This window comes from Papio anubis, chromosome 11 (assembly GCF_008728515.1).
Source record: "Papio anubis isolate 15944 chromosome 11, Panubis1.0, whole genome shotgun sequence".
Taxonomy (NCBI): domain Eukaryota; kingdom Metazoa; phylum Chordata; class Mammalia; order Primates; family Cercopithecidae; genus Papio; species Papio anubis.
In genome coordinates, this window is record NC_044986.1 from 112,770,023 (window position 1) to 112,888,137 (window position 118,115).

General features: G+C 44.0%; 2 protein-coding genes and 4 pseudogenes across 7 annotated transcripts; 3 read left to right on the forward strand and 3 right to left on the reverse strand.

Annotated features, from left to right (window-relative positions):
• Positions 1–896: 896 nt before the first annotated feature.
• On the reverse strand, positions 897–54,760 carry MCM10 (minichromosome maintenance 10 replication initiation factor). 3 transcript variants are annotated; one of them, XM_003903396.5, is made up of 20 exons: positions 52,460–54,760; positions 49,551–49,635; positions 42,546–42,887; positions 41,313–41,417; positions 41,027–41,164; positions 38,115–38,286; positions 32,849–33,014; positions 29,852–30,019; positions 26,582–26,698; positions 23,785–23,984; positions 21,123–21,223; positions 20,166–20,276; positions 19,961–20,078; positions 17,292–17,520; positions 14,836–14,980; positions 13,791–13,909; positions 10,644–10,757; positions 7,862–8,007; positions 2,862–2,904; positions 897–2,768 (listed from the first exon to the last, which is right to left on the reverse strand). In XM_003903396.5, exons 2-20 carry the CDS (start codon positions 49,555–49,557, stop codon positions 2,685–2,687), a joined length of 2,625 nt encoding a protein of 874 aa, XP_003903445.1. In that variant the 5' UTR covers positions 49,558–49,635; positions 52,460–54,760; the 3' UTR covers positions 897–2,684. The 3 variants fall into 3 exon arrangements, with proteins under 3 accessions (XP_003903445.1, XP_009212249.1, XP_009212250.1); XM_009213985.4 differs by having other exon boundaries at positions 41,027–41,167; positions 52,460–54,759; XM_009213986.4 differs by lacking the exon at positions 49,551–49,635 and having other exon boundaries at positions 2,101–2,768; positions 41,027–41,167; positions 52,460–54,759.
• Positions 52,436–54,254, forward strand: LOC116269390 (annotated as a pseudogene).
• A 1,011-nt stretch (positions 54,761–55,771) lies between the features above and the next one.
• On the forward strand, positions 55,772–57,115 carry LOC100997712 (annotated as a pseudogene).
• A 9,457-nt stretch (positions 57,116–66,572) lies between these two features.
• On the reverse strand, positions 66,573–69,005 carry LOC116269500 (annotated as a pseudogene). Its single transcript, XR_004177094.1, has one exon. The product of XR_004177094.1 is annotated as an H/ACA ribonucleoprotein complex subunit DKC1 pseudogene (transcript).
• A 5,587-nt stretch (positions 69,006–74,592) lies between these two features.
• On the reverse strand, positions 74,593–111,288 carry OPTN (optineurin). 3 transcript variants are annotated; one of them, XM_031652508.1, is made up of 16 exons: positions 111,054–111,263; positions 109,448–109,556; positions 103,015–103,165; positions 102,352–102,528; positions 101,176–101,378; positions 99,011–99,193; positions 96,111–96,184; positions 93,760–93,894; positions 90,506–90,608; positions 88,591–88,706; positions 87,148–87,297; positions 86,373–86,466; positions 84,840–84,998; positions 80,587–80,717; positions 79,182–79,261; positions 74,593–76,151 (listed from the first exon to the last, which is right to left on the reverse strand). In XM_031652508.1, exons 4-16 carry the CDS (start codon positions 102,515–102,517, stop codon positions 76,030–76,032), a joined length of 1,716 nt encoding a protein of 571 aa, XP_031508368.1. In that variant the 5' UTR covers positions 102,518–102,528; positions 103,015–103,165; positions 109,448–109,556; positions 111,054–111,263; the 3' UTR covers positions 74,593–76,029. The 3 variants fall into 3 exon arrangements, with proteins under 3 accessions (XP_031508368.1, XP_009212247.1, XP_009212248.1); XM_009213983.3 differs by lacking the exon at positions 109,448–109,556 and having other exon boundaries at positions 111,054–111,288; XM_009213984.3 differs by lacking the exons at positions 103,015–103,165; positions 109,448–109,556 and having other exon boundaries at positions 111,054–111,285.
• Positions 106,323–106,524, forward strand: LOC108587515 (annotated as a pseudogene).
• Positions 111,289–118,115: the final 6,827 nt, after the last annotated feature.

The following is a 118,115-nucleotide window of genomic DNA, read 5'->3' on the forward strand; positions in this document are numbered from 1 at the left end:
TTTTTGTTTGCCAGTTCAGATCACTGTGTACTTACCTGTTCCAGTGGCTTGTGATTACACATTTAATCCCTATGTTACCAATGACAGGTTAAGAAAAATAAAACACATGTTGGATTTGCATGAAAGCATTTCACAAAGGTTGATAAGGAAGATAGGATTAGACTGAGCACAGTGGCTCATGCCTATAATCCCAGCACTTTGGGAGACCGAGGCAGGTGGATGACTTGAGGCCAGGAGTTTAAGACCAACCTGGGCAACATGGTGAAAACCCTTCTCTATTAAAAATACAAAAATTGGTCGGGTGCAGTGGCTCATACCTGTAATGCCAGCACTTTGGGAGACTGAGGCGGGCGGATCACTGAGGTCAGGAGTTCAAGACCAGCCTGACCAACATGGAGAAACCCCGTCTCTACTAAAAATACAAAATTAGCTGGGGTGGTGGCACATGCCTGTAATCCCAGCTACTAGGGAGGCTGAGGCAGGAGAATTGCTTGAACCTGGGAGGTGCAGGTGGAGGTTGCGGTGAGCCAAGTTCGCACCATTGTACTCCAGCCTGGGCAAAAAGAGCAAAACTCCGGGTCAAAAAAAAAAAAAAAAAAAAAAATTAGCCAGGCGTGGTGGTGCACGCCTGTGGTCCCATATACTTGGGAGGCTGAAGTGGGAGGATTGCTTGAGCCCGTGAGGTGGAGCTTGCAGTGAGCCAAGATTGCGCCACTGCACTCCAGCCCGGGTGATAGAGCAAGACTCCGCCTCAAAAAAATAAGTAAAATAAAATAACAAGTTTCCCTACTCTACCCTACCAACCACTTCTCATCCCCGAATATGTTAAGAAAGCACATGCACAGAGTACCTCAAAGCAAAGTCCCCCAAGATTGAGCGAAACTAAGAAGTGACAATTATGTTTTAAATTTATTTTAAAAGTTAAAATCAAATTGTAAAAAGGCATCCAGATACTGCTCACCCTCAGCCTTTACAAGCACATTATACAACTTATAAAACAATATGCAAGTGAATACTGACTGCAATGATACCCTGTGTTCAAACAAGACCATAGTTTTTCCCATAAGAACGGGATTGTTCAGACACCAACCTGGTGTTCAAGTTCTGTGCAGTTGTGACCTATTTCATACATACAGCTGTTTTAAGTTAATGAGATAAATAAATCTACCCTAAATGAGTCATTAAAAACATCAGTTTCAAGTGCTTTCTGGTTCTTGTTAATAAATACTTTATTCTTTTCTTTGTTAGAAAAAATTAAAAAGAAAAGCAACCTTCTATAAAGCAGAAGTATACTCCTAAAAGAATAGTTATTAGGACATACCCTTAGGAGGAATACGAGTTAGATACAGCACCTTCCACCCAATTAGAGCAAAGTTTTATGAAATCTGAGGCATGTAAATTTTATTTCTGGCTTTTGAAAACCTAAATCAACCATCTCCCACAACAACCTCCCAAAAGCGTTATGTCCCTAACATAATAACATCTTAGGGGAAACCTAAATTACTTTTAGCTAGAACTCAAGCTTCAATAAAATAATTCAACCAATTTACCCAATCTCTAGCTGGTATCACCATTCACTTAGGTCAAATGATATTTGGAAAAACAGGTTGCCCAGACCGAGGAATCTCCTGAATGAAACCTTTGCTGTGGTAATTTGCACAAGGTTTGTCCTTTCATTCTTTTTTTTTTTTTGAAACAGAGGTGGGCGGATTGCTAGTGCTCAGGAGTTTGAGACCAGCCTGAGCAACACGGCAAAACTCCATCTCTACAAAAAATACAAAAATTAGCTGGGCTTAGTCACGCACGCCTGTAGTCCTAGCTATTTGGGAGACTGAGGTGGGAGGATCACTTGAGCCCAGGGAAGCCGAGGCTGCAGCGAGCCGTGATCGCACTACTGCACTCCAGCCTGGGTGACAGAGCGAGACCCTGTCTTAAATAAAAAAATCTAAAAAAATAAAATGAGATTTTACATATTGCTATCACAGGGCTCCACAATAATGCAAGAGCAGAGAGCCTTCTTTCTCTTTCTGTATATAAACTGAAATGCAAAGTGGTTCAGTGACTTGATCAGTTTCAAGGAGTAAAGCAGAGATAACAGAATGGAATGAAGAAATCCGGTTTTAATAACTGTACATCAAGACTATATTAAAGGCAGTGATCATAATTATCTAGATGGGAAAAAGTTTTATTATTTGTAGAAATCCAGTGCTAAAAAACACATTTCAGGATCACTTAGTCCAATCTTCCTGATTTTACAGATGAGAAAACTGAAGCCCAGAGTGAGAGTTACCTGGAGTGAGAGTTAAGCTAAATTAATTCTTTTGCCTCTGGGTGTTCATATAAACACTAGAATTTTATTATGACAAAGAAGTGAACACTCTATAATCAAAAGATACGAAACATAGCTCTCTGTTCACCTTCCAGTTTTGGGGCATGAAGTAATGCAATCATTCACTGAGCTTAGAAAAGACAATGATATCTTGGTTTTCCACTTAAATGTCAACGTTAAATGTGGTGTCACACCAACCCAATGGCAGAAACTAAGTAGGCAAAGCTTACGGGCTTAACAAGCATTTGTTTTTGACGGCGTCAATCAGGAACCAATGGACGATACAGAGCCAATCCTTTGCTTTCCAGAGTCACAGGAGGCCAGGAAGGCTGTGGGAAAATGTCTGAAGTTCGGGTTATTTAAGGCTATTCAGAAATTTGGCATGTTCTTCTCCTCTTGGTAACAGAGTTTCTCCTCCTATCTTTGGACCAGTCTTTTCCTAGAAAAATGAAAATATTTTAATAGGAGATGGTTCAACATTATTAGCATGGGTCACTAAAAGGAGTCAAAAATTAGTAGGCAAATGGCATACCTTTAGCATTCCGTCCCGTTCCCATTTGTAGAGGCCACAGTTACTGAAACAGACAAGACGGATTGACTCAGCAGGGTGGTGTAGGCTCACACATGTAAAGACGACGATGCTCACTGCACCTGGGGAGATGGGCCCCCCATTCAAGGAGAAGCTGTTTGAGGTGACATTTGTATTGTATGCCAAATCTGAGGTTATGCTCAAATGTGACTAAAACTAAACTTGCAATGACTTGGGAAGTGGTCTGTAGGTCCTTACAAAGCTAGAGCCTTCAGAGATGGAGTTTCAAATGATGGTACCACAGGGATCCATGTGCTGCAGGTAATGAACGCACCCTTGATTTTTACAACCGATGGTGGTTGAGATGAGACTCAGATTTATGGAGCTGGCCCTCTGGTGCAGGATAATCTATGTTTGGCCCCTTCCTCTTCTTTTTTTGAAGCAGAAAGGTTGAGCTAAGAAAGGAAAAGTCTTTCTAGTCTGGATCATCCTTCTCCCTTTCTCTTTATAACCCAAAAGCCTTTATTCACTTTCTTGTCTTTTTTTGGAGATGGGGTTTTGCCACGTTGCCCATGCTGGCCTCAAACTCCTGGGCACAAGTGATCTGCCCGTCTCAGCCTCCCAAAGTGCTGGGATTACAGGCGTGAGCCACCGTGCCTGGCCTCTTTACTTTCTTTTTATTCAAGGGACTGTTGTTTTGTTTTTATTTTTTTTAGAGACAGGGTTCACTCTGTGGCCCAGGCTGGAGTGCAGCAGTACGATCACAGCACACTGCAGCAGCCTTGATCTTCAGGGATCAAGTGATCCTCCTGCCTCAGCCTATTGAGTAGCTGGGACCAAAGGTGTGCACTACCATGCCCAGCTAATTTTTAAATTTCTGTAGAGACGGGGAGTCTCACTATGTTGCTCAGGCTGGTCTTGAACTCCTGGGCTCAAGTGTTCCATCTGCCTCAGCCTCCCAAAGTGCTAGGATTACAGGCATGAGCCACCAAGTCCAGCCCTTCTTGCTCTTGTTTTTAACATGGTGGGTGACTTCCACCCTGAGAAGGGATGTGAACACTATGGTGACAACTTATTTCCTACGAAGTTTACTCTGGGGTAAAGAGAGAGAAAGAGAGAAGACATATAATAAAGCCAAGGAAGTATGTCTGCCAGCTCCCTTGGATTTTAGAGGGTTGGCGTGGGGTGGGGATGCTCTGCCTGTCTCCCCTTCCCCTTACCTAGCTTAGAGTCTACTCGTATTAGTCTGTTCTCACGCTGCTAACAAAGACATACCCAAGACTGGGTAATTTATAAAGAAAAGAAGTTTAATGGACTCAGTTCCACGTGGCTGGGGAGGCCTCACAATCATGGTGGAAGATGAAGGAAGAGCAAAGGCATGTCTTACATGGCAGCAGGCAAGACAGCGTGTGCAGGGGAACTCTCCTTTATAAAACCATCATATCTCATGAGACTTATTTGTTATCATGAGAACAGCCCGGGAAAGACCTGCCCCATGATTCAATTACCTCCCACTGAGTCCCTCTCACAACTTGTGGGAATTATGGGAGCTACAAATCAAGATGAGATTTGGGATGGGGACACAACCAAACCATATCACAATTCCTGCCCTGAAAGGTAGCATGCCAGTGGCCATAGCCCTTTCAGCTTCCCAACCATCACCTTCCACCTCCAGAGACTGGTTCAGTATCAATGGAGAGAACTCTGGTAGCCTATCAGTAGATCAATGATAAAATTGTGAGGAAAAAAAAAAAAATCACTATTCTAGTCAGGAGTCAGCAAACTACAACCCCAATCCAGCACATTGCTAGTTTTTATAAATAAAGTTTTATTTGAACACAGCCGTGCCCAGTTGCCTGTGTATTATCTATGGATGCTTTCAGGCTGCACCAGCAGAGCTGTGTGGCCCACAAAGTCTAATATATTCACCGCTGACATTTTATAGGCAATGTGTGCTGACTTCTGTTCTAGATCAAGAACTAGCCAAGCATGGTGGCTCACGCCTGTAATCCTAGCACTTTGGGCAGCTGAGCCCACCAGAGCCCAGGAGTTCGAAACCAGCCTGGACAACAGAGTGAGACACTGTCTCTATAAAAAAAAGTAAATTAAAAAAATTAGCTAGGTGTGGTGGTGCACACCTGTAGTCCCAGCTACTCAGGAGTCAAAAGCAGGAGGATCACTTGAGCTCATGAGTTCAAGGCTGCAATGGGCTATGATCATGGCACTGCACTCCAGCCCGCATGACAGAGTGAGACCCTGTCTCAAAAAAAGAAGAAAAAAAAAAAAAAAGGCAACTGACAAAAAGTCCAGAAAAAGTGTGGTTCTTACAATCACAGTCCCATCTGGAGGCTGAAAGGCATCGTGCCCTTCCATTTGTGCCCTGTACTTAATGAACAGAATTTTTTTGATTTTTCTAACGTGTTCCGTAAGCTCTTACTATAATTACATTTTTAGTCATCTATTTTGGAAAGAAGTCAAGTATCAATACATAAATAACTACTTAAAAAATTATAATCTAGATTGTGAAAAATTGGCAAGCCACCTCCTGGTAAAGTGATGAACTGGCCCAGGTTCCTGTCTCCCTCCCTAGGATCCCTGGATCAACCCGGGAGAACCTGATGTGAGAGTGAAGTATGAACTCCAGGAAGTAAACAACAAGTGAAAATAAGCAAGCACACAAAAAGGCAGTGATACCATCCCAGTGAGAGCTCTTGACAGGAATAAGAACTCACTGAGGTGAAAGCACTGAGGTGCTGAGGCCAGGGGACACGTGTGGGGAGGGCGTAGGGTGCCCGTGGGTGAAATGTGATGGGTGTTGCCATGGGCACGGTCATCAGTTAGGAACAGCAGACGAGATGAACAGACACATCCTACAAACACAGAGCCGAGTGAGAAACGAAATCAAATGAGACATATAATTCTGTACCACGTATGCGACATAAATATGGCTGCATAGCCAGCAGTACATGTTCACAAGAAAACTAACAAGAGGATCACAGCAACCATCTGAGAATGGCTGAGGATGGTGTGAAGGGATGGGATGGAGGGAGAAGGGGTAAGAAGAGAACATGAATGAGCCGCGGGGGGGGCACTGGATGGACCCACGATGGCGGCGTGCTGCACCAAGGAGGGTTCCTTAACCCAGCTCCGGAGGTGCCACCGTCATAGTCTACGCGAATGATGTCCCTTGACTGTCAAACACGGCAGCTCTGCCTCCGTATCTGACGTTGTCCCAAAAAGTAAAAAGAGAAACAAAAGACCCTTACAACACACACAGTCAGCCCTCCATACCTGTGGGTTCAACCACCGCATCTGTGGGTCAAAAGTATTCGGAAAAACACTCATCCTCAGAGATACCATCTTACACCAGTCAGAATGGCTATTATTAAAAAGGCAAAAAATAACCAAATGCTGGCGTGGATGTGGTGAAAAGGGAGTGCTCACACTGGTGGGAATGCAAATTAGCACAACCTCGTACAGAAAACATATGAAGATTTCTCAAAGAACTAAAAATAAGACTACCATTCAATCCAGCAATCCCACTACTGGGTATCTACCCAAAGAAAAAGAAATGGGTATACTGATTTCTGCTTACGTATGTTTATCGCAGCACTAGTCACAATAGCAAAGACACGGAATCAACCGAAATGCCCATCAAGAGATGACTGGATAAAGAAAATGTGGTACATATACACCATGGAATACTGCTCAGCCATAACAAAGAATGAAGTCATGTTTTTTATAGCAACACGGATGCTGGAGCATGTTGGCAACAGTTTTCACTTAGGATAATGGCAACATTATCCTAAGTGAAAAAACTCAGAAACAGAAAGTCAAATACTGCATGTACCCACTTGCAAATGGGAGCTAACATGTGTATACAAAGACACAGAAGGTGGAATAATAGACACTGAAGGGTGGGAGGGGGTGAGGGAGGAGAAATTACCTAACGGGTACAGTGTACATTATTTCAGGTGATGGCTACGCTAAAAGCCCCGACTTTACCACTACACAAACTATCCAGGTAGCAAAATTGCACCTGTGCCCCTTAAATTTATACAAATTAAAAAACAAAACAAATATACATATATATGAAGCACAATAAAAAAACATAACAACTATTTGCAGCATTTACATTGTATTAGGTAAATTTTTTTTTTTTTGAAACAGAGTCTCGCTCTATTGCTCAGGCTGGAGTGCAGTGGAGGGATCTGTGCTCACTGCAACCTCCGCCTCCCGGGTTCATGCCATTCTCCTGCCTCAGCCTCCCGAGTAGCTGCGACTACAGGCGCCCACTACCAGGCCTGGCTAATTTTTTTTGTGTGTTTTTAGTAGAGACGGGGTTTCACTGTGTTAGCCAGGATAGTCTCGATCTCCTGACCTCGTGAGCTGCCCACCTCAACCTCCCAAAGTGCTGGGATTACAAGCGTGAGCCACCGCACCTGGCTGTGTTAGGTATTATAAGTAATCTAGAGATGATTTAAAGCATATGGAAGGATATGTGCACATTATATGCAAATACGACACTATTTTATATCAGAGACTTGAGCATCAGCAGATTTTGGTATCCTGCGGGGAGAGTGCTGTCCTGGGACCAATGCCCCCTGAATACTTAAGAACAGCAGCTCTCACAAGCTAAAGATATATAAAATGATCAAATAACTCTTTGGAGAGAGGAAAAAAATGTTATGTGCATCCTAGCCCCCAACAAACACACACATGTTCACCACCCCAACCTATGATTCTTCACTTATTTATTCAACAAACACTTCTGAGGACCCCCTATGGGCCAGGCACTACATTAGGTGTTGGGGACAGCAGTGAAAGGGCAGGGTCCCTTCCTTCCAGGGATTTCAGTTAACAACTTGAGTCCCAAGGGTAGCCTGGAGCTATAGGAAGGCATGGAATGATCATCCAATGTTCCAAGGGAACAGAATCACAGACTCTGGAAAAAGAGATGAAAATCCCCACGTGAGACAAAGAGCTCCAGGTGATTCTCATACCTGCAGTGCTTGTTCGGGAGTCTGTCCAAGGAGATGCTTCTGTTTCCACAGGGACACTTGAAAAACCTCTTCACGCCGTCATGCCAGTGGTATTCGTGCTGCTCACTGACGCAGGTCTCCAGCAGCTTGAAGTGGGTGTAGGCGCACTGCACAGAGCAACAAAAAACCCACACCGCCGGTGAAGAGCTTTTGAGGACAAATGCTCAGCTGCAGTCAGGGCAATCTGCTTCATGACCACCTGGTCTCTCATCACCACCTGGGCCCTTGCTAGGGGACTGGGCCACCTTCGCCTCTTGCTACAGGGACCCGTGTGATTACCTGACTCCCTCACACTGATACCACTGTTTCTCATGTTTGGCCCAATTTCTGGTCAGGCACAAAGTACACAATAACTTTCTGGTATTGTGTAACATGTTCCATGATGACGATAGCAAGGGCAGGAGAGGAAAAGTACTGTAAACCCCTAAATAGCTTCGGTCAGTCTGTGCTAGAGTCATGATGGCCCTTTGCTTAAATAGGATGCAGAGGCTTGGGATCTATTTAGAAAGACGGATCAGCAGCTCTTTCATTTTCTTCTATGATCTATAAAAAGGATATAGGCTTATTCTTACTCCCTATTTCATTAACAGCAAAGCCAAGACAGAGAGATTAAGGAATTCCCTTTTAATTTCGATCCTCAAAAGGACCGAAGAGAATGAGAAATGGTGGGTGAGCAGCAAAGCATGTACGGGACACAGCGATGTAACTTCTGGGAATTACACTGAGTTTGATCAATAACTCGAGACTTGGGCAAGCTCAGAAAGTGCAGAGCAGAGTGGTGAGCCCAAGGCTGGCAGGACGATGGGCCCCTAAAGATGTGCACACCCTACTCCCCAAAACTGTGAGTGTGTGCTGGTCCAGGGTGAAGAGGAATCAAGGCTGCAGGTGAAATTCAGGTTGCTAATGGATAGAGAGATTGTCCTGGATGATCTGGGTGGGCCCAATGGAATCACAAGGACCCTTAAACGTGGAAGAGGTGCTCAGGGCTGGAATGTGAGAGCTCAACCCGCTGCCGCTGGCTGTGTTGAGGAAGTGAGGACAGGCAAGGATGCAGCAACTCAGAAGCTGGGCAAGATGATTCTCCCTTATGGCAGCCCCGTCTGCAGGAAACCTGGCCCTGGCTAAACCCTGATTTTAGACCAGCAAGACCCACAGACTTCTGACCCACACAAGAGATAATAAATGTGTACTGTGAGGCTGGGCACGGTGGCTCATGCTTGTAATCCCAGCACGTTGGGAGGCCGAGGCAGGCAGATCATCTGAGGTCAGGAGTTCCAGATCAGCCTGTCCAACACGGTGAAACCCCATCTCTACTAAAAACACAAAAATTAGCCGGGCAGTGTGGTGTGTGCCTGTAATCCCAGCAACTCAGAAGGCTGAGACACGAGAATCGCTTGAACGAGAGGCAGAGGTTGCAGTGAGCCGAGATTGTGCCACTGCACTACAAGCTGGGTGACAGAGTAAGACTATCTCAAAATAAATAAATAAATAATAAAATAACAAAAAATGTGCCTTGTGTTAGGCCACCTCATCTGTGATCATCTGTTACGGCGGCAACAGGAGACAACCCACCAGCTCCGCTGCAGGTCCACCGCCGCGTTGGAGTAAGAGCTGCCATCTGAGGTGAAATGCAATGGTGGGTGTGTGTTTCCTGTCTTCTCAAAACTATGTTTAAAAGAATCATCTTTACTTATGCTCCAAGATAGAAACTTTCTCAAGGAAGTCCTACTTTTGGTGGTAGCTGATTCGGAGCTGACCCTCAAATACACAGGAGAGCTAAACTGTTAAAAGGAGTAAGACAGAGAAAAGTGTACTTGGTAAGCTACGCCCCTCCCATGTCTTCTCCAGGTTTATTAAGTAGGCCGATGTGCCACGAAGGGATCGCGGGAACAAATGGTAATGGAAGGAACTGTGTTCACCAAGAGCTTTCTTCTTTCTTCTCTTTTTTCTTTTTGAGATAGGATCTCGCTCTGTTGCCCAGGCTAGGGTGCAGTGGTGTGATCACAGCTCACTGCAGCTTTGGATTCCTAGGCTCAAGTGATCTTCCTGCCTCAGCCTCCCAAATAGCTGGAGCCACAGGTGTGCGCCACCACACCTGGCTAATTTTTTATTTTTTGTTGAGATGGGGTCTCACAATGTTGCCCAGGTTGGTCTCAAACTCCTGGCCTCAAGTGATCCTCCTGCCTTGGCCTCCCAAAGTGCTGCGATTCCAGGCGTGAGCCATCGCACCCAACCCTTTCTTCCCATTTTTAATCAATGTTGAGGAATAGAGGACTTAGAATTTTCTAAGAGATTTACGATAAAAATTCTGCAAACACTGATGATGATATAATCCACACTCTGGCTTGAGACTCAACAGAGCAGGTTCAGCCAGGAGTAGGAAAGCAGTGGTGGATCATAACATGAGAGGCCAAGGGGTTCAACCATGGTCCCAAGGCCTGAGAATGCTGAGCGAGGATATGCCAGAACCTGAGAAAGAGCAGTCAGAACCACATGGACCCAGTGGTCCAGGGAAAGAGATGGGGGCTCTGGTCAAATGAGAGAAGAATCCCCTTTGCAGAGCACAGCAGCCAGGTCAGGCAGGAAGCCCGGTCCTGGGCCACCTGCGCCCTTTGCTTTCCAGCCTAATTAACTGACACATCACGAGATAGGACCCCAGATCACACAGGTTCTCCATGTGCTGCCGAGTCACAAAAGCACCATACAGGGCCCATGGGTTGCTGCAGCCCCTGCCTTCACCCACCGTCTTGCATGTCACGACACGGCATTTCACTTCTCTGATGTTTCTCATCTTTTCTTCCATTTGTTCTTTTTTCACCAGTGGCTCAAAGTAGCGCTCCTGCAGCTCAGCCTCGGCCTGGAATGACAGGGCATACGGAAGACCTGGCATTAAATCCAGTATGTGCTCAGGCAGCGCAGTAAGAGTAACTTCATGATTATTCAAATGACTCAGCTGATAATAATCAAAACAGAACAGAACCGAAGAGGCAGGCTAAGTGTGAGAGGGCTCTGGACAGTACCTCGATGAGCTGCAAAGCAAAAGATGATGATGCATAGAAATGACCTCATAATATGCAAAGGGACATGAGAGCATTTGGTGATTTTTATTTTTATTTTATTTTATTTTTGAGATGGAGTCTCGCTGTCACCTAGGCTAGAGTGCAGTGGTGCAACCTCTACCATACTGCAACCTCCACCTCCTGGGTTCAAGTGATTCTCTTGCACCAGCCTCCTGAGTAGCGGGGACTACAGGTGCCCGCCACGATGCCCAGCTAAATTTTTGGATTTTCAGTAGAGATGGGGTTTCGCCCTGTTGGCCAGGCTGGTTTCAAACTCCTGACCTCAGGTGATCCACCTGCCTTAGCCTGCCAAAGAGCTAGGATTACAGGCGTGAGCACCTGGCCCATTTGGTGATTTTTAAAGCACCAAATACAAATAAACACTCTAACGTGACAGTATTATTATGTCAAGTGTGTGCCCAAAGGCAGTTATTTCTACAGTTCTAATACAGACTCCACATACACAATGTACTCCAGGCCCCAACTGGTGAGTTTCCTGGGTGCACGGAACATCAGCGAACAGCCCTGAGGGCAGAGATCCTTGTGGCAGAATGTGGGTGCAGTGATGGGGTTAGTGTTGCTCCACAGGCAGGAGGGCCCGGGGCCTCAGATGCCACAGAGGCAAGGAGCTCAACTCTGCAGGCTGCAGAGTCAGCTCTGGCATCTCTCCCGAGTTTCAAGTCCAGTGAAAAGATATGATGCAGAATTGTCTCGTTAGTTATGTGTTAACCGAAGGAAGAGCAGATCATTTGGAGTAGTGATACTGAATGGGGATATTTTGAAAATTGGTGGGAGCACTTTCTTTGTCATCGCAATGATTGCTACCTCTGCGGCGAGCAGGGACCAGGGGTGCTGCACTGTCTGCAATGCATGTAACAGTCACCGACACAACCAACGATTGCTTCTCCTCCTGCCTGGCTTCTGTGTGCTCTATGAGACATCTGTGTGGATGGGGAATCTGATTAAAACCCTAGAATGTAACAGCTTTCTACACAACCCTACGATATTTGTGCATGGTTTTAACCTCTGTTGACTACTCCAACAGTAAAACTAGACTCCTGTGTATACTGAGGGACAATGGTACTTTGGTTTCTCAGGATTATTTACTTACACACACACACACACACACACACACACACACATTATCCAGCCTGGGCAACATAGATAAACTGTCTGTAAAAAAAAAAAAAATTAATAAAAAAAAAAATTGGCCAGTCGGCCGGGCGTGGTGGCTCACACCTGTAATCCCAGCACTTTGGGAGGCCGAGGCAGGCGGACCACGAGTTCAAGAGATCGAGGCCATCCTGGCCAACATTGTGAAACCCCGTCTCTATAAAAAATATAAAAATTAGCCAGGCGTGGTGGCGGGCACCTGTAGTCCCAGCTACTCGGGAGGCTGAGGCAGGAGAATCGCTTGAGCCTGGGAGACATGTTGCAGTGAGCCGAGATCACGCCATTGCACTCCAGCCTGGCGACAGAGTGAGACACTGTCTCAAAAAAAAAAAAAGCCAGGCATGGTGATGCGCCTATAGTCCCAGCTACTTGCGAGGCTAAGGCAGGAGCATCACTTGAGCCCAGGAGTTCGAGGCTGCAGTGAGCCCTGACCGCGCCACTGCACTCCAGCCTGGGGGACAGAACAAGACCTTGTCTCAAAAAAAACAAAACCTTCCTAACTCCCCGCCAAAAGTACATTATCTAGTCCTAGCTATTCAGGAGACCGAGGTATGAGAATTGCTTGAGCCCAGGAGTTCAAGACCAGACTGGGGAACATACAGAGACCCTGTCTGAACACCCCTCCAACCCCTGAAGCAAAAACCCTACATTATCAAAGAAATAGGTCCATGCTATTTACTAAGACACAAACCTATATGAGTCTCCATTTCTGGCTCGTTTACACTGATAAGCCCAAGCCTCTGACGACTTTATTATTTCCCCTAAGCTAGTTCTGCCCCTGCATTTACGAATCCATAATGAAATCTGTATCTTTATCATAAATATTTTCATTTTTTCTTCTTTGCATTAGGATATTTATTGATTTTTCGAAATGACTAGCATAGGTAATTCATATTATCTATGAATTTTATTTCAAGATAAGGAAGCAATACAAAATACTTGTTATTAAAAAGGGTCCTTGGGCGTGATGGGGTTAACTAGAGTATTTGAAATGCCAATATATAAATACTGGAATGGGAAAACTCTCTTTGCATATTGCAAGGCAGAAAATAGCAGCAGTGTAGAGCTATTTAAACATAATTTCACAGCCATAACCAAATGCAAACATTTTTATAATATTGATATCTGTTTAAGTCATGTTAAATCAAATTATATTCTTCAGTAAAGAGACAAGGACAAAGCTAAAATCTATTAGAAACTCTCCTGTTCTTCAAACAAACTGATATATACCTACCTCTAGATTTATGTAAAAAACAGATTCTTGGTTGGGCACAGGCATGGTGGCTCACGCCTATAATTCCAGCATTTTGGGAGGCCAAGGCGGGAGGATCGCTTGAGGTCAGGAGTTAGAGATCAGCCTGGCCAGCATGGTGAAACTCTGCCTCTACTAAAAATACAAAAATCTGCTTGGCGTGCTGGCGGATGCCTGTAATCCCAGCTACTCGGGAGGCTGAGGCAGGAGAATCGCTTGAACCTGGGAGGCAGAGGTTGCAGTGAGCCGAGATTGCACCACTGCACTCCAGCCTGGGCCACAGACTGAGACTCCATCTCAGAAAAACAAAACAAAACAAACAACAGATTCTTGGTCCTACAGCTAAGCACCTTGGCTTTGAAGGACATCGGACATCAACACCATCCTTGAGCTTTTGGGCTCTTACCTCTTTCAGGATGCCTGTGTGTTTTGATTTTGCTTTTAGGATTTTCTGAAATTCCTCAGATTCCAGGTAGGCAAGTTGTTCTCTCCTTTTTTTCCTGGCAGGCTCCAGTTCATCCTCAGCTAGGGCACGAGGAATAAACATCAGCAGTGACCAAGAAATTTCACAAAACCAGTGTGTCTCATCGACTCCACCCCCTTCCACTCCCTCTTCCTCTGCCTACCAGCCCTTCAAACTTGATCTACCCCAGCTGGTCCCAGCAGGGAAAAGCTCTCAGAGGTGTGCCAAGAAGCTAAGTAAGCCTAGAATGTGGGGTGGTGGCAGATTTGACCACTAAATTAGAATCTCTTTTTTACCTTCAAATAGGCAGCTGACTATGATAACAGATAACAACAACGTTAAATAATGTTGACAATTACCTTAAAATGATATTGCCAACTTCAGAGTTTTAAAAATAAAGATACGGCAATTTAAACAAAGGAATTCTAGTCCTGTCAAAGCAAATCTTTATGCTAATATATATGTACGAAGATCCAATGAACAATCCTATTCCCAAGTATTCAAATTGTGCCCAATTTTATTCCAATTTAATGTGATTATAAAAAAATCAGTTCCAGCTCACGCACGCAATCCCAGCACTTTGGGAGGCCAAGGCGGGCGGATCACGAGGTCAAGAGATTGAGACCATCTTGGCCAACATGGTGAAACCCCATCAATACTAAAAATACAAAACATTAGCTGGGCATGGTGGCATGCGCTTATAGTCCCAGCTACTCATGAGGCTGAGGCAGGAGGATCGCTTGAACCCAGGAGGCGGAGGCTGCAGTGAGCCGAGACTGCACCACTGCACTTCAGCCTGGCAACAGAGCAAGGTTCTGTCCCCCCCCAAAAAAAAAAATCAGTTCCACCTGTATAAATTCTATTTAGGTATTCTATACAGGAGGAAATGGAAGTAATTACTTGACACCTGGGTGCTGGTTTGGGTTTAGAACATATTTCCCTTAGAAACAGTTTCTATTTCCCACTGTTAACTGTGAAACTGCAGTACCTTGAGAAGAAAACATGGTGTTTTTTTCTACACGTTCCTTCACCTCCAGGATGTCCTGAGGGTCCTTTTGCTTCTTCTTAATGCTGTTTGGGTTTGTTTTTGTAAGAATCTGGCCTTTTGCCCTTAATTTGGTGATAGCGGCTAACTAGAAAAAAAGAGACGAGAGAGAGGTAAAGATCTGAAAGATGACAGAGGCACTTATAGACCTGGACCCCTTTTTTGTTATTAACCAGTGAATTCTGGCTGTTCTCTGACAGAAATTGGCAGAACATATCTTAATTTTACTTAGTATTATTAACAGAATTACTAGAATATAATAGCATGGGAGACAGGTCTATATGTTGATGAATAAAGTCTTAGTTTATTTAAATATAACAAGTTTGACATCAGTGAGACTGCAGGTTTCCAGATCCATAAAGGAACCACATCACCATTTTGGAAGTTTTCGAATCAGAATTAAGATAGAATTCCATCCAGCTCTGCCATGGACTAGCTTGTAACCCAGTGAAAACTACTTAATTCTCATGTATAAAGTGGAAATGGGGCTTGGCATGGTGGCTTATTGTAAACCCAGCACTTTGGGAGGCTGAGGCAGGCGGATTTCTTGAGACCAGCCTGTGCAACATAGTGAGACTTCACCTTTACAAGAAATACAAAAATTAGCTGGGCATGGTAGTGCATGCCTGTAGTTCCAGATACTCAGGGGACTGAGGTGGGAGGATCACCTGAGCCTGGGGAGGTGGAGGTTTCAGTGAGCTGTGACTACGCCACTGTACACCGGCCTGGGAAACACAGTGAGACCCTGTCTCAAAACAAACACACACAAGAAAAGAGAAGGAAATGATGATATAGCATTGACCTACCTTTGAAGGTCATAGCTGTATGGATGAAATAAGATAATATCTGCAAAGTATGAATCTTTACATAGTAAATACATTCCTGGCCAGGTGCAGTGGCTCATGCCTGTAATCTCAGCACTTTGGGAGACTGAGGCAGGTGGATCATTTGAGGTCAGGAGTTAACCAGCCTGGCCAACATGGTGAAACCTGTCTCTGCTAAAAATACAAAAATTAGTTGGGTGTGGTGTGGTGGTGGGCGCCTGTAATTCCAGCTATTTAGGAGGCTGAGGCAGGAGAATTGATTGAACCCAGGAGGTGAAGGCTGCAAGTGAGGCGAGACCGCACCACTGCACCCCAGCCTGGGTGACAGAGCAAGACTCCATCTCAAAAAAATAAATAAATAAATAAACAAATAAATAAACAAACATAGTAAATGAACGGCACATACATATCACAGGTACGGAGTAATATAGACATGTGCCACGGTTATTATAGGTATTACTGTTATTATAGGTAAGGTTTTGGCATACAGCTAGCCTTTGCCCTTCATTTGGCTGCAGCTGCTAACTAGAGGGAAGAGAGAAGCTTGATCAGGGGACTCAGGAAACAGGCACTTGGGGCTCTGGGTGCCTTACCCCTACTTCAGCCACAGCAGCTCAGCTTTCACCTGTCACGGGACTGGACTTTTATGTAAGATTTGTTTTAAAGAAGGATTCTTGATGCCTGTAGTCCCAGCACTATGGGAAGCTGAGGTGGGATTGCTTGAGTCCAGGAGTGTAAGACCAGCTTGGGAAACAAAGGGAGGCCCCCATCTCTACAAAAAATACAAAAATTAGCCAAGGCTTGGTGGCATGTGCCTGCAGTCCCAGCTACTACTTGGGAGGCTGAGGCAGGTGGATCAATCAATTCTGGGAGGTTGAGGCTGCAGTAAACCATGATTGTTCCACTGCACTCCAGCCTGGGTGACAGGGGGAGACCGTGTCTCAAAAAAAAAATAAAATAAAATGGCCAGGCATGGTGGCTCACACCTATAATCCTACCACTTTGGGAGGTCAAGGCAAGCGGATCCTTTGAGGTCAGGAGTTCGAGACCAGCCTGGCCAACATGGTGAAACCATGTCTCTACTAAAAACACAAAAATTAGCCGGGTGTGGTCATAGGCGCCTGTAATACCAGCTACTTAGAAGGCTGAGGCAGGAGAATCACTTGAATCCAGGAGGTGGAGGTCAGTGAGCCGAAATCGTGCCACTGCACTCCAGCCTAGGCGATAGAATGAGACTCCATCCAATAAATAAATGGATAAATAAAGCATAAAAAATGGATTCCTTAAACCACCATTTTACAGTCTTGCCTCAACAATTCCAAGAATTTTTTTCCTACTGTCAGTGCCTCTGGTTATAAAACACCATCTTCCTCTAGGTTACCTCTTGTAGCCTGACGAGAAAAAGTGTTGAGATAACAGATCTAACTTTCTTCTAATATTACATTGACACTACCATGTTTTCAAATTACACTGACTCTGATCATGATTAATAAACAGCTATTAGGTGTCCGTCTTTCTCTAGCTCTGCCCTACAGAATGCAAACTCAAGTGTTAAAGAGAAGAGATGCCAGTTACCTTTTTGGCTTCTGCTAAAGCACTCAGTTTTGGTCTTGGTGGAGGTGACTCATCATAAAAGAGAACATCATCTCCTTCCAAGATGCCTCGCCCCAGCTTAGGCATCATTGTGGCCGGGGCTCCCTCCAGCCTGGGGAACTCGGATCCTGTCCGTGGAGGCTGAGCAGGGGGTTGTCTTGATGAGGATGGCACAGCTGGGCTCTTGACTTCACTTGAGCTCTGCAGAAATCTTTAAAGAACATACAGTCAAAATATGCAAACAGGGTTTATGAAAATAAAAACTCTAGAACTTAAGGTGGACTGGGAGGCGGCAGGCAGGCCACCAGCTGGGAGCTAGTTGTTAGCAAAATAATGTCCCTTTCTTGGCTGGTAATTCAAATTTGCACACAATAAGAGCAATATTAGCTTTACTAACTCCGCAGTTATTTGAGTTTTCTTTGAATAAGCTGTAATTGTCCTAACACTTTAGAACTGATTAGTGTTTTTATCATTCGGTTGTCCAGTGGATGTCATCCGCAGTGCACATAGCTGAAGATGCAGTGTGAACTATATTCCCACCCCTACCGTCAGCTCTAGGGCCTGTAAGAACTCATTGCATCTCCCTGCATCTTCGTTTATGCTACTGGGAAGAGACAATACACGTGAGACATTTGGAAGTCATTAATGAAAAGCACTGTAACTTAGAGATTATTTTACAGCCCTTTTTTTTTTTTTTTTTTTTGAGACAGAGTCTCGCTCTGTTGCCCAGGCTGGAGCGCAGTGGCATGATCTTGGCTCACTGCAACCTCTGCCTCCCCAGTTCTCGTGATTCTCGTGCCTCAGCCTACCAAGTGTTGGGATTATAGGCATGAGCCATCACGCCTGGCAACAAATAGTTTTAAGAGCTATTTTACTTTTATTTTTGGAGACTGGGTCTTGCTCTGTCATCCAGACTGGAGTGAATTGGCATGATTGCGGCTTGCTGCCTCTCTGCTTCCCAGGCTCAGGTGATCCTCCCACCTCAGCCTCCCGAGTATCTGGGACCACAGTGTGCACCACCCTATCCAGGTAATTTTTGTATTTTTTGTAGAGACAGGATTTCACCATGTTGCTCAGATTGGTCTTGAACTCCCGGGCTCAGGCAATCTGCCTGCCTCAGCCTCCCAAAGTGCTAGGATTATAGATATGAGCCACTGAGTCAGCCTGGTAAGAGATATTTAAAAACAAACAACAAACCTCAGAAATCATCCAGTCCAAACTTATCATCTAATCAATGAAGAAACTGAGGCCTAGGATCACATTACTCACAAGGGCCAGGCTCAAGATGAGAGGCAGCCCATCCCAGAGCAGTACTCTTCCCGACCCCACACACCCACTCTTGCAAGCTCCAGGCTGTGTTTGCAAACTGCCTATCAAATCCTGCGCAAAGATTAGGTTTCCTTGGCCAACAAAACTCTGAAAATTTTCATTATGCAATGCTTCAAACTGATGGGCACTCTCTATTTCCCACGAGGCCTCCAACTCTGTACAGATTTCTATGTCCACGTATATAATTTATGTCACCTATAGGCTCACAATGAATAGCTCTATAGATATCCCACCAGCACCTCCAACTAATCTGCCTGAGAACAAACCCAATCGCTTACTTTCCCAAAGAATTTCCTCTTGTCTTATCATTGACTCCCTTTCGTGGATGTTGCCTTTCAGCAGCCCAGATTCGGGATGGCAAAAGGTTCAGCACCAGAGCACATGTGTGAGCCCAAAACTCGGCCCTAGCACAAACTAGCTCTCTGACCTCCAGGCACACTATTAGTCAAACAAGGCTGAGAAGCCCCCGGAGGCTCAGACGCTGTGTTTATGGAGTACGTATGAAGTGCCTGTGAACGCAGCTCTCACCAGTATTCAGATGACCTGAGTTCAGGAATCATTCGTCTACCTACCATATGCATTTCCACTTGATTATTTTTTATTATTGGCTGAAGCCAAGTAACACATTTCCACTTGCTTTTGCCTCTAAAATGACTCTCCATTTTTAGTGCTTCATTTTTATCATGTATCCAAAGAACTGTACTCTACTCACTGGCTCTGCCTGTCATAAAAAACAGAATTGTGGCAAAACCCAGAAATGGCAGCCAGGCAAATCACTTGCATCCAGGAGTTTGAGACCAGCCTGAGCAAAAGGGCAAAACCCAGTCTCTAGAAAAAAACACAAAAATTCGCCAGGCATAGTGGCACATGCCTGTAGCCCCAACTACTTGTGAGGCCAAGGCAGGAGGATCATTTGAGCCTGGGACATGGAGGTTGCAGTGAGCCGAGACTGCAGCATTGCACTTCAGCTTTGGTGACAGAGTGAAAACCTGTCTCAAAAAAAGAGAGAGAGAAAATGACAGCCAGCAGGTGAACCTACGCTCTCCCCCTTCACAAAAACCCTCTTTACATACATGTCACCCCTTTCCCTTCTCCATGGTGATAACGACTCTAACCTGTACCATTTGGTGTTGGGAGTCACCAGTGTAAGAAATAACACAGCCTTAAATGCTATTCAGGTTATGGGAAAACTATTTTACACTTTCAGAGTTAAAACGCAGCCAACCGAAACCTGAAGTCACATTCTAGAAATCGATGAAGACATTCTGAGGACGCCTGAGATGGATAACCCAAACAGGGAATGTTAAATCTGCTCCTCTTACCGCTTCTGTATTTCTTCTGATTTCCTTCTCCTCATCTCCAACATACGCTGCTTCTGTTGCTTCAAGAGTGCTGAGGCCGAGATGGACTGGATGGCAGGTTTCGGGAACCCCATGATCCCTGAAACAGAAGCCCACAGACTGAGGGGGTGCCCTGGGCGGCTGAGGGAACACAGGGACACACGTGCAGCCGCACAGCTGATGGTACCTGAAGTCGTGGTTTTGGCTAAATGCTGTTTTAAGTTCCTGGCTCCACACGTCGGCAGGTCCATCAGTTCCTTGAACTCCTCAGAGCAAGACAGGCTCCTCTGGGGTATTCCTGTGCCAGGTCAACACCAGTTTTAGAGGATTCACATTCAGGTAGTTTGACGTCATATGACATACCACTTTCTAAACTCTGCACTCGTAATTTTAGTCATATGTAAACGAAGAAGACAGAATACCAAGAGGAAAGAAAATCCTTAACCTCCATCATTGGACTCATAGGATGGCAGGTATCCTCAGTATATTTTATTTCTAGTAATGATTAGAATACTAAGCCCTTAAATCTGGGGGTGATTCCACACCCTGTTTCTGGAATACGCACTAAGGATAAGGGTCCCTGACCACAGCTTATGACCATAAGCCCAGGGTGGGGGCTGCATTCTCTGATCAAGACTTGTTTTTATTTTTATTTTATTAAAAATTCTTTTGTTTTTATGACCAAGACCCATTTTAACAAAAGATAACCAATAAGTTTGGCCAGGAAGGTAATGCTGCTGATTCTAATGCTGGATGTAAAGAGGTGGACCCAGACACACCAAGAAATTGTAAAAAGCATACTAAGGTTAAGACACAGCTAAAACCAATGTGCTATTTTTTTCCTTAAGGTCCTGCAAACCAGGCTTGATTGCTTTAGGTTAGACCACACAACTCACTGAGTACAGGTGATGAGTGGATTCTTCTTACTTAAGAGTTATGAGCTGTATCCATTTTCAACCCGAAAGACTGCTTGCTCGCTTATTTATTTATTTATGTGCATGAATAAGTTCTTAATGGTGATTTCTGAGATTCCGGTGCACCCATCACCGGAGTAGTATATGTTGTACCCAACGTGTAGTCTTTTATCCCTAAGACTGCATAATTACACTGGAGAAAGAAATTTCTTATGGAAAAACAAAATTACCGAGTTTTTGCTGTGTTTCCTGGATGATCAGGTTTGTGCCCTTAACGACCAGATTACTCAGAGTGGTTTGAATCTTCTTCTTAGGGGCCACAGCTGCTGCACTGAAATGACAAGTCACCCCAAAAAGAGAATCACTAAAGCCCTAACGCTCTGATGAGGTAAAGAAGGCATAGATATCATCGTTTATGACACACACTGTCAAAATTTCTCAAAACACCATCTAAGAAGGCTTTCTTTTTTTTTTTTTTTTTTCCTTTTGAGATGGAGTCTGGCTCTGTCGCCCAGGCTGGAGTGCAGTGGCCGGATCTCCGCTCACTGCAGGCTCCGCCTCCCGGGTTCACGCCATTTTCCTGCCTCAGCCTCCCGAGTAGCTGGGACTACAGGCGCCCGCCACCGCGCCCGGCTAGTTTTTTTGTATTTTTTAGTAGAGACGGAGTTTCGCCGTGTTAGCCAGGATGGTCTCGATCTCCTGACCTCGTGATCTGCCCGTCTCGGCCTCCCACAGTGCTGGGATTACAGGCGTGAGCCACCGCGCCCGGCCTAAGAAGGCTTTCTTAATGTCCCGGCCCAATAGCATAACTGGTTTATGCACTGTGTCACAGACAAAAAGCTAGAGGCCCTCTGCTTGAGGTCATTCTGGAACGAAATTTGGCAAATTAAAAAAAAAACAAAAAAACAAAAAAACAACCCAATGCTTTGATCTAGCAGTCTGGATATTTATCTTTAAATAATTAAGGATTATGCAAAAATGTAGAATATGAACGACAGCTTTGTTTATAATGTGAAACATTGGAAACACCATTAGTGTTCCCCCATAGGGAACTGTTTAAATGAATGAAGGCAGAGTATGTAAAAGAACGCTATGTGGCCACTAAAAATACATAAGACAAGAAAAACATTAATTAGTTTACACTGGAAAAAAAGTGGATACTAAGAATAGGGACAATATGATCTCATTTTATATTACTAAAAATTTATACATATGAAAAAACAAAACATAATACCTAGGAGTATATATACCAAGGAACTAACAATTTGGGATCTTTTTTGAGACAAGATCTCACTCTGTTGTCCAGCCTGGAGTGCAGTGGAGCAATCATGACTCACTGCAGCCTCAACTTCCCCAGGCCCAAGCAATGCTCCCATCTCGGCCTCCCAAACAGCTGGGACTACAGGCGTGTGCCACCATGCCCAGTTAATTTTTTTGCATTTTGTGAAGATGGGGTTTTGTCATGTTGCTCAGGCTGGTCTCAAATTCCTGGGCTTAAGCAATCCTCCTGCCTTGGCCTCCCAGAGTGCTGGGATTACAGATGTAAGCAACTGTGCCTGGCCAAGAACTAACAGTTTTTCAGGTGGTAGGATTATAGTTGGTTTTTATTTTCTCCATTGGTTGAATTGTATGTTCTTTTAAAAGACTAATATACATGTATGCTTTTAGCAGATTGGAAAAATTCAGAAATCATTTTAAATCTCAAAAACATGCTTACTGTTAAAAAACAAACAGGAAGTGAGTCCTCTGGCCCCATTCCTGTTGGATTGGGACCAAAAATCTATGTTTTATTCTTGGATCAACTGTAGCTGCCTCGTGCCAAGTCCTCAGATATACTTTATATAATGTGGTGACGAGGCCACTGATTACAAGCTTGTCCAAACCATAGCCCGTGGGCCATACGCAGCCCAGGATGGTTTTGAATGTGGGCCAACACAAATTCATAAACTTTCTTAAAACATTAAGAGACTTTTCTTTTTTTTTTTTTTTTTTTTTTAGCTTATCAGCTATCATTAGTATATTTTATGTGTAGTCCAAGATAATTCTTCTTCTAAAGGGGCCCAGGGAACCCAAAAGATTGGACACCCTTGGATTACAGCATCAGGGACTCTAGTGACCCTGACTCCCCAGGCAAGGGGCCATGGATGCCTGCCCAGCATCGCCCCACTCCCCGTGTGGGGCTTCATAGTATATTCACTCACTGAATGAAATTTGGGTTCCACGAGGTCTGTAGCCTCACTCAAATAGCGTAGGATAAATAATTAGAAGGGTGTTAACACTGTAATTAACATGTTTTTAATGGCCCTGACAAAGGTGCACTATTCACATTAGAAGACAAAGAGGGGCTGGGAGCAGTAGCTCACGCCTGTAATCCCACCACTTTGGGAGGCCAAGGCAGGCAGATCACCTGAGGTCAGGATTTCGAGACCAGCCTGGCCAACATGGTGAAACCCTGTCTGTACTAAAAATGCAAAAATTAGCTGGGCGTGGTGGCACACACCTGTAGTCCCAGTTACTCAGGAGGCTGAGGCAGAAGAATCACCTGAACCTGGGAGATGGAGGTTGCAGTGAGCTGAGACTGCGCCACTGCACTCCAGCCTGGGTGATAGAGTAAGATTCCACACCAAAAAAAAAAAAAAAAAAAAAAAGTTGAAGAGAAGAGTGGGCTGTCTTAAAGTTCAACACAACATAAGTCAATCTGTCTGTCTCCTGAAAGTTTTTATCTCCACCTGGGAATAAAAGCGGTCTTTAACCAACTTGTTTCAGGCAATGAGTGATGAAAGATAAAACCTGTACAAGTATCCTATGACGGTTACAGGAAGGTACAACTAGTAGGTTTAGTCTTTGATAAGCAAAATCCTCTGCCCAAAAGAAGCCCCGAGAACATCTTACATTGAAGCTGCATATGAGGCAGAAGAAACTCCTCCGTAGTAAAAGCCATCTTGGCACAGTCGTTCTTTGAGGCTGGTGCCTCTGCGGGCAAACTTCTTTGGAATTCGTCCTCCAGAGAAGGTGGACTGCAAGTCAGCGCGCTTTGCGCTGAGCTTCTTGTACTGAGCCTGGACGTGGTACTGACAGTACTCGCAGTCGCGCTGCAAAAGGCAGAGCAGTGGCATCAGGATGAGGGCGACAGGCTAGGAAACAGCAGTGAGCAGACACAGTTCCTTCTCCCCACTTCCCGGAACATGACGCAGGAAGAGTCCTCCCTGCCGACCTCCAGGAACGTTCCCAACGTGAAAGGGGTACTCAGTCCCCGAGGGGAAGAAGTTCTTCCCTTCGAGTCCCCTGAAAGCACTGTTCTGATGAAATTCCCCTTGCCCTCTTTCTACAAAGGAAATCAGCTTCTAGGATGAACCTCGAAAACAAGTTAGGTGAAAGAAGTCAGATACACAAGGTCCCATGTTGTAGAAGTCCTTTTACAGAAGAGGCAAATCCATAGGGACAGAAAGCAGATTAGACGTCACCAGGAGATGGAGGGAGTGGGGATGGCAGTGATGACTTTATGGTGCCAGTGTTTTCACAGGGTGATGGAATTCTGAAACCAGGGAGCTGGTGGTTACACAACTAAATACCATTGAATTATATACATTTTTTAAAATGGTTAACTGTATATTGTTAATTTTGCCCCAGTAAAAAATAATTTAAAAACAAAATCAGCTCCCAGAGAGGTTTTTCTAGCTGTTTCTCTGGTTGATCCTCAGACAAGTGCTATCCTTTCAGTGAGAGAAACAAAGAGAGATGGTGCAGCGTTGTTCTACCGAGTGAACAGTAGTTATGGTGTCAATGGATTTTTTTTTTTTTTTTTTTTTTTTGAGACAGAGTCTCGCTCTGTCACCCAGACTGGAGTGCAGTGGCGTGATCTTGGCTCACTGCAACCTCTGCCTCCCGGGTTTAAGTGATTCTTGTGCCTCAGCCTCCCAAGTAGCTGGGATTACAGGCATGCACCACCACACCCAGCTAATTTTTGTATTTTTACTAGAGACGGGGTTTTACCATGTTGGCCAGGCTGGTCTTGAACTCCTGGCCTCAAGTGATCTGCCCACTTCGGCCACCCAAAGTGCCAGGATTACAGGCATGAGCCACCGCCCCTATCCAGACAATGGATTTTTTAGAATCTAGTTCTCATGGGGAGATTCGTTAGGTACTTCACTCTGAAACCGCATTTTCCAATCGTCTCCCACCTTATTCTTTCCTGCCCACTAATTCATTTAATAGGAAGAAATAAGGGAATAAAAAAAGCTGAAACTAAAACCTGTCATTTAATCCTTTCAAATAACTCTAAGAAGTAGCTCTTCACATCTACTACAATGGCTATAACGAAAAAGAAATACAGTAACAGTTGCTGATGAGGACAGGGAGGAACTGGAAAGTTCATCCATTGCTGGTGGGAATGTAAAACCGTGGAGCCACTTGGGAAACCAGTCTGGCAGTTCCTCCAAAATCTAGACAGTTACCATACTGACCCAGCAATCCCACTCCCAGGTATATGCCCAAGGGAATGGAAAACATACATCCACATAAAAACTTGTATGTGAGTGTGTTAGCAGCATTATTCATAATAGCTAAATGTGGCAACAACCCAAGTGTCTATCAACCAATGAAAGAATAAAACAACATGTGGTATATCCATACAATGGAATATTATTTACCCACAAAAAGGAATAAAGTGTTGATAAATGCTACGGCATCGATCAATTGTGAGAAAAATTATGCTAAGCAAAAGAAGCCAGACAGAAAAGGCCACATATTGTGATTCCATTATATGAAATGTCTAGAAGAGGCAAATCCATAGAGACAGTAAGGTTAGTGCTTACCAGGGGCTGGGGGAGAGGAGACTGGGAGTGATTGCTAGTGGGTACTGGGTTTCTTTCCAGGGCAATGAAAGGGTTCTGAAATTACACAGTGGTGATGGTTGCACAACTGTGTGAATGTATTAGAAATTACTGAATTGTTTGCTTTATTTATATTCTTTTTTTGAGACAGAATCTCACTCTATCACCCAGGGCTGAAGTATAATGGTGCGATCTCAGCTCACTGAAACCTCTGCCTTTTGGGTTCAAGTGATTCTCTTGCCTCAGCCTCCCAAGTAGCTGGGACTACAGGAACCCACCACCAAGCCCGGCTAATTTTTGTATTTTTAGTAGAGGTGGGGTTTCACCATGTTGGCCAGGCTGGTCTCGAACTCCCGACCTCAGATGATCTGTCCACCTCTGCCTCCCAAAGTGCCGAGATTACAGGCCTGAGCCATAGTACCTGGCCTGAATTGCTTACTTTAAAAGGGTGAATTGTATGGTATGTGAATTATACCCAAATGAAGCTATTATTTTTTTTAAAAGCCGTAAGAAAAGGTATAATGGAGTTAAAATATAGGCTAAAATATAATTTTCATTGTATTTCATCATGTTTGTTCTGTGGAACTATAAGAATTGAAGGCAAACAAAAATTCTGTCTTAAACCTCTTGGTCAGATAAAAGATCACTTTCCTAAGAGGTTAAATCTCCCCACCCTTCCCCTGCCCTCACTTTTTTAAACTGGCAATTATTAACCACACATTAAATTTTCTCATTTTGACTCTTCCTTTAAGTGGGACACTCAATTCCAAACTGGTCATCACAGCTAAAGTATCTACAGTTTATTCCTAACCGTTCTTTTCTTTAGCAGAAACCATCCTAACAAGGCTGAAACCAACCAAATTCACAGTCTGCGTGCACGGCTCTCCGTTCTTCTTCTTGGCTTTACAGGTTCCCAAGTCAAGAGCTTCACCCATAATTAAGACCTTCTGAGGATGATCGATAGATAAACACACCTGTAAGAAAAAGGTGGGGCAGGAGTTAAAGACAGACAAAATTATGGCCTTTTATTAGCAGGAACAGAAAAAAGAATGGGCGGTGCTGATTTAAGGTTACTGCCGGGCGCAGTGGCTCATGCCTACAATCCCAGCACTCTGGAAGGCCGAGGTGGGTGGATCGCTTAAGGCCAAGAGTTTGAGACTAGCCTAGGCAATGTGGCAAAACCCTGTCTCCACAAAAAAACACAAAAATTAGCCAGGCGTGGTGGTGCGTGCGTGTAGTCCCAGTTACTTGGGAGGCTGAAGTGGGAGGATCCCTACAGCCTGGGAAGTTGAGGCTGCAGTGAGCTGTGATCGCACCACTGCACTCCAGCCTGGGTAACAGAGTGAGGCCCTGTCTCAAAAAGGAGAGAGGTTTTACTGGTTTAAAGGAATCTGAAGCCAGTGCTCTATCAGTTTTAGAAACAAGGAGAGAGGTTTCACTGGTCTAAAGGAATCTGAAGCCAGGGCTCTATCACTGTTTTAGGAACAGGGGTGCAGAAGGCACCTTCAGTTCTCTTCCCATTTTCCATCCTTTCCTTCATCTTTGCGAATGGAATCCTGATTTTGTCTGGGCTGGCCGAGTTCTCAGCCTCAGGTAATAGATCCTGTTTCCTGTTTTCCCAGCACTCCTTAGAGCTAGCATTAGTTGTGTGATAAGTTCTAGATGCTCAGACGTAAACAGGAGTTGGTAGGGAAGCTTTTGCTTTCCTGATAAAATGAGTTAGGAGGCTGGCTCCCCCTTCCTCCTCACTTCTCGCCTTGAATGGAGATGACTGGAGGGAGACAAGTTCCTGAAAGGCCTTGCTGAACTCAGTTCTCTCCCTTCTTGTTTGCAATTCTCCTCTTGGAGAGACTGTACCAAGAGGGACTGTCCCAAATAGCTCGGGCTTTGTCCTCACCCCTCCTATGAGAAGATCTCCTACAACACTTGAGCTCAATAAGGCAAGTGGCCTCCAGGTTATAAAACCCGGATCAGGGTGCTTTCACAATCTCTCCGCTGCAGGGTGAAGAGCGCCATGAGCAGACAGGACTCTGCCTGCCTGGAGTGCCTTTCCTAAGCTTTGGTGGACTGGCTCAACCTAGATCCTAGGCTTCTGTAGACTCTCGCTGCCTAAGGTGCTTCACTCAACTTGTATAAGTGTTTTGTCTCCCGGGTGCATACTCCCGCAGGCGGGCTTGTGCAAAGCTGCGGGTAGCTTGGTTTGTGCTGAACCACTGGCAGCTGGGTTTGTACAAAGCTTCCAGCCAGACCCGGGAACCTACCAGATCTAGAAATTGTAGAAATTGGCAAGGTGTTTAGAGCTTTCCCATGGGATTGGTAAACAGTGTATGGTGTTCCTCTCCAAGAAACTGGTACCCTTCCACGGTATGCCACTTCACAGTGATGGCTAGAGTTTCAAAGGCATCTTGTGACCAGGAGAGAAAGGCTGAGATTCACAGAGATGTCACTCTTAAATCACTATAGTGTCTACATCTGGATTTTTAAAAAATATATGTAAGAAAAATAAGTCCCACTGTTTATTGTTGAAAAGAAACTGTACTTAAGTTTGTTTGTTATTTGCAGCCAAACACATTCCTAACCAATAGAGGAAGATTTGTTGCCATTCTCTGGTGAAAGCAAGGAATGAGATAACATTTTTCTCACTTCTCTTGAAAAGAATAATCTGACTACAATAGAGGAAAGTTCCATGCTGGGTCAGAGTAGAGAACTGTCAGTTGCTATTCACACTGTGTCTAGATTTGTGATTTCCTAGAGAAGCAGTGGATAGTGCCAAAACTCTAGTATTTCAGAAGATGAAAATTCACTTTGATTTTAAACGGCAGCTATGGTTGTCATAGTCAATGAAGCAAAATTCCCTCAATTATAAAACACTGCTTTCTTGATGCCACCATAAAAATTTATATAAGGAATCATGCCGGGCACGGCAGCTCACACTTGTAATCCTAGCACTTTGGGAAGCCGAGGCAGGTGGATCACCTGAGTACAGGGGTTTGAGACAAGCCTGGGCAACAGAGTGACACCCTGTCCCTAAAAAAATCACAAAAATAGGCTGGGCGTGGTGGCTCATGGCTGTAATCCCAGCACTTTGGGAGGCCAAGGTGGGTGGCTCATCTGAGGTCAGCAGTTCGAAACCAGCCTGGCCAACATGGTAAAACCTCGTCTCTACTAAAAATACAAAAAAATTAGCTGGGCATGGTGGTGCATGCCTGTAATCCCAGCTACTTGGGAGGCTGAGGGAGAAGAATCACTTGAACCTGGGAGGCGGAGGTTGAAGTGAGCCAAGATCGTTCCATTGCACTCCGGCCTGGGCAACAAGAGTGAAACTCCATCACACACACACACACACACACACACACACACCCCCCACAAAAATTAGCAGAGCGTGGTGGTGCACACCTGTAGTTCCAGCTACTCAGGAGGCAGAGGTGGAAGTATCACTCGCGCCCAGGAGATGGAGGTTGTAGTGAGTCAAGAATATATCACTGTACTCCAGCCTGGGCAACAGAGCAAGACTCACTCTCAAAAAAAAAAAAAAAAAAAAAAAGTATGAATCTAAGGAAATCTGAGTATAATAGTTAAAAAAAAAACCTCCAGGAACTTTGTAACTAGTTTGAAAAGACAGAATAAAGGTAGTTGTTACAAACACTTTAGAATAGGTGGAAATTCAGAATACTGGTGGATAATGAATGAACAAAAAATGAAAAGCCAGATTCACAGAGACACAATCACATAAAAGCATGACTTATTTTCTGGAGGTAGACTAATACAAACCTTTTTCTTTTCTTTTTTTTTTGAGATGGGGTCTTACTTTGTTACCTAGATTGGCATGCAGTGGCACAATCAGGGCTCACTAGAGCCTCAACATCCCACTGCAGCCTCCTGAATAGCTGGAACTACAGTTGTGCCCCCACTCACAGTGAATTTTTACATGTTTGTGGAGATGGCGGTCTCACTGTGTTGCCTGGGCTGGTCTTGAACTCCTGGGCTCAAGTGATCCTCCCGCTTTGGCCTCCCTAAATGTTAGGATTACAGGTGTGAGCCACTGTGTGCAGCCTCAAACGTCTTTGATAAAACTCAGTTAACTTGTGAGGACAATCATTGTTCAAATCCCAGAAACAGGCTCTTACCTCCTCTGAACCATCCTTGGGCTTCATGGGGTTGGCATTGAGGATCCCTACGACAGTCCCCTGCTCCGTCTTCCAGAGCGCTTTGTGAACTTCTCCAAATAAGAACAAGGACACGCATTGTGTCAGGTCACGAAGATCATTCAGTTTCCAGATGCTGAAGGTTTTTCCCTGGAACAAAGAGTCATTTTAATTTTTTTTATAATTTTTGACTTGTAGGTTATGCTCATTTATGGTTCAAGAGTTTTACAATGGAAAACTATATGCATATAATCCATTAAATCCAAGTTTTGTTGTTACTCGAATATGTATGGTCAGCATGTGTGATAACTGTAAATTAACCCATTCTCTAGGCTTTCACATTCTATTACCCTTCTCATGTTAGAGATGCAGCTGAAATAAAGCAAGCCGGTGGCAAACTTGTTAGCAGAGTCTCTAATTATCTTGGGTCTAAGCAGAGGGAGTGGGATAGCACTGCCTTTCTAATGATGCAGAGACACACGCGCATATCATTAAAAGGACAGTGGAGGGTATGACACTACCATTTAATAACTTACTGATATGAATCAATGTTAGGTAAATTGAGTAAATCTATTCTATATCATTGATTAATTATATGATGATTATTATTTTTAGAGACAGGGTCTTGCTCTGTCACCCAGGCTGGAGGGCAGTGGTGCAATCACGTCCCGTTGCTCACTCCAACTCCTGGGCTCAGAGGGATCCTCCACCCTCAGCCTCCTCAGCAACTGGGACTACAGGCACGTGCTACCAGCCCCAGCTAATTTTTTTTGTTTGTTTCTTTTCATAGAGATGAGGTCTCACCATGTTGCCCAGGCTTGTCATGAATTCCTGGGCTCAAGTAATCCTCCCACCCCATCCTCTCAAAGCGTTGGGGTTACAGACGTGAGCCACCAGGCCTGGCCTAAGTCTGTTATTAATATAATAAAGAAGTTTCCTCTCTAGGCTATTAAATCTTTGCTTAGCTTACCAGAAAAACAAAAGCATCGTTTCACGAAAACTGGTTGAGTTTAACCTTAACGTTTCAGAAGTATTACTAAGTATCTGAAGAAATACAGCTCAAAATGCTGACCGACTATAACGTGAAAAACCTCCACTTTTTCAGATGTTTTTAAAACCAGAATACTTTGAATAATCTTGACTTGCACTATCTCACAGAGGCATCTGGGCTGGGTATGGTTATGGGCTACAGTATGGAATCTCCTGCCCAGACTCTGAGCACTAGAATCCATCTTCTATGGATTTGTGCAATGCCTGTCTTGGAATAGTTCAGATAAATTCTCATGTCTCAATAGCAAAGACTTGGAATCAACCCATATGTCCATCAGTGACAGACTGGATTAAGAAAATGTGGCATATATACACCATGGAATACTAGGCAGCCATAAAAAAGGATGAGTTTGTGTCCTTTGTAGGGACATGGATGCAGCTGGAAACTATCCTTCTCAGCAAACTATCGCAAGAATAGAAAATCAAACACCGCATGTTCTCACTTATAGGTGGGAACTGAACAATGAGATCACTTGGACTCAGGAAGGGGAACATCACACACCGGGGCCTATTGTGGGGAGAGGGGAGGGGGGAGGAATTGCATTGGGAATTATACCTGATGTAAATGACGAGTTGATGGGTGCTGACGAGTTGATGGGTGCAGCACACCAACATGGCACAAGTATACATATGTAACAAACCTGCACGTTATGCACATGTACCCTAGAACTTAAAGTATAATAAATAAATAAATAAATAAACAAACAAATAAATTCTCGTGTCTATTATTATCATGTAAATACAGCCACTTATGAAGTAACTAAGAATTTAATCAAAGGGAAACCAGACCTGTCCACATTTACCTTAATAGCAATAGGGCTAGTGTAGGACTGGGTAATCTTTAATTTTTAAAAAATTTTTTAAGTTCCAGGGTACATGTGCAGGATGTGCAGGTTTGTTACATAGGTAAACGTGTGTCATGGTGGTTTGCTGCACCTGTCAACCCACCACCTAGGTATGAAGCCCGGCATGCATTAGCTCTTTTCCCTAATGCTCTCCCCTTCCCTGCCCTCCCCCAACAGGCCCCAGTGTGTGTTGTTCCCCTCCTTGTGTCCATGTGATCTCATTGTTCAGCTCCCACTTATAAGTGAGAACATGCAGTGTTCGGTTTTCTGTTCCTCCGTTAGTTTGCTGAGGATAATGGCTTAGGACCAGGTACTCCTAAAATTCAACTCGTCAGCTCTCACAAAAAACCAAAGATTGGCCAAGATCTAAATTAGAGAATAACATCATGATTGAGCATGAACAATCATAGTATTTTAGAGACAGGGGAGATTTTCAATCTAACCAAAGCCAATTCCTTCATTTTTATAGATAAGGAGATGGAAGCCGCTAAAGAAAGATTAATGGCCAACCTAAGGTAACATCGCTAGTTAAGGGCACAGGCTTAGAAGCCAGGCTATCTGACTTGCCAGGTCACAGAATAACTTTCCCATTTATGACTCAGTCAAAAGTGATTTTGAAACTTGTTAGATCTTTGGTGACAACGATCAAATTAAATATATCATACAACACTGACACAGGCCAGCAATTTCAGCACTTCTGTGGTTGACGTCTTACATCTAAAGGGACCTCAAAAGAATCTGTGAACTCAGCCTCTCTGGTTACTTGTCCCTCTCCTCCATGGGAGAGATTACAGTGTCACAGGGACAACCACATGTGTCACCAAAAACAATGACAGGTGAAATGCAGTAAGAATGATTTGGACAATGGAAAGCCCAAGAAACCTGTACCACCAGGCCTTATTTAAATAGAGCATCCTTTGCATATACCCGCTGGATACCAACTCAATGATGTGTGGCGGTTCTGGAACTTACTATACTTATTTCTAAATGAAACACCAACAGGTTCCAGTTAACAAATTCAGGATATCAAGTTCCCACTGTTAGTTTGCAGTAAAACAGCTAAGAAATCAATACAATGGCTCACATTGTTTCCACTCTGTGGCGTAACCTTCTTTAATATAACCCCAAATGTCACCCAGTCTATTTCTTCCAGCTTCTCTCTGGCCATCTTTTCCTTGATCTGAGACAGTCTGATCAGTTTTCGGCCGGTCATTTTCTTGTTCATTTCTGTGGAGGATACTCGAGGTCGCCTGGGTTAAGAAACTAATGATTAGTAATTATGATTCTAATAAAAAATTACTTGGCATCTTAGCAGGTGGTAAGGGAGTATGATGGTCAGAAACCTCTACAGTACCTGTTCTTGGGAAGCTTAGTAATATAGTATGACCAAGGCATCCATTTTTTCAGCAAATATATATATATATATATATATATATAGGCGCAATTTCGGCTGTGAAATTGCAGTGGCGCAATTTCGGCTCACTGCAGCCTCCACCTCCCGGGTTCAAGCGATTCTCCTGCCTTAGCCTCCTGAGTAGCTAGGACTACAGGCACCCGCCATCACACCCGGCTAATGTTTGTATTTTTAGTAGAGATGGGGTTTTGTCATGTTGGCTAGGCTGGTCTCAAACTCCTGGCCTCAAACGATCTGCTCGCCTTGGTCTCCCAAAGTGTGGGGATTACAGGTGTAAGCCACCACGCCTAGCCTCTAAGATAATTTTTAAAGCTAGGTTTGCCTTTCTTTGGATATAGATCTAGGGCTTATATAGAATACAAGAAAGATAACAAATCCTTTAAGCTCTTAAATTATGTAAATTTTAATATTCTTCTGAAAACAATCCTTTTTAACTTTATTACAAAACCATGAACTGATATTCATAAATAAGACATTTAAATTTCATCAATTATGCAAGAATTTCACAGGTTCTACTATTCTAATTGAATTTTTTTAAAAGACAACATTTTGACTTATAGTAAAGGCTTTCGAATGCAGCTTCAATTAATATATTCTTGTTCCTAATGACTGGTCAAAAAACTTAGGGTTATTCCCATTTGTTTCGTCTTTGATTGCATTACATATTTGCAGATAAGAAAAGACACTCAGAGAAAAACATGCTTCTTCACTATTTCATGAATCTTCTGGAACAGAAAGTCCCAGAGCTAAGTTTGAACAATGAAGAATATTCAGAAAGGAAAACACTGACTTCAGTGGAAAAATTCTTTCCTTTGTCTGATTTCTGTGATTGTGGTGTGGTAAGTTCCCCCGCCGACCCCAAGTTACTTAAGGGTGTATGTCAGCTGCCTGAACCCTGAAGGCCAGGTAGTGGGCCACAGCCATGGTGCCCAGCCGAAAAGCAGATGTCCCTGAGAACCCAACCATTCTGGAGCCTATCTGGGAACACACCAAGAAAAAAGTCTCATCACACATACACAGTAGGCAAACAGCTTAGAGGAGTCCTAACTAGAGCAATTAGATGAGAAAGAAATAAAGGGCATCCGAATTAAAAAAGAAGTCAAAGTATCCCTGTTTGCGGATGATAGGATCTTATATTTGGAAAAACCTGAAGACTCCACCAAAAAACTATTAGCACTGATAAACAAATTCAATAAAGTTGCAGGATACAAAATCGATATTCAAAAATCAGTAGCATTTCTATATGCCAACAACCAACAATCTGAAAAAGAAATCCAGAAAGTAATCCCATTTACAACTGCTCCAAATGAAACACCTAGGAACACACTTAACCAAAGAAGTGAACGATCTCTACAATGAAAACTAAAAAACATTGATTCAAGAAATTAAAGAAGATCCAAATATGGATCCAAATATGGAATATGGAATCCTTAAAGAGGATCCAAATATGGAAAAATAGCCCATGTTCACAGATTGAAAGAATCAAGGTTGTTCAAATGTCCATACTATCCAAAGCAATCTAGAGCGTCAATGCAATCCCCATCAAAGGTCCAATGACAGTCTTCACAGAAATAGAAAAAACAGTCCTAAAGGTATACGGAACCACAAAAGACCCCAAATAGTCAGCGCAATCCTGAGCAAAAAGAACAAAACTGGAGGAATCACATTGCCTGACTTCAAATTATACTAAAGCTATAGTAACCAAAACAGCATGGTACTGGCACAGAGAACCCAGAAATGAATCCATAAATCTGCAATGAACTCATTTTCAACAAAGGTGCAAAGAACATACACTGGGGAAAGGACAGTCTCTTCAACAAATGGTGCGGTGAAAACTGGATATCCATATGCAGGAGAATGAAACTAGACTTCTATCTCTTGCCATATACAAAAACCAAATCAAAATGTATTCAAGAGGCTGGGCACGGTGGCTCATGCCTGTAATCCTGGCACTTTGGGAGGCCGAGGCAGGTGGATCACCTGAGGTCAGGAGTTTGAGACCAGGCTGGCTAGCATGGCAGTTTCTACTAAAAATACAAAAATTAGCCAGGCATTGTGGTGTGTGCTTGTAGTCCGAGCTACTCGGGAGGCAGAGGTTGCAGTGAGCTGAGATCACGACACTGTACTCCAGCCAGGGCAACAGAGCGAGACTGTCTCAAAGAAAAAGATTAAAGACTTAAATCTAAGTCTTGAAACTATGAGATTACTAAAATAAAACATTGGGGAAACTCTCTAGGACATTGGTCTTGGCTAAGATTTGTTGAGTAGTAACTCATAAGCACAGGTAACCAAAGCAAAAATAGACAAACGAGCAGATCTCCCAAACAATCTTGCTGCCATCCAGGAGTGCCTTACATGTAAGTCTGAGTCATTCTTTCACTTTTGGATCCTTCCCAGTTTTGAGGAAACCTTTTTTTTTTTTTTTTTTGAGATAGGGTCTTGCTCTGTTGTCCAGGATGGAGTGCAGTGGCACAATCTTGGCCCACTGCAGCCTGGACCTCCCCACTCAGCCTCCCAAGCAGCTGGAACTAGAGGCGCATGTCACCACACCAGGCTAAATTTTGTTTCTGTAGAGATGGGGTTTTGCCCTGTTGCCCAGGCTGGTCTCAAGCTCCTGAGCTCAAGCAATCTACCCCCTTCAGCCTCCCAAAGTGCTGGGAATACAGATGTGAGTCACCATGCCCAGCTAGGGAAAGGTTCTTCTATACAGCCCAGGGTTTTTTCCATAACAGTGAGTTAATAGATTACAAAAACAAACAAACAAACAAACAAACAAAAAGGCTCCAAAATCTAAAACTTTCTAAGCACAAACATGACACTCAAAGGAAACACTGTAGCATTTCGGATTTTGGATTTTAGATTTGGGATTCTTAACCAGCAATTCTATAGAATGTAAATATTCCAGAATCCAAAATCCAAAACAGTTCTGGTCCCAAGCATTTTGGATAAGGGATCCTCAACCTGTGTCCGGGAATTTCTATGAATATGTCCTTTAGAGTATTTTTAGGGCCTGAGGTTCATGTATAACAATGACAAAGAGACTCAAACAATTCTGTAATCCCTTAAATTTAAAAGCCACTCAGAAGCTTTTGCTGAGTAGTTTAAGTTTCTTTTATCTCAATTTTGATTCACATGTGCAATAAACGCCCACCAGCAGCAACATGGTTCAGTACCCGTACGGAGCTTCAAATGGGCCATGGCTGGGGCAGGCAGTAGCATCTCAGGGAGGGGCAATTCTCTACCTTGAGAAGGAACCCTGCTGCCCCGTCAATGAAAACCACAGCTTCTACTGCTGTATTCTATTTCTCAGACTGTGTCTCAGATGTAATTAAGACATAAATACATTCTTCAGTTTTGGAGAATACCAAGTCTTTACAAGACACTTCTTTTTTGTTTGTAGAAACAGGGTCTTGCTGTGTTGCCCAGGCTGGAGTGCAGTGGTATGATCATAGCTCACTGCAGTCTTGAACTCCTGGGCTCACGTGATCTTCCTGCCTCAGCACTCCCCCTACTCCACAAGTAGCTAGGACTACAGGTGCATGCCACTGCGTTCAGCTAATTTACTTTTTGTAGAGATGAAGTCTCACTGTGTTGCACCAGCTAGTCTCGAGCTTCTGACTTCAAGCAATCCTCCTGCCCTGGCCTCCCAAAGTGCTAGGATTGCAGGTGTCAGCTACCACACCCAGCCTTATAATACACGTTTATTGTATGTTGGCAACACTTGTTCTTCTCTGCCTAATAATATATACTTTAAGAGCTTAGCAGTTTTAGTTGTTGGCTGATGTTTAGACTGACAAAGTTTAAGAGTTTTAGAGGGTTTCACTTAGTTCCTCAAATGGACTGTGCGAAAAGCAATCCAGTCACACAGTAAAGATTACTGTTCTGCTCTGGGATTATCCAGATGTAATGATGGAGATGCAATGGAGTAGTGACACGGCGTATAGATAATTAAAAAAATAAAAATAAAGTAAAAAGCCATAAAAGTCCAGGATTTGAATATAGCTTTTAATTGAACTGAGCTTGGAATATATTCCTATTTTAACAGGCTATCTTAAATTTCTCCCCATAACAGATGCAAAGAATATAAATTTGCCTTAAAAAGGCTATTAGAAAGAAAAACGGCAGCTGGGCATCACGCCTGTAATCCCAGCACTTTGGGAGGCCGAGGCAGGTGGATCACCCGAGGTCTGGAGTTCTAGACCAGCCTGGTCAACATGGTGAAACCCCATCTCAACTAAAAATACACAAAAAAATTAGCCAGGCATGGTGGCAGGCACCTGTAATCCCAGTTACTTGGGGGGCCAAGGCAGGAGAATTGCTTGAACCCAGGAGGCGGTGGTTGCAGTGAGCTGAGATCGCGCCACTGCACTCCAGCCTGGGGGACAAGAGCGAGACTGTCTCAAAAAAAAAAAAAAAAAGTTAAAAAAGAAAAATGGCATAGCTATTTTTCTTAACATCAATTATAAGAATCAATAGAAACAGAAAAAATGATCCTAAAATTTATACGGAACCACAAAAGACCCAGAAGAGCCAAAGCAATCCAGTAATTGCTCAATTGCATAAATATCATCCTGGTTAAACTCTCTGTGTATTTAAAAATAGTCTAAATTATACCTCAAAAGAGATGGAGAAAAATTTTAAAAGTCTGTTTCCATCTGTCAATTTCTGATTAAATATACTACCATTTGTCCATTTCTTTTTATAGATACATATTCTTTGTTGATTATATACACAAGAAAAAGTCTTTCTTAAACATTTTATATGCAACTGTACTTAAACCCAGGGCTACTGCTAGTCTTACGGTGGTGTTTTGTATAGTTCAAAAGCTGCTGGTGTTTTGTGGATCCTGATGTACAAACACAGTACTTCTAAAAGACACCGAGAGGCACAAAAACCTATGCAGTGGCACATATGAATAGATGGTATAGCTACTGACCTGAGCCGCAGGCCGGAGAAGGCTTCCACACAGATGGGTTGAGCCGCTTCCCCAGAGCTTCCTGGGGTCCCCACCATTTGACCTCTAGTTATCCCACTAGGTTTGTTCTGAGAAATAGTCTGGAGTGGTTGGGAGGGTGCACTTGTCATCCTCGAAAATGAGCTTTTGGGCTCTAGAAAATTAACACAATTAATGAAAAGGCAACCACACAGATAATCACAAAATTTATTTTTATAGATTTGTTCCTTTGAGACAGGCACTCACTGTGTCACCCAGGCAGGAGTGCAGTGGCGTGATCTGGGATCACTGCAACCTCCATCTCCTGGGTTTAAGCGATTTCTGAGTAGATGGGACCACAGGTATGTACCACCATGTCCGGCTAGTTTTTGTATTTTTTGTAGAGACGGGTTTTACCATGTTGCCCAGGCTGGTCTTGAACTCCTGAGCCCAAGCAATCTACCTAGGCCTCCCAAAGTGCCGGGATTATAAGCGTGAGCCACTGCACATGAGCACAGGCTGAATTGTTCTTTTTTTTTTTTGAGATGGAGTTTCACTCTTGTTGCCCAGGCTGGAATGCAGTGGCACGATCTCAGCTCACCACAACCTCCGCCTCCCGGGTTTAAGTGATTCTCCTGCCTCAGCCTCCCAAGTAGCTGGGATTACAGGCAGGCGCCACCATGCCCAGCTAATTCGGCATTTTTAGTAGCAACAGGGTTTCTCCTTGTTGGTCATGCTGGTCTCGAATTCCCGACCTCAGGTGATCTGCCCGCCTTGGCCTCACAAAGTGCTGGGATTACAGGCGTGAGCCACCGCACCTGGCCAGGATTGTTCCTTTTTTAGAGCAACACATGCGATAATCAAATCCTGAGAGCAAAGCATGCCTACAATACCATTTCTTGGCCTTACAGTCAACAGCACTTTCTCTGATAACAACGTTCTACATTGGTGCTGTCCAATACAGTGGTAGCTACCAGACACAGGTGGCCATCAGTCACTTAAATGTGACCCCATGCTTTTAAGGAAATACATTTCTAATTACATTTAATCTAATTTAAACTTAAATATCTACATGTGGCTAGTGGCTGCTGTCCTAGACAGTGCCACTCTAAAATACTGTTTCTCTATGCAATGATGTTTACTGCGTATTCATCAAAATACAGAGCACTGGGGCAGATTCTCAAAGGGAGGAAAAGACCTCCTTCTGAATGAGTTATTAGTGGAGATCTGTGTACAGTTCAAATTGTGCTTTAAGAAAATCCAGGCCAGACGTGGTGGCTCACACCTGTAATCCCGGCACTTTGGGAAGCTAAGGAGGGCAGATCACTTCAGGTCAAGAGTTCAAGACCAGCCTGGCCATCATGATGAAACCCTGTCTCTACTAAAAATACAAAATTAGCTGGCTGTGGTGGCATGTGCTACTCGGGAGGCTGAGGCAGGAGAATTGCTTGAATCCAGGAGGTGGAGGTTGTAGTGAGCCCAGATCATGCCACTGCACTCCAACCTGGGTGACACAGTGAGATTCTGTCTCAAAAATTAAAAATAAATAAATAATAAAAATTCCAAAGCTAGCTCCCCTTTTCTTCTTTCTTGTTTCATTTCATTCCATTCCATTTTATCTCTGGGGCCAAGGAGAGTTAGGGGTCTGGTATTCTATTCACTATTGCTTCATTAAATATCCCTGATGGAGTTACTTTTCATATTTTAGAAGTGTTTGATAATTCTCCGGAAGGTCAGACACTGGGGTATTTTTCTTAATAAAATATCACTCTTTCATAAGATTGTTGTTTGCTCTCAAAGGGACTTTGGATCCCTGCTCTCCCACTAGGGGCCAGGGTGACCCTAGAACTTTAGAACCTAGAGGCCAGGCCCATTCCCCACCCCTCAAAACCAAACTTTGGACATTACGTAATGCAACACCTTAGTAATGCCAAAGGTCCTGAGGGGATGGATGCTACTCCTGAATGGATATGTGAATATATAACTTGCTGTCAGATTAATATGAACACTCAGGCGAAAGTAGTTCTCTACTACTGTGGCACAGACCCATGCTACTCAAAGGGGCCTTTCCAAACACATGTAGCCAATGAAACGCTGTGTCCTCCAACCCATGTTCTATCAGGACCACCTTGTCTTATGTCTCCTGGCAATACAAGAAAACCAATACATAGTGCAGAAATCCTTTTCATTGTTGCTTTGTGCATATACCTGTGTGTGCTGAAATAGGACTGTATTTGAACACCATCCTATACTCCTGGCAAAGAAGTCGTTTCTAAAAAGCAGCCCTTTTGGTTTAATACAGCCTGGCTTCAAATAAAACGACCATTTTCTAAGGAAATAACTTCACAAGCCTAAAGAATGAGAACCTGACCAGTGGCTTTCCTTATGACAATCCTGGTAAAACTATGAGACTACAGAGTTAACAAAAAAATTCAACCTGTTAAGTACTTTGTAAATAGCTACTCTGTACCTAAGGATTTTCTTTTTTTCACACAGGGTCTTACTCTGTGGAAGAGGATGGAGTGCAGTGGCGTGATGACAGCTCACTCTAGCCTCAACCTCCTGAGCTCAAATGATCCTCCCACCTCAGCCTCTCAGGTAGCTGAGACTACAGGCAAGCACCACACCTGGCTAATTTGTTTATTTACTGTAGAGATAGGGTCTTGCTATACAACCCAGGCTGGTCTCAGACTCCTAGGATCAAGCAATCCTCCCGCCCCGTGCCTTGGCCCTAAGGATTTTCTAGGCACTCTGAGATCTAGAGGAAGAACACAAAACAGATCACGTGGCTCCCATTCCCAAGAAACTGACTTTCTTTCTCAATGGGGAGATAAGACAGACCAAAAGACACAGACACCCACACACACATGAACACATACAACAGTGCCAAGATATTGAGGCCTCAAGTACCACACCTGGAGGTGAAGCCCTTGGCGTCCGAGCCACCCGCTTGGTTCTTGGTAGCGCAGGGACATCAAGCTCCGCAGAAAAGCACGTTGACTCCTGAATTCCCTGAACTCTCTTCTCCTTAAGAGGCGGCCGTGGAGACTTCTCTACTTCATTAAAAGTAAAATAAGTGAGTAAAAACCCATTCAGAAAGAGGTTCAAAGGGCTGTTTGAACCGGAGTTGGATGCAGAAATAATGTGATAATTTCTTAATGACAGAAATGCACACGATTGCCAGAATGACAGTCTTCTTACCAGGGGATTTTTGCAGACGGGCTGGGCTTGCTGTCTGTTTAATTGTTGTTAATTTTAGCTGTTCTTGTAAGGACTTCATTTGCTCTTGTAAATTCCTTAATTCCTCTAGGAAATGAAAATATGTTAATTTAAGAACCAGGCAGGAGGAAACATTCTACATGACAAAAATGCTGGCAATATTTTTGTTATCCACTCCCTGTCCCAACACCTTGAGACCCACGATATAGTCACATACCCAAAGCTCATGATTAACTTTTGTACTTCAAAGAGGTCCCTTAGAGAAACACATATTTTATTTAAAGTAATGAAGCACCAATAGTCAAGCTAGTTATAAATCTGTACTATTAAGAGATATCAGATACAAATCCACAGTTAACAAGTTTTTAGGACTTGAGAAATAATTATAGGCCAGGCATGGTGGCTCGTGCCTGTAAGCACAGCATTTTGGGAGGCTGAGGCAGGAGGATCGCGTGAGCCCAGGAGTTCAAGACCAGCATGGGCAACATAGGGAGATCCTATATCTACAAAAACTGAAAAAACAAACAAACGAACAAACAAAAATTAGCTGGGCATGGTGGTGCACGCCTATGGTCCCAGTTACTAGGGAGGCTGTGGCAGGAAGATCACTGGAGCCTGGGAGGTGGAGGCTACAGTGAGCCAAGATTGCACCACTGCACTCCAACCTGGGTGACAGAGCAAGATTCTGTCCAAAAAAAAAAAAAAAAAAAAAATTATATTTCATAAATTGGATATCATAATTAATATGATAAATGCTGGCTTCTGTATTAGAAGAAACAGCCAACCACTGAATTTTATTATAGCTTAAAGATGTATGAGATGCCAGGAATAAGAAAAGAACATGTGTCAAAGCTTCTGTTCAGGAATGCTCTGCTCAAATAGATACGTGGCAGCTTTGCAGCCCTGTCTCTGGCTCCACATTCCACATAAATACCAAAGTACTACTATTCTATAAGAAACATGGAACGTTTCAGAGGCATTCCGTACAGGATCCATTGCAGCTGGCTGACACTGACAGAGTCTGTAGTTTGTGCTGAAATGCTGGCCTTAAACATTTCATCTATCAACTGGTATAATTTTCTTTCTTTTTTTCTTTTTTGACAAAGTCATTTATCTCTACCCTGGAATCAGCAGCTATTTTGATGACAACTATCAGACTGGTGGTCTTCATCCAACTTATCCGAAAGAAATAAGGAAGGCAAGTAGTTAGGGCACCTTGCAATTCTTCATTTGTTTTCTCTCGACTGGGGGCAGGAGCAGGGAGGACCCTATGTTCAGCTGACTGTGATGCAGGAACTTCTTCTTCATCTGTGAAGTCCTCCATGTCTCCAAAGAGAGTGGCCAAATTTTCCTTTTCATCTTTGGTGTTTCCTGTTTCTCCATCATCAGCTTCTTCTGTATAAGATTCACCATCGCCGTCGGCATCAAAGAGCTCATCAAATGCGTCGGGCTCACCATTTTCCTGGGTCAAGAAGTTACTTTCTTCTGAATTACAATCCAAGGCTGACTCATTTTCTTCCAGCAATGCGGTCAGCAGAGACAGATTGTCTTCCTCCTCTAGGGGAAAAGAAGAGAAAGGACAGAGAATAAGCACAGCTGATTCCAAACATTCAATTTTAACAAGGCAATTTAAATAACCCCACAGGAGGTAAGAGAAACTACCTAATGGGTACAATGCTCATTACCTGGGTGATGGGTTCAATCATACTCCAAACCTCAGCATCACACTATACACCTCTGTAACAAACCTGAATCTAAAATGAAAGCTGAAACTGGAAAAAACAAACAAACAAAACAACAACAACAACAAACTCTACAGATGCACCATTTTGCCTGGTCTTTGTTCTTGTCTCTATCTTTCCTGTCCCCAGGTGCTTCTTAGGGGACACTGGGCTAAGAAGGAGCCAATACTGCTGAGTAGAGTGGGCCAGCCACAGGGCTAAATGTCCTTACGCATTCTACTCCAATCAATGAGAGAACTTCCCGCACACCAACTTCCATGAAATTCAACCAACAAGGGAATAATTTTAAAACACCAAACATCGATTTAGGCTTTAGATATATATAATTCCTGACCTTTAAGTTATTTGAGATTTAAAAAAAAACAGATACAAACTATATAAAAAATACTAAGATCCCATCACTCAGAATTAGCCATCATTAACATTTTGTTGTTTGCTTCTTTCCTTTAACATTAAATAACACCTTCTAGATGAAGTCTGTCATGCCAAATCTTATCCCAATTCCTGACCACTGCCCCCAATTCCCATTGTAATCAGTTTCATAATTTCGAGGCATCATTCCAGTCCATTTTTATGCTTTTACATAAATATATAGGCAGTCACAGTCAATATATATTACACGGTTTAAAAAATATTAACATACATATTCCACACTGCATTACTCTGCATTCTGAGTTCATTCAACATTGCTTATAAGATTAACCCAAATCAAAACATACAGTTCTAGCCAGGCGCGGTGGCTCATGCCTGTAATCCCAGCACTTTGGGAGGCCAAGGCGGGAGGATCACCTGAGATCAGGAGCTCAAGACCAGCCTGGCCAAGAAAGTGAAACCCCGTCTCTACTAATAATACAAAAATTAGTCGGGCTTGGTGGCCCATGCCTGTAATTCGAGCTATTCAGGAGGCTGAGGCAGGAGAACTGATGGAACCTGGGAGGTGGAGGTTGCAGTGAGCCGAGATCGTGCCACTGCACTCCAGCCTGGGTATAGGGCGAGCCCATCTGAAAAACAAACAAAAACCCCCATATAGTTCTAGTTTATTTCTTTTCGTTGCTATATTGTATCCTATAGTAAGACTGTGTTACACCTTATTCCATTTTCCAAAAAAGGACAATATGGGCTATTTCTAATTTTCCCCCACTACTAAATACGCTGTAATCCTGTATCTGTCTTCTCGCACATGTGTTTCTTGGGAATATCTATCAGAAATGGAATTGCTGCATTGCTGGGTATCCACGTTTTCCAATTTTGCTAGATGCTGCCAAATTGTTTTCAAAGTGGATGCACTCTTGAAATGTCATCATTCATCTGGGGTAATACCCGAGGTTCGTTGCCTCACGCAGAGGAAATCATGGACGCTGACACCCAAGAAGTGAGGTTAAGTGCAGAGGTTTAATAGGCAAAAGAAAGAGAAGAGTTCTCAGCAGCAGAGAGGAGTCCCAGAAAGATTGGTTGCCGCTTCCATGGCGAAATGCATGGGGTTTCATAGATGAGCTTGAGGACGCAGTGTCTGATTTACATAGGACATGAAAGATTGGCTGGACTAGGTATGCACAGGGTGGAAAACCCGGCTACCCCACCCTAATCTTTTATTATGCAGGTGGTTCTCTACCTGGCCAGCTGCCATGCTGCCTGTTTCTTTACTGTCCGCGTGGTTGAAAAAGGGGCCGCCATGTTGAACATGCCTGGCCCCCAGGGAGCCTTTTCCTATTGGCACAGCTGCAGGTATTCACCTGTGCAAATTACTAGCTTGCTTTTCTATGTCTGCAGTTTGATTTTTCAGGCTGGCCTTTGTTAGAAATTACTTGGGGGCTGCTTTTTGTTAAAAGGGAAATTCTGCTGAGGACTCTGTTGACCTTACTATCTCCCTAAATAATTGCTATCTCCTGTATCACTCTCACTGGTGCTGTACACAAGGGCCACTTCTCCCCACCACCTCATCAGTATCTGATGTGTCACTTAAATTTTTTTGCCAGTCTGATGGACGATGTAAAAAGATTTGCATTTCTTGGATTACTGGTGAGGTTAAGAATTGCTTACGTTTATTTGCCAGTCAGATTTCTTCTTTCTTGATTTGTCTATTTTCTTTGCTCTTTCCCCCCTCATTTGGGCACTATTTGTTTATAAAATCAGAGATATTTAATGGAAAAATATTAAGGGTATCTGACCTACTCTCCTTGTCTGAAATTCAGGGGCTAGAGTCTGAGAGGGTGAGGGCTTGTTCAGGATCACATGGAGAAACAGATCAGTGCAGGAGCTGGGTCAATAAGGAATCTCTAGATCAACAAACCAATGTCCTTTCTACCACTCTACAATCCCTTACCGGACCACTCTACAATCCCTTACCGGAAGGAAAGAGCCAGTAGCCGAACTTCAGGCCTAGAATCTGATGGCAGGGCCTAATGCTCAGAGTAAGAGTTTGTATAAGGATTAGCTTGAGTTGCTTAGTCCACAAAGACTCCAAGACTGCACAGTGCAAGAAAGAAGAGACCAGGCAGCGCCCTGTGCTCTAGGTGAGAGTGCCACATGCCTCCAAGGAAGCAGAGAGGCCTCCATCATCTCTTGTTCCCATCTGCCAAAGAGGGCACACCCCGAGAAGAGGCTCTGGCTAACCCCACTGGGGGGCACAGGTGGAAAATGCTGCCTGGGGACCCCATACCATTCACTTCGAACCCATCTTCTTTCACAAGAGAACCAGGGCTAATCCCATGGTGACTCACAACCCTGTTTACCTGTCACCATCAAAAATCATGTCTTCTCTGTATTACACTGACTCAATCTCCCAGCCTCTTTGTTCTCAAACCCCTGGGACGTGAAACCTACTACCAGCACGTTTCCCGGATCCCCAGTGGCTCTTACAACAGAAATCTGGCTACCCCTGGAACCCTCTTGAATGGAAAGCGTTTAATAATTCACACCTCACATGGCAATGTCTGGAATAGTGTTCGGCACGTATTAGGCATGCAGTCATTATTTGTTGATCAACTTCAGGGTCCTGATGTCTTCTTTATCACTGTCACTTTGGAACAATTCACTCTTCTTCCAGATCACAGCTCTCTGAAGTTCATGACACCAGATTCTGGCCTCAAGAACCCGTCATGGCACTGTCATGCGCTGATCATTGTGCGTGTATCATGCAACGCCCCCCGGTCCTCCCTCCTTCTCTACTGCTCTCCCCCTCCTGGGGCACTTCAACCTCCACAAGGATGATCCAGCCCACATCTTGGTCGCTGGGTTTCTCATCCACCGCCCATCTTAGCTATCCACTCCCATAGTGACTCCAACTCATCACAGCAAAGTACAACTGACCTCTGAGCGTCCCTCTGCGATCCCACTTCCCATCCTTTCAGCCTGCTCACTCTAGTATTCACACCCAGCAGCTCTTCAGCTTCATCCACATGTCTAATCCATCAGCCTACCTACAATGTGCTTTCTGTCCATCACCCCCTGCCCCTAATGCCCTCCCTGTGGATCCATGTTCAACACCATCATCACTGCCTTCTAAAGACTCAGTTCCCTGGCTGGTGAATGGTCCTGGAGAAAGACTCGCTACCAGGCTGACTGGTCTTTTTTGTTTATTTATTATTTTTTCAAGACAAGGTCACCCAGGCTGGAGTGCAGTGTCGCGATCTTAGCTCACTGTAGCCTCAAACTCCTGGGCTCAAGCGATCCTCTTGCCTTAGCCTCCCAAGCAGCAGGGACTAGAGGTGCACACCACCATGCCCAGCTTATTAAATTTTTTTTTGTAGAGATGGGGTTTTGCCATGTTGCCCAGGCTGGTCTTGAACTCCTGGCCTCAAGTGATGCTCCTGCCTCTGCCTCCTAAAGTGCTGGGACTACAGGCATGATCAACAAGACCCTTAGCTAACTTTAAATTTTTGCACACCCATAACAAACAGGCATTCAGCACCGCTTAAAGATTCCCACACGTCCCCAATCCATTCGCTTTCCCAGGCTCTGACCACTTCACACTGTCTCTCCTCAAACCTCCTATGCCCACTCCCCACTCTTTACTCTTAGCTGATGATCTTGTTCAGAGTAGATAATCAAATAACCTTTTTATTTTTAATTTTTTTGAGACAGAGTTTCGCTCTTGTTGCCCAGGCTGGAGTGCAATGGCGTGATCTCGGCTCACTGCAATCTCCACTTCCCGGGTTCAAGTGATTCTCCTGCCTCAGCCTCCCGAGTAGCTGGGATTACAGGCATGCGCCAACATGCCTGGCTAATTTTGTATTTTTAGTAAAGACAGAGGTTTCTCCATGTTAATCAGGCCGGTCTCGAACTCCCGACCTCAGGTGATCCACCTGCCTTGGCCTCTCAAAGTGCTGGGATTATAGGCGTGAGCCACAGTGCCCAGCCCTTGGCTTCTATTTTACAGAAAAAATAGATGCAATCAGACTTCCTCATCCTTCACTCCCAACTCTGAACGTATCTTCTCTGCTTTCCCTCCTAGGACTAAGTATCTCGTGCTATTCAGCCAATTCTTCCACTTCCACTCTTACACTGGGTCCCACTCCTCAGCTTCTCAAGACTTCATTCTACAATTACCACCTCTCTGGCTCCTGCATCCCCAATTTCTCCCTCTCCTCGGAAGCACTCCTGTCAGCATACAAAGACATTGCAGTGTCTCCCATCTACTAACTACCCGTTTATTGTTTTGTTATCTTGCTCCCTCCACTAAAATATAAGCAGGAACATTGTTAAACAGTATATCCCAAGTACCATACACTTTCCAATGTCCTCTACACTGGCCAAATTGTGCAGCCATGCCATGCCAATCAAATGAGGTTTTCTTACTAAACATTATGATTTGTTTTTCCTCTTTTTTTTTTTTTGGAGACGGGGTCTCGCTCTGTCATCCAGGCTGGAGGTGCAGTGGTAGGATCTCGACTCAATGCAACCTCCGCCTCCCAGATTCAAGCGATCCTCCAGCCTCAGCCTCCTGAGTAGCAGGGATTACAGGCACATGCCACCACACCAGGTTAATTTTTGTAGTTTTAGTAGAAATGGGGTTTCACCATGCTAGCCAGGCTGGTCTCGAACTCCTGACCTCAGGTGATCCACTCACCTTGGCCTCCCAAAGTGCTGGGATTACAGGCATGAGCCACCACTCCTGGCCTAAACATTATGATTTTTTTTTTCTTGACCTATACTGTTTCCAGATAGATACTATGATTTCTTAGAGAACATGTATCCATTCACCTCTTGTTTTCATGTCAATCTCATAGCAAAAAGTGATGCTTTGTATTACATAACCTGCCCTGTAGGCAATTTGCCAATTTTAAGAAACAGGAAACTACCATGATACCATCGGGCAATGAGTTTCACATAAGGAATAACACCTTATCTGAGGGTTTATTTTCTGTGGTTTTGATTTTCCATGGTCACTGTGGTTGAGGACAGTACAATGGATATTTTGAGAGTGCAATAGATACTTTGGAGAGAGACCACATTCACATAACTTTTATTACAGTATATTGCCATAATTGTTCCATTTTATTATTGTTATTGTTATGGCCTAATTCATAAATTATACTTTATCACAGGTATGTATGTACAGGAAAAAACGCAGCATGCCTAGGGTTTCGTAGCATCCCCAGTTTCAGGCATCGGCTGGGAGTGTTGAAACGGGGGGCCACTGTGCATCACCGTGTGAGGAATTTCAAGTTTTTTTTTAAAGGGCAAAGTGTAATGTGTTTGAATTTTTTAAAAAAATCCAGTTTCAGATTATGAGTCCAATTATGCAACTAGATCTCTTCACAACCAGCACAATCATTTTAATTTTTTAAAACTAGAAATGAAGTCTCACTCTATTGCCTAGGCTGGTCTTGAAATCCTGGGCTCAAGCAATCCTCCCACCCTGGCCTCCCAAAGTGCTGAGATTATAAGTGTGAGCCACTGCACCCAGCCCAGCACAATCATTTTAGATGATTGCTAATTAGTGCACCATCTCTTTTCTAGGTAAACATTTTGTATACACCCCTTGCAAAATGAACAAAATTAGAAAGGATTATATTAATAAAAACTTAAGTCAGAGCTACACTAAAATCGCTTCAACAGATTTCATTATCAAATGTAAATTCTGAAGTCAGAACGCCTGGTTTAAAGCCCTGCTCTGCCAGCTTGAACTGTGACAAGTTACTAAACATCCCTGTTTTCCTGCCTATAAAATATGTTTGCCCGAGGACTGAATCAGTTAATTTCCATAAGAATCTTGGAGCAGTGCCTGGCCCACTGTACACCTACCAGCTATTGTAATTATGAAAGACAATCACTGTTGCCAGAAGAAATCTCATCTGATAAAAGCAAGTAACATTCAGTGACCTCTGTGAGATGTGAGATTGCTTCAGAACCTCTAAGACAATACCTGAGGGCTGGGGAGCATTTTCACCATTTCACAAGTGGAATAAATAACAAGTCCATGGACAAAAGGGTAGTTTTCCTTGAAACAGAGAAACAGAAAATTGCCAGGCCTTACCATCCATGCTGTCAAGAGGACAGTTGTGACAGGAAACTTCAAAGGAGGCTCAGGTGCCCAGGAGATGAGCAATGTAGAATCTTGGCTGTGTGAAATCAATATTAGAAACGTCACTTTCAATTCTTCTCTTTCGCTCACAACACACACCTCCAACAAACTCAGAATCCTACCACTCCTCTGGGCTCTAACCTCAGAATTCATCCAGAATCTGACCACTTCTCGCCTCCTCTCTCCACACCGCCAATGCCATCTCCCTCCCTGGATGTAACCAGCTCACTTTTACTTGTCTTTAAACTGAGGTTACAGAAATTCATTGAGATGCAGAGCAGTTTGTATCGCACTAGATTACATGGATGAGATAAATTATGAGGAAGAACTATTGGGGTTGGCTGGGCATGGTGGCTCAACGCCTGTAATACCAGCACTTTGGGAAGCTAAGATGGGCGAAAGTTTTGAGGCCAGAAGTTTGAGACCTGCCTGGTCACATAGCAAGACCTGGTCTCTTTTTAAAAAATGACACACACACACGAATTATTGGGGTCGATCTCAATTAGGCTATTCTCTCATTTTATTCACTGTAACACACCTGACATTATCCACGGCAGCTTACTGTGTGAGTCTGCTTAGTCGCAGCCTTAGTGACAATCATGATTTTGATTCAATACTGTCAGCAAAGCACAGAGAAACAGCGTAGCTAATTAAGACAAAGTTGTATCACTCTGCACACTTCTCTTTTCATTTAAGATGATTTTTTAAACTGCAAGAAAAAAAGGATAAATTTTTCTAGGCTCTTATTTAACTTACATGTGCTCTTTGGCAAGTTCAATGTCAAAGAACTAATTACGGTGATTACGGTGCTTTCTTTTCTTTTTTTTAGGCAGGATCTTGCTCCCTCGCTGGGGCTGGAGTGCAGTGGTGCCATCGGCTCACTACAACCTCCGCCTCCCAGGCTCCAGCAATTCTTCTGCCTCAGCCTCCCAAGTTGCTGGGATTACAAGTGTGCGCTACCACACCCGGCTAATTTTTGAATTTTTTTGTAGAGACAGGGTTTTGCCATGTTGCCCAGGCTGGTCTTGAACTCCTGAAGTCAAGTGATTCGACTGCCTTGACCTCCCCAAAGGCGCTGTTTTTTTTTTTTTTTTGAGACAGAGTCTCTGTCACCCAGGCTGGAGGGCAATGGCAATCTCGGCTCACTGCAAACTCTGCCTCCCGGGTTCACGCCATTCTCCTGCCTCAGCCTGCTGAGTAGCCGGGACTACAGGCGCCTGCCACCAGGCCGGGCTCATTTTTTCTATTTTTAGTAGAGACGGGGTTTCACCGTTTAAGCCAGGATGATCTTGATCTCCTGACCTTGTGATCCGCCCGCCTCGGCCTCCCAAAGTGCTAAGATAACAGGTGTGAGCCACCGCGCGCGGGCTTTCTTTTTTTTTTTTTTTTTTTTTTGAGATGAAGTCTCACGCTGTCGCCCAGGCTGGAGTGCAGTGGCCCGATCTCGGCTCACTGCAAGCTCCGCCTCCCGAGTTCAAGTGATTCTCCTGCCTCAGCCTCCCGGGTAGCTGGGATTACAGGCGCCAGCCATACACCCAGCTAATTTTTTGTATTTTTAGTAGAGACAGGGTTTCACCGTCTTGGCCAGGCTGGTCTCTGTGATTCGCCCGCCTGGGCCTCCCAAAGTGCTGGGATTACAGGCGTGAGCCACCACGGCTGGTCGCTTTTAAAAAATTAATTCAACAAACATTTCCACGGCCCCCTCATGTGCCACACACTGGGCTATCTACTGGGGAATCTATTGGACAGTAAGCTTCCTGAGGGTTAGGAGCAAACTGTCTTGTTCAAGTCTATAACCTGCCTCGCCTTCCCCCAAAATGAAACTGTGCACCCTTCCTCGCCCTCAAATCCAGGACCACTGACAAGTACTGTGGTTCCATCTCCAAAACACTGCTCAAATCTACCACTTCTCTCCAACTTCACTGCCAGAACCCTAGGCCAAGCCACCATCAACCTTTCACCCGATGACACTGTTAGCTTTCTATGCTGGTCTCTTTGTCCCCCTGCAATCTATTCTCCATACAACAGCCACAGTAACCTTCCCTTTCCTTAGTAACCTTTTAGGAACATAAATCAGATCATGGGGGTCCCTTCGTTGAAATTCTTTAATGATTTTCCATTGCCCTTAGAACAAAATCTGCAAAGCTTGCGAGGCAATGATACATATTCTCTCTCCCTTTCCAAGCTTTCTACTCCCTCACCTTTTCCACAATCCACCACGTCCATTTCTACCCACCCAGACACCCAAAACAATGCTCCAGCCGGGCCAGCCCGCTTCCACTTTCTGGAACACACTAAGTTGCTTTGAGGTCTCAGGCTCTGTTGGAAGAAAGCTCCCCCCAGGTCCTTCTTGCCCTTCGGTCTCCACTTACTTATCTTTCTGAGACTTTCTGGACGACCCTGAGTCGTCCACTGTCGTGCATTTGTTTATTGCCTGCTCGTCCCTTTAAACTGTAAGCGCCGTGAAGGCAGCGTAAATGTGATCCCAGCCCTGCACACCACCCGCGTTCAATAATCATTAGCAAATCATGAATACGAGAAATGAATGAATGAATGAATGAATGAATGAATGAATAAAAGAAAGCCCAGGCGGCAGGCACTTGGCAAGCACTTAAAAGGCTGCTTTTAAAAAGAAGAACCCGGTTCCTTAGTAGACGGCCGGCAACTCCCAGCCCCCGGCCCGGCCATGCCAGCCCCGCGCCGTCCCGAGCTGCCGCCAAATCCAGATCGCGGCCACCCGAGCTCCCAAGACCCCGCGCCTCTCGCCCTCAGATCCCTTGCAACCCGCGCACAGACGTGCGAGGCGGACCCGGCCCCGCCGCCCGAGGATCACCCGCATGCCTGGGGCCGGCGCTCCTCACCCGGTGGCGGGACGCCTTCTTGATCCACAGACTAACCCGCCAAAATTCCAATCTGATTCCGCCCCTGCCTTGGCGTCACACGCACGCGGCTGTGGGGCCGCACTGATTGGCTACGCCAGCGAACCCCAGGCCCTCGCGCAGAGCAAGCGGATTGGTTTACGTCATTGGGCGCCCTCTTTGTTGGGGGCAAGGGCTCTTCCTGTCGGTAGAAGCCAGTCTCCTTTAGGTAAAATAGAGTGTCTGGCGCCCCCTGGTGCCTGGAAGTTTAAGTCGTCCCACCCAGTATTTTTCCTGTGGTCCACATGTCCCACTCCTGACGCTCTGGGACCGACTGTTTCTTTGTCAGCCTTGTGTCCATTCGAAATGTTTGGGCTCAGGACCAAACAGATCTGGTCCACTTTTACTCTGTCTGACTTTGGGGAAGTGACTTATCTCTCTCAGTTTCCCCTTCACCATCTGTGCAGTGAGGGAAAGGGTAGATGACATCTTTTACACTGAAACCACCATTTCCCGAGTAATTCCTGGTCCATAGATTTTTGGGACTTCTAAGGGGCGTCAGGGCTGAAGAGAACTTATCAGCAGACCATATCTTTCACAGAATTTTTTTCAGTAAAATTCAGACCTCTTTAAGTATTTACATTCTAAAAAATAGTGTTTGTACATAATAAGAACATAGTTTCTAAATGCAGAATAACATTTAGCTTTTGCATAATTTCAAGGGATTGATAGCAGAAGAGACTTTGACGGACCAAATGACCACTATGAGTCTTCCCACCCCACCTTTTCCTCCTTGCAGACACTATTCAGGCACTGCAGTTCCCCCACTAATAATCCTTTTGGTACAAGATCGTATCTCTATCCACTATCTACTTTCATTGTCAGAACAATTAAAATCGACTTTAGGAAGACCGAAGATAAACAGTCCTGATGCCATCTACGTTGAGTTTTTTCCTGTGTCCTAATGGAGTATTACTGCTCCATTTATGAGCTCAGCCCTATTATTTACGCCTATATTATTTAAACCTATATTGGCTCAGGAATAGGAATAAAACCATTTCTGAGAGCTGCTAGTGTTAAAAATTCATAGTAATAGAGGAACTCTAGCTATCAAGTTGAAAAAGTGTGTTTAAATGCATCACTACATCTAGTTATTTTTAAAAACTTCATCATAGATTTATTCTTAGCCATTATGCAGAAATTCCTTGACCAGTTCCGATCAGTACTCCGAAGTTCTTTTCTTCACCTTGACTGTCCAGGTTCTCCTTGCATCCAGTTCCATGCAAGGAGTCAGACACAGAACCAATCTAAACCCGCAAACCTTCCTTAAATGAGGAATCAAGCACTTCTTATTGGAATAAGTATAGTGGTGACGTTGAGAAGAGAAGTGGAGGTGATTTTTGAGAAACAATTAGGCAAAAAGATTTTTAAAAATCCATTGAATGTGGCTTTTCCGCCCCGATAGCGCTCACACAAACATTATGAACGTTCCTGAAACCCGCCGGACTTTCTGTAAGAAGTGTGGCAAGCACCAACCCCACAAAGTGACACAGTTCACGAAGGACAAGGATTCTGTGTATGCCCAGGGAAAGCGGTGTTATGACAGGAAGCAGAGTGGCCATGGTGGGCTAACTAAGCCGATTTTCCGGGAAAAGGCTAAAACTACAGAAGACTGTGCTAAGGCTTGAGTGCGTTGAGTCCAGCTGCAGCTCTAAGAGAATGTTGGCTACTAAAAGATGCAAAGCATTTTGAACTGGGAGGAGATAAGAAGAGAAATGGCCAAGTGATCCAGTCCTAAGTGTTATGTTTTCTTTTATTATGAAGACAATAAAATCTTGAGTTTATATTTTAAAAACATCTATTGAATGTGGAGATATTAGCGAGAAGGGAGCAGAGAGGGAATGGGGAGAGAGGTTTAGGATGACTGTTCCTGATTTATACAATAGGGTAGTTTTTGAGGTTGCGCACTGAAGTAGGAGACACAGGAAGAACGGAACAGGTTTAGGGGAGAAGATAGATTTAGTTTTCTATTTCAGAATGAGAAAGGCACGGTAGCCAACCCCCAGCTTGATCTCCAGATCTGGGGTTCTAAGGAGAGGTCTGTACTCTCCTTAGAATACAAACGAAGGCCAAAAAAGAACAGCTCTGACAGTCATCAACATCTATCTAAAATGAAATCTAAAGCAAAGAGCCCATATTGCAGTGGTCCTTAACCTTTTTTTTGGGCAGTAGAGGGTATTTATCACAGAGCCCTTTAATATCATAAAAGTGGGCCGGGCACGGTGGCTCCTGTCTGTAATCCCAGAACTTTGGGAGGCCAAAGCGGGCAGATCACCTGAGGTCAGGAGTTCGAGACCAGCCTGGCCAACATGGTGAAACCACATCTCTTTTTTTTTTTTTTTTTTTTTGAGATGGAGTCTCACTCTGTCGCCCAGGCTGGAGTGCAGTGGCCGGATCTCAGCTCACTGCAAGCTCCCCCTCCCGGGTTTACGCCATTCTCCTGCCTCAGCCTCTCGAGTAGCTGGGACTACAGGCGCCCGCCACCGCGCCCGGCTAGTTTTTTGTATTTTTAGTAGAGACGGGGTGGTGAAACCACATCTCTACTAAAAAATACAAAAATCAGCCAGACGTAGTGGCGCATGCCTGTTATCCCAGCTGCTCGGGAGGCTGAGGCAGAAGAATCGCTTGAACCCGGGGGTCGGAGGTTGCAGTGAGCCGAGATTGGCCATTGCACTCCAGCCTAGGCAACAAGAGCAAAACTCTGTCCCAAAAAAACAAAAAACAAAAAAAAAGAGGCCAAGCCGAGTCCCTCCTGCTCCCTCTGGGAATCAAAATAGCGGCGAGGGAAACCTGAAGCCATCCCGGAGCCTGAGCTACTGACAGGAGAGGAGAGGGCGGCGGCGGCGGTAGGAGGAGGATGGGGCGGGGTGCTGGCGCCGGTGCCGACGGCGGTGCTGGTGGCAGAGGCGGCGGAGGCGACGGCAGCGGTCCCTGCGGCAGCAGCAGCAGCGGCGGGAGGAGCCTCCGGGTTGGTTGAACTATGGATGCGGAACCCATGGAACACGAAGGGCAGACTGTATAATAAACCCTTTAGGATCCTTGCTGTGTAGTTCTTACAGAATATACAGTCCGTGTCTCTGGCTGCCCACAGTCTTTCACACTTCCAGTGGTATGCACTGAAGTAAAGTCTAACGGCCCTGTTCTCAGTGAAATGAATGAAAAGAGGCACCTGGATCCAGGGTTGAAGCTTCCTAACGGCCTCTGGGATTATACTCTGGAGAACCCGCAGATGGAATGCCTGAGTGACTGAGGAAAATGGGTGCTAATGCATCTCATTATCTTCATTCATGTTCCCGGAGGGTAGGGGGAAATTCACAGGCCCAGTAGACTTTGATAGGGACGTCATCCTATTCTCAGTAAGGCTGAGAATTTCGGTTGCAAACCGAAATTGTATAGCCTTGACCATGGCCATAAGAAACCACAAGACAAAAAAAAAAGAGGACTTCTGGCCCTGCCACCTTAATTAAGCGTCGGAAATCTAATAGGTCTGCCAATCATGCCAAGCAGATGCGAGAACTCCTCTCTGGGTGGGATGTTAGAGATGTCAATGCTTTAGTGGAGGAATATGAGGGAACGCCAGCATTAAAGGAGCTTTCTCTACAAGCCAGTTTGGCTAGGCCGGAAACCTGGACATTGCAGAAAGGTATGAATGATCTTTATGAGTACAAGTATCGTACTGATGTAGATTTCATATGTCAAGAAACTTGTTATTCTGTTCATTGTGCCATTTTGGCAGCAAGGTGTCCATTTTTTAAAACGCTGCTTTCTTCCTCACCTGAGTATAGGGCAGAGATAATAATGGACATCAATACAGCTGGTATTGATATGCCCTTGTTTTCTGCTTTGTTACACTACCTTTATACAGGAGAGTTTGGAATGCAGGACTCAGGGTTTCAAAATGTCGATATCCTTGTTCAGCTTAGTGAAGAATTCCCTTGATGTAGATATGCGTGGACTCTTTGATTACATGTGTTATTATGATGTCGTCCTTAGTTTTTTTCAGACTCTGAACTGGTTGAAGCTTTTGGTGGAAATCAGAACTGTTTAGATGAAGAGCTCAAAGCCCACAAGGCTGTTATTTCTGCACAGTCCCCATTTTTTCGAAATTTATTACAAAGGAGGATACGAACTGGTGAAGAAATCACAGACCGAACTTTGAGGACTCCCACAAGAATTATATTAGATGAGTCCATTATACCAAAAAAATATGCAAAAGTGATATTACACTGTATGTATACCAACATGGTGGACCTCTCTGTTTTGCACTGTAGCCCCTCTGTGGGGAGTCTCAGTGAAGTTCAGGCTCTTGTTGCAGAGAAGTCAAACATGACCAGGGCAGAAGCAGCCATGGAACTTTACCACATAGCACCGTTCTTGGAATTTAACATGCTTGCACAAGGTATGAAGTTCTGGTTTTTAATTTTGATTTCTAGAATTACGTATTTATCTTCCAAACTGAAAACACAACTAGAATAGTCTATGATTTCAGTGTTTGGGATGTTACAGGGTCAGTTTTTTTGAACTTTCAGTTATGACATCTGAGACTGATTGAGCATCATTATCAATGCGGTTCTTTATTTACTATTAAAATCATGCATTCAATACTACAAAAAAATACATATATATAAAATGAAGTGATGGGGTTTTTTCCTCCCAGAAAAATGCACACTCATACACTCAAGTTTGTGTACGCCCTTTCAAGGGATATGGGTGTTCTCCTGAAGCCCATCTACAGACACCTCTCCAAATTAAGAACTTCTGGTGCAAAACGCCAGAACCCTGGGGAGCACAAACATTTGAGGGTTAAGCAGCTGAAGCAAAGAAGAGAAGCCAAAGACAGGAACCAAGTGGGAGCAGTCAGGGTAGATCAGAAAGCAGAATCGGCCCTAGCCTGAGGCAAGAGGGCACCCTGGCCTGGGCCTGCCCTTTGCAGGGCCCAGCTCTCCTCCTCTTCCAGCTGCACCCCTCCCTCAGGATGACCAGTCCCAGGGCCAAGGGGATGTATCCATCTGGATCCTGGGCAGCTCCATGTGGTCAAAGCTCTAGGTCCTAGGACCCTAGGATGTTTCACCCAGACAGCCCTGAGCCTGCTTCAGAGACCTGTGTGGGCCCCTGTCTCTGGTTGTCATTCCAAGGAGTGGCCATTCTGTGTGGGTGGAGGGTTGAGTGAGGGAAGGGAGCTTGGACAGCAGTCTGGGGTATCCCTACAATTGGGAGAGAGGCCAGCAAAGGCTGCACAGAACTCAGTCCTGGTGTTACAGGAAAGGGGTCCCGATCCAGACCCCAAGAGATGGTTCTTGGATCTCACACAAGAAAAAATTCAGGGTGAGTCCTCAGAGTAAAGTGAAAGCAAGTTTATTAAGAAAACAAAGGAATAGGCAGGGCGCCATGGCTCACGCCTGTAATCCCAGCATTTTGGGAGTCCAAGGTGGGTGGATCACGAGGTTAGAAGTTCAAGACCAGCCTTGCCAAGGTGGTGAAACCCCATCTCTACCAAAAATACAAAAATTAGCCAGGCGCGGTGGCGGGTGCCTATAATCCCAGCTACTCAGGAGGCTGAGGCAGGAGAATCGCTTGAACCCAGTAGGCAGAGGTTCCAGTGAGCCAAGATCGCGCCACTGCACTCTAGCCAGGGCAACAGAGCAAGACTCGTCTCAAAAATGAAAAGAATGGATATTCCATAGACAGAGCAGCCCTGAAGGCTGCTGATTGCCAATTTTTATGATTATTTACTGATGATATGCTAAACAAGGACTGGATAACTCATGTCTCCTCTTTATAGACCATATAGGGTAACTTCCTGATGTTGCCATGGCATTTGTAAACTGTCCTGGTGCTGGCGGTACTGTAGCAGTGAGGACGACCAGAGATCACTCTCGTTGCCATCTTGGTTTTGGCCGGCTTCTTTACTGCAACCTGTTTTATCAGTAAGGTCTTTATGACCTATATCTTGTGCCAACCTCCCATCTCACCCTGTGACTTAGAATGCCTTAACCGTCTGGGAATGCAGCCCAGTAGGTTTCAGCCTTATTGTACCCAGCTCCCATTCAAGATGGAGTTGCTCTGTTTCACACGCCTTTGACACTGGTAGGAAGAGAAGAAGGGTTTGCAGGGCTGGGGCCCACTTCTCCTTAAGCTGTTATGTTACAGTGTGAAACTCCAAGGAGATTGTTAGTTTTACCTATAAACTTACAAATTTTACACATAGAGGATGTGGGCCTATGTCTGTATTCTTGCCCCAGGGCTTTTCCAATGTAAAGGGGTGGGCCTGTGGGAAAATGATGGTACAGGACACCGGGGAAGGAGAGTTTTAGGAGGGACATGGCAAACGTCACTGCAGCAGGACAGTGGTGCATCCTGGAGCCTGGTCTCTGGGTCAGCAGCAGCAGTGTCACCCGGGAACCTGTTAGAACTTGCATGCTGGGCCTCCTTCCAGAGCCTCGGAAGCACTGACTCTGGGGTGGGACCCTGCATTGCATGCTCTGCCTTTGGAAGGTTTTGTCGCTGTATATATAGCGGTGGTTCATATAACTTCAGAGGACATCAGAATCACCAGGAGGGCCTTGGAAACATGGTGCAGAGCAAGACAGTGAAACAGGCAGGAGCGGGGAGAAGGTGAGTTGGCTTCAGGCCTCCTTTCCCCAAATGCCTCTGGCTTATATTGCTAAGCCCCTCTCCTTGTCACCTCTGCCAACATGGGGAAATTCCTCATCCCTGCATCCAATTATCCCACCTCACAGACTGTGTCTCTCTCCTCTGGAACCCATCTACTCATCTACATCCTTGCTATGGCAAAACCCCGTTTCTACTAAAAATACAAAAATTAGCCAGGCATGGTGGCGGGTGCCTGTAGTCCCAGCTACTCAGGAGGCTGAGGCAAGAGAATCACTTGAACTCGGAAGGCGGAGGTTGCAGTGAACCGAGATCACACCACTGCACTCCGGCCTGGGAGACAGAGAGAGACTCCGTCTCAAAAAATAATAATAATAAAAAAAAAAGAAAAATTAGCTGGGTGTGGTGGCAGATGCCTGTAATCCCAGCTACTCGGGAGGCTGAGGCAGGAGAGTTGCTTGAACTTGGGAGGCGGAGGATGCAGTAAGCCAAGATCATGCCATTGCACTCCAGCCTGGGCAACAGAGAAGACTCTGTCTCAAAAAAAAAATAAAAATAAAAATAAAAATAAATAAATAAATAAATAAAAGCTGCAACTAGGTATCATATCCATTTTCCCCCACTGAATTAATGATGGCATAATACATTTACTATTTCCTTAAAAATAATCCAAGTTAGCCCTTTCCTTATGGGTCACACGGAAGTGTTAACCAATCTTTACAACAACCTTGATTTTCTGATGCAAACATAAATTTTAGGTATGTTCATATTAAATAATCTTATAGTTCAAAGTTTTTTTCATTAAAAAAAATAATAGACTTAATTTTTTTTAGAGCAGCTTCAGGATTACAGAGAAATCAGCAGGAAGTTCCCAAATAGCCCCTTCCACACACACAGTTTCCCTTCTTACTAACATCTTGCATTAATGTGGGACATTTGTTACAACTGATAAATCAATATCGATACATTATTATTAATGACAGTCCACAGTTCATTAGGGTTCACTCTTTATGCTGTACAGTTCTATGGGTTTTGACAATGGCATCCACCATTACAGTCTCCTACAGTGTAGTTTCACTGCCCTAGAAGTCTCCCGTAATCTAACTCTTCATGTCTCCCTCCCCACAATTCTTGGCAATCACTGCCATCTCCATAGGTTTGCTTTTTGCATTGTCAGATGGTTGGAATCATACAGAAATCATACTTTTTCAGAATGGCTTCTTTCACTTAGCAATCTGCATTTTAAAAAGTGCAAGGAATTCCACCCCAAAATATGACTCCTTGGCATAATGAGCATTTTGAATTAAAAGCCCTTACAGATTGATAGGACTTGGAAGAGACTTTTCTCCTAGCCACACAAAGACCTGACAGATCCACCAAGAAGAACAAGGGTTTTTTTCTCCCATGTTATTTCATTGTCTATTGCAGGAATGATAATCAAGAATGTAACCAGACTTGGCCCAACCTTTTTACAAAATGTCTCTCAGGCTCATTCATTTTCCAGAGAGAAACATTTACAAGTCAGTCTCTGTCCCCCACTAAGTATCCATTCATCCTCCCTAGTAATCAATTACTACCCCTCAACAGAATTACCCATATTCCCCATCCCCATCTCCCTTCTGGCATGAGGTTATGTAAGTATTTGGGCCCCACTGGGATACTGGGTAATCACTCTGTGATTCTCTCCACATACATGGCTAAATAAATTCGTATGCTTTTCCTATTTATTTATTTATTTATTTATTTAATTTATTTATTTTATTCTATTTTTGTGAGACAGAGTATCGCTCTTATTGCCCAGGTTGGAGTACAATGGCGTGATTTTGGCTCACAGCAACCTCCACCTCCCAGATTCAAGCAATTCTCCTGCCTCAGCCTCCCAAGTAGCTGGGATTACAGGCATGCCCCACCATGCCCGGCTAATTTTGAATTTTTAGTAGAGACGGGGTTTCTTCATGTTGGTCAGGCTGGTCTCGAACTCCCGACCTCAGGTGATCCGCCCACCTTGGCCTCCCAAAGTGCTGGGATTACAGGCGTGAACCACTGCACCCGGCTTACCTTTTATTAATCTGCCTTTCATTTCATCAGTTTTGTAGTTTTCCTCATACAGATCTTAAATGAACACTCTGGAATACCAAAGTATTCCATTTTTGGGTACTAATGCAAGTAGTACTATGTTTTATATCTCAAGGAGCAATGATTCATTGTTGGTATACTGGTATTGGTAATTCGTATCTTGTCTCTTTTTCTTAGTTAACCTGGCTAGAAGTTCATCAATTTTATTGATTATTTCAAACCACCAGCCTCTGTTTTCTCTGTTGATTTCCTGGTTTGTTTCATTAATTTATGCTCTAATTTTTACTATTTTTTTTCTTCTGCTTATTTTGTACTTTGCTTTTCTTTCCTAGTTTTCTAGGCGGCAGCTTCTATTACTGATTTTAATCTTTTTTCTTTTCTACATATATATTCAATGCTACAAATTTCCCTCAAAACACTGTTTTCTCTGAATCCCACAATTTTAATAGGTTATATTTCATTTAGCTTAAAATATTGCTTGAGACTTCTTCCTTAAACTATGTATTGCTTGTAGGTGTTTTTTTTGTTGTTGTTGTTGTTTTTTTTTTTTTTTTTTGAGACGGAGTCTCACTCTGTTGCCCAGGCTGGAGTGCAGTGGTGCAATCTTGGCTCATTGCAACTTCTGCCTCCCAGGTTCAAGCAATTCTCCTGCTTCAGTCTCCCAAGTAGCTGGGACTATAGGAGCACACCGCCACACCCAGCTAATTTTTTTGTATTTTAGTAGAGACGGGGTTTTACTATGTTATCCATGCTGGTCTCAAACTCCTGAATTCAGGCAATCTGCCTGCTCGGCTTCCCAAAGTGCTAATGATTACAGGCATGAGCCACCATGCCCGGCCTGTAGGTGTATTGTTTAATCTCCATGTATTTTTGGAGTTTCCAGCTCTCTTTCTGTTATTGATTTCTCATTTAATTACATTTTGATGTGACAGCATACTTTGATTTCCATTGTTTTAAATTTGTTAAGCTGCATTTTATGGACCAGAATGTGGCCTATCTTGGTGAATATTCTGTATGAGCATGAGAAGAATGTAAATTCTGTTATATGCAGAGTATGAAGTATTCTATAGATGTCAATTAGATCTAGTAGACTGATGGTGTTTAATACAGTTTGGATACCTGTCCCCTCTAAATTTCATGTTGAAGTTTGATCCCTAGTTTGGAGGTGGGGCCTAGTGGGGGCGTCTGAGTTATGGGGGTGGATCCCTCATTAATGGCTTGGTGCCATCCTCATGGTAATGAGTTCTGACTCTAATAGTTTCTGGGGAAACCGATTGTTAAAAAGAGCCTGGCACCTACCTCCCTTCTCTCTCTTCCTTCCTCTCGCTATGCAATGCCTGCTTCCCTTTGCCTTCTGCCATGAGTGGAAGCAGCCTGAGGTCCTCATAGAAGCAGATGCTAGCTGGGTGCAGTGGCTCACGTCTGTAATCCCAGCACTTTAGGAGGCTGAGGCAGGTGGATCACCTGAGATCAAGAGTTTGGGACCACGCATGGCGAAACCCCATCTCTACTAAAAACATAGAAATTAGCCAGGCGTGGTGGCATGTGCCTGTAATCCCAGCTACTTGGTAGGCTGAGGCAGGAGAATTGCTTGAACCCAGGAGGTGGAGGTTTCAGTGAGCTGAGATCACACCACTGCACTCCAGTCTTGGCGAGCAAGACTCCTTGTCAAAAAAAAAAAAAAAAAAAAAAAAAAAGAAGCAGATGCTAATGCCATGCTTCTACAGTCTGCAGAAATGTGAGCCAAATAAACCTCTTTTCTTTATAAATTACCCAACCCCACACATTCCTTTATAGAAACACAAACTATGACAGTGTTGTTCAGTTCAACTCTGTCCTTACTAGTTTTCCATCTCCTGTATCTGTGAATTACAGAGGGGTTTTAAAGTCTCTGACTGTCAGTCTTCTCAAACTGCCATAACAAAATACCATAGTCTGGGTGGTTCAAACAACAGGAATTTATTTTTCACATCTCTGGAGACTAGATGTCAGGGGTCAGGGTGTGGGCAGGGTCAGAGTCTGGTGAGGGCTCTTTCCTTGGGTTGCAGATAGTTGTTTCTTGCTGTGTCCTCACATGGCTTTTCCTTAGTGCATGCACACAGAGAGGCAGGAAGGGAGGGCTCTCTGGTGTGTCTTCCTGTAAAGGCACTAATTCCATCATCAAGGCCCCACCCTTATGACCTTATCTAAACAGAATTAACTCTTAAATGTCTCATCTCCAAATATCATCACACTGGGGGTTAGGGCTTCAACATATTAATTCTGGGGGACATATTTCAGTCCACAATAGCAACTATACTAATGAATTCATCTGTTTTTCCTTACAGTTCTATCAGTTTTTGCCTCATATGTCTTGACAGTCCATTGTTAGGTGCAAACACATTCAGGATCGTTGTGTCTTCTTGGAGAATTGACCTCTTTATCATTATGTAATGTCCCTCTTTATCCTTGGTAATTTTCTTTGCTCTGAGGCTTCTTTGTCTGAAATTGATGTATCTACTCCAGGTTTGTTTTGATTAGTGTTAGTATAATGTATCTTTCTCCATCTTTTTAATCTACATATGTCTTTATATTAAAAGTGAGTTTCTTGTCAATGACTTACAATTGGGTCTTGTTTTTTTGTTTTTTTGTTTTTTTTGAGATAGAGTCCCACTCTGTTGCCCAGGCTGGAGTACAGTGGCATGATCGTAGCTCACCACAACCTCTGCCTCCCAAGTTCAAGTGATTCTCCTGCCTCAGCCTCCCCAGTAGCTGAGACTGCAGGTGTGCACCACCATGCCTGGCTAATTTTTGTATTTTTAGTAGAGACAGGGTTTCACTATGTTGGCCAGGCTGGTCTTGAACTCCAGACCTCGTGATCCACCTGTCTCAGCCTCCCAAAGTGTTGGGATTACAGGTGTGAGCCCCCGTGCCCGGCCTAGTCTTTTTTTTTTTTTTTTTTTTAAATCCACTCTAACAGTCTCTTTTAAAATTGGTATCTTTAGACTACTGATGTTTAAAGTTACTATTGATATAACTGGAATAATGTCTACCATATTTATTATTTTCTATTTGTTGCCTTTAATCTTTTTTTATTGTTTTCCACTGTATTTCTGCCTTTTATGGTTTCAACTGAGCATTTTATGTAATTTTCTCTCCTCTCTTAGCATATATATTATACTAATATATATCAGTTTCCTTCACCCTGAAGAACTTCTTTTAACATTTCTTGGAAGGGAAGAACTAATGGCACCAAATCCTCTTAATTACTGTTTGAAGAAGTCTATTTCTCCATCACTTTTGAAGGATAATGTCCATATGTAGAGAATTCTAAATTGGTGGTTGTTCTCGCTCAACGTTTATTTCACTTTATTCTCTTCTTGCTTGCATGGTTTCTGGACAGAAGTCTGATGGTTCTTATTCTCACTTCTCTCTACAGGTAAGGCTTTTCCCCTTTCTGGCTTCTTTCAAGATTTTCTCTGTCTTTGCTTTTCTATAGTTTGAATATGATATGCCTAGATATAGATTTGGTTTTGTACTTATCATGCTTGGTATTTTCTGAGCTTCCTGGATCTGTGGATTGGTGTCTGTCATTAATTTTCGAAAATTCTCAGCCATTATTACTTCAAATACTTTGTTTTCTTCTCCTTCTGGTATTTCCATTATATGCATAACTTTTATAATTAACCCATGGTTCCTGAATATTCTGCTCTTTTCATTCATTCTTCTCTGTGCATTTCAGTTTTAGAAGTTTCTATTGACATGTCTCCAAGCTCACTGATTCTTTCCTTGGCCACGTCCAGTCTATTGATGAGCACATCAGAAGCACTCTTCATTTCCATCAATGTTTTGATTTCTAGTATTTCTTTTTTATCCTTTCTTAAAATTTCCATCTCTGCCTTACACTGCATTTTAAACACTTTTCCCATTAGAACCCTTAGAGTATAAATCATAGTTATTTTAAATACCCAGTCTCATAGCTGTCATAACTGAGTCTGGTTCTGATGTTTGGTCTGTCTTTTCAAGTGGTGTGGGGTGTTTTCATCTTTATGATGCCTTACAAGATTTGTTGAAAGCCTGGCAAGATACACTGGTTAAAAGGAATGTAAGCAAATAGGCCTTTAGTGTGAAGTTTTACATTTATTTGACCAGGAGTTAGGATGTGTTTACTATTTGCTTTTTCCACAAGTATCAGAGGCTAAAATTTCCTCTGAATTTACTGTTTTTGTCTCCCTTGTTGCTTTGGGTTTCCATACAGATATCTTCTTAAATAAGATCTGAGACACACAGTTTTTTCATTTGTAACCCTCTGTTATTATACAGGAGCCCTACTGATGTGGTGGTAATGCAGAGGGGAGGAGAAACGTTCTACAATCCTATGATAAGGTCTCAGTCTTTCAGTGAGCCTGTGCCTCTAGGCTGTGACCTTCAACAGTACATCTTAGGTTTCTCCCCACTCCCTCTTAGGTGACAGGAGGAAGCCTATGCAGGGCTGGGTTGGATATTTCCCTTCCACCAGGTCAACAGGGTTTGATAAAACAATTTCTCATAACACTAGGCCTTTTTAAGAGGAACAGAAGGCTCTGCCATATTTCTAAATGGCTACTCCCACCCAGAGGCATGAGGGGATTTTTCTCCAGTCTTCACTTGAGAATCTGGCAAGACTCCTGGAGGTGAAAATCACAAAAGTGTAAGAGTTCTGAGACTTGGCCCTCCAGGAGTTTCCAACTCTCAAGCTTGTCCACATGGAACTTCCAGCCATTCACCAATTAAGCTAGCTTAAGTTTTTCTACCGTGGCACTGGTTCCAGTGGGGGTTTCTGCTTCTGAGCTTCGGATCTGGTAATCCTGCAACTCTCTGTATTATCCTGTCTTTCCAGTTTTGGGGATAGTGGTTTGCCCTGCAAGCTCAATTCACTGACAGACTTAAAGAGAGTTGTTGATATGCAATTTGTTCAGCCTTTTTCTTGCTGTGAGAACAGGAATGATGACTTCTCAGCTCCTCACTCAGACTGAGTCAAAGTTATTTTCTTTAAGACAGGGCTTTGTCTTTTTTTTTCTTTTTTTGAGATGGAGTCTTACTCTGTCTCCCAGGCTGGAGTGCAGTGGCCAGATCTTGGCTCACTGCAAGCTCCGCCTCCCAGGTTTACACCATTCTCCTGCCTCAGCCTCCCGAGTAGCTGGGACTACAGGCGCCCACCACCACGCCCGGCTAGTTTTTTTGTATTTTTTAGTAGAGACAGGGTTTCACTGTGTTAGCCAGGATGGTCTCGATCTCCTGACCTTGTGATCCCATCTCGGCCTCCCAAAGTGCTGGGATTACAGGCTTCAGCCACCATGCCCGGCCAAAGTTATTTTCAAATATAAAAGTTTAAGATAATATATATATATTTTTTAAAGGTCCCTAGATTTTTAATCAAAATATTTTACAATTTTTGCTCTGCTAGCATGAGATCACCAACAAGAAAACCCAACAGGAATACATAAAAAACTTAACAAATTGACTTTAGTAAGTAAAAATTACAACATTCTTCTCCCAGCAATGAACAATTTCATTCTTTAAAAGTAAACGAGGCCTAAAACAAGACGGCACAGGAACAAGTAGTCAGATGGATTTAGGTGAACACTGTACAGAAGCTTTGAGGAAGTGCAAAGGACTGACCTCTAGGCCAGAACAAGATGGAAAACTACCAGGCCCGTCAGACACCAGCATGGACAAAACTCAGTTATACTGAATTCAGAGACAAAATTCAGTGACACTCTTCTATCACTTATTTACGGTTCTACACCATTTCACTGAGCAGACTTAGTTTTTTGTTTTGTTTTGTTTTACAAACCTTATAAACAGAGGGGATTAAAAAATGCAAACTAGGACTATGATGTTAAGACAACCACTAGCAGACAGCTGCGGACAGTTACTGGGTCTGAAGGTGAGGCTTCCCAGCTCAAACTGAGAAGTCATTGGGATAAACTCTGCCTCTTTCATCACCCATATCCTTAAAACAGGACAAGATGGGATGACCACACCAGGTAACATCACCGAGGTCTCAAAGTAGCAGCTAAAATGTGCCGGAACTCTTCACCCTGTCTAGGACCTATGTTCCACTCTCTCAGCAACAAAAGGATCTATAACATGTTTTCTTAATAAGGCTTTAGTTTCTCCTCCAGCTGGACACAATGCTTCAAGTGGCCTTCACTACTCAGAAACCAATTCTACCTCTTTTGCTTTCTTCTTCTTCTTCTTCTTCTTGGTGGTATCACTGTCCCCATCTCCAGGCTCGGCCCCGCTCTCCAGACCAGCCTTGGCCTTCTTGTCCTTCTTACTCTTCTTCTTTTCCTTCTTGATCAACTGAGGAGCTGCTGGAGGGGTCTCGTCACTTTCACTCTCACTCTCTTGCTTCCGCTTCGCAGTTTTTGCTGCTTCGGCAACTACCTGCGGGGCTTTTACCACTTCAGCAACCACCTCTTTTTTGGCAGTCTCACTGTAGTCAACATACTCCTGCTTCCAGGTGGCAGGCGTGCTCTCTGTGGGCTTCCCGTACTTGTCCAGAAGGCCCTGCTTGATCATCAGCTTCTTCTGACTTGCCTTTGGACCTAAACCCCACTTCCGAGGGTAAGTGTCTCTCTCCATGATCACTCTCTTGATCTTTGCTACTATACCATGATCGCAGGTAGAGATGACCGCTGTGGTCATTAACGCAATAGCCATGCAGATTGCTTCTCCTTTGGTGGTGATAACCACAATCTCCTGATTGACCTCAATGCCATCCTCATATCGAAGAACACCTGGAAGCATGATCTTGGCCCCATAGCAGATAGCATTTACTGCACTGTCTTTCATAACCAGCCGTTTATGAGATGTCAACAACTTTTCCAAAGGGTAAACAACTCGCCGCAGGTAACTCTCATCCTTGTGGTTATCATACAGCCACTGAGCATCAAGCACATCGTGCATTGTCACCATGTGGTCCTTTTCACTCATGACTCCAGAACGAACCCTCCGAAGCTCCTGCATCTGACCACCAACTCCCAATAACAAACCAAGGTGCACACATAATGTCCGAATGTAGGTGCCAGCCTCACAACTCACCCAAAAGATTCCTAATCTTCTTTCAGGATCGTATTCAATCATTTTGCTCTCGTAGATGGTCCTCACTTGGAGCTGCCTCTTTACTGCAGCAATAAGTGGGGGTCGCTGGAATAGGGCACCTGTCAGAGTTTCTAGGGCCCTAGAAAGCTGGGTCCCCCCTTCAATAGCATTGTGCAGCCGGACAATCCCCACATACTCTTTGCCTGCACTCTGTTGTGACTTCACCAAGCGAGTGGCTCGTTCTATGCACACGATTAAACAACCAGTCACCTTGGGATCCAGAGTACCACTGTGCCCTGTCTTCTCCACCCTAAGTATCCGTCGAATCCAGGCTACCACCTCATGGGAAGAGGGGTTAGAGGGCTTGTCAAGATTAATGAAACCTGTCCTGATATAGTCCCCAATCTCTCTCTTCAGAGGATTTGAACCACATGCAAGAGGTGTATAGTGTGTTGTCCTTACATTCAGCTTATCAAAATTCTTTAGCAGAAGGGGCCACTGAGACGTGTCCAACTTAGCAACTTTGGATTCGGGTTTGATAAGAAATTCTTCAGCGTGTTGTATTTCAGCTACATCTTCTTCTGGCAATGACTTCCGCTCCTTTTTCTTCTTATGTTTCTTTGGCAAAATAATTACTTCCGCATCCGCCATGTTATCCTGCACCGCGTGCGTGCAGCCTGGACCACAGCTGAGAGACCGACCGCCAAGATAATATTTTAAAATAATTGTGTTACATTTTTTTTTGCTTTTTTTTTTTTTTGAGACAGTCTCACTCTGTCACCCAGGCTGGAATGCAGTGATGCAATCTTGGCTCTCAGCTCACTGAAACCTCCACCTCCTGGGTTCAAGTGATCCTCCCACCTCAGCCTCCCACGTAGCCGGGATTACAAGTGTGCACCAGCATACCTGGCTAATTTTTGTATTTTTAGTAGAGACAGGGTTTCACCATGTTGGCCAGGCTCAACTGAAACACCTGACTTCAAGTGATCCACCTGTCTCACCTCCCAAAGTGCTGGGATTACAGGCATAAGCCACTGTGCCTGGCTGTAACTCAGTTAAATTTTCATTGGCTCATTCATATTTCCTAGTTCCCAATCTTTCTGTTGCTCCCATTTAATAAGACTTCAAGAATACAGCATGGACAGGGGTAGGGAAGGAAGATGGTGGCACCCAACAGCCAGTGAGGACAGAGGGACATGGGGATCTGAGGAGTGGCCAGTCTCTTGTGTTATGGCTATATCCCTTCACATGCTCTCCTCACGCCTCCTGACAGGTTAGGTAGGAGGATGTGTCTGGTATCTTGAAAGAACAGCCATGCAGGAATCCCCTCACAGGTTCAGGCATGTTTTTAGGAATGCCAATAAGAAGTGGATTACATTTCAGCACTTTAGCTTCCTCAAATGCAGATATGTCACACAGCTGAACAGAAGCCTCAACCAGCAAGTAGAACCAAAGCCAGAACCAGTGGCATCTCCTTGCCTTGCAAAAACATCTTCGGGTCAAGCGAAACCAGAAATGTATTAGATAAAGACTTCTTCCAGCTCCTAACCTGTCTTCTTCCAGCTCCTATCTTCGTCCAGAAAGCCAAATGAAAAGGAATTGACAGAACTAGAGTGTGCCTCAGTAATTACAGTTTCTTTTTCTTTTTCTTTTTTTTTTTTTTGAGACAGAGTTTTGCTCTGTCACCCAAGATGGAGTGCAGTGGCACGATCTCGGCTCTTTGCACCTCCATCTCCTAAGTTCAAGCGATTCACCTGCCTCGGCCAGCCTCCCAAATAGCTGGGATTACAGGTGCATGCCACCACGCTCGGCTAATTTTCGCATTTTTAGTCGAGATGGGGGTTTCACCACGTTGGCCAGGCTGGTCTCGAACCCCTGACCTCAGGTGATCCACCCACCTCTGCCTCCCAAAATGCTGGGATTACAGGCATGAGCCACTGCACCTGGCCTACAGTTTCAGTAGATGCAGGAAGAGAGACAAAAGAGGAGAAGTAGTGGAAAGAGATGAAGATGCATGTGGATGATTTGCAAGGAAGCTTGGCTTGACTACCCAAAATCAAACACAGGTACTGTTTTTCTGATATAGTTAGATAGTTGAAATCTTACTTTTAGTTAAAAAGCTAATTTGATTGACTGCCCTGAAAGGAAAAATTTGGAACTGCAGTTCCTTCCTGTAATTTTCCTCTCTTTAACTGGGATTTGAAATCGAAGTTTCTGAAATCTATTTATACAGAATTGCAAATAATATTGCATTATAAGTATCAGACTAAAAGTCATCTCCTTTTCTTTTCCAGTTAAAGTTGAACATTTATCCTGCTTAAAAAAAAAAAAAAAAGAAAGAGAGAGAGGAAGGAAGGAAGGAAGGAAGGAAGGAAGGAAGGAAGGAAGGAAGGAAGGAAGGAAGGAAGGAAGGAAGGAAGGAAGGCAAGCAGCATTTACAAAAGGGAGATGGCAGAACAGGAAGCCCCAGGCCCTCCTTCCCCACCGGGAAGACACTGGTTCCACAATACATGGATGAATTCCCTTTGTGAGAAATCAAGAAAATAGTTAACAGGCTCCTCCACTCCAGATGAGCATGAAACCAGCCATGTAGGAGAACTTGTGACACCCCCTTGCCATAGCACCTCCTGTGGCTCAGTGTGGCACAATCAGGAGAAAGCTCCCAGCTCCTGAGCTCTTCCTGGGGAGGCAAAGAGAAGACTAACGCCTATGCCCAATGTGCAGACTTTTCAGGGGGCTGTCTGAGGGATTCGTTTCTATCTTGCCTAAATTCAGGAACTGACTGAAAAAGGCACCAGTCTAGGGACCACTCAGAACAAGAGGAGACTGGGACTGGCATGTACTCTGTCACCATCCCCACTGCCCCAGCTCAGTGTGAAACAAGTGGGAGAAAACACCTGACTCTTGGCTTTCCCTGGGGAGGGAGAGTTGGAGCCTGAATCCAATTTCCAGTTTTTCAGGGGGTTTCCCAGGGGACTGTTTCTCTTGTCCTGAGCACTGAAAGGCTTGATAAACCATAGATGCCTGGAGACTACTGAGAATAAGAGCGTGGCAGCTTGCTGCTGCTTTAGAGGATCTGCAGTCCAACAGAGGCCAATACATCTTGGCGGCCTCTCCTATATAGTGGAAAAGAGAAGAGCAAAGTGTGTCCAACATTCTGCCCTTTTGGGAGGCTGTCTGAGGGACTCGTTTCTATTTTGTCTTGGAGTGCTGATAGAACACAGCATACTGTAGATGCCCGGGGCGGGGGGGCACTGGGAAAGAGAGAGAGCTGGGTGACCTGACCTACTACTGCTCCAGGACTCATGGTGCAGCATACAGAGGTTGATACAGCTCAGCCAGCCTGTATCAAGAGGCTCAGCCAGCCTCACCCTTGTGGAGGGAACGAGACTAGTGGAGCGTGTGTCAGATGTTCTGGCTTTTAAGGGGCTTATCAGGGAACTGGTTCTATCTCGCCCAACTTAGAGTTTTGACAGAACCTGGAATGCTCTAGAGAGAGACCTGGAGGCTGCTGAGAATAAGATAAGGAGTGCTGGATGGCTTGTGGCAGCTCCAGGGAATACGCAGTGCTGCAGGCAGACACCAGAAGGAACAAGAGGCTACAGATTCTGAAAAAAGAGACCAGCAAATCTACTTGAACATTTGCATGCACAGGTCTGGAGGGATGGATCTATGGAAGAGGTCTGGGAGATCCCAGAATCTCTAGCCAAGATGATCAGTAAAGATCTTTCCCTGTATGAAGTCAGTCCCTAAAGACTGGAAGACACAGTTGTTTTTCAAATACATGGATCCCAACACAAAATCACAAGACACATGAAGAAACATGTGAAAATATGGCCCAAAGAGGCAAATGAAATCTCTAGAGACTGATCCCAAGAACTAGAGGTCTATAGAGGAATAACCTGAAAAAAATTCAAAAGATGTTCAGTGAGCTCAGGAAAATGATGTATGAACAAAATGAGAGTATCCATAAAGAGAGAGTATAAAAAAGAACCAAACAGAAATGTTGGCAGTGAAGAATAAATTGAAAAATTTATTAGAGGGGTTCAACAGCAGATTTGACAAAGCAGAAGAAAGAGTAAACTCAGAGACAGGTTATCGGCAATGATCCAGTCAGTGGATCAAAAAGGAAAAATAATTTAAAAATGATAAAAGTCTAAGGAACTTCTGGGACACCAGTAAGTGGACCAATATAAACACTATGGGAATTTAAGAAGAAATAGAAAAAGGGACAGAAAGCTTCTTTTTTTTTTTTTTTTTGAGACGGAGTCTCGCTCTGTCGCCCAGGCGGGAGTGCAGTGGCCGGATCTCAGCTCCCGGGTTTACGCCATTCTCCTGCCTCAGCCTCCCGAGTAGCTGGGACTACAGGCGCCGCCACCTCGCCCGGCTAGTTTTTTGTATTTTTTAGTAGAGACGGGGTTTCACCGTGCTAGCCAGGATGGTCTCGATCTCCTGACCTCGTGATCCGCCCGTCTCGGCCTCCCAAAGTGCTGGGATTACAGGCTTGAGCCACCGCGCCCTGCCCAGAAAGCTTCTTTAAAAAAATAATGGCTCAAAATTTCCCAAATCTGGGGAAGAACACAGACATCCAGATTCGAGAATTCTGAAGGACTCCAACTAGAATGAACCCAAAGACATCCACACTGAGTCATTTCAAAATCAAAAAGCAACTTGTCACGAACAAGGGATCCTTCATAAAACAGTGGATTTCATAGCAGAAACCTTGCCAGATGGCCAGAAGGGAGTGAGATAATATATTCACAGTGCAGAAAGAGACAAACTGCCAAGTAAGACATACTATGTCCAGTCAAACTGTCCTTCAAAAATGAAAGAGAAATACAGACTTTCCTAGGCAAATAAAGCTCAGGGACTTCATCACCGCTTGATTTATCTTCAAGGGGAGAAAGGGATTCCTCTCACACCAATAATCCTAGCACTTTGGGAGGCTGAGGCGGGAGGACTGCTTGAGCCTAGAAATTTGAGACCAGCCTGAGAAGCATTGTGAGACCCCATTTCTACAAAAAAAAATTTAAAAAAACATTGCCTGTGGTGCCCGCTACTCAGGAGGATGATGGTTTATAAGAAATCTATTATTGTAGTAGCAAACAGCCCGGCCACTGGGCTAGGGGCACCCATGTTGCCTCTCTGTGATGTGGATTGGGTTAATGAAGAGGCTTGGTTTCAGATACCTTATACCACCCTCAAGCAGAGTCCCCATGGCTCTTCTACCTTATGTTTCCCAGGATAACACGAGAGTGTCGGCAAATGGAACGGTGCTCAGCAGGTGGAGGCATGGGACCAGGGGCCTGGGTTGGGGGTAGTAAGGGGAAAACGAGTGGCAAAGGCCTGATTTCCCAGGTGCTTTTGCTTGAAACCTTCATCCAGGAAGTTATGCTTTGAATGAGGGAGCTATGTTAAATGAAATAAGTCAGCTACAGAAGGAAAAATACTATGTAATTCCACTTATAGGAGGTATGTAAAGTAGTGAAACTCATAGAAGCAGAAAGGAGAGTGGTGGTTGCCAGGGACTGGGGAGGGGAGAATGGGGGCGCAGTTCAATGGGTGGAGAGTTTCATTCATGCAGGATGAAAAAGTTCTAGAGATCTGCTGAACAACAATGTACACACAGTTAACAATACCATCCAGGGTAGACACAAACTTGTTAAGAGTGTAATCTTCAACTATGTGTTTTTACCACACACAGACACAAAATTCCTAGGAGGTATAGTTAACTGGTCACATGGAACAGAGACTTTGAAGGGATATCAGACTAAATAAATGAGGTAAGATGTGCACAGAGTTTATAAGCTATTTTCCAAGCTGGAAACAACAGCTTTAATTTAAACTGACTACATGAAATTGCCTTCATTTGTAATTCTTCCAACTATTAAACAAACGATTTGGTCACAAGCTTAGTAAGTCCATTCATGTTATTATTTCAGAGCTGGATTGGCTGGATATTTCGACTTGAACAAAGTAAAAGGATTATGTCCAACAACTTTAAATGTGAAACCATTTGGTTTCCTTCTCTATTTAGGAGACTAAAGAAATGTATTTCCTCCAGTATAAGATGATAAGGGAAAAAATTTACATTAGAAACCATAACAAAGAAAAGTAAAAATGTCAGAGTTACTTTAGAAATGTCTTTAACAAATATTCTCCCATTCTCCCTGAGGTGTGATAGGGGACTCGTTTAATCGAAACTGCTGTTGAATTTGTATCATGTGTTCTCTTGGCATGAAGATATAATGAACTGTTTTGATTCTTATTGAAGTGTGTGTGTATAGTCAAGTTTGTCTAGGAGAGATTCTTAGGACAAATTTAAACAAAAGAGATCTTTTAATTTTCTCTTAAATGCTTTAGTGTCTCAATGCATAAATACACTGTTTACTTTTACAGCTGGTCCAGTGTTATTCACTCTTGGCAAATTGTAGACTTACAAAACAAGGCAAATCCCTACCTATTCACCTTCTCAGCAAGGATGACTTCTAATTCAAACAGCACATAATGGGCTCTAGTAAAGGGATTTGCTCATATTCATAGAACTAATGAAAGATATATGACTAAGTATTCAGCTTAAAGGAAGCCAACTGAGTTTAATACAGAAAATATACACATGATGATATTAATCATATATAAACAATGTAAAAGATTCATAAGCAAAATTTTATTTTGCAATCACTAATTCTTGTGATTATGAAGATATAACCTAACCTAGGAAGAAAATAGGCAGCTGTTCTTTTTAGAAATTAATTATCTACTCTACAAGCCCATAGGCCTGCAGGTACAATGAAAGAATGAAGGTAACTTCTTTATACTGTGAATGGGTAAAGAGATCCAGTGAGGTCAATGTTATCTATTTCATCGATGCCAATATTTTTTCACTTGTGGTGATATTAAGTAAAGGCTCACAGTGCCTCTGTGAAAACTTCGGTACAATTATTGTGGCTGCAAATAAAACTACAACATACACACATAACCTCCAATAGATCCATTTTAAATGAAGAAACATAACAATATAGTTCATTTTTTAAAATGCTTCAAAAACATTTTTCTTGATTAAATCTGTGGCCACTTCATTGTTCCTGCATCCCTAAAAGGTTCTTAAAATTAATCAGTGAGGTTTCTTCCATCTAACTACATGAACTTTGTCGCATGATGTCACATGCTAGCTAACTGCATAAGCAGTGCAGCTGCTGGCATCAACCAAACATAAAAAATACTAAAGTTATCATCAGAAGAGTGGTAGGTAAGGATTTTACTTTGCGAGTTGATAGAACTCCACCAAAGGTGTTCTACGTAGAACAGGTACATTTTCTTTTCTTTTCTTTTTTTTTTTTTTTGAGGCGGAGTTGCGCTCTGTCACCCAGGCTGGCGTGCAGCGGTGTCGTCTGGGCTCACTGCAACCTCCACTTCCCAGGTTCGAGCGATTCTCCTGCCTCAACCTCCCAAGTAGCTGGGACTACAGGCGTCCACCACCATGCTCGGCTAATTTTTGTAATTTTGGTAGAGACAGAGTTTCACCACGTTGGCCAGGCTGGTCTCAAACTCCTGACCCCAAGTGATCCACCCACCTCGGTCTCCCAAAGTGCTGGGATTACAGGCATGAGCCAGCGCACCCGGACTGTTTTCTTTCTTTTAAAACAATAATAATGAGGTAAAATATTTGAGTGAAAAACAAATAACACAGAAGGACAACTCTTGGAGGAAAAAATCTGACATTTACCAACAGTTTTGGGGAGGTGACGCATCAACACCTAAATGATGCAGTCCATCACGTGAATCTGTAGCGTGTCTATGTCAGGCAGAACCTCTCCACACTTGGGGCAGGAATGAATCGGAATATTCCGCTGTTGCTGCCAGTCCCTGTCCTCAGTTCCTGTGAGTAAGTAGGAAATGAAATATCATTCCATTAGTTCCATTTTGCAGGCAGTGTTGTTTGTTTCACTTGAAGAACAGACGGTGAGTTTTAACATCAGTTCAACTTTGTATTCAATATGTAGTGGGACATAAGCCCAGGTGTTTGGTCTTTAACTAAAGTCATCATGATGCATATAGAGAAAAATCTCTCCAAATGATACCTGCTTCCCTATTATTTTAGGATTTTTTTTTTTTCCTCCAAGACAGAGTCTCACTGTCATCCAGGCTGGAGTGCAGTGGCACGATCTTGGCTCACTGCAACCTCCGCCTCCCGGGTTCAAGTGATCCTCCTGCCTCGGCCTCCTGAGTAGCCGGGATTACAGGTGTGCACCACCACGCCCAGCTAATTTTTGTATTTTTAGTAGAGATGGAGTTTTGCCATGTTGGCCAGACTGGTCTTGAACTCCTGACCTCATGATCCGCCCACCTCGGCCTCCCAAAGTGCTGGGATTACTGGCATGAGCCACCGTGCCTGGCCTGCTTTAGGATTTTTTTTCTTTTCTTTTCTTTTTTTTTTCTTGACAGATGGAGTCTCACTCTGTCTCCCAGGCTAGAGTGCAGTGGCACAATTGTAGCTCACTGCAACCTCTAACTCCTGGGATCCAGTGACCCTCCTGCCTCAGCTTCCTGAATAGCTGGGACTATAGGCACATGCCACCACAGCAAGCTAGTTTTTAAAATTTTTGTAGGGATGGGATCTCACTATGTTGCCCAGGCTGGTTCTGAACTCCTGGCCTCAACTGATCCTCCCATCTCAATCTCCCATGTACCGGGATTGCAGGTGTATTGGTGCATTCTTTTATGATTTAAACTGTATTCCAGTTTCAAGGTATGTGAAAATACATGGTTTCAGTTCTAGGTACAGGACAATGCATGTTCTAGTAAATACTAGGATATCTGAGAGAAGAAAAGGGATAAATGAGGATATAAGCAAAAGAGGGAGGGAATGTGGAGAAAGAAATACACAGAGCCCAGGAGAGGTCTCCTAGAACAGAGTGTACCTTCCCAGAAGCAGAGGCAATCATCTCATTTGTTCAGCAGACACTTTTGAGTCCTCTGGGATGTATAGAGACACTGCCATGTGCTGGGAGACAGACGTGGTGGAGAAGCCGGGCAGGAGATGTGGCAGCAGTGGCGTGGCAAGGTGTTAGGCACGAGTGTTAGCCAGGTTAGGTGCAAGAGCGTCCATGGGAGAAAGGGAAGGGCCCCTAGTTTAGATCTCGGTGCAGGAAGTCCTCCTAGATGAGACCGATTAACTTGAGAGGGGCCTTGAGAATGAACAAGAGTTATCTACGTAAAGTTAACAAGGAGGAATGACGGAACAATGCACCCTGTCATTTCCCCAAGTTTTGGAGTAGTACTGAGGTTCAAGCCTCAATCACAGCATGTCTGAAATAAGCCCTGACTCTAGCTAAGTCCTGGATCCATATAAACTGCAGGAAATTATTTCTGGTTCCCAGGCATCTCTCTGTTCTGATCTTTCTGGACCAACGCAAACCATCTTGGTTTTTTGGTATCAGCATAGACTTTGGTTTGGCCCTCAAAATGTTTGTTTTTGGAGACAACCTTTATTTGCTTCTAAGTACATTACTTGGATGTAGTAACATGTATGAATATTTGAGATTGTGTTCAGCAGCCTTAAGAAGCATTTCTGAAGTTATATGTATTAATCATAAAGCATGATTTCTAAAGCAGGGAGCTTTCTAATCACCTCACTGCCAGAGAAGAGGGGTCAGGATCTGGGGCTGCCTCTGCTGTCTGACTCCTAGCATAAGCAGAGACTCTTGCACATCCTGAAGGACTCAAAAGTATCTGCTGAATAAATGAAACCATTGCCTCTGCTTCTGAGAAGGTACATTCTGTTCTGGGAGACCTCTCTGGGGTGGGTGGATCACCTAAGGTCAGGAGTTCGAGACCAGCCTGGCCAACATGGCGAAACTCTGTCTCAACTGAAAATACCAAAATTAGTCAGGCGTGGTGGCGTGCACCTGTAATCCCAGCTACTTGGGAGGCTGAGGCAGGAGAATCGCTAGAACCCGGGAGGTGGAGGTTGCAGTGATCCACGACCATGCCGCTGCACTCCAGCCTGGGCAAGAGAGTAGGACCCTGTCTCAAAATAAAAATAGAAATAAAAATAAAGTACTTAAATATCTACCTAGAACACAAAAACACCTGTAAAACAGCAGATCGGTACCAACATAGAGGAATAAAGTACTTTGGAAGTTCAAAATGGAAACAGTTCATGGAGATGGAGTTTGAAACAGATTTTAAAGATGGGGTAAGAAGTCACCGGAAAGAGACTGGAGGAAGACAGGAATATGCATAAGAAAAGGGCGTCTATGTGAAGGGCACAAATACAAGCAAATACAGGCTCTTAGGACAAGTTCAAGTTCAAGGGGATGATTCAGTCTGGCTAATATCTGTAAGAGAACAGAGGGAGACACGGTTTAAAAGTGTGGCTGTAGGCCGGGCACAGTGGCTTGCGCCTGTAATCCTGGTGCTTTGGGAGGCCGAGGCAGGCAGATCAGTTGAGGTCAGGAGTTCGAGACCAGCCTGGCCAACACGGTGAAATCCCATCTCTATTAAAAAAACAAAAATTAGCGGGGTGTGACAGTGCACACCTGTAATTCCAGCCACTCAGGAGGCTGAGGAAGGAGAATCGCTTGAACCCAGGAAGCAGAGGTTGCAGTGAGCCGAGATCTTGCCACTGCACTCCAGCCTGGACAACAGAACGAGATTCTGTCTCAAAAAAAAAAAAAAAAGAAACAGTGTGGCTGTGCCACGCACCCTCTGGCAGGGTGAAGGGTCTGGTCGGGATTTGGTGGGTAATGGAGGGAGATAGAAGAGCTGTGGAAATGAGACTGACGGGTGCTGTATTTTTGGTGCCTTGATTTGGAATCCATTGTAGAGAATGAAGTGGAAGTTTTCTTCAAGCATCTTTTTCATAGGATAGCTATTTCCTGGAAATCCAGGATCACACAGGACTTACCTCTTTGAACAAGGTAAGCCTGCTGGTCGGGGTCACTTGTTCTCGCCCCATGACGACTCTGCATCTCCATCAAGGACTGCCTGCCGGGATGAAAAGCAACACGACGTGTGATGTTCTACAACCCCGAAACATGACAACGGTGAGCAGACAGTCAACAGAAGTAGGGGAAAGAAGACTCAAACTACACTGCCAAGGTTCATAAAAACCAGACTAATTCTAGTGTTAAATACTATTGGCACTAGGAGACTACGTTGTGAAAGTAAATAATTACGGTTAAAAATATCAGGAAATAACCCAACTGTCATCAATAGGAAACTGATTAGAAAGAAGTGGCATACTTATGAATCAAAATACTCACAGCAATGAAGTATAATAAATTACATCCGCACATATCAACAGAGAGCTCAAAATCACAATATTATGTAAAGTAGGTTGGAAAACAATACCTATAGTGATCATTTTGTAACTTAAACACAGAGAAATCAATATTAGCTGGTTTTGAGATGAGATTTAAGGATGTGTGTATGTGATATGTAAAAGTATAAAACAGATGGGGAAGCTACCGACGAAATTCCTAACAGCACAAAGTAAAGGAAGAAAGGAATATAATGATGGATGGGGAACAAAGGAGACTTCAACTCCATCTACAACTCCCCTTTTCCTTTAATAAAAAAAAATACTTGAAGCAAATACAAGCAGCTGTCAATGCAGGATGGAGTACATAGTAGAGTCTGTTATTTTATTCTCTGTATTTTGCTGTGTTTTATAACTTTCTCAAAATAAATTTCTAAAAGTCAGAAGTAATTTTTGGCAGTATTTTTAAAAGTATATTCAGGAATTTAAAGTGCTATGAATATTTCATCCATGACAATGGCAAGATAAGCTCACCGGGATACTCAACATTATTGTTACAAGTGCATGATGGCACGCACTTGCAGTTCCAGCTACTCGGGAGGCTGAGGCACGAGGATCACCTGAGCCCAGGAAGCTGAGGCTGCAGTGAACCATGATCATGCCACTGCACTCCAGCCTGGGTGACAGGAGTGAGACCCTGCCTCAAAAAACAAAACAAAACAACACAACATTTTAAAAATCAAAATCCTTGCTTATCGAAAAGCAAGGAGCTTGATCAAGCTCCCACAAGTCTCTGTCAAGCTTTCCTGTAAGAAAAACTAAGTGTTGGGAACATGGTCACATGAGGCGTAAGTGAAGCAATTATTATTTATTTTTCAGACAGGGGACTCGCTCTGTCACCCAGGCTGGAGTGCAGTGGTGTGAACACAGCTCATTCAGCCTCAACTTATGCAGAGCTATTCTTATAGTTCAAATCAGGAGCGTCTTTGGACAGCCACCCCATCTCCAGCCATGCTGATGTGAGCTCTGGGTCCTCCTCTCTTTTCCTTACCTGCCTCCATCTTCGAAAGCATCATTCTCTTTCAGCAAAACTGCCAGCTGCAATGCCAGTTGCTCCTTTTCCTCATGAATCTTCTCTCTCGCTGCTCTTTCAGCATGAAAATCAGAACAGTAAACTTCCATCTGTTAGAGGAGAAAAAGATACAGAAGTTAGTACCTAGAGGAATGCAGATTCTCTATAGTGTTTATGCCATGAGGTGGTAGTGCTGTATCACAGATGCATCATCCTGTGAGAAAACAGTATAATGACCATGACTTTCCAGGTACATTCCAATAGCAGATACAAGTTGTGTTTGTGTGTGTGCTTTAAACACCACAAATCCTGCAACTGCACAGATATAGGTAGTTTAAATACTGTAGGTACCATTAATTCAGCAAAATTATCTGGACTTTTAGATAATAAACAATTCAGGATCAACTTAATACAGTAAATGGTTTATTCATTCTGCCAGGTGTATTTATGAAGGCTGGTCTTAAGCTAAATTTAAAAGAATAATCATCACAAATAGATGCTATTTATTAAATTCCAAACGTGTGAGGTCCTATGTTGGGTGCTTTACATTTACTATCTTACTTTACCTTAAGAAAAGTCCTGAGAATATAGAATTGCTATCCTCATTTTACAAACTTAACGGCTCTTCATCTTGGGAAAATTTGTTAAGCGGCCAAATCAGCATTTGAACCTGACAGAAGACCATTTCCCATGGACTTTTCCATATTCAATCCACGTCCCCTGTGTGGTCACCAGTCTCCTAAGATGGCTCCAGTGATCCTTGCCTCTTGGTATGCATCATCTTGTATGTTTCCCTCTCACAGTGAATAAGGCCAACCTCTGTAACCTCTAGGACACTGCAGAAGTGATGGTGTACGGCTTCTGAGACTAGGTCACAAAAGACACTGTCACTCCTTGCTCTCTGGTGGATCACTTGCTTTGGGGGAAGCTAGCTGCCATGACATGAGGGCACCCAAGCATCCCTCTGGAGGGGACCACATGGTGAGGAACTGAGGCCTCCTGCTGACAGCCGGGGCAACATGGCAAAACCTCATCTCTACTAAAAATACAAAAAATTAGCTGGGCATGATGGCATGCACTTGTAGTTCTAGCTACTCGGGAGGCTGAGGCACGAGGATCCCCTGAGCCCAGGAAATTCAGGCTGCAGTGAAGCACGATCATGCGACTGCACTCCAGCCTGGGTGACAGGAGTGCGACCCTGCCTCAAAACAAAACAAAACAACACATTTTAAAAATCAAATGATTGTTTTAAAATTATAAATAACAAAACACTTAATAGTGCTTTAATATTTAATGATGTCAGCTAACTGAGTGAACTGTTCCATTGGTATTGGAATTTAATACTAATTTTTAACTTTCCATGTTTAAAATTTGCTTTTCAAATTTGCTGGTTCTGAGATATAAATTATTATCTATTATTTTAAAAGTAAAATTAATAAAAATCTAAATATTCTATCAAAACTATAGTTACTTAAAAGTGTGTAATAAAGAGATCATTTTAAGGGATTTCCTGTCAATTGTGAGTGGTTCAGCATCTCACAGTGTCGGTGATGGATCACGGGTGTTTTGGAGTATGACTTAAATTTGATTTAGTCTCACTTCTATCACTTACTAGCTTTGAGCCAGTAAGAATAGAGTCTTTGTTTTGTCCATTCCTATATCCCCGGCAGTAAGAACAGTGTTTGACATATTATGAGTGCTCAAAAAAGGAGTTATTGGGCCAGGCACGGTGGCTCAGGCCTGTAATCCCAGCACTTTGGGAGGCCAAGGCGGGCGGATCACGAAGTCAGGAGATTGAGACCATCCTGGCTAACACGGTGAAACCCCGTCTCTACTAAAAAAAAGACAAAAAACTAGCCAGGTGTGGTGGTGGGCACCTGTAGTACCAGCTACTTGGGAGGCTGAGGCAGGAGGATGGCGTGAACCCAGGAGGCGGAGCTTGCAGTGAGCCGAGATCGCACCTCTGCACTCCAGCCTGGGTGACTGAGCAAGACTCCGTCTCAAGAAAAAAAAAAAGGAGTTATTGAATGAATGAGCAAGAGTATCCATCAAGAGAAAACAAATGTCTATGTCTAAAATGGGCGAAAATACATGACCGCAGAAGAGTGGAAGAACCCCATAACATGAGTTACCCAAGCAAGGAAATGCTCTGAAGAGCTGAGAATGCAGGCTGAGGTGCTATTAAAGCTGTAAGTACCAGTCAACTGCCTGCATTTCACAGGCATCAGCTACTCTGGGTAGTTGGTGATAATGAGTCTATACGTAGGGAATACCAAACTGCTGACATTAGTATATTAAAAAATAACATGTTTACCTTCATCAGATTGGCCAAGGTTTTTAAAATAATACAAGAATATGAGGACATAGGAGTACTTATCTTTTGGTGAGAGTATAATTTTGGTTAGGCATTTTTGGAAGACAGCTTGGCAATATTTATTTAACTGGAAAATGGACCTAACTTATGATCCAGCCATTCAATTTGATGCTGGCAAGGCACAGTGGTTCACGCTTGTAATCCCAGCACTTTGGGAGGCTGAGGTGGGCGGATCATGAGGTCAAGTGTTCGAGACCATCCTGGCCAACGTGGTGAAACCCCATCTCTACTAAAAATACAAAAATTAGCTGGACGTGGTGGCGCACGCCTGTAGTCCCAGGTACTCAGGAGGCTGAGGCAGGAGAATGGCTTGAAGCTGGGAGGTGGAGGCTGCAGTGAGCCGAGATCGTGCCACTGCACTCCAGCCTGGTGACAGAGCTAGACTCTGTCTCAAAAAAAAAAAAAAAAAAAAAAAAGAAGTTTGATGCGTTATAATAAGACAGCAGAGTACCAGAGCAAAGATATATGAGTAGATCAATAAAATAGAACACAAGCCAGAAACAGACTCATGCACATGTTGACACAAGTTATGATGAAGAGGGCAGCAGAGCACTTACGAAAAGATGGCTTAAATGGTACCAAGTTAACTGGATATTCATATAGGAAAAAAATATTTACCCTTACCTCACTTTCTATACACAAGAGCCAATTTAAAGTGGTTTGTACATCTTAATGTAAAAGGTAAAACAACAAATTTTTTAGAAGACAACAGAGGGAGTATCTTCCAGGCCTTGGAGTAATAAAAGTTTCTTAAACAGGACACAAAAAGTACTAATCATAAATGAGAAGGCTGATATCCTGGACTACCTTAAAACTAAGAACTTTTGTTCCTCAAATAACACCTTTAGGAGAGTGAAAAGGCAAAAATAACTGACAAGGGCTTATATGTGCAGTGTATACAGAAGTCATTACATTTTTTTAAAAAGCCAGGCCAGGCGCACTGGCTCATGCTTGTAATCCCAGCACTCTGGGAGGTGGAAGTGGGCGGATCACCTGAGGTCGGGAGTTTGAGACCAGCCTAGCCAACGTGGTGAAACCCCATCTCTATTAAAAATACAAAAATTAGCCGGGAATGTTGGCACGTGCCTGTAGTCCCAGCTACATGGGAGGCTGAGGCAGGAGAATCGCCTGAACCCAGGAGGCAGAGGTTACAGCGAGCCGAGATCACACCACTGCACTCCAGCCTGGGCGATAGAGCAAGACTGTCTCAAAAACTGAACCAAAAAAAAAAAAAAAAAAGAAAGAAAAAAAAATAGGCAGGCTTGATCAGGTACTTCACAAAAGAGGATACTTCAAAGGCCAAAAACACTTGAAAAAGGACTCATTCCCATTAGTCATCAGGGAAATGCAAATTAAATGAGATACCACTACATACCCCCCAGAGTGGTTAAAGGAAGACGACTGATAATAGAAGGGTTGGTAAGATGTAGAGCCATGAAAACTCTGTTGATGGGAGTGAAAACTGGCCCAGTCACTTTGGGAAATGGTTTGGCATCACCTGTTGAAAGTGAATAACATGCAAAGCCTATGATCCAGTGACTCCACTCCTAGGCGTGTAGCCAACAGAAATATAAAACATCCACATGTGAACAGAGCAACATGCACAGGAATGTCTTAGCAACATCAATCGTAATGCCACAGACTGGAAAGAATCCAACTAACTACCTATTAAATGCAGAATGGATAAGATCCACCGAACACTTTCCAAATGTTTCCATTTTAAAGTTTTCATACATTCATGGGTGAAAAAAAAAACAATAGAAAATTATAAACATTCTAAACACCATCGCTTTCCCATGCGAGAATATAGTCAGGGCTGGCCTCGCTCAGCTGGGGTTTCAGAAAGAAGGTGCCTCACCTGAGCCCTGAGGACGGTCATGGTTTCCAGGTCCTCCTCCTGCTTGGCAATAGTTTGCTTCATCTCATCCATTTGCAGCTGTTTGGAAGCCAGAGCCTTCTCTGCCAGTTCCAGTTTTTCACTCAGTTCCTTTAGCACTGCCCTGTCCACTTTTTCTGACTGAAAAAGAAACACTGCTTCTAGGAATGGTTTTGAAATAATTCTGCCTATTTCAGTAAAATATTAGAAAAAGGTTTATTTTTTTAATTATCAGCTCTGGCCGGGTGTGGTGGCTTATGCCTGGAATTGAGAGGCTGGAGTGGGAGGATCTTTGAGCCCAGGAGTGTGAGACAAGCCTGGGCAACATAGTAAGATCTGTCTCTGGGCAGGGGTGGGGGGGGGGGGGGGGGTGGGGGGGGTGGGGAAGATAGCACTAAAATCAGGGATACAATAACAAACTCCACTCTTGATAAGGCTGTGACTTGTTGATACTGTTATTTTTCCACTTGTTACTCTTTCTGCCTGAAGTCAGTGGAAAAAAGAAACATGTTTTAAATTTAAAATTATTAGGTCAAAGAGAGGAACACTACTCTATTAAATAAATAAGTGACAAACTGCTGGGCACGATGGCTCACACCTGTAATTCCAGCACTTTGGGAGGCTGAGGCACGTGGATTGCCTAAGCTCAGGAGTTCAAAACCATTCTGGGCAACATGGCAAAACTCCCTCTCTAAAATAAAATAAATGAAAAACAAAGAGTATATTTACAAGGCTAAAAATTCAGAGATTCCTTCTAATTCACAAGCTTCTGTGATCTCTAAACTATCACACCATGCTGGCATTATTACTAATTTATTTATTTAATTTTTTTCTTTTTTTAGAGACAGGTTCTCACTCTGTCCCAAAGGCTGGAGGGCAGTTGCGTGATCACAGCTCGCTGCAGCCTTGACCTCCTAGGCTCAAGTGATCCTCCTGCCTCGGCCTCCCAAGGAGCTGGGACCACAGGCACGAACATCACACTTGGTTAACTCTTTATTTTTTGTAGGGATAGGGCCTCCCTGTTGCCCAGGCTGGTCTCAGACTCCTGGATTCAAATGATCCCCCAGCCTCGGCCTCCCAAAGTGCCGGGATTACAGGCGTGAGCTACCACACCTGGCCCACTATTATGAATTTAAACTGCAGGCTGATGATTCCAGGGTCCCAAATTTACTGACAGCAGGCACGCTGGCCTTGCACAGTTCCACAAAACAGATGGCCCTTCCTACCCAGAGGAGCCCATGCTCTTAGCTCTCCTGCAAACCTACCCTTAGAAACACTAAGTGCTTAATCCCTGACCATAGGACGTTAACACTGTCTTCGTATGCAATAAAGCACATTACACATAAGTGGAACATCAGAAGGTATAAACCCTAGATGCAAGAAATAATGGTACACTGGAAAACAACCTTTGAAACCAGACTTAGTGAAGGATTCATGCAACTATTTTATATACAAAATCTTCAACAGTTTCTGTTCATTACTAGGCTATGGAAGTAATTTTTTTGCGGTGAATACCTCTTTTCTTGTTAGCTCCTCAATCGTTTTCAATGCATGATTATGTTCTTGAAGAAGCTTGTTGTGTGTCAACTGTAACATGGCTAATTTGGACCTATTAAAAAAGATATAAAAAAATGGAATCCTGGGGAAAATGTCATAGAAACTTATAGTTTTGCCTCCCAACCTTCTGAACACTCAAGTAGAAAAATCTCGCCTACCTTTATCATCCCACCACCTACTAGCATTTCTTACTCTCAAAAAAAAAATTTTTCTGAAAGATCAAGACAGAGTGCAAACAATCAGCATCATTTTATTATGACAACACTTTTTTTTTTTTTTTTGAGACGGAGTCTCGCTCTGTCATCCAGGCTGGAGTGCAGTGGCCGGATCTCAGCTCACTGCAAGCTCCGCCTCCCGGGTTCACGCCATTCTCCTACCTCAGCCTCCCGAGTAGCTGGGACTACAGGCGCCTGCCACCTCGCCCGGCTAAGTTTTTGTATTTTTAGTAGAGACGGGGTTTCACTGTGTTAGCCAGGATGGTCTCGATCTCCTGACCTCGTGATCCGCCCGTCTCGGCCTCCCAAAGTGCTGGGATTACAGGCTTGAGCCACCGCGCCTGGCCTATGACAACACTTTTAAGCTTTATCCCCTCTGAGAAGTCTCCTAGGACTCCTTCAGATAAGTGAAAAAGAAATTTTTAAAAATTGATTCTCAAATCCGAATTCCAATCCGTATAAAAAGGCGAGTCTCCCTCCTCTGCCCCGTCGCCGCCCTTCTGACTCGGCATACTCACTTTTCATCCTCCGTTTTAGCCTGTTCCATTTTGATTTCCGAGAGCATGCTTTCCACTTGTAGCTCTAACTTTTTGTTAGTATAAACAAGCTCTTGCTTTTCATTCAACTCTGATGGAGTTGCAGAATTTTTCCTTTCAAGGGCCTGACACCTAAGAAAGGTCAAGGTTTCATGAGGATAAACAAGGCTCCTTGCTGACTCAGTGGCTTTTAAACAAATCCCAAGGTTATGTACAATACAAGAATTTTAGGGCTGTAGGGTTTATGAATGCAAAATAAAATACATAATCCTCCTTGCTTCTTTACTAGACCTGACCATATTTCTGAACCCTTACGCCTAAACATCAAAAAGTACAGATCTAAGCTCACACGCAGTACTGTCCTCTTTGAATAATTGTTTTAACTAGTCATACAGATACATCTTTAGTATTTAAACACAGACCAGAGTAGTAATTAGCTAAAGGTGCTTCTCATGTAGTGATGCATAGATATCTTTTATATTAAAAAAAAAGTTACAGGTTCTGTCCATTGCAAAGACTTTAGTTTCTGACAAAGATTCAGTAAGGGAAAAAGGAAGTTCCCCTAAGTCTTCTTAAAGATCAGAAAGAGAATTTCAATATAATACAAATAAATGACAGTTACGCACAAAGCATTAATGCCCAGCGCATTAGACATACCATTTAACACAATGTATATAGAAGAAATTAGAACACACAATTTCCAAATGACAAGACAGGCGCAGAGAAGTGAAATAAATACCTTGCCCAACACAAATAAGTTGTAGACCCACATGTCAAATCTAGGTCTGTTTGTCCAAAGTCCTTAGTTGTAGCTGCCACGTTACCATAATACTACAGAGTGTTGGGAATTATAACCTCAAGAAAACACACACGCCTCCGTATTGGGCTAGAAACATGTTTGCCAATGAATCCAATCGAACAACATCAACTTAGGTTTGCTAAGTTTTGGGTAACTTCTTACATCAAGAGAAACAAGCAAATGCCAAACTCTCAATCTACATGTTAGCCTGAAATAATTAACTGATTGAAATGATGAATTGAAATTGACCTTTTTCCAAATAAATAAATGTCACTCAAGATCTTTATGCTCTTTTCATCTTTCTTTATGCTTATTCACGTCACTGTCCTCGGCTTAAGTCAAAAACAGGAAAATTAGCTCACAGCTTTGTAGAGATCTCACACAAGCTCCTACATTTAACAAATACCCCTAAGAGGTAGAATTCAAGTTCTCCAGTCCCCATCCCCTCATATTACAGGTATTTCATGTTCACACATTAACTGGAACATTAGTATTTTCTGAATTCATATTTTAATTAGGTGTCTGTTTTTCTTTTAGTTATAACATAGTAAAAAAATCTCTGTTTTTAGTATACTTTGTAAAAATGTGTATTTCAAAGGAGGATAAAACTGCTCTCGCATTCTTACTTTTCTTGAAGTCTCTTCTTCATTAGCTCGGCTTCACTGAGTTTTGTATGAGCCTCTTGAAGCTCCTTAAACAGAGATGTCACCTGAAGGTTCAATGCTTCCACTTCGCTTCCAATCTATCATATGGGAAATTCCAAACATATGTAGACAATTATCATCAGAGATTAAACAAACCTCTTTGGGAGAAAACAGTCTGAGCCATTAGCAGCCAATTAAGCCTGGTTGGTGAACTGATTCAACTTTGACAATACCCCAAACATCGTGTAGGAAAAGAATGTTTTGGATACTTGGTACTTAGTTTGCTAAGCTTTGGGTAACTTCTGTTTCCTAATAAAGCATGAACTAATCAATTTGGATGCACTGTGATAATGACTTTACCGCTATTAAAATGAACCCTGGCCAGGCGCGGTGGCTCACGCCTGTAATCCCAGCACTTTGGGAGGCTGAGGCGGGTGGATCACAAGTTCAGGAGATTGAGACCATCCCAGCTAACACGGTGAAACCCAGTCTCTACTAAAACTATAAAAAATTAGCCGGGCATGGTGGTGGTCACCTGTAGTCCCAGCTACTCGGGAGGCTGAGGCAAGAGAATGGTGTGAACCTGGAAGGCGGAGCTTGCAGTGAGCTGAGATCGCGCCACGGCACTCCAGCCTGGGCGACAGAGCGAGACTCCGTTTCCAAAAAAAACCTTATTCCAGGTTCAGAGATCACAGACCACAGAGGTGTCAAAGCACAGTCCTATCTATCCAGCTAACAACTTGCCCCCATACTCCCTTTCCAGCGTATGTTTCTAGTTTACTCAACTATTTTTGTTGTGCAGTCTTTTTCCTGGAAGCTCTATAATTTTTGTAGATGAGTTTCTGATGCCTTGAAAGACCACACTTCCCTGCTACTGGCTGCTGAATTAGTTTTAGTCAAACAGAGAACTATTATTCACTGGTGGTCTCTTCATCTGTTTTCTAAATGTTCTCTCTCCTTTCAACAGTAAGGTCTCAATCTCCTGGCATATGGTAGGCATTCAACATACATATTTGTTGAATAAATTAATTACCTAAAGTGAGTATTTTATGTAAATGCCTTTCACGTGCGCCACTATGGCCATCAACCTTCACGGCTTCATTAACTTCCCTAAGCTGAAGACTCTGCAGACTCAAAGGCACCTCTCAATTACCAGACAACACTGAACAAGACAACACTGAACCTTTCTCTTTCGAACTACTTTATTCAAACCAGTAAAGGGATAGAACCCAAATCTTTCAATTCTCCCTCACATTTCTGAGTCATATCCTCAAATTATCTCGTTATAAAGTGGACAAAATTCCTTTTTCATACAGTAGGCTTCTTCATTGAAGGACTGAGGAGAAGAAATCAGTCAAGAAGAGACATAGGAAATGGTTTTGTAGAATACTGATAGAAATACATCTCGCAGTCAGGCGCGGTGGCTCACGTCTGTAATCCCAGCACTCTGTGAGGCTGAGGTGGGAGGATCACGAGGTCAAGAGATCGAGACCATCCTGACCAACATGGTGAAACCCTGTCTCTATTAAAAATACAAAAATTAGCCGGGCATGGTGGCAGGTGCCTGTAATCCCAGCTAGTTGAGAGGCTGAGGCAGGAGAACTGCTTGGACCCGAGAAGTGGAGGTTGCAGTGAGCTGAGATCGTGCCACTGCATTCCAGCCTGGTGACAGAGTCTCACTCTGTCTCAAAAAAAAAAAAAAAAAAAAGAAATACATCTTGCTACAATTGACACAGACCAGGACAAGGAAATATAAAAGGAATAGATAGATAATATTCAACATCAACATGATTTCTACATTTCTAAAGCAAATAACACATCATGAGATTTGAATTCAGTGGCTGGACTATTCTTGTGTGTGTGGGTGTGACAGTGGCCGTGGAATCTTAGGACTCACAGTCTCTGGGCCTTTCTCTTCCTCGTTCTCTTTCTCTGTGCTCCCCTCTGTCTGGGTTTCAATCTCAGAGCGATTACTTGCTTTCTTTTCAAAATCTGAAACTCTGGAAAATCACAGAAGGTAGAAAAGTTACTTTCTCCTTGGCTTTAAGAGAAATAGCAATTACAGAAGCACTAAAAAGAACATTGTTTACAACTGGGATAAAGGATCAGGGGTTTTCAAAATCTCTACACATTCACTATATTAGCATTAGTTTTATTTTTCATCCTAAAATTGGCTAGAATTGATTCACAGATGAATACACACAGAGGTAAAAGGCAATTGTAACTCATCTTGAACACCATCTGTTTTCATGGAACTGTACTATACAGCAATGTTTTTGAAATTGTTTTTGTGTGTGTTTACACACGTGGATGCATGTGTTTTCCATGAACATGGTATCTCATTTATAAGAATTCAGTAGAGAAGGAAAGACTTTTCCTTTTAGGACATAGCTAAGTTTAAAAGTCACTGAATAAACAACAACAAAAAAAGTAACACCATTCTTAACACCAAATCATAACCACAGGAAGCCATCCCAATCCAAATGAAACAAGAGAGACTGTGGTTAACGATAATGGGTTGAATGTATGCATATAATTTTTTTCCCAGCCCAAACTCTACTAAAAGGACTTTCAAAAAGCCATGTGCCTACAGGACCAAAGGAAAAGGGAGAGGAAATAATAGTAGGAAAATATGGAATGGAAAGTAGGAATAGGTCTGAGTGGGGCCTTACCAGCCCAAGAAGGCCAACCTTTGAGCCAACAGTAGGGAGAGCCAAGAAGCAACCAGATTCACAATGTGGGAACTCCAGGACATTCAAGCATGAGTGACACCAGGAACCTCTGAAAGTGATGACAAAGGTGGGGCCTTAGCTTTCCCCCTAAGATTAGGAACAAGACAAGGATGCCTGCTCTCTACATTTCTATTTAACACTTTTTTTTTGTTTGTTTTGACAGGATAATCAGGTAAGAAAAAGAAGTAAAAGGCATTCATACTGGAAAAGAAGAAGCAAGTCTATCTCTGCAGATGACACAATCCTGAAGATGGCAATTCTCCCCAAATGCTTTGGGGATACAATGCAATCCCTAGTAAAACCCCAGCTGGCTTTTTTCACAAATTAACAAGCTGATCCTAAAATTCTTATGGAACAGCAAAGAACCCAGAAGAGCCAACAGTCTTTAAAAAGAAAAACAAAGTTGGAAGGCACACACTTCCTCATATGGTTAGGCTGTGTGTCCCCACCCAGATCTCATCTTGAATTGTAATCTCCATAATCCCTGTGTGTCAAGGGAGAGACCAGGAGGAGGTAACTGAATCATAGGGGCAGGGTCCCCCATGCTGTTCTCGTGATAGTGAGTGAGTTCTCACAAGATCTGATGGTTTTATAAATGTGTGGTAGGGCCTCCTGTGTTCCTTCTCCTTCCTGCCGCCTTGAGAAGCAGGTGCCTTGCTTCCCCTTCGCGTTCTGCCAGGATTGTAAGTTTCCCAAGGCCTCCCCAGCCATGCTGAACTGTGAGTCAGTTAAACCTCTTTCTTTTATAAATTACCCAGTCTCAGGCGGTTCTTTATAGCAGTATGAAAACGGGCTAATACACTTCCTGATTTCAAAACTTACTACAAAGCTATAGTACTCAAGACATTGTGGTGCTGGCATAAAGACAGACATATAGATCAATGAAACAGAACTGAGAGTCTAATGAAGTTGGACTCCTATATCACAACATACATGGAAACAAACTCAAAATGGACCACAGGCTTAAATGTCAGAGATAAAACTACAAAATTCTTTTTTTTTTTTTGAGACGGAGTCTAGCTCTGTCTCCCAGGCTGAAGTGCAGTGGCGCGATCTCCGCCCACTGCAAGTTCCGCCTCCCGGGTTCACGCCATTCTCCTGCCTCAGCCTCCCGAGTAGCTGGGACTACAGGCGCCCGCCACCTCGCCCGGCTAGTTTTTTGTATTTTTTTATTAGAGACGGGGTTTCACCGTGTTAGACAGGATGGCCTTGATCTCCTGACCTTGTGATCCGCCCGCTCGGCCTCCCAGAGTGTTGGGATTACAGGCGTGAGCCACCGCGCCTGGCTAAAACTACAAAATTCTTAAGAGAAAATATAGGAGTAAATCTTCGTGACCTTGGGTTAGGCAACAGAGTCTCAGATGGGACATCAAAAGCACAGGTGACAAAAGAAAAAGGAGATAAATTGTATTACATCAAAATAAAAACAAATGTGCTGCAAATGATAACATCAAGTGAAAAGATGATCCATGGAATGGGAGAAAATAGTTGCAGATCGTATATTTAATAAGGGACTTGTATCCAGCATGTAAAATGAACTCTTATAATTCCACATAAAAAGACAAATAACCGAATTTTTTAAAATGGGCAAAGGCTCTGAAGAGACTTTTCTCCAAAGCAAACAAACAGTCAACATGAAAAGATGCTCAACATCACTGTCACTAGGGAAATACAAATCAGAACTATGAGATACCAATTCACGTCCACTAGGATGGCTGAAGTCAACGTGAAAGACAGTGAGAAACAAGCATTGGTATGGACGTGGAGAAAGTGAATGCTCATACACTGCTGGTGGGAATGTGAAATGGCACAGCTGCTTTGGAAAATGATTTGCTGGTTCCTTAGAATATGAAATAGAGGTTCCACATGACCCAGCAATTCCACCCGTAATGATACACCCCAGAGAATTAAAAACACATGTCCAAGCAAAAACCTGTACATAATGTTCACAGCAGCATTATTTATAATAGGTAAAAAGTAGCAACAACCCTAATGTTTATCAACTGATGAATGAATGAACAAAATGTTGTATATATGGACAATGGAAGGTTATTCAGCAAGGAAAAGGAAGTACTGATACATGCTACATTGTAGATGAACCTCAAAAACATTATGTTAAGTGAAAGATGCCAGTCACAACAGAGCACAGACTGTATAATTCCATTTATATGAAATGTCCAGAATGGCCAAGTCTATAGAGACAGAAAGCACGTTGCTTGGAGGAGCAAACAGTGAGTGCCATTTGGGGGAGAAAATGTTCTAAAATTATATTGTAGTAACAGTGGTTGCACAATCCTGGGAATATTCTAAAAAACACTGAAATGTATACTTTAAATGGGTGAACTGTATGGTATCTTAATTATACTTCAGTAAAGCCGTTTTAAAAAAAACACATATTTCAAGTTAAGCGATTTCATACCTTTCTTTGGCCTCCTTGAGTGCAATTTCAAGTCTCTCCACCTTCTGATTCCCTTCCCTTAGGCACAGCAGGAGCTGGCTCACAGTTAACTCCTCATGTTCCAAGTAATTCTTGGCCCCCTCTGCAGATCTGCTCCTATATTTAGACAATGCCATGGTCAGTATAAAGGTTAAAAGGTTTTCATCAGAAAAATACCAAAGCCTAAGAACAGAGTAACCCAATATAACTGGGACCAGCTTAAAGGAACTGCTTTCCAGAACATTCTCCAACTAATTCTCAACTAGTGAACAAGCACAGCTGGTCCTGGGACCCCCAGTGCCAAGCTCCTCCATGCTTCCTAGGGAAGGTGTGGAGACTCAGTGAGGCTCTGGAGAGGCCAGCCTTACACTGCACACACCCACTTCCTCCAAACAGTCACTGTGTACCTGACACCAGACCACAAAACCCACGGAACAGTTCAGCAGAAGCAGCCGTGGCTGAAGGTGGCAAGCCTTCCAGAGATCTAGTCTCAAAGGGGACTGCAGTCAGACAAAAGATAAAGGCACATTGTACAGACCACTGGCCTTTCTCCAAGTTAACAGAGACCATCACAGCTTAAGTCAAGGGGAGAAAACCTTTTTCACTTGTGGTTTCAAATAATGAGAGCAGAGAAACGGAGGCGCTATGATATGTCAAGTATTTTTCTCAATTTCAAAATCTGACTAAATCAAGAGACATATCAGTGACAAACAAAATCATGATCACTGTTACAAAACATGAGGGATGACTATGATGATGCTAACGGCAGCTACTCTGAGTCACCAACTCGGGTTCACATAGCTAATAAACAGCCAGAATTAAATCCCAGTTTCCAGGACTCTGAAGCTCCAACTCCAAACCTAGAAATCAATCTCAGAGTAATTACGATACTCACAAATGGTACAGAGCTGTTATTTTAAAAATAGCCATATGGCTTAAAGAGGAAGTGGTCTTTGCATCTGGATATGAATGATGAGCAAGTGGCTTTGAAATTTCAACCAGGACTTTTTTATTTGCCACTACTTCCAGGAATGTCTTTGAATATTAAAAAAGCAATTTGGGGGAAACGTGAAGAATTTTTAACCAAAAAAGGGAATTACTTTCGTTTATGCCAATTACTCTGACGAAAGAATATTATCTAATACTTACTTTCTTCCTCATACAAGGGCTTAGAAACATAATAGAAGACAATTTTTTTCACATTTTGGAAGTCATTCTATATGCACATTCATCAAGTTACACAAAGAAGGTTTTAAAAATCTATCAGATGGCCAGGCGCAGTGGCTCACGCCTATAAATCCAGTACTTTGGGAGGTTGAGACAGGCGGATCACTTGAGGTCAGGAGTTCAAGACCAGCCTGGTCAACACGGTGAAACCCTGTCTCTATTAAAAACACAAAAAGTTAGCTGGGCGTGGTAGCAGGCACCTGGAGTCCCAGCTACTCGGAAGGCTGAGGCAGAAGAATCGCTTGTACCTGGGAGGCGGACGTTGCAGTGAGTTAAGATTGCACCACTGCACTCCAGCCTGGGTGGCAGAGTGAAACTCCATCTCAAAAAAACAAAACAAAACAAAGCAAACAAAAAAAAACTATGAGATAAGAGATCCTCAGAGATCTTTTCAGACAATTGTCTCTTGAATAGATGATCACAGGGGTAAGCAGCTTGCAGAAGGCAAGCTAGCAGTCTCCTTGGTGAGCACTGCTTGTAAGAGTCAAGAGGTTCAGGCACTCAGTTCTAGGTCTGCCTCCCTCTCCAAGGCCCTGCCACTATTTAAGACATCTGTTTCCTCACATCTACATGGGACAGGTACACTTGAGACTCCACAGATAAGAAATCTGGGTCCTTTCAGGCGACATCCACGTTGACTGAGAGTGCTATCGGTCATTGTTACAAAAGATGTTCCAGTATTGGTCATGCCAGCTTATAACTGGGGAGTAGCAGGGAAAAGAAAATGAAAATATTTCACTTATGGAAGCTGGGCAGGCTGGTCTGGGTCAAATGGCACTGGGGAACCAATGAGCAAACATGTCTCATTGGTTTGACTGAGAACCAGTTTGCTTTCACTTTTCGTCTGCTGGTGAGACACCACTAGAACAGAACAGTCAGTGTGGGCCAAACGGGAATCAAACAGTTTTTAATCTCTGCCAGCTTGAGCTGCAACATTAAACAGCATTCAAACCAAATATTCTTGAAAGGTCCTGGTATAAATCATAAAGAAGTTACTTCCTCAGGTCACTACATTTGACCTCCAGTGACAAGCACCCAGTGATAAGCTCCCCGTGACAAGCCTGCCCAGCTGGTCTGCCTGGCAGCCCGAGTCTTCCTTCACATACGTGCCAATGGAGACTGTTCTCGTGGGCCCAGGACTATGCTTGATTTCTTTTACTGACCCTTCTGCTTCTCCTTCCTGTAAAAACAGAAACGCAAGGGATTTAACACAATACGTCTGCAAGACAAATTGTCAAAAGAAAAAAAAAGACAAAAGATGAATTTTTGTGACATGCAACCCAAGGCCCCTTCCAGACATTCAGATGTGTAGTGTTTAAACCGGGTGGCTCCAGTGGAATGGAAATGTACCCTCCCCTCACCCGGCGCACCCTGTTGGGATTATAAATATCCCGGCTACGGCGTGAAGGTCAGTTTCCTCTCGCCATACACATTCTACCCGACTCCGTAAACATGAAAGCTTATCTGCTCCTCCCTTTCCTTGGCAGTTCCCTCTTTCTCAAGGTTAAGGTCATGGAGAGCTGGTGACAACTCCACATATCCTTCTCAGACAGTCCTTTAAAACGCAAAACGCTAGAACTCACTGAGGTAAAGTTAAAAAAGAGGCAGTTTCTGTGAATGAGATTCACAAAGCGCCATCTTGGCCAAGTTGGTTCCCGTTAGAAATTTGTATGCACCGCAGGTCACTTAGGGAACAAGAAGTCCAAGACCCACAGGATTTGAAAGACATTTATATTCCATTAAGTTCCCAGGGAAAATCTTCAAAAATGCACAAAGATGGTTCCCTATATATATGCATATAAATATATATATTTAGATACATATTTAGATATAGAAATATAGATTATATATTATATAAATATATAATGTTAAATATGTAATTATATAATTATGTATTAATTATATAATTAATATCTATTATATTACATATAATATATTCATTATATAATATAAATATAGATACATCTATTATAAAAAATACACACACATATATTTTTTTCTCTGCTTGGGCCCATGGGGGTTCTAGATATTTTTGGTATTTCTTCCTAAATCTTGGGCAGTGCTTTACAGTTCACAGAAGAAAAGCAAGCAAAACATGTTTACACTAAAAATAACTGTCACTCATCTGATAGGGAGAATGAGATGCTAACCATGCACCCTGAAGGAAGAAGCTTCATTTGGAAACTTCTCATATGCTGTTGGGTTTCCTGCAGTTTATCAGTTATTGACAGAAGCGTAAGGTTCTTTGGTTAAACTTCTGTCTCGGTAATCTTCGATCACTTGCAGAAAGGGTACTCTGACAAAATATGCTTTTCCAATTAACATTTTAATTCTCTTGATTTTGGCCACTAAAATGTATGAGGGGGCATGGATGGCAAGGTTATTCAGAGCCGTTTCCTAACTCTAGTGCAGCAAATAAATCAGAAAACAAAGATAGTCACACACCCATATGTCAGATATAACCAGTAGGTGAGCTTTTTTGCAAGTTGCTCCCCACTCCTCCTGACTTATCTACAATGTACATTTTTCTCTTCCAGTGACACAATTTTTTCCTTTTTTTTTTTTTTTAAATTTAAAGACAGAGTCTTGCTCTGTCACCCAGGCTGGAGTACAGTGGCACAATCATGGCACACTGCAGCCTCTCAAACTCCCGGGTTCAAGTGATTCTCCTGCCTCAGCCTCGTGAGTAGCTGGGAGTACAGGCGCATGCCAACGTGCCTAGCTAACATTTTGTAGTTTTTTTTGTACACACAGGGTTTCGCCAGGTTGCCCAGGCTGGTCTTGAACTCCTGGGCTCAAGCGATCCTGCCTCCTCAGCCTCCCAAAGTGCTGGGATTACAGGCGTGAGCCACTACACCCAGCCAGCCCCTTTTCCTGTATCAGATATGTACTCTGGCTCAGTGAAAGTGAGTACTACACTGTATTGCAGATGATTTGATCCTTGTTTATCTTTCTCCCTACCTAATCTTTGTTAGCACAGTGAAGGAGAGGCCCCCACCTGGTGCATCGACCTGCTCTGCTCTTCAATAGGGCTGTCCCTGCAGCCAGGCACAGTTGTAACAGATGCTTCTCAAGAGCTTAGGGCCTCCTCGCTTAGCCCACTTCATTTTGGGTTGCGGAGACATTTGATTTTGATAGCAATGGCTTCAAACTCAGTTCTCAGAGGCTCCTGAGTAGCTGTTGTGGAAAAGGAAGGAAAAGCCAGGACACTCCCTCAACCTACAACCAGAGCAGTTCTGCTCTTTCTTTTCTCCTCTTCTTCTTTTTAATACACCAGCGTTCCTTGTACCACTTCGTTTGAAAAGAGGGTTCCGTTGGCCAGGCGCGGTGGCTCACGCCTGTCATCCCAGCACTTTGGGAGGCCGAGGCGGGTGGATCACTTGAGGCCGGGAGTTTGAGACCAGTCTGGCCAACACGGCAAAACCCTGTCTTTTTTATTAAAAATACAAAAAATTAGCCAGGTGTGCTGGCATGTGCCTGTAGTCTCAGCTACTTGGGAGGGTGAAACACCAGAATCTTTTGAACCCCGGAGGCAGAGGCTGCAGTGAGCTGAGATCGCATCACTGCACTCCAGCCTGGGGGACAGAGTGAAACTCCATCTCAAAACAAAAAAGAGGGTTCTGTTGTTAAAAACATGTTTGCAGCTCCCTTAAGTGAACTGCGGAATACAGCTTTGAAATCTAGTTTGAAAAATGACAGAAAGTTCATGCTTGTGTGGGTTTTTTCCTTTTCAGGTCAGTCACAAAAATGTTCAATTTGCCAGGACATGATGAAAAGAAAAGACTACATCTTTCATCATAAAAGGTAATTAATATTTTTCCATTTTAGCTATCACAACCCTTATATGCATTATGCTATACTTAAAAAATGAGAGCCAATTTATCTTTGCTACACTGGAATTTCCTCAATCCTTGGCTTGTGTTGACAAGAAAAAGTGGTACTTGTTTCATCTTTCCAGGTGAAGCTTTATAGTTTGTTCAAAACAAAAATAAAACCAAAAACTTACAGCCATCCTAATTTCAACAAAGGAGTCTTCCGAGGAGCCGCTGGAGTTCAGTTTGAGCTGCAGTTCAGACACAATGCCCAACAGGTCTGCCTTCTCTGCTTGTAGCCTCGTCACCTGGGTCCTGAGCTGGTCCTTTTCCTGCTCCGCTTCTGCCCTGGGAAGCCTGGAGTCATCAGTGGGGTCCTGGAGATGACAAGGAGTAAAGTGAATGAACAGATCAAACTAAGGCCCAGCACCATGGGCTCATGCCTGTAATCCCAGAGTTTTGGGAGGCTGAGGCTGAAGTTTTGGGAGGATCCCTTGAAGCCAGGAGTTTGAGACCAGCCTGGGCAACATAGCAAGACCTCCATCTTTACAAAAAATTTAATAATTAGCCAGGTGTGGTGGCGCACACCTGTAGTCCCCATTACTTGGGAGGCTAAGGCAGGGAGACTGCCTGAGCCCAGGAGTTCAAGACTGCCAAGACCCTGTCTCAAAAAAAAAAAAAAAAAAAAAAAAAAAAGGCCAGGCGGGGCACGGTGGCTCGTGCCTGTAATCCCAGCACTTTGGGAGGCCAAGGCGGGCGGATCATGAAGGTCAGGAGATCGAGACCATCCTGACTAACACAGTGAAACCCCATCTCTACTAAAAATACAAAAATATTAGCTGGGCGTGGTGGTGGGCGCCTGTAGTCCCAGCTACTCAGGCGGCTGAGGCAGGAGAATGGCATGAACTCGGGAGGCAGAGCTTGCAGTGAGCTGAGATTACGCCACTGTATTCCAGCCTGGGTGACAGAGCAAGATTCCACCTCAAAAAAAAAAAAAGCCAAAAAACAAATACAAATCAAACAAACGACCTGGCCATGCGACTCAATTGCCCCCACACCTACTGACAAGTTTCTCAACACCTTTATGCCCTGTGCTTTAATGTAGAAAATTCCAGCTTTTACCTGACAATTTTTTTTTTTTCCCAGACAGAGTCTCGCTCTGTTGCCCAGGCTGGAATGCAATGGCGCGATCTCAGCTCACTGCATCCTCCGCCTCTCAGGTTCAAGCAATTCTCCTACCTCAGCCTCCTAAGTAGCTGGGACTACAGGCATGCACCACCACGCCCGGCTAATTTTTGTATTTTTAGTAGAGACGGGGTTTCACCATGTTGGCCAGGCTGGTCTCGAACTCCTGACCTCAGGTGATCCACCCACCTTAGCCTCCCACAGTGCTGGGATTACAGGTGTGAGCCACTGCACCTAGCCGACACTTTATTTTGATATAACATTTAAAGTGGAAATTTTTACATTATTTTATTGTATTCAAATATATCAAAATTTAAAGTAACTTTACGACAAGAAAGAAAGCCTTCCTTGCCATGCTGGAATAATCTGATACTATAGAAATAATCGACCACAGTTTGGCAATAGTGGACTCATAAACTGTTGTCTAAAATTCCAGAAAGGAAGGAAAAAGAGCTCTCACCACCCAACCTCCTGCCCTTTTCCTCCCATCAATACCCACACACGCCCCTTCTCCCCACACCTGGCATGGACAGCAGAGGCCTCCTTAACAAACCACGCCCCGTGGGGACTTCAAACGTGTTCTGGGTTGTGTCGTGACTAACGTCTCTGACATCCACTCCCAGGTATGAGCACGTTTTTCCAGGTCCTTTGGGTCAAGAAAAATGTGTCTCTTTCTCTTTTCATCTGTGGCAACGCGATAGCCTCTTACCACAACAGGACATTTTCCAAAACATTTTTAAAAAGGAAAATGTAAAGTGGATAATCTCCATTTTAGACTGACAGACAAGGTCAACAAGTAAAAAATCTGAGTAATGAGTTTTTTAAACACATTTTTAATATCAAAGACAGAAACTAACAACAATGGATGGTTCTATGTAGAGGCCCATCCGAACCATCTATAATGAATACAGGACGATGATTTATATAACCTTCCTGTTCTTTTGCCTACAGTCAATATGGTCAAAGCTTTACAACTTTCTTTCCCCTAAAAGAGATTATCCATGACCCTTAATAAGGCAACCAATCTTTTGAGCAAAAGCACTTCTTCCAAGACCAGGCAAAACACCAATCCAGACTGAACCATGACAGGTTTTGATCTAGGGGTCTAGACACATAAGATTCTACTGCAAATGTTATGGGAAAAAAAAAAATCACAATGGATCAGTCTGCTCACCTCAGATGACCTTTCTGATTTCCCTTTCAGTTTTCCAAGCTCTTCCTTCAATCTCTCATTCTCGTGACTCAAGGCCATGAGACGCTCTTTGGCTTCTTTGCTCTGTGTCTCAAAAAACTGGCGTTCTTCCTTCTGTTTCTCTGTCCAGGCCGAAAGCTCCTCAAATCGCCCTTTCATGGCTTGATTATTTAGCTTCATGGCTTCTGCAGGAGGTTCAGAGTGATGGGGTCACACATTAGGAAAGTGGACTTGATTTGATGAACCAAATCTCCCTCTAGTCCACTTGACCACATGGCTCTGAATCGGAAGATGCCATGGTTAGCCTCGGCCCAAGGGTCAGCAGCAAAAAGATGAAGTGGTTTTTGCTTACAGAAAAGACTAGTGGGATGAACATCATTTCTAGTCCTTAAAAGTCCCAAGAGAATAAAGTTGATTTGGGTACTGCCACTACAGCACAAATATCTAAATATCTATGGTTACCAGGAACTAAGGAAGTTCTTACTACTCCTAGGTTCAAACACTGGTCCTGCCCAAAGCCATGGCCTGAGATACCAGGAGGCTTTCTCTTAATAAGGTAATATTTAGGACTAACTCTGGAACCATAGCAGCCCTTCTTCCTTTTTCCCTTTTTTTTGAGTCAGGGTCTCTCTCTGTCATTCAGGCTGAAGTACAGTGGCACGATCACGGCTCACTGCAGCTCCAACTTCCCGGGCTCAAGCAGTCCTCCAACCTCAGCCTCCTCAGTAGCTAGGACCAGAGGCATGCACCACCACGCCCAGCTTTTTTTTTTTTTAATTTTTTTGTAGGGATGAGGTCTTGCCATCTTGCCCAGGTTGGTCTTGAACTCCTGGACTCAAGCAATCCTTCCACCACAGCCTCCCAAAGTGCTGGAATTACAGGCATGAGCCACCACACCCAGTCTCTTTTTCCTTTTGAATGGGTTAAATTTCATTATGCTAGTTCCTTGAGATACACACAATTTTTATTTTTACCTGTATCCAAAAGTAAATATCAGAACAGATTTAGCCTTGCCAAAAGCTAAATCCTGTGCTTCCCCACCCGCTACCACCTACGGAAACGGGGAGAAGGGAGCTCACCACCAAGCCTTAGTGCAAAGGGATGGCATTTCTTGAAGGCCCGGGATGAACGGGGCATGCATGAGCCAGCCCTGCTTACCTTTCAGCTGGTGGTTCTCGGTCAGGAGCTCTTTCATCTGCTGCAGCAGCTCCTCCGGGGTGAACGTGTCCAGGTTTGGGTGGGCCAGTTGGGGGGGTCCATTTCCTGTGCTTTCACTGGGGCTGCCCCCATTTTCAGTGAGGCAGCTGAGAGGTTGATGGGACATTGCAGAAGTTCCTGAGGAAAAGTCACCCGTTGAAAATAGAACTGTCCCCCGCCCCACCAGGCATCCCCGGGAGTCCCACAAACCCATTGGCGATTGCTAGTATTTACTCCCAAAGTTGCCCACTTTCTCTCCAGTTACATTTTGAACATTTTTAATTCTTCCTTTTAAACAACAAAAAAGTATATCTAGCTTCAGAAAAGTGTATGTGTGCGTGTGTGTGTGTGTGTGTATGGGTGTATAAAAGGGTACAATGAAGATCTGGGAAATGGGGGAGGGAGATGAGGGTATGACATCATGATGACCAGGATATATGTAGACATGGGCAAAGTATCCTGAAAAAAATTTTCCATGCAAATCTTCAAATTCAAATCTCCTTATTTTGAGTGAATTGCACAGTAAGCGAATTGTATCTCAAAAAACTGTTTTTAAAACTACATTTTGTTTCTTGTATTTTTGGTTAAGAAGAAAGGGAGAATTAACATTCTTTGAATGCTTACTATGTGCGGACTCGGCACACCAGGCCTGTCACTGACTAATCTTCATTAACGCTGAACCAGGCAGCTGTTTATAGGTGAGGAAGCTGGGTTTACAGAGGCGTACAGCTCATCCAAGACCAGGAAGTGGCACCACCAGGTGTCAAAGTCACACCTTGTAAAACAACAAAGTTATTATACTACTGAGTAGTTAGGCCTTCATATTCTATTTTTCAATGCATACTGAAAAGACTAAGATGTCTTTACTTATTGCATGGTCTGAAATTTTTTTACACATATCACTTTGTTTTGTAGAGGGGTCCATGTGGACAGAGAAATGCAAGACAAATGAGTGAATCTCCGCTGTGCTTCTGTGTTACCTACCACCCGGGCAAACATCTTCAGCACAAATTTCCACCTTCACACTTGGTGAAAATGATGTATTTTCTTCAAGAGTTGATGGGGATAGATCATAAAGCAATACATAGCAAAGGCAACTCCTCCCCGCTAACACTGTATACACGTGGCCTACACACCCATTCCACAAAGATCAAGAGTGGCCAAAGTCCAGAGAGATGCCTGAAAAAGCATATTATTACTTCCAGGATGTTTATTGTTAGAAGATTGTTTCTGGTTTTTTTTGAGAGAGTCTCTCTCTGTTGCCCAGGCTGGAGTGCAGTGGAGCGATCTCAGCTCACTGCAACCTCCACCTCCCAGGTTCAAGTGATTCTCCTGTCTCAGCCTCCCAAGTAGCTGGGACTACAGGGGTGAGCCACCACGCCTGGCCCATTTTTGTATTTTTAGTAGAGACGGGATTTCACCATGTTAGCCAGGGTGGTCTCAAACTCCTGACTTCAGGTGATCTGCTGGCCTCGGCCTCCAAAAGTGCTGACATTACAGGCATAAGCCACTGTGTCTGGCCGTTAGAAAATAATTTTAAACCCATCTATCCAACAAATAGGTATCAAGCAACAATGCACACTGTACAACTGTGATCAGGCAGAAAGCCACGGATGCACAAAAGGGGTGAAGAGAGAACCTGGAAGCGAGCATCCCATTTCTAACTGGGGAAAGGCATTGGTCTCTGTGAGATCCATCAGCCACTCATGACGATGGAGCCTGTGTGACCCCCGAGTTGTGGAGAATCCATTACACAAGATATCAGTCCCTGGAAGACAGAGGTAAGAGAACTGCCTGTTTCTGACATGTAACTGCGTCATAATATCTATGTGTGCATTTAATAGCCATCAATTAAAATAAAACCAAATGTACCAATGTGGTGTTGCATCCTTGGCCACAGGAGGCAATACCTTGGGCTTTCTGTAGATCTTCTGGAAGCAATACCTGATAACCTCCTTTTGGTGTGAGGAACTTGTAGGTAATCAGAGACAGAGCTATCTACCATACCCTGTGACAGGGCAGCCTGTGCCACTTCTTCCTATAAGAGCTAGCACCAAGAGGGTCATTCTCATGTAGTCATGTAATGAGGGTGATGGCAATTTCATGAAGCAAAAAACACGGAAAAACCATAGGATTCATTTTTGAACCTTTTATATCTATGTTGCACACACCCACATTCATTTAGAAAACAGGTATAATACAGAAGTGTTCCTTAGCTTAGCATTAGGTGACTAGAACAGACTGCTTTTCTTCTCCCCAAAATAATCTGAATAGACTATCAGTTTCTAATTTTCTGTAAAATTCATTTTTTTGGTACCAAGAATCATCTCATTAAAATGGGGTTTTACTGAGTAACAATGTTCCTACCTATTTTGCAGAGGAATACTAAAATTCTAGGTAATAGACCTAAAAGAGAAAATCCTTGTCATATGTATCATTTACTTGCCAACATTTAATTTTTCTTAGGTATTCAGTGATTATACTATATTTTACAAAGGCCATGAAAATATTTAACAGATTTTTTTTAAAAAAAAGAATCTAAGTAGATTTTTAGAAATGTGTTTGGTTTCATCTTATTATATGCACAAATTTCTCCTTTATGTTTTTTTCTGAAAAGGAAAGGAAAGGAAGGGGAGGGGAGGAGAAGAGAGGGGGAGAAAAGAGACATTTCTTTGAAAATTGTTAAGATGTTTCCCCTCCATGAACTTTTTTTTTGTTTCTCAGACAGAGTCTTACTTCATCGCCCAGACTGGAGAGCAGTGGTGTAATCTCAGCTCGCTGCAACCTCTGCCTTTCAGATTCAAGTGATTCTCCTGCCTCAGCCTCCCAAGTAGTTGGGATTACAGGCATGTGCCACCACACCCGGCTAATTTTGTATTTTTAGTAGAGACAGGGTTTTGCCACGTTGGCCAGACCAGACTGGTCTTGAACTCATGACCTCAGGTGATCCACCCATCTCGGCCTCCCAAAGTGCTGGAATTACAGGCTTGAGCCACTGTGCCGGCCCCTCCATGACCTTTTATGCCTCCACCAAGCCTACAGACACCACCATAATAAAGTTAAAACTGCTTCTAGTTGTTACATCAGTGTTTCTGACTTCTTACATTGCCCGGATTTTATAAGCATATGGGGAAAAAAGCAGGGTCGTGCTAAGGGAGGCCACAGAAAAAAGCATTTGTACCATTAGCCAGATGTGAGGCCTTAGGAAGTCATATGACCTCTAGTGATATTTATTGATTCATCCAGCAAATGGTAATCCTTATGTTGTTGCTTTCAGCTCAACAACGCTACGAAAAATATTCTTTAGTTTCTAGAAAGACCACAGTCTAAACCCCACTCTTCAATGCATGTACACCAAGTATCACCGGCAGGCCAGTCACTCTCACAAATAGCTATACCTGTCCTAATGACAGCAAATTCTGTGATATCCAGTATTGTTAGAAAAAATATTTTGTAATTCAAATGTCATCAAACATAAGAAGTTAGCATATATGGTAAATATAAGCATGTAAACACTTAATATCAAAATTTTACTAAAAGTAATTTAATTGATGCCGGGTGCAGTGGCTTATGCCCAGGACTTTGGGAAGCCACGGTGGGCAGATCACTTGAGGCCAGGAGTTTGAGATTAGCCCGGCCAATATGGTGAAACCCCATCTCTACTAAAAATACAAAAATTAGCGGCAAAGCTCGCGCATCGGCATGGTTAATGCCAGCAGCCACTGCACCTCCTTCTGGCTGACTCGCCTCCCGGCCCTGCGGTCAGGCCCCTGGTCACCCCGCACTCTCCCTCCTTCGTTTCTTGAAGATCTCGAATGTCACCTTTTGTTGAACATCTCGAATAGCATCATGTTCTAGACAGATGGCTAGAGGGGACTAATGGACAAGAAGTTATCACTGAATAGCATCATGTTCTAGACAGATGGCTAGAGGGGACTAATGGACAATAAGTTATCACTGACATTAAATGGTAGCAGACATGTCCGAGGAATATTGTGGGGATTTGATCCCTTTATGAATCTTGCGATAGATGAATGTATGGAGATAGTGACCAGTGGGCAACAGAACAATATTGGAATGGTGGTAATATGAGGAAATAGTATCATCATGTCAGAAGCCCTGGAATGGGTATAAAAAATGGCTGTTCAGCAGAGAAACCCATGTCCTCTCTCCACAGGGCCTGTTTTACTATGATGTAAAAGTTAGGTCATGTACATTTTCATATTAGACTTTTTGTTAAATAAACTTTTGTAATAGTCAAAAAAAAAAAAAATAGCTGAGTGTAGTGGTACACGCCTGTAGTCCCAGCTACTTGGGAGCTGAGACATGAGAATTGCTTGAACCTGGGAGGCAGAGGTTGCAGTGAGCTGAGATCATCCTATGGCACTCCAGCCTGGGTGACAGAGTGAGACTCTGTCTCAAAAAAAAAAAAAAAAAAAAAAAGTAATTTGATTTTGGATGACTCAACGGGCACTTCATAATTCTTAGGTTATCTTAGGGCATCACTATGAGCTATCACTGTGCAGTGCACATATGAAATATCTATTGGTGGAATGCCAGTTACAGAAAGCTTCATTCTCTGTTTTTAACATCACCTTGAGCTATGTTCAACTGATAAAAGACAATATCCTTGCACATGTCTTTGAAGGTTACAGAAACTGGAACTAAGTCATTTATTCTTTTTTTTTTTATTTTTTTATTTTTTATTTATTTTTTTAAATTTATTTATTATTATTATACTTTAAGTTGCAGGGTACATGTGCATAACGTGCAGGTTTGTTACATATGTATACTTGTGCCATGTTGCTGTGCTGCACCCATCAACTCGTCATTTACATCAGGTATAACTCCCAATGCAATCCCTCCCCCCTCCCCCCTCCCCATGATAGGCCCCGGTGTGTGATGTTCCCCTTCCTGAGTCCAAGTGATCTCATAGGTGGGAACTGAACAATAAGCCATTTATTCTAAGATTCTATCTAATAACAGAGTTTCCCATAATCAACTGACCTAGATGTGAAGTATGTTCTTTCTAAGCAAAAGTGATATTTAATGATGGAAGGATGAATTAATTGAGCACAGGATTTGTCAAGATTCCACCAATGAGGAAGACTGAGGACTGCCTAGTAAATGGATGGTCAAAAGCAAGTCCCCTAGATTTTATTCGCATATCTGCTATCTCAATTCCTGACTCTGTGTGTGTGTGTGTGTGTGTGTGTGCATGTGTGTGTATATACATTTAAATTCCAGAGATCAAGTAATTATAGTCATGACTTGACCTTGCAAACGCCAGCATAAATCTGATTCCTGAGTTGGCCTTAGAGATGATCCAGACCAACATATTCAATGCAAGAATGTCTTGTCTGGTTTCGATGGCACATGATCCTATAGAGCAGGCTTGAGTGTTTCAATGACACAGCACAAGTGCAGTGACCTTAGCAGGCACTGTCTATTCCACTGTGGGATGGCTCTAGTGGTCAGAAAGTCATTATGTGTCAAATGGTACCTGCTTTACACTGACTTCCCCACAGTGGACATCGGACGAGGTATAAGGTTAGGCCCTTGCCCTGGTATGGCCAAGTCTTCAAATTTGTTAACGAAGTATTCATAGGTTCAATCCCTACATGGGATAAATGAGTTTTAAACAGTGAAAACTTGATTTTCGACCAGAGACAAGAGTTGGCTACTGGCAAATTCTATGAAGACTCTGGGTTCACAAGGGGGGGCGAGATTCTAACATTGCATCAACTAAATCCTTCACCACCCTGGAAAAAGAACTTAGAGTATGCATCCTACTAAATGGGTAAAAGCAGCTTCATCATTACACACTAGAAGGGATATTGCGACTTTGTATTTTAGTAATATACAGAAAATGGCAGCAGCTTTAACCTAGCTGCCCAAGGGAGTGAGGCTTGATTCTTCCCAGTCCCCTTTTCCCCAAGTCTAATGGGTCACCAAATGCCATCACCTCTACCTCCTAAATAATTCTTTTTTTTTTTTTTTTTTTTTAATTAAGACTCAGTCTCACTCTGTTGCCTAGGCTAGACTACCGTGGCACAATCTCAGCTCACTGCAACCTCCGCCTCCCTAGTTCAAGCGATTCTCCCACCTCAGCCTCCCAAGTAGCTGGGATTACAGGCGCATGCCACCATGCCCAGCTAATTTTTGTATCTTTAGTAGAGACGGGGTTTCACCACTTTGGCCAGGCTGGTCTTGAACTCCTGATCTCAAGTGATTCACCCGCCTCGGCCTCCCAAAGTGCTGGGATTACAGGCATGAGCCACCACGCCTGGCCCTCCTAAGTGTTTCTAAAATCCACTGCCTCCTCTCCATCCCCACAGGCTTAGTTCAGGCCCTTATCTTGTCTGTACCACAGCCACATTGACCTCCACAAAGGACAGGGGTTCTGCCTATTTTGTCCACTGCTGTATCCCCGGGACTGAGAACATTACTTGCCACATAGAAGGGAGAGCTCAGTAAATATCTGTTGAATACATTTTAACAGCCTCCTAAATGACTTTCAGCCCTGTCAATTTCAGTCCTGTTGCCCTCATGGTTTCTTTTGCAATATGAGGTCAGTCCCCTGAGTCCATCCTTCCCGTACAAGACAGACTTTCAGCTTCTTAGCAAGACAAATGTGGCCTTTCAGGCCCCAGGCCCAACTGACCCACCAGAGTCACCTCCTGCCACCAAAACACTCATACCCAAGGCACCTTAAAGAGCTCGCGGTTCCCTGCATTCTTCTGTTTCTGCGTCCTTGCCTCTCTTCTGCCCTCTGCCCGAAATGTCTGGCTCCCCTTGTGTCCTGGCAAACTTCCACTGGACAGATCAATGTTCAGCTTAAATATGATGTCCTGTGTCATATGAACTGTTCCTACCGGAGCACCCAAGAACACTCTGCATTTCCACCTCCTCCGCCCACTCTGAAATTACTGCTATCGTTTGCCCGTGTACTTTCTCTCCATGTTATTCTTACTAGACACTGGCACATAGCAGGTTTGCAGCAAATGTTGAAATCAATTGAAAATATAGCATAATGAGGTATTTTTAAGTGTAATACCTGTAAAATGCTTTCTGCTGTGTAGGTGACAAACTCAGCATGCCAGTGTTGTTAGGAGTTTCTCCACAGTTCCACGGCATTCACTTCCAGATTCTCGAAATCCACTTTTCTAACTTATTTGAAAAATTAGAAGTGCTTTTTTTCTGTCACTGCAAAGTCATCTGGGTATCACTTCGTAATGCAGATGCTAATAATCCTCATACACATGTCAAAGTGGTAACAACCAAAGCTTTTAAAATAATTTTTTCTTTCTAAATGAAATATGTTTTTTTAAAGAATTTAATATTTTTCCTTTTCCTTTGGGTTTTCTATTTCATAAATTCCAAAGAACATATATCAAATATGCCAAATCTCTAAAAAACAGAGGGTGTATTTCATGGCCAGAATACTTACACACCTCTACCTAAGGGCGAGAGTTCAGCAGGACATAATACAGTGTCCAGTTGCCTTCCAGAATAAAGTTTGGTTTTCCGGAGACGGGAGGCGGGGGAGGTTAGGTTAGTTATATTCCTAGCATAATATGCAACCTAAAGGTTAATTTATAAAAAAGAAGCTGCTACTTTTACAGTGTTGTACATAATATATAAAGAACACCCAAAATTGGCCCAGTGGAAAAACAGATCAGTTATGCCAGGACTTAAATCAATGATCGTCCTCTCTCTAAAGGTCACATTTAAACTTGCCTTGTCCACTCCAGGGCAATCCCTGGCCTTGGCGTCTGCCCTGGGACCTCTCCAGCCCCTGCCCCAAAACTGCACCTGTCCTGGGAGGCAGCCTGGCCCCGCTAACTCTTCTCTCCCTGGGTCAAAAGAGCAAGGTGGGTTCTTCTGTTCACACTGCCTGCACCTTGCTAACCAGCTCCAAAGGCTTCTGAGGTTCTCACATTGCCTTACTTTTCTATGCTTTCATTTTCCATTTCATCCTTACAAACAGTTCCATGGTGTACATTTCCATACAACAGTTTTCCTGGTGGTGGAGGCCAGGCCGGAACCTGGGTTTCATTTTCTTTGAGCGTTGTTTACTCCCTGTAGCTTATACATTTCGATGGCAAAAACAATTCCTTTGGGGTTCTCGGCCTCATCAAATATTCTCTCTATATAGAGTGTACAGACTCTCCTAGACACAGTAGTCTATGTGGATTCCCACCCCCTTAGAAAGGGGTCACTCTGTGGTACGGACCCTGGGCACCTCATTCAGCTCAAGTAGTGGTCCCACGTCTCCCACAGGTGTGTCTGTAACCACCTCCTCCTTATGGCCAGGAACTGGCTGCGGAATCCTTCCCAGCCTGCGGGAGGACGTCACCTCCAAGCCTCCGGGTGACCCGCAGAGGGGTTACCTGTGGCCCCCAGGCCGGCCCTGGACGCTTCTTGGACCCACCCTCTGTTCAGTACCCACCCTTTCCCACCAGGTCAGGACCCGCCCGGGCCTGGGGATCCTCCCAGGGCAGCAGTCTCGCGGGAGGGCCGCCCCATCCCTCGCCACTCACCCCGACAGGCTCCGGGCCGCGGGGCAGGGCGGCGGGAACCGTTTTCAGGCCGGAGAAGAGCCCGTCGGGAAGGAGCCGCCGCCCCCTCGCCCACCCCTGCAGCCTCCTGCCCTGGCTCACCTGCCAGCCCGGCTTGGCTTCGCTCAGGGTCACTGCTTCCTTGGCATCGTGCCGCCTGGAGAGAGCTGCCGACCAGGATGGGACGTTGACCAGGGAACCTGCCGGGGGGCGGCGGCGCCAGCTGCGGTGGCTGGGGCACCAGGGCTTGGGGAGCCTCGGGCTGATGCGCGGCCTCGCGACCCCGCCCAGCGCCGCTCAGCTGACCGCCAGCCGCTCCCAGCCCTTGCCGGGGAATTTCCCGGGCCCCGCCCCCAGGCCCCGCCCACCCCAGGCCCCGCCCGACCAAGGCCCCGCCCCTTTCCTGCGTCCTTCCCCAGCTACCCACCCTCGCGGTCCGTGCGGGGTCGAGGCTGGGACCCGGGTAAACAGGGACTACGCCAAGGCGTCACTGTGACGGCGTTAATCAAAATAAATCATTAATCAAATCTAGTGTGCGGAGTTGGTCTTCCCTGTGTCTTCCCCGCAGATCCCTTAGTGGAGGCTAGAGCCGCAGGGGGGTCGCTGCCGCCCACAGAAAGAGGAGAATCCCAGGCATCCTCGGAGGGAGGCCTCCATCTGTGTTTTTTTAAAAAACGCTTACATCTAGACATAGTTAACTGAGCATACATAGCTTTCCACCCGTTTTCGCTTTAAAATACACTCAAAAAGCAGAAAGCCTGCAGGATGCTTCTTGGGCTCTTGTTACCGAAAACAGGCTCCGCTAACCTCCGGGCGCTCCAGGTGTCCGGCGCCGGGATTCACGGGTGCGCGGGGATTGCATCTGGGAAGCAGCCTCGCTGGTGTGGAGGAGGGAAGCTGCCCCCGGATTAGACAGTAGGATGACAAGGTAGGAGGGAGAGCCGCCCTGTGTGCATCCCGAGCACCCGGGCAGCGCCTCAGGGACGCGGTCACCCACACGCGCAGCGTCCGATCGCGAGGTCGAGGCCTGGGCCAGGCGGTGCTGCCGGCCCCGGGACCCTCGTGCAGGAGGAATAAACAGAAATGAGGACGGGGACCCAGGTGGCCTGGGAGATGCCTGGGGGCAAGTTCGTGCCTAAGCCCAAGAAGGGCGTGAAATCCGGGAAGAACTAGATTTACAAATGGAGGCGCTGGCACCGCCCAAATCAGTGAGAATAAGAGCACGTGGTTGCGCATCCACGCTGCTCACTGGCAGGAAGGAAACGCAAAGAAGAGAGAGAGAGAAAAACAAAAGCAAAAAAACTCTAATCTGAAATAGAAAAAGGCAGATACGCCCTCTACTGGTATCTCCGAAGGATTCCGCTTCACTGTCTGGACCTCCCGCTGCCTGACCAAGCCTGACCCTCAACCCTGCTCCTGAGGCTAACCGCAAGAGCAAGGCAGGGAAGCAAGCAAGTCAGGGACTGCCCCAGACCCAATTCCGGGCCCTCGAGTTGGTGTGGTGTAGGAGGGACAGATGAGGCTAGAGGCTGCTTTATAAGGAGTGAGCCTGGGGGTGGGAGTGGGGAGAAAGAGAATTTAAAAAAAAATTTTTTTTTTAAATCAGTGGAGGAGGGCCAGGCGCGGTGGCTCACGCCTGTAATCCCAGCACTTTGGGAGACCGAGGCAGGCAGATCACGAGGTCAGGAGTTTGAGACCAGCCTGGCCAATATGGTGAAAGCCTGTCTCTACTAAAAATACAAAAATTAGCCAGGCATGATGGTGCTCTCCTGTAGTCCCAGCTACTCGGGAGGCTGAGGCAGAAGAATCGCTTGCCGGGGAGGCAGAGCTTGCAGTAAGCCGAGATAGTGCCACTGCACTCCAGCCTGGGTGACAGAGTGAGACTCTGTCTCAAAAAAAAAAAAAAATTCAGTGCAGGAAATAACTGATCATTCGTGAAAAGGGCTTGGAAAAATATATACAGAGAGAAATGGAATGACGTTCTCTAATTTTTGTTTAACTACTGGGATAATCCAGGCAGAAAAGATGGCGTCACAGCTGTACCCTGGGATCGGCGGAAGAGAGTCCCTCCGGGGCCTGTAAGGGGTTCCTGGGGGTAAGTCGTACTTCACTAGGCTCCTTTTACTATTTAAAACCCTATAGGTGGGGCACAGTGGCTCACGCCCGTAATCCCAGCACTTTGGGGGGTCAAGGCAGGAGGATTGCTTGAGCCCAGGAGGGAGAGGCTGCAATGAGCTGTGGTTGTACCACTGCACTCCAGCTTGGGCGAGAGGGAGACTTTGTCTCGAACAAAAACAAAACGAGAACAAAACAACCCTATGAAAGTGAATTAAAATGAGCATCAGTGAAACTATGAGCCAAGGGAAGGAGGTCACCCGCAAGCTGCCCATGACTTTGGTGTGGGAGGCTCAAGGTGAGTTTCTGGTAGAGAAAGCAGTCAAAGTTGTTTTCTCCTGAACCCTTGCTCCCAGTGGTGGGGTGCGGGGGTGGGGGGTGCCCTGAGGCACTGCACACACCCATGCACACACACTTCCCCCCCAGCCACTTCTTAGGTATAGGACCTTGACCAAGTTACTTCATCTTACCCTTCCTCATTCCCTTTATCTGTAAAATGGGGAGTATAGTACGCTCCCAAATCCAGAAAGTTCCAAGGACCAAACCTTTTTTCCTGACCTGACCCAACTGATGGAAAACTCTTTACAGTCTTTATTTAGATCCCTTGATGTGATTTTTAAATTTGTTTTGTGAAGGAAAATCGATTAGTCGATAGGAGAACTGCGTCAGACCCTGTCAGGGTGTTATGTGATATAAATCCCATGCATTGAATAGCCTTTTGAAAATCCTCAAAATTCTGGACTCTAAAGCAGGGCTTGCCCCAAAGGTTTTATTTTATTTTTTGAGGTAGAGTCTTGCTCTGTTGCCCAGGCTGGAGTGAAGTGGCGTAATTTCAGCTCACTGCAACCTCCACCTCCTGGGTTCAAGTGATTCTCCTGCCTCAGCCTCCAGAGTGGCTGGGATTACAGGCATGTGCCACCACACCCAGCTAATTTTTGCATTTTTAGTATTGATGAGGTTTCGCCATATTGACCAGCCTGGTCTTGAACTCCTGACCTCAGGTGATCCACCCGCCTTGGCCTCCCAAAGTGCTGGGATTACAAGTGTGAGCCACAGTGTGCAGCCACCCAAAATTTTTAAATAAGGCATTTGGACCCATAGCCCTCACCTAAGGATGCTGACAGGATTAAAGAGGAAATATGTATTCAACACCTAGAAAAATGCCTGGCACATGGTGTTTGTTGCTGTTGCTTGTGTTAGAGCTGGTGCTGTTTCTTAGCCTGGATCGTCCTGTTTGGTGACTCCATCCTCCTGCACACTTCTATGGGTAGATGGAATCTAAATGCAGTGAAAACACTGAAATAATAGCATGCTCTTAGCTGATTTGCTGATGTGGTTTTGTGGTGGGTAAATGTAGAGCAGTGTGGGAGGGTGTTTAGTGAGATCCTAATCCGTGTTTGATGTTCCTTGTGTTCCTTTCCACCCCAATCTCCTCTGTTTGGAGTTAGCAACGAGTCCCTTCGAGCTTCCTACCTTCAGGAGTGTTGGCTGGACTCCTGGCAACAGCTCTTAGGAAGTACAGCCTTTCTTCTTGTCTTTTGAGAAAGCCTGATCTCAATATATCCATGATCTACCCCAGATGTCCTGGAGGAAGAGGAGCCAGAGCTGGGTGGGGTGGAGGCTTTCACAGCAGTTGGAGGGAGGAATGACTCCCCCGCCACCAGATTGGGAGGAGGAGTGGGATGGTGGTCTTATGAGCCTCAAGGACTCAAGCCTTAGTCCCTGCAGCACCCAAACAGACAGCAAGCTCTTGGGTTGCACCTACTGGACCTCGGGAACCTTCCGCAGATTCTGCTGTCCAGGCTTGTCATTGGCAACAGCAGAACCTGTTCCCTAGAAGAACCATTTGATAATGAGGGTATCAGTGGCAAGGTTGCTGGGATGAAAAATAAATGGCCCTTACTTCAATGGGTACCAAAAACCCTCCTGGAGTTTTGCATGGCCTTAGAGAAGGAGACCTCCCCGCTCCAGACCCCAGTAGTGCCTGAAAATAGGTTTCCCTACACCCCTGTAGAACTGGGTTTAAAGAAAGTAAAGAGGCCTGGGGCGGTGGCTCACACCTGTAATCCCAGCACTTTGGGAGGATCATCTGAGGTCAGGAGTTCAAGACCAGCCTGGGTAACATGGTGAAACCCCATCTGTACTAAAAATATAAAAATTAGCCAGGCAGTAGTGGTGCGCGCCTATAATCTCAGCTACTCAGGAGGCTGAGGCAGGAGAATCGCTTGAGCCTGGGAGGCAGAGGTTGCGATGAGCCAAGATGGTGCCACTGCACTCCAGCCTGGGCCACGGAGTGAGACTCTGTCCAAAAAGAAAGAAAGAAAAAGAGAGGGAAGGAAGGAAGGAAGGAAGGAAGGAAGGAAGGAGGGAAGGAGGGAAGGAGGGAAGGAGGGAAGGAGGGAAGGAGGGAGGGAGGGAGGGAGAAAGGGAGGGAGGGAGGGAGGGAAGGAGAGAGAGAGAGAAAGAAAGAAGAAAGAAAGGAGTAAGGAAAAAGAAAGGAGAAAGAAAAAAGAAAAGATATGTAATATTTTTATATGCATCTGAGCTGGTAGACTAATATTCATACTTGCTACCCCAGATGCCAAAGACTACATATGCTATGACTCCATATGCATTAAATGTCCAGAAAAGGAAAATAGAAAAAGACAGAAATCAGACCAGTAGTTGCCTGAAATTGGGGATGGCTTTGACTGCAAAGGAACTCGAGGGGATTTTTGGGGGATGATGGAAATATAAGAAATCTGAATTGTAATGATGGTTTTACAACTTTTTAAGTATAATTGACAGCCATGAATCATACACTTACAAATGGGGTGAATTTTATGGCATGTGGATTATACCTCAATAGAGCTGTACAAACAACACCAAAAAGAACACGACCTAATAATTATGTCCAATAAAGCAGGGGTCCCCAACCCCTGGGTGGTGAACCAGTACTGGTCTGTGGCCTGTTAGGAACTGGACTGAACAGCAGGAGGTACGCGATGGGTGGATGAGCATTATGGCCTGAGCTCCGCCTCTTGTCAGATCAGCAGCTGCATTAGATTTTCATAGGAGTAGGAACCCTATTGTGAACTACACATGTGAGGGATCTAGGTTGTGTGCTCCTTATGAGAATCTAATGCCTGATGATCTGAGGTGGAAGCATTTTATCCCAAAACCACCCCCGCACCCACCACCATCCATGGAAAAATTGTCTTCCATGAAACCAGTTCCTGGTGTCAAAAAAGTTGGGGACTGCTGCAATAAAGGGTGTGCCCCGCTCCTGTGAGGCCACTGGTGTGGCTGCTGCATGAATCATCTGCCCTGTGGTCGACCTGGGTCTGGGCTTTGTCTTCAGCTTTAGTTTGATTCAGTTCATCAACAGTTCCAAATACTCCGAGGATGAGTTCCTTGGAAAGTTCAACAGAGAGTTACAATATGACCCAGAAATTTCACTTCTGGGTGTACACTCCAAAGAACTGAAAATGGAGATGCAAACAGGTGCATCTCTATGCCTCTAATAGATTGCTTTCCTTTCCCTGAAATCCAGCATGAAAGCAACTCCCTGTATGTTGTATGGCTGAAGGTGTGTGGCTGAAGCCTCCATCAGAATGAGGCTCTGGGATTAGGGTCCAACCTGCAGCCTCAGCCAAGTACCCAGAGTCCCAGGGACAATGGCTCTGCTTTGAGACAAGCCAGTTCATGGTGTATGTGCTGTGCTCCGCTCCTCCTTCCTCTCCTTCATTCCGTGTTTTTTGTTTGTTTGCTTTTTGAGATAGCATCTTGCTCTGTCACCCAGACTGGAGTGCAGTGGCATAGTTGTGGCTCACTGCAGCCTCGAACTCCTGGGCTCAAGCAATTCTCCCACCTGAGCCTGCCAAGTAGCTGGGACTATAGGCATGCACCACCACGCTGGACTAATTTTTATATTTTTTGTAGAGATAGGGTTTCACCATGTTGCCCAGGCTGGTCTTGAACTCCTGACCTCAAGTGATCCTTCCACCTCGGCCTCCTAAAGTGCTGGAATTACAGACATAAGTCTCTGTGCCCGGCCTGCCCCATGTTTAAAAATCTTGAAATAGGCTGGGCGCAGTGGCTCACACCTGTAATCCAGCACTTTGGGTGGCTGAGGTGGGCAGATCACGAGGTTAGGAGATTGAGACCCTCCTGGTAAACATGGTGAAACCCCATCTCTACTAAAAATACAAAAATTAGCTGGGCATGGTGGCACACGCCTATAGTTCTAGCTACTAGAGGCTGAGGTAGGAGAATTGCTTGAACCTGGGAGGTGGAGGTTGCAGTGAGACGAGATCGCGCCATTGCACTCCAGCCTGGGTGAGTATAATAATAATAGTAATAATAATCTTGAAAAGTAAACTCATTGGTAAAGAGCCAGGTATTTACCCCTTAGGTTACGGTTGGCCCTCTGTAAATAATAGATAACAATGCTGCTTATTAATTACTTCCTATGCCTTTCCCATTAGAACCTGTCTAATCCCTGCCGCCTTTTGTACCAAATCAAAGTAGAGCACAGATGAAATGTTAAGTCTTTGCTTCCTCGTTTTGCTATAAAACTGTTATAAGTTCCTGCAGCAAGATTTTCTGTTTAAGTATTAATTAGACAGAGCTGGTGATTTGGGAAAATAATCACTGTAATGCACCACAAGTCCTTGTCATGATCTGAAAAATACTATCATTATCTTCTTTGCATGCCTGAGGAGTGAAAAATGGCCTGGCTGTCTAAGTTTAGACATAGTTTTGACTTCTTCTTTGGAATAAATAATTGATCAGTAGTAGGAAAGTACAAGTGATTTGTCTTTTTTCCATCTCACTTATTTATTATTTTTTTTTCCAAACAAAGGTGTCTCACTTCTCTGAAAAAGTGCATGGTGGCGTAAGGGAGGACACAGAGACCTGGGTTTCAGTCTACCTGGGCCCTACCTGAGAACTCAGTTAGGGGCAGCATCCCCTAGGCCGTGGCCTCTTCATCAGTGAGGGAAGTCAGGGGCTAAGACAGGTGACCTCTTAGCTTCTTTCCAGCTTGAAAAAAATTAGAATTTGTTTTTC

What these genes read in the sequence shown, in the direction of transcription:
- MCM10 (XM_009213985.4), bottom strand. An exon ending in GCACGCAGACTGTGAATTTG is followed by an intron (nt 23,985 to 26,581) that starts GTTGGTTTCAGC and finishes TGCCTTTTGCAG; the next exon opens with CGCGACTGCGAGTACTGTCA. An exon ending in AACGGGACGGAATGCTAAAG is followed by an intron (nt 2,769 to 2,861) that starts GTATGCCATTTG and finishes TCATTTTTCTAG; the next exon opens with GAAAAGACTGGTCCAAAGAT.
- OPTN (XM_009213983.3), bottom strand. Translation starts at nt 102,517, where the DNA reads ATGTCCCATCAACCTCTCAGCTGCCTCACTGAAAATGGGGGCAGCCCC. An exon ending in AAGAAGAGACTTCAAGAAAA is followed by an intron (nt 87,298 to 88,590) that starts GTAAGAATGCGA and finishes GACCTTTCTTAG; the next exon opens with GTGTCAGGCCCTTGAAAGGA. An exon ending in TGACCGTCCTCAGGGCTCAG is followed by an intron (nt 80,718 to 84,839) that starts GTGAGGCACCTT and finishes CTCCTCTAACAG; the next exon opens with ATGGAAGTTTACTGTTCTGA.